General features: G+C 38.3%; 4 protein-coding genes across 4 annotated transcripts in view; 2 read left to right on the top strand and 2 right to left on the bottom strand.

Annotated features, from left to right (window-relative positions):
• Positions 1-6,313, bottom strand: part of hnf4a (hepatocyte nuclear factor 4, alpha) — a 70,277-nt gene extending 63,964 nt beyond the window's left edge. The window contains exon 1 of the mRNA XM_038306616.1: positions 6,161-6,313. Within this exon, the coding sequence (XP_038162544.1) occupies positions 6,161-6,209 (49 nt within the window). The 5' untranslated portion in view covers positions 6,210-6,313. The remainder of the gene's footprint in view (positions 1-6,160) is intronic.
• Positions 6,314-23,163: 16,850 nt separating this feature from the next.
• On the top strand, positions 23,164-26,650 carry fitm2 (fat storage inducing transmembrane protein 2). Its single transcript, XM_038306621.1, has 2 exons — positions 23,164-23,371; positions 25,086-26,650. The coding sequence occupies exons 1-2, from the start codon at positions 23,199-23,201 to the stop codon at positions 25,672-25,674; spliced, it is 762 nt and encodes a 253-aa protein (XP_038162549.1). The 5' UTR covers positions 23,164-23,198; the 3' UTR covers positions 25,675-26,650.
• Positions 26,651-35,457: 8,807 nt separating this feature from the next.
• On the bottom strand, positions 35,458-63,678 carry gdap1l1 (ganglioside induced differentiation associated protein 1-like 1). The gene is made up of 6 exons (XM_038306611.1): positions 63,265-63,678; positions 47,792-47,984; positions 43,064-43,237; positions 39,556-39,650; positions 36,384-36,498; positions 35,458-36,304 (listed from the first exon to the last, which is right to left on the bottom strand). The coding sequence occupies exons 1-6, from the start codon at positions 63,442-63,444 to the stop codon at positions 35,961-35,963; spliced, it is 1,101 nt and encodes a 366-aa protein (XP_038162539.1). The 5' UTR covers positions 63,445-63,678; the 3' UTR covers positions 35,458-35,960.
• A 2,559-nt stretch (positions 63,679-66,237) lies between these two features.
• On the top strand, positions 66,238-109,468 carry jph2 (junctophilin 2). The gene is made up of 6 exons (XM_038306610.1): positions 66,238-66,942; positions 79,459-80,272; positions 99,568-99,686; positions 104,253-105,220; positions 106,737-106,837; positions 108,192-109,468. The coding sequence occupies exons 1-5, from the start codon at positions 66,564-66,566 to the stop codon at positions 106,815-106,817; spliced, it is 2,361 nt and encodes a 786-aa protein (XP_038162538.1). The 5' UTR covers positions 66,238-66,563; the 3' UTR covers positions 106,818-106,837; positions 108,192-109,468.
• The last annotated feature ends 25,205 nt before the right edge of the window (positions 109,469-134,673 follow it).

The following is a 134,673-nucleotide window of genomic DNA, read 5'->3' as shown; positions in this document are numbered from 1 at the left end:
TCCATCCAACCATCATCCATCCATCCATCATCCATCCATCCAACCATCATCCATCCATCCATCCATCATCCATCCATCCATCCATCCATCCATCATCCATCCATCCATCCATCATCCATCCATCCATCATCCATCCATCCATCCATCCAAAAGTCATTTACTGCTCAGCTGTTAGACTTTAAGACCTAAACTGTCCATGGAGCAAAGTGAAAGTTTAAAGTCCACAGTCTCTTTAATTCTGAATTTGGTAATCCATCCATTTTCTGTCACGCCTATCCCTGTTGGGGTCATGAGGGGTGCTGATTCCTATCTCCAACTGTCTACGGGCGAGAGGCGGGGTCCACCCTGGACAGGTCACCAGTCCATCACAGGGCAACACAGAAACAACCATTCACACTCACAGTCACACCTAAGGAGAATTTAGAGAATCCAATTAACCTAACAGTCATGTTTTTGGAGTGTGGGAGGAAGCCGGAGTACCTGGAGAGAACCCACACATGCTCAGGGAGAACATGCAAAACTCCTTGCAGAAAGACCCCGGGCCAGAAATCGAAGACAGAACCTTCTTGTTCAAGGGGAACATTACAGCCCTTTTGCAACAATAATGGAACAAAATTCACTCCATATTGCTGTTGATTTTTCTTTGTTGATCTGTTCAAAAAGTTGGCTAAATCTTTCTTATAAGTGAAAAGGGAGCCCAGCAAGAACAGTTTGGAAACCAGGGTTTAATTAAAGCTAATCAGACGATCTATGAAGCGCAGTTTATGGTCTCTGAAACTTTTATTCTCTTTATAAATACAGAAAAAAGCTATTTCTTTGTAGCATTTGGCCTTAGAGTCACATTGGATGTTCTACCCTGTTGCTTTTAGGCCACATAGCTTTATGATTTCAGGTGCTTCTCGTTAAATTAATTCTATATTAGAAATAGAAAACAAATAGAAAACCTTTTTTTTTTCTTAACATATTATGAACCTCAAATGAAAACTGAAATCTTTTTTTTTTCAGTTGCACTGCTTTTTTTTCTGTTTCTTCCTGAAACAGCTATTGTGTAGCAGCTTGTTATATCCAGGGTAGGTCATCATGATCTATTGGAGTTGACTCAAATATTTTTCAAGGGTTGGTTCTGATTCCTTTTCATTTGGTTGGTCAAACATTTTTTTCTTTAGCAAAGTCTTTATTGAACAGGGGTGCTGGTTTGAATGTGCTCCACACAAGCTGAACACTTCAACCCCTCAAATTAATGTGATGTGAACAAAGCCTTTAACGCTTGTGTCAGACTTGTTAAATAAATGGAAATGACTCAGGAAAACAACGACTCACTGCAAGAATTAAACTTTCTTTTTAGCAATTTTACTTGAAGGCTGTTTATTGATTTGGTCTGATGTGAATTGAATAGCTAAACAGCTAAAAAAAAAGGGATTTATATAAACACTGAGAAACCTGAAAAGAGATTTCTTTGACTTTGTGACATTATTTATCTGTTTGTACATTCCTGGTGTCTTGTACATAAAACATGAGTGGCAGGATATAGCCGTCGTAAATTATTGTCCCTTTATTTCAGGTTTGAATGGGCAGACGGACGTCAATCCATTGTGGACGCTTTTTTTTTTTAGTTTCAGTTTTTACGGCACCAGTGGCTCTTTTTTGGACAGAAATCTTTTTAAGATTTATGAACGACAGTGGCGACAGTGGCGTCGGAAGTAGTTTGGCATTGAATCGAAGCGTTGACGGTTCAAGCCCCGACTCCGACTTTCATTGTCGTTGTGTCCTTGGGCAAGACGCTTCACCTGCATTGTCTACTGATGGTGGTCAGAGGGCCCGGTGGCGCCAGAGTACGGCAGCTTCACTTCTATCAGTGAGCCCCAGGGCAGCTGTGGCTACAATGTAGCTTGCCACCATCAGTGTGTGAGTGTGTGCGTGAATGGGGGAATGAATGTGGTGTAAAGCGCCTCCTGACTTGACCAAAGCGCTATAAAGGTACAGGCCATTTAGCATTTACCATTTAAGCAGAGCACAGAGAGAAGAAGGGAAAGCTGCAGATTTAAAGGTGAAAGTCATTTACTCAGATATGCAACATGCACTAAAATATATCTCCAAGTTTACAACAAAGTTTACAAGAAAAAAATATGCTATGTTATATTTAAAATGCAGCATATATATATATATATATATATATATATATATATATTTTTTTTTTTTTTCTGGATGGAATTGAAATTGTACTTCTAGGGATGCATGATAAATACATTTTGGCATTGGAATCGGCTCTTATTAATAATTTTTTTCATGCATTGATGTTTTTGGGCCCTATATTTGTAATGTAAATATCAGTGTGTTGAGATCTTGTGTTCTCAAAACTAGGAACACATTCAATAAATAGATGTTTGAGCTCATTTTTGGAAAAATAGCCTAATGAAAGTGTAGCTGTAGGTCAATGAGCCTCCACCCGAGTGTCCCCACCGACTTTCATCGCAAAGTTACATCCTTGCGGTGACAGTAGCCTGGACACCAGCGGCACGGTAAGGCAGGCGGGTGGAAGCATACCGTCACCACAAGGATGTAACTTTGTGATAGAAGTTGGTGGGTCTAGCTAATATAGTAAAAAGTAGAACACAAGATGATCACATTTGTTTGTTTCAACAGAAATCTTATGTATAACAGCTCATAAAACCTTTAGGGAACAACACAGTGCACCATCGTCTGAATTTACACCAGTTAACCACAGCATAATGCTAATGTTAGCCTTCCTGAGTTCACTCTGTAGGTTCCAGTCCAGTAAAATCTAACCGACCGCATCATCAACCCAGCATGTTTTGCACAGGTGGAAAAACTGGGAACAACACATTAGTGAAAAATAAAATCCAAGATATTATTATATATAAATGTTCATTTTTAATAGGAAATTAATAACATATTTAGACCAATGTGTATCTAGGCATGGGTCCCTTTAACAAAAACACAAACTTTGTTTTTTGTAGTTATTTTCTTGAATTTTGTAGTCCCAATTTGGCTAGCATTATTACCAAGCAGTTATTTAATAACCATCAGAAGGCTAAAGGCTGTCCAGAGTTACTTTCCTACATGTCAGTGTTCCTACCATTGACCCTAGTAGAGATGTAGAACCAGGAGCTCTGATTTGATGTATTCAAATCAGGGGGACATGCCTGTAGCATTGTCCAAAGGACACATCCAGGAGGCATTCATGACAAATTTCAGAGCCACTTGAGCTGTACCTTCTCAATTAGGAGGAGATTGACCGTTGAGCTAAAGGCAGCGTTATAGGGAACCGCCTACGGGTTGGGGCCCTCGGCAGCCATAAAAACGAGCCAAAGGCAGCGTTCTGCGGCACGCATGGCCTCAGCAAACGGTTATATGAACGGTTTGTACTGAAATCTCGATTACAATGTAAATTGTAGTTGACAATAAAGAAACGGATTGATTGATTGATTGAGCCCTGCCATTCCGCAGAAGACGGAATATCTATCTAAGTTCAACCTATATATCTAAGATCCCGTTCTGTTGGTCATGATCCAAATTTTTCAGCATAGTTGATCAGTTTAGAGTCAATCTCTTTCTGCAATGCAACAGACATGCAGCTTATGCATTAAGCAGCGGCTGACACTGACCTCCTCTTTCACCTTAGTCCACAAGATACCAACCATTAACAACCAATACAATAGCAGCCATTCAAAATGGCCCTTCCCAGTCAAAAATAGTGGTGTTCTACTACCAGTATCAGGCAGGGCCCTGATCCAGCACTAAATGGTGGTATCGGTATCTGCCATTACCAACAAATAGGGCACCGATGCCATTTTGAGAGCCAAAAGTTTATTCAACTATTGTCACCCATTCCAGGTAGGCAGAGATGGCAAAAGTACTCACTTTCCATACTTGAGTAAAAGTACAGATACTTGTGTTAAAAAATACTCTGGTAAAAGTGGAAGTACTGATTAAACTTCTTTACTCAAGTAAAAGTAACAAAGTACAGGCTTGTAAATTTACTTAAAGTATAAAAGTAAAAGTAGAAACCACTTTTTTCATGCCGTTGCCTACATTTTAAATGGATGTCTGCCAATAGGACTAGATCTCCGTTGTGTTCATTTTCAATCATCTCGTCGTCCATGCTACTATGCTAACGCCACCGCCACCAAGCTGCAATGATTTGCCGCCAATGAATACCGCCGAATCTGTCGATTCATCTTGTAGTGGTGCGTCAAATGCAACGTAGATTCCTATCCAATTAGATTGAATTTGGTATTGATGACGTGAAAAATAATAACGGTAACTCCATTGAAATGATTCAAAACTAAAGTAACGAGCCAATTTTTTTAAATGTAAGGAGTAGAAGTAAAAAGTCGCCATAAAAATGAGTAGTAAAGTAAAGTAAAATTATCAGAAAAATCTACTTAAGTACAGTAACGAAGTATTTGTACTTCGTTACTTCCCATCTCTGCAGGCAGGCAATAAAAGTTCTACTGGATTCACTTTGTTTTAGTCTGTTTCCTGTTTCATAAAGGTAGGCAGCAGCTTGACAAAACCATGATGGCAATTATTTTACATCCAAGTAGTCTGCAGTTCATCATATACACACACACATCAATTTCAAACAGATGGTATCGGTATTATGTCGGTATCGGCCAATACTGCACAGCCAGGCATTGTGCCGGAGCCAAAAAATGGCATCACTACAAAATACTTCAACTCTTCACTTCAGGCAAGTTCCTAAAATAGAAGCTCTAATTCAAAATGGCCCTTCCCAGTCAAAAGCTAGCCAAATGTCAGCAAAATCCTCTCCAACTTCCAGCCACTGGCCTTCTCCTGGGCATGCCTATTTTTCTACTCTGACTCCATCCTTTAACTGAATTACCGTGTCTGACCAGGAGATGGCGCTTCTCTTTAGATCTTAATGTCCACAAATCATGACAGAAAGAATATTTTAGTACAAAGATTGACGTTTAAAAAAGGAATTGTAGGGGACAAGCAAAAGGCCCATTAAGGAAAATGAAGAAATTTTGAATGGCTACTACTGTTTATCTGCAGAGAGAGGAGCAGGAGGAAAAACGGGACCCAGAGCCTTAGAACATGGTCTAATTTCAGTCGCAGTGAGGCTTATTAAGAAAGTACATCTTTTTTACTTTTTATTGTAATTTGGAAGAGTTTTAAAAGCATGCAGGTTTACGCTTATAACAATTATTGTGGTAAATTTCATGCCACCCATCAGCATCCTCTCAGAATACTAATAAGATCAAAATACATTTGTATTGTTCAGATTTGGAAACCTTAATATATTCTGCAACTCTTACAACTAAGGCATTGAAATGATGACATGATGACCAAAAAGGCTGCAGGTAGATTAAAAAAAACACATATGTAGAGAGTAATAAGAGGACATAAGGGTCCTGATTAACAGGAGGGTTTGTATGTTTCCTGCCTGTCAGCAAATATTTGTAAATGGTCTTTGAGATCCTGGAGACCATAAGGTGGTCCTAATTGGATGTTACTGGAAACTAACTGAAAAAAACCTAAAAGTGGATCAAACAGCTACATCAACTCAGAAATAAATAGTATTTTTGTCCCCCCCTTTATTTTGGCGAAGGTTTTATGAAAATGCGGTGATTTGCATCTCCACATCCCACTACGAAATGCAAATTCCTGAATGAACGACCACAGGTGGACAGCTTATACCATCACTAACTGAAAGCTTGTTTCAGGAGATGAATGATTATTAATTTCCTTTTTTCACCTCACTCTTTCTTCAGTTTTTCATTTTCCCATTTCTCTGATTTTCATTCTTTTAGCCACTTCTTATTATATTAAAATCTTCACCTTCTCAGACCTGATGCACACTTAATGCCTTATCATCTTTGACCATTCGTTACCATCACTCTCTCTCTCTTATTCACTACATTTCTAACGACCTCCAAAGGTCTGACACACCTCCTGGATTACGGCCGTGTGAAAAAGCCAGGCGCATATGGCGGACATATTTACAACATGAACCTACTGTGATCCAGCAGCACTCTGAAGCAAAAACCAAAATGTGCAACAAGAACAACTGAACATTTTTACAAAAGGCGTCACTTTTGCTCCCTTTTTTTTTTTCCTCCCTTTCTTGCCGTCTTCATCAAACAGAGCAGGTAAACAGAAAGTGGGTACTCACCAAATGGAGGTTCCATGCTTGAACTGACTTGAGTGTTTACATTGACCATGTCGTCATTTATTCTCCCCGGAGCGTAAAAACAAAAGACAAATCCAGTTTTGTCCTTCCTAGCTCTGAGATGTGAAATGTGGGAGTTTAGCCCAAACGTGCCGTAGTGTGAGAAGGGTGTTGTTAGTGCAAGGTAAGGCCGGTGTTGCTGCTGTTATCTTATTGATTTTCCTAATCTGGGCAAATGTGGGTGGGGAGGTTAAACAGTAACCAGGCTCATATGGACACCAATCTATATAGCAGCTGTAACTATGGCAACATGATGATAGAAACTCAAATAGAAATTAAGTTATGATGTTCTTTCCAACTCTCTCTCATCCACCAAACAGCTATTTATCCCGATGCATGATAGAAGAAGACACTTTAAACTAAAACAGGAGGGAGAGCAGCGGCGTTGGGAAGGACATGGAGGGCTTGCAGGGGGGGGGGGGGGCAGCCCCCAGACTGAGTTCGCTGATGTTGACTTTGGTTTGAGTGACGGAGAAAAGTCATTTACTGCTCAGCTGTTAGACTTTAAGACCCAAACTGTCTGTGGAGCAAAGTGAAAGTTTAAAGTCCACAGTCTCAGACCAAATCAACGGCGTTTGGTTCTCACAGCAGGTTGATGACTTGATGCTAAGCTAAAAAAAAGAGGCTACAACCAGCTACAGATGTTAGCGTTTTATTTTATGGAGTCCTTTAATTCTGAATTTGGTAATACATCCATCCATTTATTCATTTCAGTGTATTCTCATTATGAGTTCGTATGAAATCGTACGAAAAGTTATGAACCGTAATTTTGTACGTTTTAGACGTTTTTTTCGTCTTATTTCGTCGTATTTTTACGTCTTACCTCGAGACAAGATATCCTTGCGCATGCGCATCTTACGCACCATTCAATAACATACAATTAACCCTAACCCTAACCCTAAGATACAAATCATCAAGAAACATAGTTAGAGACATGAAGAAGTAATTATTGCTCTGTTTTTCCCAGTTTTACGTCCGTCCGCGGATCTGCTTTTTTCCTCTGTCTGCCTGCGCACTGATCTGTTTTTTCGAGGAAAAACGTCCAAAACGTACGAAATACTGTGCATAACTTTTCGTATGATTTCATAAGAACTGATAATGAGAATATGTTGTTCATTTTCCTCCACACTTTATCCCTGCTGGGGTCATGAGGGGTGCTGGTGACAAACAGGACAAACAACCATTCACGCACACACTCACACCTAATGAGAATTTAGAGAAGGCAATGAACCTAACAGTCATGAGTACCCGGAGAGAACCCATGCATGCTCAGGGAGAACATACAAACTCATGCAGAAAGACCCTGGGCAGGAAATCGAACCCAGAACTCTCTTGCTGCAAGGCAGCAGTTCTACCCACTGCGACACTGAGCAGCTCAAGTTTGGAAATACAGTGTGGCAAAAAAATTATCAATCTGAAGGCAGGATATTTTTAAGTTTTTTTTTTGTAAATTATGGTGAAATTGAGCATTTGCTCAATTAAAAAGTGCAGTTCAATACGACAGGATTACCTGCGTTGGTCAAGCATTTAAGGTAAGTCTTCCCCAGGTTTGCTCACACTGTTTCTGGTATTTTGGCCCATTCCTCCATCAGATCGCCTGTCGAGCAGCGATGTTTGGGGCTGTTGCTGGTCAACACCAACTTCCAACTCCCTCCTCTGTTTTTCTATGGCTGGGCCACATCCGAACCTTGAAATGTTTATTTTCGGAGCCACTACTTCAATTCTATTCAGTTTATTTCTATAGCTCCTCAAGCAGAACCAGGCTCAGTGTGAGCGGCCATCTGCTGAGGCCCACTGGGGTTCAAGGAGACAGAAGCAGACATAGAAAAAGAAGCATAGATACAAAAGGCAACTTTAAAAGGCGGCCCTGTCCAGGAAACAAATAATGTTTTTTGTAAATTATGGTGTAAATGCAAGTTTGCTCAATAACAAAAGAACAGTTCCATACATTAGCATAACCGGCGTTGGCGATGGCAGAGGTCAAGCATTTAAGGTAAGTCTTCACCAGGTTTGCTCACACTGTTTCTGGTATTTTGGCCCATTCCTCTATTAGATCTCCTCTAGAGCAGCAATATTTGGGGCTGTTGCTGGGCAACAAAAACTTTGAACTCCCTCATCTGATTTTCTATGGCGAGGCCACATCAGAACCTTGAAATGCCACTCCTTCGTTGGCTGAGCGGTGTGTTTGGGATCATGGTCCTGCTAGAAGACCCAACCATGTTCCATCTTCAATGGTCTCACTGATTGAAGGACGTTTTGGCTTAAAATATCACCCTGTTCACTCTTCCCTTGATAATGATGTTTCCACCCCCATTCTTCACAAAAGCTGCACGGCAAAAAAATATATATCTAGATAAGTCTTTTTTTTTCTTAAAATAACTGTATTTGTTCTTGAATTGAGGAGGTAAAAGAGCCATTTTGCCAATGGAACAAGACAATTTACACTTAAAATAAGAAAACACAATCGCATTGTCTTATTTCAAGTGCATATTATCTAATTATCTTATTTTAAAAGTAAAACTCCTCATTCCATTGGCAAACTATCTCCTTTACCTACTCAAATTAAGGGTGAAAACACTTAGTTTAAGGTATTTTTTACTTATTTTTAGATCGTTTTTGCAGTGTGTGGACCTGGCGGAGCAGGAAAAAGCAGAGTTTGTATAAATGTAGGTCAGAGTGGCCTAGTTAAAGTATCCATCTAAAAATCTGCCGCAAAACATTAAAGTTAAGGTTCAGATAAAGGAAACCCAAATTTCTGTTGATTTACTGACTATATATATGAATTATTTATCATCTCACATAAAGTCCCAGTGAACTGCAATGAGGTCTGTGGTTGGAAAGTGGCAGAAATCGGGTGTAAACACATTGGCAGGGTGCTCTGCTTCTCAGATACTTCCTGTTTTGTGTTCACACACTGCGAGCGTAACTAATTCTTTCTGCTTTCGGACCATAAAATCTGCATTAGTGTCTCGGTTTATGGTAGGAGAGAGTCTACGATGAGTAAAACGCCAGACGTAATGAGGTGAAATACAGGCCAGAAAATTTCCTGCTGCAGCATTTAAACAAACACGAGTTGCCAAGAACAAACGAGCTGTCTGGATGCTGAGTATCGTTGGCGATTTACGACTGAATTAATGCTCAGTCAGAGAGGAATGAGTTATATTTTTTTATCGTGGGAGTTAGTCACACAATGAAACAAAAACATTACACCTGTCAGACTAACAGTATAATCAGTAACTCATCTCAGATTATAGTGGGTGCTGCACTTTCAGGTTTCTCACATCGATAACCTACTGTGGCAACAGTGATTTATTCCAGTTGATCAATGAGAACCAATCACTTTTTGATTAAAACTCTCATTATCCATTTGATTTAAATCACAAACTTTGAGTAAAACATTAATCAGTTCATACTTTCTCCTCATACTATCACTATGGTAACTGTCTTAGCTTGTTATGCTAACGTTCACACTGCAAAAAATGGAAATCTAAATAAGTAATTTTTGCTCAAATTAAGTGCATTTTTTCTTCAATTGAGGAGGCAAGTGAGACACTTTGCCAATGGAACAAGACAGTTTACATTTAAAAAAAGAAAAAAACAATTGCTTTGTCTTATTTCATGTGTATATTATCTAATCTTATTTTAGGAGTAGAAATACTCATTCCATTGGCAAATCATCTTATTTACCTGCTCAAATTAAGGGTAAATACACTTAATTTATTTACATTTACATTTTTTACTTATTTCTAGATGTGTTTTGCAGTGCAGGTATGATGTCAGTCACGCCCGTCGACAGGAGGGGACAACCGGGCCAGGGTAGAGGGGCCCGAATCAGCCCCCTACATCTTTTGTCACAAAGATTATTTTATAAAGAAGTTTGCAAAGAAACTGCAGCTTTATTCTTAAGTTTCATAAAATCTTTTCCTATTATTACTTTCTTTTGATTACACTGGAAAAAATCTAAATCTAGATAAGTCATTATTTCTTAAAATAAGTGCATTTTTTCTTGAATTGAGGAGGAAAAAGACACATCTTGCCAATGGAACAAGACAATTTACATTTAAAATAAGAAAACACAATCGCATTGTCTTATCTCAAGTGCATTTTATCTAAATATCTTATTTTAAGAGTAAAATCATTCATTCCATTGGCAAACTATCTCATTTACCTACTCAAATTAAGGGTAAATGCAGGTAATTTGAGATATTTTGACTAATTTCTAGATCGTTTTTCCAGTGTGTGCACTGCAATATTGGGAAGTACCCCCACCTGTCATTCCTTCTAACTGCACTGCAAAAACCATCTAAATTAAGTAAAATTTCTTAAACCAAGTGTATTTACTTTATTTGAGCAGGTAAATCAGACAGTTTGCCAATGGAAAGAGTATTTTTACACTTAAAATAAGTTACTTGGATAACATACACCTGAAATAAGACAATGCAATTGATTTTTCTTATTTCAAATGTAAATTGTCTTGTTCCATTGGCAAAGTGTCTCATTTATCCCCTCAATTCAGGTTAAAATGCAGTTATTTTAAGAAAAAATGACTTATTTAGATTTACATTTTTTTGCAGTGTGGTCATGCCGCGGATGCAGTTTCTCTGAAGTTGGTCAAGCTGCTAAACTTCAGAGTTTACCTGTGCTGCAGGTGAAGAAAGGACACAAAACACACACTGGAAAAACGACCTAGAAATCACTAAAAAGTTCTTAAATTAAGTGTATTTACCCTTAATTTGAGTACGTAAATGAGATCATTTGCCAATGGAATGAGTATTTTTAGTCTTAAAATAGGATATTTAGATAAAAGGCACTTGAAATAAGAATGCAATTGTGTTTTCTTATTTTAAATGTACATTGTCTTGTTCCATTGGCAAAGTGTTTCAATACCTCCTCAATTCAAGAAAAAATGCACTTATTGCAAGAAAAATGACTTACGGTATGTAGATTTCAATTTTTTGCAGTGTACGTCCTAAACTCCTTAAGAAAGATTTTGACCAGAACATTCTGTGGTCCAATTTAAACATGTCAAACAAGTAGAAATCTATAAATGGGATCAAATGAACTGGAGCTGGTATGGAAAGCCAAATGTGCCGCATACTTCAGAAAATAAAACCTAGAAAGATATCTATTTGTAAATCTAAACATTTAAATATTATCTGAGATGCTTGCATTAAAGAAATATATACATTTTTTTAACCTTAATAAACAAATATTCTTTATTTATTTCATTAACTATTAAAATATGTTTCTCTTGTTTTCAGAAAAGCTTATTTTTAATTGAAGAACTCATTTAAAGATTTATCAATCAAGATTGTATTTTTATTTTATTAATTCATTATATATATACATATATATATATATATATATATATATATATATATATATATATATATATATATATATATATATATATTATATATATATATATATATATATATATATTACATACAAATATACATATAAATACATAAAAATATATATCATTATTTCAGTCTATATTGATACATAAATATATAGAAATTATTAATCTTTAAATACATTTGTTTTTACTTATATTGGACATTTGATCATTTAGCTGTGTATTTTATATTTAATATTTAAATTATTTATTGAATAAATTTAACAATTCTGTGTATGATGTTGTGCTTTTATTGTAGAGGGAAATAACATGAGTACGGCCCTTAAAAGAAAAATACAAAACTTATACAACGTAATGTTTTTTAGCTCCTTCTCTTAACCACTGATGGCCAATAAATAGACTTGAGCTGCTTTTTGTTATAATTATTTTCACAAAATCAAGTAAGCTTAAGGCCAATAGATGGACAAGCTGTTCCATGTTTGTTTTTAGTCAGAGGTTTTTTATTTCAAGCATTAAAACTATTATAAACTTTTGCAACCTGAAGCGCTCATAAGGCTCACAAAGAGCTGTAGGCAGCACACTGAGAAAAGTCCTGCAGCAGCTGGTGGGATTCTCACACAAACATCTGATGGACATTAAAGGTCAGAACAGCTAAAGCTGCAACTGGCACTCTGAAACAAAAATCATTAAAAAGCATAAATAAAAGCCCATAGCAGAAATTATACATTTTATTATTGTGTTTATTCTTTTTCTCTGCACACTAAAAGGTTTTAGCACACCTCACACAAGTTCACCTCATATATAAAACACTGACAGCACCAACATCCTCCTATTAGGTCTCTGCAAGGAAAAACTGTTTACTATTCTACGTTTGGAGCTCTGAATTTTAATGTTTAGATCATTCTAGTTGGTCAGCACTTTAGTCTGCTGTTTTTTTAAATGCTTTATAAATAAAAATGGTTTAGCGGATGATTAATCTTAATTTACTGAAAGCACACAGATCCTTTGCATTTCTTAGGGAAGGAGAAATGTTGCCTTTCACTGCTATTTAAAGGGTCTAGTCGACTTTCACCCAAATATTATGATACCTCTAAAATTAAAAGATTCATCAAACTTATGTTTTAACCTCTAAGGTTTAAAGGTCACAAAATACAATATTAAATTATTGCGTTGGAGAACTTAAAGGTCATAGCTACAGCTTTTTCATCAAAAATGATATTTTTTTATTAAATGATGCATCCAAAGACTGTCTAGAATGGTGCAAAATAAAAGCATTAAATTTAATGAAAGAAATGTATACTAATTATTGTTTTATTTTTGATGAGTCCAAAATAAATAAACATTTATTCGGTTATGAGGCCAACGTCAACGCAAAACGATTCTGTACCAACACGAATAGTAAGGTGAGTTAAAGGTATTGTGAAGGATTTTCGCGAATTTTTGAAAAGACAAGCCCTCTCCACTTGCACATGCACAACCCTGTACCCGCTCTCGAAAGGGAACGCCTATTAAACCAGTGTATTCTCATTATCAGTTCGTATGAAATCGTACAAAAAGTTATGCACCGTAATTTCGTACGTTTTAGATGTTTTTTTCGTCTTATTTCGTCGTATTTTTACATCTTGCCTCAAGACAAGATATCCTTGCGCATGCGCATCTTACGCAATTCAATTCAATTCAGTTTATTTATATAGCGCCAAATTCACAACACATGTCATCTCAAGGCACTTTACAGTTCAACCAGATCATACAGTCAAATTGATACAAAGTTTTCTATCTAAGGAAAACCAGTTGATTGCATCGACTCAAATACAATCCCTCACACTAAGCATGCTTGTAGCGACATTGGAGAGGAAAAACTCCCTTTTAACAGGAAGAAACCTCCAGCAGAACCAGGCTCAGTGTGAGCGGCCATCTGCCGAGGCCGACTGGGGTTCAAGGAGACAGAAGCAGACATAGAAAAAGCAGCTGTAAAAGGCGGCCCCGTCCAGGAAACACACAGCCAGGCAGACAAGCTCCAAGGCAGCTCCCATGTCAGAGGATGAAGAGAGCACATCCAGTCAGTCACGGTCAGAGAAACAGGACCACACTGGAAAACAGGCCGATCTCCAACATCTATAAACAAGGGTGTTGATGGCAGCAGCACAGCTGATGTTTCTTTCCAGGATGACGTCACAGCCAAACAGGAACAGACGAGGCAAAGCTACTCTGAGGAAAAGCAGAGAGAGCAGAAGGTTAGAGATTGAACTAACAGATTCTGCAGAATAGGAGAACAGAGAGAGAATGAAGCAGAATGATGAAATGGGGGTCCCTATGTCCTCCAGCAGTCTAAGCCTATAGCAGCATAACTATAGAGATAGCTCAGGATAACCTGAGCCACCCTAACTATAAGCTTTATCAAAAAGGAAAGTTTTAAGCCTAGCCTTAAAAGTAGACAGGCTGTCTGCCTCACGGACTAAAACTGGTAGTTGGTTCCAAAGGAGAGGAGCCTGATAACTAAAAGACCTGCCTCCCATTCTACTTTTAGAAATTCTAGGAACCATTAGTAAACCTGCAGATTGAGAGCGAAGTGCTCTGTTAGGAACATAAGGAACAATCAGATCTCTGATATAAGATGGAGCTTGGCCATTTAAGGCTTTATATGTGAGAAGGAAGATTTTAAATTCTATTCTGGATTTAACAGGAAGCCAATGAAGAGAAGCCAGGATAGGCGAGATATGATCTCTCTTTTTAATTTTCATTAGAACTCTGGCTGCAGCATTCTGGATCAGCTGAAGGCTTTTAACTACAGTTTGTGGACTTCCTGATAGTAAAGAATTACAATAGTCCAGCCTTGAAGTAACAAATGCATGGACTAGTTTCTCAGCATCACCCCTGGACAGGAGATTTCTAATTTTTGCAATGTTCCTCAGATGAAAGAAGGAAATTCTAGAAACCTCTTTGATATGGGATTTAAATGACAGGTCCTGATCAAAAATAACACCAAGATTTTTTACTTTATTATCTGAAATCAGTTTAATCCCATCCAAATGAAGTGACTGGCTAATCAGTTTCTTTTTCAGAGACTCTGGTCCAAAGACTATAACTTCTGTTTTATCTGCATTCAGAAGCAGAAAGTTAAGAGTCATCCAGGTTTTTATGTCTTCAAGACATGCCTGTAATCTATGTAATGGGTTAGCTTCATCTGGATTTATAGCCAGATATAGCTGGGTATCATCAGCATAACAGTGGAAATTAATCCCATGCCGTCTAATAACTCTACCAATTGGGAGCATGTATAAAGTAAAGAGAATTGGTCCTAGCACTGATCCCTGTGGTACTCCACAGGTAACCTTTGAGCGTGTTGAAGATCTATCATTAACATGAACAAACTGAATTCGATCAGATAGATAAGATTTAACCCAGTCTAGTGCTGTTCCTTTAATTCCAACAAAATATTCAAGTCTTTCTAAAAGAATATTATGGTCAACTGTATCAAATGCAGCACTAAGATCCAACAGGACGAGCACAGATACAAGTCCATTATCTGAGGCCATGAGAATATCATTAGTGACTTTCACCAGAGCTGTTTCAGTGCTATGATGAGCTCTAAAGCCAGACTGAAACTCTTCAAAAAGTTCATTATGGTGTAAGTGATCGCAAACTTGTTTGGCAACTACTTTCTCAAGAATTTTGGATAAGAAAGGAAGATTGGATATAGGTCTATAATTGACCAAGTCATCTGGGTCAAGAGATGGTTTCTTAAGCAGAGGTTTAATTACAGCAACCTTAAAAGCTTTAGGTACATATCCCTGTAACAGAGATAGATTAATCACATCTAAAATGGAGGAGGAGATCAAAGGGAATACCTCCTTAAATAACCTGGTTGGAACTGGATCTAACATACAAGTTGAAGGCTTAGATGAAGACAATAATTTTGCTAATTCAGAAAGTTCAACTGGATCAAAGCAGTCTAAACCCGGTTCAGATTCCATGACTACCTCAGGTACAATCGCGGATAGAGGAGTGCTTATGATTTTATTTTTAATAAGATCAATCTTATTTATAAAGAATCCCATAAAATCATTGCTGCTAAGAGCAGGTGGAATGGACGGTTCAACAGAGCTATGGCTATGGGTGAGTTTGGCAACTGTATTAAAAAGAAATCTAGGATTATTCTTATTCTCCTCTATTAATGAGGAGAAGTATGCTGCTCTTGCTTTACAAAGGCTCCTCTTATACAGCAGTAAACCATTTTTCCAGACTAGGAAGGACTCCCGCAGGCCTGTGGAGCGATATTTTCTCTCCAGTTTCCTAGCATTTTGCTTCAAAGTACGCAGCTCTGCATTAAACCAAGGAGCAAGCTTTCTATTTTTAACGGTTTTCATTTTCAAAGGAGCTGCGTTGTCTAAGGCAATAAGCAGAGAACTAGCAACCCCATCAACAAAATCATCAACCTGTGAAGGGGAATAAGCTAAGCTTTTGCACTCTGCAGCACTGCTCAGTGACACAGAGGAGAGAGAAAGTGAAGCAGATTCTTTAAAATTTATAACTGCACTATCTGATAAAGATCTACTAAAATTTAACCTTCTTTTGGGGGAGGAGAACTCTGTTAAAGTAATCCTGAAGGTTATTAGAAAGTGGTCAGAGAGGACAGGGTTGTGAGGAAATACTGTTATTTCTTCACATTCTATGCCGTATGTCAGCACAAGATCCAAAGTATGAAGATGAGAATGCGTGGGACTATTCACATTTTGAACAAAGCCAATAGTGTCTAAGATAGCATTAAAGGCTGCTCTTAAGCTATCGCCTTCAATGTCAGCATGGATGTTAAAATCTCCCACTATGATGACCCTGTCAGTATTTAATACCAAATCAGAAAGGAACTCTGAAAACTCATCTAAAAATTCAGAGTAAGGACCTGGTGGACGATACAAAGTTACAAAAAGAAGAGGTTTTCTTGCCTTGAAATTTGGATCAGGGAAATTAAGGGTTAAATGTTCAAAAGAGTTGTAGGTATTAATTGTTTTGGGAGTAATCAGTAAGTCAGACTGGAAGATTGTTGCTACTCCTCCTCCTCGCCCAGAACTTCTGGGTATGTGAAAATTTAAATAGCTTGAAGGAGTTGCCTCATTTATGCTCACATAATCCTCTTGCTGCAGCCAGGTTTCTGTAAGGCAAAACAAGTCAATGTGATTATCACAAATCAAGTCATTAACTAGTAAACTTTTAGAGGAAAGCGATCTTATGTTAAACAGACCGCATTTAATTGTTTTAACTTTTTCCCCAATTGGAGTTATTTTGATTTTAAGTAGATTATCATGATTTACTCCTTTGGGAATCTTTGCTAATTTATTAGATTTTGGTCGTGGACAAGACACTGTCTGGATGGAGTAAAGAGTGGGTAACAGTAGAGAAGCTGCAGAGATGTGTGTTAAACTACAACTCTGCTTCCATTCAATAACATAGAATTTAACAAACAATTAACTCTAACCCTGACTCTAAGATACAAAACAGCAAGCAACGTAGTTAGAGACATGAAGAAGTAATTATTGCACTGTTTTTCCCAGGTTTACGTCCTTCGCGGATCTGCTTTTTTCGTCTGTCTGGTTGCGCATGCGCACTGATCTGGTTTTTCGAAGAAAAACATCAAAAACGTACGAAATACTGTGCATAACTTTTCGTACGATTTCATACCAACTGATAATGAGAATATGTTGATTAAACACGTGTTTGCACATTTCTCCTCGTGCACACTCTGTTTAAAAGTTGCTGTTCTTATAGCTCATACAAGCTTACTGAGCTTAATTCACAACATCACAACAGCTGGAACTATACAGTAGACTTTATGGCAATCAGTTTACTGACCGTTGGGATAGATGATCACTGCTCTTTGCTCCCCATTGGTCATGTAACTCCTTCTCCATCGCTCGGTGTCTGCGCCATATTTGTTATTAGTCACCACTGTCGGGTAGCGAGAGATTGCTGGTGAAGATTATCAGTCATCCAGGTCATAGTCATTCCAAAAGTTAAAAAACAATCCACTGGAAACATGTTGCTTCTCATCCAGGAAGCTCTTTCAATTCAATTTGTCAGGAATCCAGTTTGTGTGGTTTGTTTTTGTGTTTTTCTCTCCATCCACCACCAGGTGGTGCCCTGTCCTCGTTGGTCCTCCTGCACACCTGAGGCTCGTTGGTTCATCACTGAGGAGTATTTGAGCAGTGGACTGTCACTACCTCGACTCCAGAGTTTTTGCCAGCTTTTGGTGCTCTAGCTAAGCTGAGATTAGCTGAGTCTATCTGAGTTTTGTTTCACTGAATTTAACTTTGTTGTTTTGCCTTTGCCTTTCGACAGGAAGCCTTCCTGCAAACTGGATGTTTGGCCTTCTCCCTCTGGAAGGATTATTTGTGTTCATACTGAGCAGGGGAAAAAGCCCCACATGTCCCGTTAAAATTCCCATGGAAATCCAAGTGGCAGTCCGCTCCATTGCTCATCAGGGTCCAACCCAGACCAACCTGTCCGCCCTCCAATGAGTTCACCCTTCTTTGGATAAACCCACACCAACTGGATTCAAGGAGTCCCACCTTCACTGTTTTCAAGAACAATGAAATTTCCTACAGACCCTGTGAACTAACCTCTGCGAACTTCCCCTCTCACTTCCAGTTCCTGTTCACCCAGTGCTCTGAGTTCCAGAATCCTACTCCTGTAGTTCACCTCATTAAACCTGTTGAACTTTCCCCCTGGTTCTCTGAGTGGTTTTCTGCATGTGGGTAAGATCTCTTAAAAGCATCAAGACAAAAATGTCAGAAATTGAGTTGAGTTTGAGGCTACGATACAGTAGCCTTGTTTTTAATTGGAAAACATGCAAAATGAAACGGATGAAGGGGTCCACCTCTTTGGAATGGGGGTCGTTTGGCTTCTTTGTTAGCCTGCAATGCCCCATACCTGTCTATGTCTCTGAAAGGGGGGTCGTTGAAAGGGAATTGTTGGCCTGGCTTAATAGCTGGGGTCTTCTGTTCCCCTTTAATGGGGTGAGGGATGCTATGATAGCTAGACGGGATCAAGTCAATTGCTGCGTTCTAGGTTTTTGAAAGCTAATATCCGAGTCCACCCCCTCTGTTAAAGCATTAAGTAATGTTAAGAAAGAAAAACCATAGAGAGGGGCATTGCAGACTAACAAAAGCAGCCAAACGACTCCATTCCAAAGGGGCGAACCCCTTCGTCCAATTCAATTAGCATGTTTCTTAAAGGCATAGTTGGACTTCTGTATAGGAGCCTCAAACTCAACATTATTTCTGACATTTGAATTTAAAAAGCTGTATGGATGGAAAGTGAAACTTCTTCAAACTTGGAAGTCCAGTAGATTGTTTTTTAACTTTTTTTAAAACTTTTTTTAATGCCTGAAAGTGCGTATGCACAGAAAGAGATAGCTAACGTGACGAGCATGTTGGACGGCCGTACGTAAACATATTGCCAGAATGATTGACAGTTAGGAGGACCACTTATTGAGATGATCCACCCGGAAATAAAAGATCCTCCTCTATACCTTTAAGGTGATGTCAGATCCTAGTAGCTCCATGATAAAGCTGAGAAATAGCTTCTTCTCAGCATTACATTTCTCATACTCAAGCCAAAAAAAGAACCAAAACTATGGGGGAACACCCCTCAACTTTTCACTTAAGGAGGCAAAGAGGTTTACATGCTGCACGGAGGTTACCTCTTTCCTTCTGAACAGGTTACCCTAAGGTTAGCAACCTTAGAGCTTCAGAGCTGCCATCCTGCCCGTTTTGGATGTGTCCCAGCTCACCTAAATGTAACGACTGAATTACCTCCTCATGCACAGGTTTTTAAAAACCCTGCTAATGAACAAGTCATGTGATTTGGGTATGCTGAAGCAGAGATGTATCTAAAAAGTGCAGGACATTGTCCCTCGAGGACCTGGTATAACAGCACTATCATCAGGCTCATACTGGTTTTATTGTGACATATAGATTAATCATTCATTAATTATTTTATTTCCAGGGTGCATTCATTGAACTTTAATCATGTTCCATCATATGCCCTGATACAAATTTTGAACATTTGAGGCCCCAGGCTTGGTGAACTGAGATTTAGCAAAGGACACACTAAGGGCTGGTTATCCTTCGCATATTTTGGATTTACGCCCAATATTGAAGCGTGGTCTGCGCTATGTTATTCCACATCACAACGCCAGAGGGCCAATCTGGAACTAGCTGTGGGTCTAGATACGGCCGAGGCGGTGAGGAAGTGGAGGCAAAGTTGTGCGACAACGGAGGGACATGAGGGCCAAAAAGAGCGGAGATCCAGGTGGAAAAAGGGTCACAGCGTTCTCGCGCACCTCGCTCTTCTAGCTGGTCCAAAAATATTTACCCAGAATGCAGAGCATATATTATTTTAGGGTTTTTTCCGTATTTTATTGGTTTGTTTACCTTTTAGTCAGTTTTATAGTCTTTGAGTGTTTTCAGATATTTCCTTCTTTATTTATCTGGTGATTATTGCTTTATTATTGCAGAGATTCTCTTAGGTTCTCTCTGGTGTTTTTACTGTATAAACATAATTTCTCCCTCATCCTCCAGTCTTTTCTGTATTGTCTGCTCCTCTGTTCTTCAGCTGTCATTCCTGTTTGTTTTCACTGGATCCTCTGTTTTTTCTCCTGTTTCTATGCACATTTTCTGCTTCTATGTTTTCATGTATTAAATTTTATAAGTTTCTCACCATGCTGCATCCAAGCCTCTGCTTGCATACATTTCCTAATCAACATGCCCTAACATGGTGATCTGAAGTAAAATTATTTTACAATCAATTGAAGATTTATCTGACTGAGTTTAAGGACCAAACAATAGAAAGTAAATGAATTATTACCAAATTATACATATTTACAATGATGTATTTAGTTTGAACATAAATTGTCTTCATAATAATAGGGGTGATTGCATATTATTAAATGCAATAAGGGTAAGTTTAATTCAATTTAAACTGTTGCAGTTGCTTCTTCTTATTACTAATACTAACGTCATAATTATGTTATTGAATTATTAACTTCCATACATCCATTTTCCATCACCCCTATCCCAAGCAGGGTCTCTGGTGCCTATCTCCAGCTGTCTACTGGTAAGAGGCGGGGTCCATCCTGGACAGATCGCCAGTCCATCGCAGGGCAACACAGAGACAAACAACCATCCACACACACTCACACCTAAGGAGAATTTAGAAAAGTTAATTAACCTAAAAGTCATGTTTTTGGGCTGTGGGAGGAAGCCAGGGTACCCAGAGAGAACCCACGCATGCTCAGGGAAGACTCCGGGAGGGGAATCGAACCTGGAACCGTGTTGCTGCAAGGCAGCAGTGCTACCCACTGCTCCATTATTAATTCCTGATACTTTATATTTAATTTTTTGTTTAATTTTAACATTTTAGCTCAAAATTTTCTTTATCAAATCCATGGATAAAAAAAAACAAAAAAACATAAGATTCAAAAAGAAAAATTATTAATTGCTTTTAAAAGTAATTTCTATTGATTACAAGTTTTATTATTACAAGTAATTTCTGTTAAATAGTGATCACTGATTGCGTTACTTTCGCCTTTTGTTTAAAATAATTGTATATTTGCGTTCTTCAGTAAGTAAAATGCAATGAAAGATATACTTAAATTGTTCAACATTCTAACTTTTTTCATTCAGAAATCGAGGTGCGTAAAATTAGATAATGGGGGAAAAGGATAATTAAGTTTTATGTTTATGTTTTCGTTTTTGTTTCAAACAGAAATAGATGAACTACAGCGCCCTCTGGTGGCTCTTCACCTAAAGCAACAGTGTTGAAGAAGACACTTAAAGTCAGTAGTAATGAATTCTAATGAAAAAGGAAGTTAGAGGGTTTTCCTGATTTTCTTAAACTCTGAATAATAATTTTAAAGTAAATTTGAATTCTGTCCTTCAGTAATAATAAGATGGAGTTGGGAAAAGACTTAAAATCAACTTTATTGATCCCTTAGGATTAGTCCTTCAGGGAAATTCCTGCTCCAGTAGCTTATATAGACTAAAAAGAGTTGAAACAAGATGCCATTAAAGATAAAATACAGTATAAAAAAGTGTCCAAGGTACATAAAAGCATAAAAACTATCTGCACAGTAGAGAGCTAAAGGAAGACTAAACAGTAGCTGACTTGGATTATTGCACTTAAACCGCTGAAATGTACTGACCATATAAATAAGTAAAAATTATACAAACTACTATCTTATATAATGTTTTCCCAAATTCCATCTTTTCATGCTTAGCTGGGATCATTTCCCTCCTTCTCTGTAAGTAAAATATAGAGAAAATACCGCAAGAAAACTTTATAAACAAGCATTTTACCTTTTGGCATTTTTTATATACTTCTGGTATTTTATTTATCTGGAATAGCAAATATATCCTTTCTGAAAACAAGTCTAAATGGTTCATAAGGAAAATCTTTCCTTCAGGTCTTCTATTTCACAGAAATGGTGTTTAATAAATGAAAGAGTACAATAATGTATCTGATGCTGTAAGTAAAGAAACCTATTAATTAGAAACAATGTCGTTAATAAAGTGAAGTCCTTATAAAATGTAACTGACACCATCGTCTGTAAAACTTGTTTTTCCAAACTGTAAGAACCAGAAAATTTATCCAGACTCTTTTTTAAAAAGATATTTCTCTTCATCTCTTTTCTGCTAAAGACTTTGTTCCTGATTCACTTTGGAAAAATGTGTGGATATTTAATCAGAAACATTTGTTAAGAGACAAAATAAGAGATTTTGCATCTCTGCTTAGACTTCTGCCTCAGCGACCGCTGAAGCGGTTAAAACGGAAGAAAATGGATGGAAAATTAAAGATTTTTTATTTAAACAGTTGCAAATAATTAATAATTAATACATGAATGAAATGTATCAAACCATTAAACCCAGACTGTAGGTTTAGCAAAGTTCATCAGTCAGTTATGTTGGAGCTGTCATTCCACAAAGACATTTTGTAAGGATTAAAACTACTTTCTAATTTATAATGTTGAGTTTCCATTTGAGGGACACTTTTTATAGTTTGGTATAAATAAGAAAAAAAATACATATGCTACCGCTGGCCCATTTTATTTCTACAAATGTAATATTTCATAATTTTTATATATATTTTTTTATTTTTAAAGAAATGTTATTATATTTTACCAGTTTTTTTTTAATTATCATTTTAATAAAACATATATTTGTGCGGAAGAATATTAGGGCCACTGAAAAAGTAAAACAAATCCAATTCCAATTTTTTTTTTTTATTAAATAATTCTGAGATTAAAGTCAGAATTCTGAGCAAAAAAAAAAAAAAAAAAAAAATCAGAATTCTGAGAAAAAAATCTGATTTTTGAGAAAAAAGTCAGTATTCTGAAAAAATATATAAAAATTCTCTGAATTCTGGCTTTTTTTCGATATTAAACTGAAATAAAATGGAAAAATCAGTTAACTTTTTTTATTTTTTCAGTATTTATTTATTGTAAACCATTTAAACAAAAAAAAAAAAAAAAAAAAAAAGAGAGAAAAAAACAGATTGGTTGAACGCCGATGACGTCAGACCCACTTCCGCCTTTACGCAGTCCGGTCCGGTCAGCGCAGCGGCGTCAACATGGCGGCCATGGATGTCATTGTGGAACAGCTGGTGAAGCTGTGGAGGATACCGGCGGTCAGGTGGTTTTTCCCCGGGTTGTTTCTGATTCTTTCTGTTCTGGGATCAGTTCTCAAAGAGCTGGACTTTGTTCCGGAGTCCTACTTCAGCAGCAGCAGGAACTTCATCAACGTGTAAGTTTGACTCGGCCAAAGTTTTCCTCTGACGTTTCCAACTGGGAGAGAAGACGTTTGATTTTTACTGGGCTTGAAATGATGTGGAAGAAGCGACTCAGACTGAACGCTTAACATCCATTAAAAACCAAAACTCTCTGTTTTGAGTCTCTTGTCGCTTTACTTTTATTATTATATTTTCCTTATATCTCTTTACATGCAGCAGTTTTCCTCATCAGGACCTTAAAGAAGTGATGAACTGCAGTGTTGATAGTTTCCAAGTCTGCTTTATAGAGAAACAGAAACATTTAAACTAAAATAACTAAATGATTGTTCAGACCTTCTAGTAGTGATGGTGAGATGAAGCTTTGAACCCAGGGGCGGATCTAGGATTCTAGGAGATCAGGGGCCCTGAGGGTGAACATGAGTGTAGACTTTCTGCTAAATCCTGTTCTAATGTAAAATATGACAGATTACAGGATTAAATAAATCTCTAGTATACTAAAATTAAGTTACCTGCATGTCTTTAACTGTTTATTCCTCTCTTCATAAACAACCAATCCTGTGATTTTGGTAGCATCTCTTCCTTATGTGCCAGGGGGGGGAAACATCTATTTCAGCTGCCTGAAATAATCCGTTCCCCCTCCATAACATGGGATTAAATAAACATGCCTGGAAATCTTTAACTGTGTTTATTCCTCTCTTCATCGACAACAAACTTTGTGGATTTGGTGACATTTGATCATTATTTGCCAAAGTTATGAGAGGGAAACCAAATATTTTAGCCACCTCATATAATCTGCCCCTTCAAACTTCTGAAATATGAAATTATTCCGTACTGTTCAATAAATGATCAGTGTTTTTAATTCAGAGTAATTTTCATGTGAATGTGCTTTACTGGAGGCATCCATGTTTGTCAAAGAACACTACTGCCACCTACTGGTTAGTGACGTCACGGTGCGGTATCGGCTGTTGATCAAGTCCCAGTGCTGTATCTGGTGTTTGTCACAACGCGCTATTATCCAAGTCATCTTGAAAACATTCTTCTTCCAAATGTTGGCTACATATTACGGGTTTTTTCTCTGGCCAGAATTTCGATGGCAAATCCTTTTATAAAGTGTTTCTAAAATGTTTTTTTGTTGTTTGCATTCATATAAATATGCTGGTGTGATACTATAGTATACATTTGATTGGTTTTTGGTATAATTTTTTGTAGTTTTTAAAAATGGCGTGCCGCGGCAACGGATGGAGAAGGACGACCACACAGACAGCCGGAAAGGCATGCCAAGGACCAATCATAGCTGCTTTTGTCTGCACTTCCGCTTTAGGTTTGCGTGGGTTTGCGGTATTGGTCACAACAGAGACAGATTTGACAGTTGCAGAAGCTATGCATCAGAAGCATAAATTGGCCTTTAGTGCTGAGGGGCCGGTTCGGTTGCTCCGTCCCCCTGCTGGGGCCCGGTCCAGTCTAGTTAGCGGACATGGGCCTCATCTACCCCCCACCAAGAAAATGCAAAATCTCTGAATTGACGTCAACTCGTTGCTTCGTTTGAATTCTCCCGTTTTATGGTGGAATTTTAGGATTTTGATATTTGCAGAGAAAGGAGGTGTTGATGGGGTTTGATCTTCTCTGTACGTCCATTTCACCCACTGAACCGTCGTTATTCATCTCTGACAATGGAAACTGGGTTTTGATTCTATGACGCCTTTAAACTTTCTGGTTTGTGTTCTGCAGATATTTTGTGAAGTTCTCGTGGGGATGGACGCTGCTGCTGCTCACCCCGTTCCTCGTCCTGTGCGGCTACAGCGCCCCGGCTCTTGGTAAAAGGCTGCTGTCTTTGGCCGTGGCCACAGCCGTCTGGTACGTCTGTACGGGGACCTTCTTCTGGATCGAGGACTTCACGGGTTCCTGCTTTGAGAGCAAAGCGTCCGTCCTCGCCTTGAGCGAGTTCGCCTCTAAATCCGCCTGCAGGCGGGCGGGCTTCCACTGGCGGGGCCACGACATCTCAGGACACTCCTTCATCCTGACCTACGCCTCCCTCCTCATCATGGAGGAGACGTCCCCGATGAACCTGAGGACGTCCGCGCTGTCCGAGGCGTCCAAGACGCTCCTCAACCTGCTGTACGTAGCCTTGAACCTGATCGTCCTGACCTGGGTGTGGATGTTCGCCTGCACCTCCGTCTACTTCCACGACCCGAAGGACAAGTTTCTGGGGACCGTATGTGGCCTGATGGGGTGGTACCTGACGTACCGCTTCTGGTACCTGAAACCCTTCTCACCGGGACTCCCCTGGCAGCCTAAAGTACAGAAACAGCATGCCTAAACCCCGCCCCCACTGATGGTTGCTTCACAGCCGTCAACATGTAGAGGATAATTTTTAATCTGGGTCCACCTGGACGTGAAACTTGAAGATGTTTTAGGTTTTTCCATACTTACAGGAAGCAGAGAACCGCTCTGCTGTCCAGAGTGTTTACTGTTAGAGAAAGTCACGATCGGCTACGTAGAAACCAACTCTGGATTATGGATCAGGAGGTTGAACGGATTACAGCTGTAAGGTTAAAGAAAGAGCCTTCAGTTAGTCCGACGTCTGCCTGCGAATTGGAAACGATTTAAACAATGTTTAAAAAAATGAAATTGTGCAAAAAGTAAAAAATCTGATTCCCTACGGGCAAAATTTGGTCTATCAGAAACTGAATTTCATTTGTTAAAACTACATTTTGTTGCTTATTTTCATATCCAGTTCCAAAATTCAGTTTCTTTCTCAGACGACTGAACCTTGAACCGCAGAGAAATCGAACACAGATTCATGGATCTCCATCTAATATCTCAGGATGGAATCAGTCTCATTACTCAGCGGCACCATTAAAAACGTCTCTAAAGCACCCAGATTACGATGTTGCCTCCTGTTTCTGGCTGCAGATGACGAGCCGCTAATATGCTAGCAGTGAATGAATGCTGGGGTTGTATCCATTCTCCTGTTGAAATGTGTTCAATCAGACCTCTGGCCTTAAACCTCACTATGGCAGTAAGTTTAATCTGCATCGAACTTTGGGAAGCGGAGCCTTCCTCTCTAGCGCCTTCTGTTAGCCATGCTAGCTCTGTTCGCTATAGCAGACGTCGTGTGTTTCTGCCTGCGATGCTGCGTTCAAGTCCGCCGTAGAAAATCCACCACTCTTGCTCTCCCTTTCTGTCACAGCGATGCATTCAGGTTCCAAAACATGGTACCGTCAGTTATTGTGACCAGGTGCTACCGATGGAGGTCAGTCGGTACAGAATTCAGCAGATAAACTTAATAGAAAAAACTGGAAATGTTTATGTTTGAAGAAAGAAACTGCTGAATTAGTGATGCGTTTTTCTGTGTTTCCTCCATCGATGTTTGATATGGTGAATGAAACCCACTCAGTTCATGAACGCCTCTCTGCTTCAGATTAAAATTAGTTAAAAATTAATTTACCTTTAATAGAAATTTCAATCCGTGAATCTGTGTTCGATTACTCTGTGGCTTAAGGACCCGGTTGTTTGACAAAAAACTGAATTTTCAAACTGAGTTTGAATATAATAAAGTAGAAAAAAAAAATGACATAAAAAAAAAACATATTTTGAAGTAAATTAAGTCAAAATTGGCCAGAATTAGTTTTTTTATTCTTCAAAGAATACAGATTTAGTCCGGCCAATTAAAAGATAGTTCCTGCGTTTCTAACGTAAAGATTTGTTTCTTTTTTTAAGTGTTTTCACACTACAGTCTGTTTGCCCTAAAATGCTTCATCCAGTTTATTATCCGAGGTAATAAACTCGGGATTGTTTACGGCTCCAGATGTTTTGCAGATGTTCACCGACGCTGAAAGCTATAAACAGACGCTAACTAGGGTGTTACGTACTTCTTCCTATAAGTAGGAATTAATTTAGTTGCTTTTCAGTAAATGAAATGAATAATTTATTATAGGTGCTAAAAAGAACATATTTTGCCAACATGATGCCCAACAATGTATTTCTTTAAAATCATATTTATTTTAACTAAACTTGTAAGTTTGCGGGTGACATGGACCATGTCTGTTTTATACGGAGCCCCTAAAGGGGCATGGAGGGAAAAAATAAACTTTTGCGGGATCTCGCAAAAAATTTTACTATTGCGAGATCTCGCAAAACTATTGCGAGATCTCACAAAAAATTAAGTTTTGCGAGATCCTGCAAAAGTATTGCAGGATCTCGCAAAAGTATTGCAGGATCACGCAAACGTATTGCGAGATCTCACAAAAAAATTTACTTTTGAGAGATCCTGCAATACTTTTGCGGGATCTCGCAAAACTATTGTAGGATCTTGCAAAAGTATTGCGATACCCTGCAATACATTTGCAGGATCTCGCAAAAGTATTGCAGGATCTCGCAAAAGTATTGTGAGACCTCGCAAAAAAGTTAACTTTTGCGAGATCTCGCAAAAAAAGTTAACTTTTGCGAGATCTCGCAAAAAAAATTAACTTTTCAAAGATCCCGCAATACTTTTGCGAGATCTCGCAAAAGTATTGCAGGATCTTGCAAAAGTATTGCGAGATCCTGCAATGTCCCTTTAGGGGCTCCGTAGTTTTATGCTGCCTCTTGAATTCCTAACCATGAAAATAACGGACTCAGATCAATGGTCATGATTTTAGCTCTTTGTCTAGATTTAAAATATTACAAATAAATCAGTCGAATTAGTTTGTTTGTTTTAAATAAAACCTTAGATGCTATAAAAGTTAAAATGTTTAACTTTGAGTTCATTTCGCCTCAAACAGACTGGATGCAGGAATGAAAACATTTCTATCCATGTGCCACATATTTCATCATGCCTAATATGTTTGTATTTTATATATCTACATTTATATATCTGGATGATTAGCTTGAGTTATTTTCAGGATTTCCAAATGTTTGGAAATTAGTGGAATAGTTTTTGTTTTGTTTGTGTATAAAAGATGCCGTTATCAGCTGCTTTATGATGTGTTTGAATAGAAGTTTAAGGAGTTTCACAGATATTTAGTTTCAGAGGGAGTTGAGCCTTTGCTCCAAAAGTTGTAAGGTAATTGTTTACTGATTGTTGGGTGACTTCTATTAAAAAAATTCATACATAAGAAAAAAAATAACGGCGTGGTAAGAAAGCTGTCAACAAAAATGAACATGTAGGTGTCTGAATTTATCGTAAATCCATAAATGTGAAGGAATTGAAGAGGCTATGGAGTGAATTTTATTCCATTATTGTTGAAAGCAAAGAACATGTAGGGTAAATGGAAGTTTAAAAGAATAAAAAAGGCATTCAGAAACAAAAATTTGAAAATGTTTATGATTATTTTATTTTAAAGTTATCTTCTTTAGATTCAGTTTTAAAAATTGTATCCTTTTTTAAATCACCTTCCCTTCACTTTAAGCCCAACACCAATGATGTTGCTAACATCCAGCAGACCAATAGAAATTCATCTTTGCTCCTCACTCGAGGAAAGCCCCGCCCCCACAAATGAAGAGTGTGATCTGGAAAATGCAATTTGAAAAAAATAAAATTAGTAAAACTTGATCTGAAAAATAGAAGTTTTAAGAAAAAAAAGTGATATAAAATTTGTAAAAAAATAATAATTGAGAAATAAATTTTCAAAAATAGCAAATTGGTTAAAATTGCAAAATTTGAAGAAATAAAATACAGACTGTGTTCTATGCTTGCAACAAAAATGGAGTCATGTTCCCTCCTAACAAATTTAGAAGTTATGAATAGAAGATATAAAGTTGCAACAAACTTAAAAGAACAAAACTACAACCGGATGATGGTTTTCCACTCCTAACCAGTTGGTGGCGGTAATGAACCTGAAGCCGCCGGTAAAAGAGAAGACGGGAGACGAATGCAGAACTACTGCCGGGATGTTAAAATCTGCTGAAATGTTTTCACTGCAGGTTCAGTTTAACAAACTATCCATGGTTGTTTTTTTCTATTATAGGTGGATAATGAAGAACTTTCAGGTGCATTACTGCCCCCATGTGGTCTGGAGTATTAACAGCTTCATCAGGACTCTAGATGGCAACTCATGATTCTTACTATTTGCAAAGTTGAATCCAATCCAAATTAGTTTCTTTAATATAAAACATCTGTTGTTAGATGTATGTTAGAGATAACACGGAAAAAATACACATCTTTAATTGCTTTAGTGACTTAAAGAAAATTCAGACACATTTCCGTACATTTTTATTGACAGTTATCTTACCATTTAGAACGGGAACACATTTTATTAATTTTATTAAGCGTGTAATTTAGTAACTGTAGTTTGCAGGTGGAAATGTGTTGATTTGTGTGTTGGGTGAAGAAAATAAAAACTATTTGCTTTGATTCCATTTTCCATTGTTTATTCATCATTGATGGCAACTGAAAAAATTAAGGCTTATGAACAAACATCAGAAAAAGCACCATAAATGCATAATAACACATAGAAATATATAAAAAATAAATAAAAGAGTGAAAATGAAGATCCGGACCAGCAGGAGCCATAACTGCAAATAAGAACCAGTGGAAGAGTGAGGTGTGCTTGCAATGATCGGCTGGTTATGACTTGTCTTCATCTTCAGCATCATCTTCCATTTTTTTAGTCCATAAATAATCAGAGCTTTAAAAATGACAAACTTCAGCAGGCAGGTTGGATCAGTTCAACTTAAAAAAGCTCTTTTTCCAAGTCCTTCTTCATGCTGTTTAGGTAACAATTTAAAGACATTCCAGTTTGCCTAAAACACTCTGAATGACCACGACCTGAATAAATATGGATTCACACCTTGGGAGAACCTAAACGGTCTGTCCATCGCTTACAGTGACAGGAAACATAAAACTAAAAATACACAGTTTGAGCGAAAAGCCGGGAGAGTCTGGAGAGTTAGAACAACAAAAATATGCAAAAGTTTTAAACAAAAATAACGAGTTAAAACAGTCCCCACACAATTAATCCAAATAGAAATGAGCCTCAGCTCCGTCTCTTATCGCCTTACGACTTCTGTATGGAGTGAATTTTGTTCCATTATTGTTGCAAGCAAAAAGCAGGTTTTGTAAATGGAATAAAAAAAATGCAATCTGCAAATTAAACTTTAAAATACACCTTATTCAAAAGAAGTTTTTGAGAGTAACAACTGTTTTCTCAGATTATATATATATATATATATATATATATATATATATATATATATATATATATATATATATATATATATATATATAAAATTTTATTTTGGTAATTGTTTTTAAAGATTTTGTATTACATTTGTTTTCTAATTTTTTCAGATTGAGCTTTACAAATTGCATTATTTTTACAAACTGCGTTTTACAGATCACATATCTGTAAAATGCAACTACATCTAAAAAATTGTAAACATAATTTATTCCAAAAAAAAAAAAAAAAAGATTCTGAAAACCTTTCTGTATGATGAAGAATTTTTTTTAAATGTACTTTTTGGATTCTATTTTTTCCCCCCACATTTTCTTTAACAAAACTAGTTCTTTACAACAATAATGGTACAAATGTCTCTCCATACATCAGGGTATTGCCATAGAAAGACTAATCCAGACCATGTGAAAAACAAAACAGTGTCTGGTTCTACTTGTAGTTTTTCTGTTTTAAAAATTTCAAAAATAAAATAACCAGCTTTTATTTCTGTTTCTAAAACCTAAACGCAAGAATTAAATACTGAAATTATTTTATATTTGACACATTTTCATTAAAGAATCCAAATAAGGAACAAAACATTCAGTTGTCCTTGTAATTTATAGCGATTTATAGTTCTAGAAATTATTTAGCACAACCAGCAATCTGTAGTTGGTGCGCAGATGTTTTCAGTATTAAAATTAAGCTCATCTTTAATTTTACCATTAAAGTAAGAAAAAGGCAGCCTTTTTTATTTTCTGAATTTCTGTTCTCTGATTAAATAACCAAAAATTTAAATTTAATTTCACACAGAAATCGATTTTAAAACAAAAATCAAACAAAAAACAAAATAAGCAGCAGTTTATTCCTTTTTCTCATTTCGTTTTAAAGCCAAACTCCAAAGAAGGAACCATGAAACTAAACCCGCTGTTCTGTCAGACCAGCATACATACACTGCAAAAACAATCTAGAAATAAGTAGAAATTGGTGTATTTACCCTTAATTTGAGTAGGTAAATAAGATGATCTGCCAATGGAATTAGTATTTTTACTCTTAAATAAGATAATTAGATAACATGCACTTGAAATAAGACAATGCAATTGTTTTTTTCTTATTTTAAATGTAAACTGTCTTGTTTAATTGGCAAAGTGTCTCACTTACCTCCTAAATTCAAGAACAAATGCACTTATTTAAAGAAAAATTTACTTATCTAGATTTTTTTTCCAGTGTAAAGTAAATACGCAAGCGCAAGATTTTAGATTTGTGTTTATTCATTTAGTTTTGTACTAAAGATAGAATTTAAACTACCTAGAAAAAATAAATAAATAATAACAATTTAAGGACAGATCGCGAATCTACGGAAGAGGATTAGGGCCACTGGAAAAAAAAAAAAGTTAACTGATTTTTTTTATTTTATTTCAGTATAGTATGGGAAAAAAGTCAGAATTCTGACTTTAATGTCAGAAATCCGACTTTTTTCTCAGAATTCTGACTTTTTTCTCAATTCGGACTTTTTTCTCAGAATTCTGACTTTAATCTCAGAATTCTGACTTTGATCTCAGAATTCTGACTTTGATCTCACAATTCTGACTTTGATCTCACAATTCTGACTTTTTTTCTCAGAATTCTGACTTTTTTTATTGTCAGAATTCAGTCAGAATTCTGAGAAAAAAGTCAGAATTCTGAGATTAAAGTCAGAATTCTGAGATTAAAGTCAGAATTCTGAGAAAAAAGTCAGAATTCTGAGAAAAAAGTCAGAATTCTGACTTTTTTCCCATGTTAAACTGAAATAACATTTAAAAATCACTTTACTTTTTTTTTTTTTTTTCAGTGGCCCTAATCCTCTTCCGTACGAATCGCCTCAAAAAAACACCAAAAAGTAAGTAATTAAACTGTTTTTTCGTACAAAACTAAAGGGATAACCGGGTATTGACTAATGGTATGCTGGTCTGACAGAGGCTGAAGGAGTTGGTGCCAAACAGCAGCTGCACACTGATCACTGCAGGCGCTTCAAATGTTACAGTTAGCTAGTTCTACCTCCGTCCTCCTAACCGAGCCAATCCCATAACGCTCACACAGCAAACAGACCCCATGCAATAAAACAAACTAATCCTAATTCAACACTTTGTGCCACAGATGCAGAACGTATCGTTTAAATAAGCTCAGCTAAGTGTAACGTTTAAAACACCCAAAGTTTGTGTGTTGGTGCACCTTAAACCAACTGAACGACGTCTTAGTGGTCTTAAGTGATTTAACATTAGAACAAAATCATCACATTTTAGCAGAAAATCACATTTCTGTGGGTTAGAGGAGAGTAAAGCTGTTCTCAGTAGAAAGATGTGGGATAAAGCCTGAAAACAGGCTTAGAAACCAGAGAAAGTGTTTGACTGCAGGAAATAATGTGAGCTGATTAAACAAGTTTGATTAATGAGGAGATGAAGTTTAACAGTTTGCAGTTTTCACACAGTGGTTGCACTTATAAATAGCAGAAAACATGACTCAGCTGGAAAAAAAACCAAAAAAACAGGAGAACATTCACTTCCCCCAACATCCACCCAGGGATTTAACACGCCTATTTTATACAACCGTATAAAATATTCATTTTTAACAGTTTTTTATCTTTTTAATATTTTATTTTATATCAATAGCAGATATTCTGTTTGCGCTTCAGCATAAACAGCTAATTTTCTCTGTCGATAGCCGACAAAGAAACATCTTTAGAGCTGCTTTTGATTTCATAGGTAACTAATAAATCGTTTAATTGGGAGGAAATGTCAACCATGCCCATCCTGGTTTATCTTTATACGAGGCTATAATCTTTATTCGACTTCGTAATCGTGACTCCGTTAACAGCAAATCATTTAGATAAAGCTTTTAATCTGCTTGACCTTTGGTCTTTTTAATGGAGAGATTTTTTTTTACACTGGAAAAAAAATCAAAATCTAGACAAGTCATTTTTTTCTTAAAATAAGTGCAATTGTTCTTGGATTAAGGAGGTAAAAGAGACATTTTGCCAATGGAACAAGACAATCTACACTTAAAATAAGAAAAGACAATTGCATTGTCTTATTTCAAGTGCATGTTATCTAATTATCTTATTTTTAGAGTAAAAATAATCATTCCATTGGCAAAATATCTAATTTACCTACTCAAAATAAGGGTAAATGCACTTATTTTAAGGAAATTTTACTTATTTCTAGATTGTTTTTCCAGTGTACATTATTGTTGCAAACAGAAAAATAATTGCAAATAGAAACAAGAAAAAATGGTTTTAAAAAATAAAAAAAACGTCTTTGTCAAAACAACGGTTTTAAGAACAACTTTGCTGTTTTTGCAGATCTTTTTTTTCTTTCATTTTTAAAACTTCAATTAAAAAAATTTCTTTACAGATTTTATATCTTCTAATCCCATGTTTCAAATTTCCATTTTCGGATCGCTTTCTTTTCTTTTATTGCGTTTTACAGATCAAAGTCTTTGCTTTCCTCTGGGGCGACGAGCGAGGAAGCATTTCTATTAGTCTGAACGATAAGAACGATATTTGTAAAACTCAATCAGAGAAATTGAAAAAATAAAGTAATAAAAATAGTTTTAATTAGAAAAAAATTATAAGAAAACAGCAAAGTTACTATGAAGTCCTGGTTTGGTAATCAGTTTTTAAAATTCCTGGATTGAGTGTTTTTTTTTTTATTTTAGTTAAATTTTCTCAAATTTTGTTCGTTCATTTATTTATTTTTTATTGTTCCTAAATTGAGTTTTTGAATTGCAATCTTTTCAAATTCGGTTTTAAAAATCCCATTTTCTTCACTCAAGCCCAATACGAACTATTTATAGAATACATAATATATGTGAATATTTTGGTTTTTTTTAAACTGTCGCTTCTAGAAGATTTGTCTGTTTTTTTTTTTTAAGATTGGCTCCAAATTGTAGCATTGGTAGCGCCCGAAAAACACAGAATTAAATCAGTTGATTTGACCACTACCAACACTGAAAAACAAAAAGTAACATCTCTATAGCTCATTATCACACTACAGCCTGAACCAGAACTTTATTTATGACAGTTTAGAAAGTTTTAATTGAGAGTTTAATTCATTTCTGTAGGTTTTTTTTAAGCCTCGGTCCTTTCCCCAGTCTTCATGCTAAGCTAACGGTAACCGCTGTGGTGTGAGTCACTACAGTTATAAATAAATAAGTTTTACTGTTTTTTGTTTTGTTTTTTTATCCTTAAAGAGGAGTAATGTTTCTTTTTTGTTGTCCTCACAGTACAGAACCGCTTATTTTCTGTTATTTATACGGCTGAACATCTTTACTACTGATAGGATGTTAAATTAGCCTGCTACGCTAAGACCGTTAACCGTTCTATGCTAGGATAAAAACACCTAATCTGATCCGTTCTCTGAGCTCATTTGGTCTCACACGGCTTAACCGTGTTAATTGGTGATACATTTAAAAGGAGTCAGAGCGATGTTTAATGCTTTTTTTTAAACATTGCTGCAAATGCAGCACAATTAGCCAGATAAATGTCATCTTTTCCTCTATTAGCGGTATTAATGCTAGCTACTGAACTCCTACGTTTGTCCTTTTGTACCTTGTTTTTAAAAATCACTCTCTTGCAAACAACTTTAATAGAACAAAGTCCTTCCTGGACGTAATGTATGGCAGTTTGTGGCTCTTTTCAGAGCATATTCCTCACATTTATACGAAGTGATTTTATCAGTAATGCTACTTTCAGACCACAAAGAAAGCAGCAGGAGGAAGCTGTTGAAGAGCTCCGCTTTAGAAGTAATAAACTGTTTCAGAGGAGTGATCATAGCGCTCTGCATCAGCAGCACTGTGTCTGACTCCCTGCCAGCTCCCAGATCAGCTTCTCTGATTGGTTGATGTGTTGAGCAGCAAAAGCTAAATTTTTCCAACTCCAGCAGCTGCTGCTTTTGCAGCGCATCAGTTGCTCAGAAGCTTATGAGCTGCTGCTGCTCAAAACGTACTGAATGACCTTTTCCTGCACCTTGATGTGCGTCAGCCATTGATTTTGCCTGTAAACCAGATGCTTCTGCAGCCTCTGCAGCGTGCGGTCTGAACGTAGCATTAGAGCCTCTGTGGGATGGAGGAGTGATTTTATCGGATGTCATGGTGACATGCGAAGGCTGATTACGCCCAATGTTTGGTCTGGGTTTCTGTTTTAATGTGAAAATGATCAATCTAAAAAACAACACATAAAGCAGAATAAATAAAAACATGAGGTCTTGCATGCGAAAAAGCAGCAAGATTCAGAAAAAAAAAACAGGAACAAAGGCCTTGATAATGTGCTGTCAGTCAGTTCATACTATGGAATGTTTTCATACTTCTTTGTGTATCTAGGTATTTAATAGTGTTCTCTATATAGATTCATTATATTTTCCTGCAGTCATAAAACGTTACAGAAAAGTTGAAGCATCACACAAATACACAGACATTTAACACAACAACAGGGCATTCACTACATATATTTCTTTTTTAAAAACCAGTAGGCAAAGTAGCCCATCCCTCCCAATGAGCCCATGAGAAACGAAGCCCCGAAGAAAGATGGCGGCTTCTTTTTTACCATTCGGAAGGCGTTGGGTAGGACTGCTGACAGGAGAGTCGTGTGGATGTCGCCCAAGACCTTTCGAAAAGCGTAGCGTTTTTGCACGCGCACGAAGAAGGACTGCAGGTTGGGCCGGCTGCCGTCCTCCCAGTATTTCCTAGAAAGTCCCAAGAACTTGAGCCTGTGCAACAAGGCTCCAAGGCAGATATCAGCTAGTGTAAATTCAGGTCCACAAAGCCACAGCTCGCACTTTTGACCTGTGAGTCAAAACGAGTCAGAATGACATCAAGAGAACAGTTTCTATTTGTTTTTTTTAGATAAAACTTGAAAACATACCTTGATACTCTAGTTTTCTTTTCTCAAGCTCCGCCTCCACCTGGTCCAGAACCATGGCTAGCTCCCCCAGGATCTTCTTCAAGTAGTTCACATTATCATGGTCTAAGATTTTTGCCTGAAAACAGAAGCTTGTTTGTGAGTCTTGGAAATTGCCCATCTGGGAGCTGTTCACAGATTTAGGAAATTTGGGGCCCTAAGCAAAGACAGGCAAAGACTACACATAAAACAGACCCATTATACAGATAGAGAATTTTTTATAGAAAAGACATACAATATTTGTTCTAAGTTTTGTCCATCTCTTGTTGCTGTTTTCCTCTCTATGTTTTGTAGGGGTGTAAATAACACCCATCATGGCGATTCGATTCAGTATAAATTTCCTGACCAAACGATTTGATTATTTTTAGGGATGCATGATATTGGGATTTTGGCCGATATCCGATATGCCGATATTTTAAAACTCATGTAGCCGATAACCGATATCGATACCGATGTTAAAGCTGGACAAAAATAAGTAGTCATTGAAAATAGCAGTTTTGTTATCCATTTCTGACACTTTGAAAAATAATATACTCAAATATATTTTCATATGCTGATATCAAATAGATTTTTAAAAACGCGGTATTGATCTATTTTACTTTCAAAATCCCGTGAAATTTCATCGTTCTGTTACAAACTCTCGTGATATTTTGCAAATTCTTGTGAGATTTTGTTAGTAAAATAGATCGATACCGCGTCAATATATCAACATATAAAAATATGGCAACATTTCGTGAATTTTCGGGGGATTTCGTAGCATAACGATGACATATAGCAATATTTCATTAGTAAAAGAGATTAATATGGTGTTTTTAAATGGCAATATATCAGCATATGAAGATATTGGGATATTTTAATGTATCAATATTTTTTCCCTCGTCTTTAGAAGTTTTTAAGTCTGTAATAAAGAAGTTTTTGAGGAAGAAGAAGAAGTAGTATTTTTTGTTTTTGTTTAGACTTTTAGAAACTCAGAAGCTGATCAAATATCGGGTTAAATATCGGTGGGGTGGCCGATGTCCGATATTCAATTTTAAGGCCGATACCGATAGGGGGCCCATTATATCCTGCATCCCTAATTATTTTCTATACTTAAGAAAACACCATAATACAATTTGATTCGATTAACTTTTTTACAGGCTAGAAAATGTTTCAAATTTGAAATAAATCAATGAAAGCTGTAATATCGTTATGCATTTTATTTGAGAAACAGCAAATAACAAAAGTAGCAAACTTGTACTCCACCTAGGCCTATGAAAACCTCATTCACTGAAAAAATAATAATGCGATTGTGTGTTATAGATTCTGAAAGGCCTTGCATCAAAAAATACTGCAATGAGTGCATAAATGCAGATTAAGTAACAAAAATAGGCTTATACTACATTCACTATAGAATAACAATACTCCACAAAATCAGTGCATTGAGTGCATAAGTGCACTAGTAGACTAAGTAACAAAAATAAAACCCCAAATACTTCCACATAAATGACTTGAACCTGTAAGGGGTGTGTGGGTCATCTTCTTTTTCCTCCACCATGTCTATCTTAGCTAATATTTATGTGAGAGTGTGTGTGCAAGCGGAAAGAGGGTAGTGGCTAAAGGAAGCGAGGTAGGAGGGAAAAATAAGTTTAGCGCCACCGCAGCACGGGAGTCAGAATTACCTCCAGGAGCAAATGGATAAAAATATACCGGAGGAAAAAAAAAAATAATTGATTCTCTTGCGGACGTTTCGATGCATCGATACAAAACGATTATAAATTCATCCCTATTTTGTACTCAGCTGACTTTTCATGCTGTCTCTAAAGGAATGAAAGATTTTTTCCAAGCACTAAGCTCACTTAGCTGATTGCTCCTTCCTGTGTTTCCAAAAAGGCCAAAGTAAATAACCCAGTCCTTCACTGCAAAAACGATCTAGAGATAAGTTAAAATTTCTTAAATTACGTGTATTTATCCTTACTTTGAGTTCGTAAATGAGATAGTTTGCCAATGGAACAAGTATTTTTGCTCTTAAAATGAGAAAATTGGATAATAAGCACTTGAAATAAGCCAATGCAATTCTTATTTTAAGTGTAAATTGTCTTGTTCCGTTGGCAAAATGTCTATCTTACCTAAATAAGAACAAACTCACTTATTTTGAGAAAAAAATACTCATCTAGATTTCAGTTTTTCCAGTGTTCTTTTCACTGTAGACAAGCCATGATCTGCTTATCTGTTCTCCATTTTTCATTTGGATGAAATAATAGCTGCATGAATCATGACAGCAGACAAGATAGAGGAGAGCAGGAGGCGGGGTTACCAATCTACTCGCTCCACCCCTTTTCCACCGCGCAGCTGCTCTAGCTTCAGAACTGAAGCGTTTTTGCTGCTTCTGCTGTGTGCGTTCTGAACGTAGCATTATACATTGGCGTTCACAGATTCATGAACAGTTCAAGCTGGATTAGGTTAATGAGTTGATAATGAGCTTCATGGTACCACTGATCCTAACCGCCATTGTTGTGGACTAGCTGAACTGGATAGACTGGAAGTAACCCAGCTGCGTTGAGTTTGCTTGGTGGTGCAGGCCTCTAGCCTCGTGAGACCATCCTGATCTCGCGAGCTTTCAAGGTTTCACTCGCAAATCAGTCTGGAGACTCTCCGTTAAAGAAAATTTGGAGCCGTTCACCAAACGAACGTCCAATCAGCATTGGCTTTGAGGCGGGTTGAGGTGTGACGCAACGAGAAGCGCCACAGTTCAGTCTAAAGAACATGGCGGCTTCAGCCGATGAAACTAGCCTTAGCGTGGCTATCGAGCAAGTTTTATCGGAATTACAGAGTATTTCTTCACTGAAAGAAGAGCAAAACACTGCTCTGGAGGCTTTTCTCAGAGGAAAAGATGTTTTTGCTCTTCTCCCGACTGGTTTCGGCAAGAGTTTGATCTATCAATTGGCTCCTCTTCGTCGTCGCTCTGTTAGTACGTCATATGCTTCGTTGATCTGATTGGTTTATTTGGCCCGTCTATCACCAACATAGGCCAATCAGCTAACCAGTATTTTCGCCCCTTCCCAAAATTACTTCAACGGAAGGTTTCCAGATGGATATGCGGAGCAAATCCATCTGGTGGAGTCAGGTTAGCAGGCCTCTGGTTGGAACATAAACTCACCATTAGCTTTTTCTGCTTGGACAGGTAGGGTTCTGTCAGCTGAGGTTCTTCGTGGTCCAGCTTCATGAGCTCGGTCGCTGCATTAGCCAAGTGTCCTGAAGTTACAAACATACACACACATCATGTGTTTGGCATTACATCCCTGAACACAACAGAGAAATAAATCAACATGTTAATAGTTATCAGTGGAGCTTTTTTTATATTTATAACTGTTGAAATATTTGGTTAATTAATAATAAAAATACTGTGATATTCTAAATAAAAGTTGTTAATGTTTTTCGGTTCCAGTTTAAAATCCTGGTGCTGATCTTCAGAGCCTTCCCCAGTCAGGCTCCCTCCTACATTAGGGAATTGTTGTGTCCTTATACCCCCTCTGGGAGGCTGAGGTCTCAGACCAGAACCTGCTCATGGTCCCTCGAACTCGTTAGAGGATCTGGGGAGATTGCTCCTTTCAGGTGGTGGCGCCGGCGCTCTGGAACAATCTTCTGCTTTCTTTGTGCAATATTATATTCTTGTCTTTTTATGTTTTTCCTGTTTATGCTCTAAAAACATTCTAAATGACTTTGTTTCGAGTAAATTCTGGACGCTACCCACTCAGGACACTTGGAATACATTGGACGAGCAGTATGGAGGAATATTGACACGTTTTTTGTGGACTTTTATGGACCTTTCTGCCTCGGGCACCATAGACCTCCATTATTTGAATGTCAGCAGACAGCAAGAAGCCTCCCAGATCTCCAGATGCATTTGAGATATCAAAAAAGTACTCCAGAGTGTTGCTCAGCATGGGGGTGAGTAGAAAATGAAGGCTAATCATGTTTTGGGTGTACTATTCCTTTAAGGAGTTTAGCCGGGCGCAGCTCTGTTCCACCCTTACCCTGAAATCCCACATCCTCCGTCACCGCCCCACTCCGTTACAGACTGCCTGTGCAAAGCAGAGCCTACAGCCTTTGCTGTTCCTCCCGTCCTCCAGCTTGAGTAGAGCATTAATTTAATATGATGTATTAAAAACATCCCCATCAGCATCCAGCCTCCCTGGGCTGCTCAGTAGCCATCTTTGCTGCCTTGCAGCAAGAAAGTTCAGGATTCCTGGCCTAGGGTCTTTCTGCATGGAGTTTGCGTGTCCTCCCTGTGCTTGTGTGTGTTCTCTCCTGGTACTCTAGCTTCCTCCCACAGTCCAAAAACATTAGTGTTAGGTTAATTGGCTTCTCTAAATTCTTAGATGTGTTTGAATGGTTGTTGGTCTCTGTGTTGCCCTGCAATGGACTGGCGACCTCTCCACGGTGGACCCGCCTCTCACCCGGAGACTGCGGGAGATAGGCACCAGCACCCCTCGCCACCCCAGAAGGGATAAGCGTGATGGAAAATGGATGGATGGATATACAAAAACAGAAATGTTAATAGAATAGACATCCATTATCTGTTCTAGGTTGTGTCTCTCTCTTCTTGTCCCTTTTCTTCTTGTTTTCCTCTCTATGTTTTGTACTCAGCTGACTTTTCATGCTGTCTCTAAAGGAATGAAAGATTTTTTCCAAGCACTAAGCTCACTTAGCTGATTGCTCCTTCCTGTGTTTCCAAAAAGGCCAAAGTAAATAACCCAGTCCTTCTTTTCACTGTAGACAAGCCATGATCTGCTTATCTGTTCTCCATTTTTCATTTGGATGAAATAATAGCTGCATGAATCATGACAGCAGACAAGATAGAGGAGAGCAGGAGGCGGGGTTACCAATCTACTTGTGTTTTAGGCTATGTTCACACTGCAGGCCTTGATGCTCAATTTCGATTTTTTTTTGGTGAAATTCATTTTTTTTGCGTTGCCGTTCACATTTCAAAATATATGCGACTTGTATGTGATCTTCTGTGTGAACTGCAGTCATAGAACGCAAGTGTCTCGCATGCCCAGTAGAGGACGCAATGACGAAATTTACGGGAGTAAACGTCGATGGTAGTGGCGGCGGGCATCAAGCGATCTTTTTCAACCATAAAAACTGAATCTTTTTAATATGGTTAAACATAAATGCTGCTCTCCGCATCATCGTCCGCCATGGTTGTTGCTATTCTTGTCGCTTCTGCGTAGCAAGAAGCAGAATAGTGATCTTTGTCGGGTATTAATGACGTTCAGGTCGGATGGATGCGACCTGGCTGTTCAGACACAGCTTCATTTGAAAAGATCAGATTCGTATCGGATTCAATTCAATTCAGTTTATTTCCATAGCGCCAAATTCACAACACATGTCATCTCAAGGCACTTTACAGTTCAACCAGATCATCCAGTCAGATTGATACAAAGTTTTCTATCTAAAGAAAACCAGTTGATTGCATCGACTCATTGACTCTTCAGCAATCCCTCACACTAAGCATGCTTGTAGCGACAGTGGAGAGGAAAAACTCCCTTTGAACAGGAAGAAACCTCCAGCAGAACCAGGCTCAGTGTGAGCGGCTATCTGCTGAGGCCCACTGGGGTTCAAGGAGAAAGAAGCAGACATAGAAAAAGAAGCATAGATACAAGAGGCAACTGTCAACCAACTCCACAGGCGGCCCCATCCAGGAAACACACAGCCAGGCAGATGAGCTCCGAGCCAGCTCCCATGCCAGAGGACGAAGAGAGCGCATCCAGCCAGTCACGGTCAGAGAAACAGGACTACACTGGAAAACAGGCCAAGCTCCAACATCTAGAAACAAAGGTGTTGATGGAAGCAGCACAGCTGATGTTTCTTTCCAGGATGGAGTCACAGCCAAACAGGAACAGACGAGGCAAAGCTACTCTGATTCAGGACCACATAGCCAAGTGGCCTGGATCGGATTGGAAAAAATCGGATCTGTGTTGTTCAGACAGCCATAAAAAGATCAGTTCCAGGTCGCATATGGGCCAAAAAATCGGATTTGGTCACTTCTGGCTGCAAACATTGCATGTTTCCAAGCAATACAAGGCCTTGTCCATATAAGACTCAAACTCACTGCGGATCCAGACATTTGAATTGAGAAAGCTTCCTGCAGAGGTGGAGAAACGTCTTCAAATCTTGAAAACCAAGTCCAGTGGATATTTTTTGAATTTTTTACGGAAAGTATCCTCTGATGTTGTCACCAAAGTCTCCAGTAGGAGAAAAAAAGCTTCTAGATTTGGCGCTAGGAGCTTTTTTTGAAATAAAAGTGCAAGAGGGGTCTAAAAAGTTGCTAAAGCGACAAAAGACTCTGAATCTCCCCTTGTTTTTTTGTCCCCCATAAACTTTGGTATCTATTAATAATCTGCTTGAGCTTTTAGCAGATATTTAGAGAAGGGATCCTGTAGCTAAGCTTTTTAATGGCTCTTTGTTTTTGTGTATATTAATACATCTGATCACTTGATCTCCAGATGTTTTTATAGAACCCATCAGAACATTTTATCTTCCCCACCAAGAAAACACATTAACAGCAATGCTCTGAAGAATCTGCAAACCAGACCATCTCCTTTTCTACTGTGAGAAGAATTCGAGATGTCTGTGCATGCGCTGTGCAGGGCGTCACTTACTACGTATTTCTGCGGTGGCGTACTTTGGGATCATAGAGTCGGTGGTGAGCTCTGGATGGAGGATGCAGCCATGCGTGTAGGCATCCATGGGCAGGCCATCAAGGAGCTGGCGGTACTGCTGCACGCGCTCGTAGGGAGGCGAGTCTGGATCAGGAATCAGCTGAGCAACTGTCTCTGAAGGAAAGAAACACAAACAGGACAGGAAGGTAAAATTTCAGAGGAACGATGAATCCAAAAAAACAGACAGTAAAAAGCACGGCTGCACTCTGGAGGTCAGGATGAGTTTCTGAACGTCTCAGAGCAGCTGACATTTCTCAGAAAAAACTCCCAAAATGTCTCAGCTGGACAGCATGCTAACCAGTAAACGGATGACTTCAGCTATGCTCAGAGACAAAGATTGACATTTGGACAGGGAAGACGAATCCAATGCCTTCTAAGTATCAGGTTAATCTGTGATTCTTCACAGAAAACCTTCAATCTGCTGCAAAACGTTCAATATAAATAAGTTCCTTCCTATAAATTCATTTACCTACAGCTAAAATCCTCATCTTCATGCATCAGTTTAACCTTCTGGAGTTTTTCTATTGTTGGTCTTCAATTTATTACCAGATTCAATATGATGAAATAATCCTGTTTTTTTTCTTTTCTGTCTGGGAAACGTTCAAGTTTTTTTTAAAATCTAATAATCAGATTGTTTTGGTGACATTGGAGGAAAGAGGCTGCAGTGACTTCATCCTGGACCTCCAGGTAGCCTTGAAGTGTCGTCCTTTATCCTCCAGCTCGTCAGAATATGTGATCCCATCTCTGCTGCAGGACTCAGAAAACGCATCAGCAGGAAGGTTTTAATGCAACATTGTCTGTAGGGTCAGTCAGTTTTGTTCCTATTGATGCTAAATTAGTGGTTGTGTTTACATTTAATACAGTTAAAATTATTCCTCCCCAACAGATCAATAATTTAAATGTTCCTTTAACTTTAGCATCATTTCTCCTCTGGTAGGAAGTAATATTAATGTTGCAACTCTGTCAGATCTGTGGACAGAGCTGAAAATTAGGGTGATGGCAGGGAGGCCTTTTGTATGGGGTAAGAGAATCGTCAATAAAAATGTATAAGTAGGTGTTTGAGTTTGTAAATGCAGATCAATAACCATGACTAGATTAGAGATTTGAATTGTTTTTGCCTTACTTTCCGCTCAGACATGTGAGAATACAAGTTAAGAAGAGACGCATCCATGTTTGAAAGTTACCACTATGTAAAACTATGAGTATGAATCACACATTTACGCTCGCTCTTAACCAATAGAATGTTGTTGCTGACGCCCAGCAGACCAATAGAAATGCTTCTTTGCTCTTCACTTCAGGGAAAAGTCCCGCCCCCAGAAGGGAAGATGATATGATCTGGAAAATGCAGCTTGGAAAAAAAAAAGTGCAGTTGGTAAAACTCAATCTGGAAAAGAGAAATTCGAAAACAAAAAAATATCGAATATGAAACCTTTAAGGAGAATAATGAATTCTGAAATTATAAATCTAATAAAATATTATATATCCGTCCATCCATTCATCCATTTTCCGTCATGCTTATACCAAGCGGGGTCATGAGGGGTGCCAATCTCCAGCTGTCTACGTGAGAGAGGCGGGGTCCACCCTGGACAGGTGGCCAGTCCATCACAGACAACACTGAGACAAACAGGACAAACAACCATTCACACAGCCGGAGTACCCGGAGAGAACCCACGCATGCACAGGGAGAACATGCAAACTCCATCCAGGAAGACCCGAGCTGGGAATCAAACCTGGAACCTTCTTGCTGCAAGGTAGCCGGGCTACCCACTGCTACACTGTGCAGTCCATAAAATCTTAATCTTAATCTATTATGAAATTCTGAGAATACAGCAAAGTTTTTAAAACCTTTTTCTGACTCAAACATTTTTCAAAGTTTCTATCTAGATTGTTTTGTTTTTTTTATTTCCATAAAAAAACAACAATAACAGAAGAAAATTTGCTCCATAAACAATGAGCCTGTACCTTGTGAGCATACAGGTGCTGGTCATAAAATTAGAATATCATGAAAAAGTAGATTGATTTCAGTAATTCCATTTAAAAAGTGAAACTTGTATATTATATTCATACATTACATACAAACTCATATATTTCAGATGTTTATTTTGTTTAATTTTGATGATTACAAATGACAACAAATGAAAATCTCAAATTCATCATATCAGAAAATTAGAATATTGTGAAAAGGTTCAAAATTGATGGCCCCTGGTGCCACACTCTAATCAGCTAATTAACTCAAACCACCTGCAAAAGCCTTTAAATGGTCTTTCAGTCTAGTTCTATAGGCTACACAATCATGGGGAAGACTGCTGACTTGACAGTTGTCCAAAAGACGACCATCGACACCTTGCACAAGGAGGGCAAGACACAAAAGGACATCGCTAAAGAGGCTGGCTGTTCACAGAGTTCAGTGTCCAAGCACATTAATAGAGAGGCGAAGGGAAGGAAAAGATGTGGTCGAAAAAAGTGTACAAGCAAGAGAGATAACCGCACCCTGGAGAGGATTGTGAAACAAAACCCCTTCAAAAATGTGGGGGAGATTCACAAAGAGTGGACTGCAGCTGGAGTGAGTGCTTCAAGAACCACCACACACAGACGTATGAAAGACATGGGTTTCTGCTGTCGCATTCCTTGTGTCAAGCCACTCTTGAACCACAGACAGCGTCAGAAGCGTCTTGCCTGGGCTAAAGAGAAACAGGACTGGACTGCTGGTGAGTGGTCCAAAGTCATGTTCTCTGATGAAAGTAAATTTTGCATTTCCTTTGGAAATCAAGGTCCCAGAGTCTGGAGGAAAAGAAGAGAGGCACTTCATCCACGTTGCTTGAAGTCCAGTGTAAAGTTTCCACAGTCAGTGATGGTTTGGGGTGCCATGTCATCTGCTGGTGTTGGTCCATTGTGTTTTCTGAGGTCCAGGGTCAACGCAGCCACATACCAGGAAGTTTTAGAGCACTTCATGCTTCCTGCAGCTGACCAACTTTTTGGAGATGCAGATTTCATTTTCCAACAGGACTTGGCACCTGCACACAGTGCCAAAGCTACCAGTACCTGGTTGAAGGACCATGGTATCCCTGTTCTTAATTGGCCAGCAAACTCTCCTGACCTTAACCCCATAGAAAATCTATGGGGTATTGTGAAGAAGAAGATGCAATACACCAGACCCAACAATTCAGAAGAGCTAAAAGCCACTATTAGAGCAACCTGGGCTATCATAACACCTGAGCAGTGCCACAGACTGATCGACTCCATGCCACGCCGCATTGCTGCAGTAATACAGGCCAAAGGAGGCCCAACTAAATACTGAGTGCTGTACATGCTCATACTTTTCATGTTCATACTTTTCAGTTGGCCAACATTTCTATAAATCCTTTGTTTTTATTGGTCTTCAGTAATATTCTAATTTTCTGATATGATGAATTTGAGATTTTCATTTGTTGTCATTTGTAATCATCAAAATTAAACAAAATAAACATCTGAAATATATGAGTTTGTATGTAATGTATGAATATAATATACAAGTTTCACTTTTTAAATGGAATTACTGAAATCAATCTACTTTTTCATGATATTCTAATTTTATGACCAGCACCTGTATAAGCGACACCAAGTAGCTTCTTTATTTGAGCTCCAACCTTTAAAGTCGTAGGGAAGCGGCTGTTCCAATCGTGGTGCCCGACTTTACACGAGTAAATAAAGTGAATGTGAGAGGTTGATTATCAAGGGGGCAGGATTGTTGTGGCGGAAGGTTCGCAAGCAGTTTGGTTGTGGCCGGTTTGTTGGAAGCATCTTGCTAACCAGTTAGCAACTTAGTGCTAGCAGGTTCCCAATGGGAAATTCCATTAGGACCAAGTAGCACTAAATTGGTGACTTAGAAACGACGCTGTCAAGGAACGCTATGGACAGCGGAAACATGCAAGAGGAGGAGAGTTTAGTGTCGGAGGTCGTGGATGAGTCTCCTCCGTCATCCATTTTTTATTTAGAGGAGGAAAGCGGGGACGAAGATGTTGTGGAAGAGGACGCCAGGGCGGCAGAAGCTTGGTTTGGTGTAGAAGGCTTCCAGCCGTACATGTTTGAGCCCTTGCCTCGCAACGCTGCCAGTTCTGTTAGCTCTACGCCTGCCGAAGACACAGATGTCCATCCCCGTGAACACTGGGACGCAACTCAATGGGAAAGGAAAGGATTCTGATTTCAACTGTTGCGTATATTAGCTGTGACACATGAATCAAGATGCTATGACCGGAAACATTTGATTGACAGATGACCGTTGATATATGATTGGCCGAATTTAGGTGTTCAGGCTGACGTAGAACTAACTGACCTGCAGAAGAAACAAAAAACAAAAAAAACTTAAGACAGGATTTCTTTTTTTTTTATATAGAAATTTTCTAAATTTTGGGGCCGTATAGTCTGATAGAAAGTAAATTTATATACATGTTTAAGCCAGAATGATTTGAAATTCAAATTTGATTTCCCTTCAACTTTGAAGAGTTTGCTTGTGTTAAAAAACGTCAGAAGAAGTGGACGTTTTTAGCCCAGGTGATTTCTAGTTACTGCTGAATTAAATGAAAAGATGTAATCAACACTTAGAATTTAAAACATGCTGCACTGAGTGATTAATGGGAGGTGAAACATCTGAAGCAGAGCTGAATCTACCGGAGCCACTGACAGCCTTACCGCCTGCAAAGTTTTTCTCCATGTAGTCTATGATCTGGTTGTAGTCACTGATGATGGTGTCTCCGTGGAGGAAGACGGGGACCTCCTCTCCCAGGTTCAGTCTCATGAACCACGGCTCCTTGTGCTCCTGCAGCGGCAAACTCACATCCCTCTCATCACACACCAGCCCCTTCTCATGGATCACTAGACGTACCTGCAGAGACACAGATGTACCGAGGTGAAAACTACCAGGATGTCCAATTAATTCAATCAAGGGGTAGAAAAACGACGACAAATGATTTAAGCTCAAGCACTAAAACCAACAAACCATTAGTCCGTGAGGCAGACACCCTGTCTACTTTTAAGGCTAGGCTTAAAACTTTCCTTTTTGATAAAGCTTCTAGTTAGAGTGGCTCAGGTTACCCTGAGCTATCTCTATAGTTCTGCTGCTATAGGCTTAGACTGCTGGAGGACATAGGGACCCCTTTTTCACCATTCTGCTTCATTCTATCTCTATTCTCCCAATCTGCAGAATCTGTTAGTTCAATCTCTAACGTTCTGCTCTCTCTGCTTTTTCTCATAGTAGCTTCATCTGGTCTGTTCCTGTTTGGCTGTGACTCCATCCTGGAGAGAAATATCAGCTGTGCTGCTGCCATCAACACCTTTGTTTCTAGATGTTGGAGCTTGGCCTGTTTTCCAGTGTAGTCCTGTTTCTCTGACTGTGACTAACTGGATGTGCTCTCTTCATCCTCTGACATGGGAGCTGGCTCGGAGCTCGTCTGCCTGGCTGTGTGTTTCCTGGACGGGGCCGCCTGTGGAGCTGGTTGACAGTTGCCTTTTGTATCTATGCTTCTTTTTCTATGTCTGCTTCTGTCTCCTTGAACCCCAGTGGGCCTCAGCAGATGGCCGCTCACACTGAGCCTGGTTCTGCTGGAGGTTTCTTCCTGTTCAAAGGGAGTTTTTCCTCTCCACTGTCGCTGCAAGCATGCTTAGTGTGAGGGATTGCTGAAGAGTCAATGAGTCGATGCAATCAGCTGGTTTTCCTTAGATAGAAAACTTGGAATCAATCTGACTGGATGATCTGGTGAACTGGAAAGTGTCTTTAGATGACGTGTCTTGAATTGGTGCTATAGAAATAAACTGAATAGAATATCTTGGGATGTCTAATGCCAAAGCAACAGACAGCGGTCGCATCTTTACTGAGCCACATTTCAGGAACTGTCACAGAAAAGACACGAAACCATGGAGTCAAGTTTGTTCCATTATTGTTGCAAGCAAAAAACAAGTTTTGTTTATTGAAAAAATAATCCAACCAGACATGCAAATGAAAAAAAGTTTTAGGAGATTTCGTTAATTCGAATTTGATCTTATCTTCTCTCTGTGATTTATAAACCACACAATTTCAAAAAAATTTAACTCATAAAGCTCAATCTGAAAAAAATATTTTTTAACACAAATGAAAATATGAAATCTGAACAAATATTAAAAAAAAAAAAAATTTCAGGGAAAAAGAAAATAGAATGGAATAGAAAATCCCTTTTTTTGTCCCACAATGGGGAAATTCTGGTGTTTACAGCAGCAAAACAATTATAGAAAAATGGTCACACAAATAAGGACCTTAGAAAAATGTATAAGAATAACATAACAGTGAAGAATTAAAAGATAAAAGATAAAATACTGTACTGTAATGTGTTTTAATTATATAAAACTGCACCTGGAGAATAAATAACCAATATCAGCTATGGACATTTTTACAGTAATGTCAATATCAAAGATGTGCAAAATGAAACACTGTTTTATGAAAATGTGAAAAAACAAAATATGTGAAAACAACAAAGTTACTCTCAATCTTTTTTTGAATAAAATTTCATTTCTAGATTGCATTTTTTAAATATTTTTATATAAAAACATGTCATTTGCTTGCAACAGTAATAGAAAGATGAAAAAACTGATCAGCTGAGGAAACCGGAGGATCATGAAGATGCAGAAACTCAGAGAGATGAAGAGATTTAATAATAAATCAAATAACGTTGAAATAACTCATAAACCGTACAGGAGGCCAATGGAGGGAGGCGGAAACAGGAATAATGTGCTTAATGGTGTGAATGCCAAATAAAAGACCTGCTGCAGCATTTTGCACTCTCTGGAGAGGAGCAATAAGAGCCACTTAAAGTTTTCCAGCTGACTAACAATAAAAGTTTGGATTGCTGTCTGAATTTTTTTTTTTTTTGCCTTACTGACTAAAGGTCAACTGATCTGATGTGGGTGTCACATTTTAGATCTGCATCCACTCTAACACCGAAGTGATGGTATATGAAGACTGAATTAAATTCAAACACCGTGCTGCCTGATAAGGGAAAAAGAAGGCCGCCTAAAAAGGAGCCCTGAAGCACCCCAAGGGAACAGATGATGATGTAATCCCTAGTGCTACGTTCACACCACAAGCAGCAGGAGCAGCAAAAACGCGTGTCCTGCTTCATTCTTGATGCTTGTACCAGTTTAGTTCTGACGCGCAGCTTTAGCATCTTTGCTGCTCTAGCTGCGTGGTGGAAAAGTGGACCTGATGCATGTTGGGCGGAGCTACTCTATCCTTTCTTTGCCTGGAACAATGGCAGCTATATTAGCTGTGATCAGCGGGTAAAAAGTAGTTTGAATCTATGTTGAAGTGAGAAAGTCCTCCTGAAAACTTGGTCTGTGCAGCCAGTTCATCAAGATTACCATCCTCCCTTCAAATATTATTTCTCTGTCAGAGCCGCTAAGACCCCCGTACACCGGTGGTGCGCTGTCACTGGGAATCCCGCTCAACAGCAGCCTCTGGCCCAGTCACCTTTTCGCGGTTTTCCGCTAACGTTTGCGGTGGCTGGAAAGCATTTTTTACATATGTAATCCAAACTGCAGACACCAGAATAATAAAATCGAACATATTGTTCCGGCAGGTTTCTACATTTTAAGTTAATTTTGGCGTTAATAAACTGTTTCAGAGGAGTGATCATAGCGCTCTGCATCAGCAGCGCTGTGTCTGACTCCCTGCCAGCTCCCAGATCAGCTTCTCTGATTGGTTAATTAGGCTCGTCGAGCAGCAAGAGTTTGAATTTTCCAACTCCAGCCTCTTTTGCAGCGCGTCAGATTCTCAGAAGCTCATGACGTGCTGCTCATAATTCGCTGCAGGACCTTCTGCTGCGCCTCGATGCGCATCGACCATTGACTTTGCACGTAAACCTGCTGCTTCTGCTGCCTCTGCTGCTTTAGATGTGAACGTAGCAAAAGCAAACGAGGAGGGTTAAACCAAATAGAACTCAACTCAAAAATGCATTTTGCCCCATATATATTTGTCTTGAAATGCTCTTAACTTCCATGCCTTTTGCACCATGCTGATCTCCCGCACTGTTTACAATTGATCACTGCTGCACTTTATGGAATGGAAATGTTCATTTCACTGCTAAGTTGCTTCTCATTCACGGTCTTAAAGTTGTAAAGAATGAAATATGTTTTTGTATACAAAATGACAATAAAAGTTGTCTAAGTCTAAACACCACAGTAAACCTTTGTGGTCTAAAAGTCCAAAAGAACAAGAAAAATATTATTAAAGGTACACTATGCAACCGGTGTTGATTTTTTCAGCGAGGCTCCCCCCAGAGGGCGAAAGTAAAAGTGCACTGTTGTAAATATGCTCAGCTGTTCTCCTGGTTTCTCCGTCAAGCCAGGCGCGGTTGTTTTGAGCTTAGCAGACAGGCGAACGCAACGAATCACCACGTCTACTGCGGTAAGTGACTATTTTGTTCCAATTTTCGAGTTTGAAAATTTTGCATGTTTTCACACATTATTTGTTATGCATGTGTCTAAATAACAAAGATTGTAGTTAGCCAAGTTGGAGTTTCCCATACATTTATCCGACTGTCGGATGACATGGGCTTTCTCTGTTTTCTCGCTGGTTCCGCCATGATAACAGCACAAATATCGCCACTGCGCTAGCAACGAGCATGCCTTTCACTGGGGGCGTGTAGCAGTTCTCGCCGTAAAGCAAGACCAACTCTCGCGATGCACGAGACTTCTGAGCCTGTGGGTGCGGGCCGAGGGCTCCTGCAATTGCAAGTGCGGTATTTCCCTTACAGACCACCAGGGCGGCCGAGAAAACCTTTGTTCGACCTGAAATTACTCATTTAATCATCCTAAACTTTATGGAACACATTAATTAACTGAAAAATGTTGCATAGTATGCCTTTAAAGACCTTTAAAAGAGACGATGTCTTACACTGTAAAAACAATCTAGAAATAAGTAAATATATCTTAAATTAACTTTATTTAACCTTAATTTCAGCAGGTAAATAAGAGGATTTGCAAATGGAATTAAATTTTTTTCACTCTTAAAATAAGTTAATTAGATAAAATACACTTGAAATAAGACAATACTCATTTCAAGAAAAAAACATCCACCTTTTCAGAAAAAAATACATATTAAGAATAACATTTTTGCAGTGAGGGAATATGCTTGCTTTATATGACAAACTGTTCATTTCAACATTTCCAGGGGATGAGATGGGAGAAAAACTCCAGTGTAGCTGTAGAATATCACTATTTTCATTATTAAGTCATACCTAAAAATCATATCTATCCCTCACCCATCAAATAAGTGATGTTGTTTGCAAACAAAATAATTTAAAAAATCTCTAAGAGAGGCGCCTTTTACACTGCAAAAACAATCTAGAAATAAGCAAAAATTTCTTACAATAAGTCTATTTCCTGTTACATTGAGTAGGTAAATAAGATGATCTGCTAATAGAGTTAATATGTTTAGTCTTAGATATAATGCACTTGAAATAAAACAATGCAATTTTCTTATTTTAAATCTAAATTGTCTTGTTCCATTTGCAAAGTGTCTCACTTACCTCCCTAATTCAAGAAAAAGCGCGCTTATTTTAAGAAAAAAAGGACTTATTTAGATTTCAACTTTTTGCAGTGTAACTGGAGGGCTGTCAGGATGAACTGCTGAGGCGTCCCTAGAAACAACACAGTCATTGTTGCAAAAGGAGTTTGTTATGCAATGTTAGCTTATTCACTCCCTTCTAAAGATGCCAACATGTTGAGATGCTTGGAAAGCAAAATCTGATCTCTGGCTCAGTGCTGATCAGCGAGAGTTTGCTCTGTCTGTCTCCTATGAAAGGATTAAATGTGTAGGAGGCAGCTTAATAGAAACAGATGGAAGAAAACGGTTCTTGTGGTTTTTGACACAACTAAAGGGAGAAAAACTCTGATGATCAAATATGAGGTAAACACCTGTGAAAGTAAAGCGATGTGATGGTAAGACTTGGCAGAATCTTGCAGACTAAAAATACACCTAAGCTCAATTCATCGAAGTAGAAAATGAATATTTTCGCCCGTCCGTTATTTGACATTGAAAAAATACTTTGTATTTAATTTCAACTTCAACAAAAAAAACTTTATATATATATATATATATATATATATATATATATATATTTATACACAAAAGAAACAACTGCCAAAGATACTCTGACGTTAAAGAACCAACATCTGTCCCACAGTAGTTTACAAGTCAACTCACCTCAATGCAGGTTTGCTCAGACCCACCTGCTTCCTCCTTTACCGAGCGAACCTTCTTTACTGAATAAAAACACTTTCCTTAAGGTTCTTGATTATCTAAAAGTTTTCTTTTAGCTTAGTTTGATGCATTAGAGGCTATTTGGGTCGCAACATCCGGTGGCTGCAAAGATGTTTAACATATATTATAAATATCGACAAAAATCTGCTTTTATTCCAACACAGGAATGTCATTTAGATTGATAAAACTATTTAAGCTCAACTCTTAATGCTTAATGGTGCTGAAATCAGGCAAAAAATTAGGGGTGTAAATCACATCCATCATGGCGATTCGAATCAGTATCGATTTCCTGACCCAATGATTCGATTATTTTCGATACTCAAGAATACATCACGATACGATTCAATAAATTGGTACATTTTTTAATTTTTTTTTTACACCTTACAGGCTAGACAATGTTTCAAATTTGAAATAAATCAATGAAAGCTGTAATATCATTATGCTTTTTTTTTTTTTTTTGAGAAACTACAGAAAATAACAGAAGTAGAAAAGTTGCACTCCACCTATTCCTAGGAAAACCTGATTCACTGAAAAATAATAATCCCCCTGCGTTACAGATTCTGAAAGGCCTTGCATCAAAAAATACTGCACATAATCAGTGCAATGAGTGCAATGCAGTACCTCGGCTCCAGACGTCCCGCCCCCCTCCACAGGCGCTCCGCTGCTGCCGCAGACAGGAGGCCGGCTTATTTTGTTTTTATGACCGAAATTGCGGAAAAAAACTGGTGAAGTTTCACCATCTAGAAGAGCGAGGTGCACGAGAACGCTGGGACCATTTCTCCACCTGGATCTCCGCTCTTTTTGGCCCTCATGTCCCTCCGTCGTCGGACTAAACTCGCCCCACTTCCTGGCCGCCTCGGCCGTATCTAGACCCACAGCGTGTAGCTCAGACCACGCTTCAATACTGAGCATAATTTTAAAATGTCTGTGTCAAGCTCACTGCAACACACTGCTGTAAGAGTATAACCAGGAAGCGAGGTAGGAGGGCAAAATAGATTTAGCGCCACCGCAGCACGGGAGGAGAATTACGCTCAGGAGCAAATGGATAAAAATAGACCAGAGGGAAAAAAAACATGAATTAAATCTCTTGCGGACGTATCGATGCATCGGATCGTCGGCTGTTGGATCGATGCATCGATACAAAACGATTATTATTTACACCCCTACAAAAATAAGTTACAATAAATGCTTTAAAGCAAAGTTTTTTATTCAAGAACAATTCTCTATAGTTAAATAAATCTGCATCATGCTGAGTCGCACCATCGTATAAAAACAATGAGAACCTGGATCTCCACTCTCTTTGGCCCTCATGTCCTTCCGTTGTCGCACCAATTTGCCCCCACTTCCTCAACCGCCTCGGCCGTATCTAGACCCACAGCTAGTTCCTGACTGTCCGTCTGGCATTGTGGCGTGGAAAAACATAGCGCAGACCATGCATCAATATTGGGCATAAATCAAAAATATCTGCGACAAATTCACTGCGACACACTGCTGCAGGAGAATAACCGGACCTTTAGAGTACATCTTTGTTACGTTTATGTCTATTTTTTTAACTTGCTGTAAAAACCATGTATTTATACAGTGGCTGTTTCTCAATATGTGTACCTGTGTGTTCTCATGTGCTTTTGAAACTTCATCAGCCTCAACAATGTTCCACACAAGCCTGAGAACAGAAAAGGTCCCTGGATGTTGTTCTGGCCCCTCCCTATTTACCCAGCATGCATCACAGCAGACCTGTCCGTTCTCCAGACTGACGGCTGTCCCAGCATGCACTGCGGCAGCAGCAGCTTCCAGGTTAGCGCTCACAGAGCTCAGAGTATTAAGTTAAAGGTTCTCTTTTCTGTTGCCGTTCTTCTATAAAAGTACGTTTTAAGATCATTTGAGGCGAGAACGTTATACTTTGAGCTCCACTATATGGAACATTTATTGGTTTAGGGTGTAAATTTTAGAATAAGTTCCGATGTTGAGAGGACCACGGCAATCAGCAGAGCTCTGAGGGTAACGGCAACCAGAGCTAACGTTAGCCCGCCTGAAACACTTGCTCATCTATTCTGGAACTGTCCACTTATCCAGTCCTTCTGGTACGACGTTTATTATTTAATTAGGAGAAAAATAGACAAAGATTTTCTTTTATTTAGGAAGATTATACTATTCAGCATTAAGGGAAATTGCAAGGTTCAAACAAAGAGATTAGATAAGGTATATATAATTGACTTTATTATTATTATGGCCAAGTTCTTTATACATAAATGTAAATATAGAGGCTCCAACTGCTTTTAAGCACGAACTTAAACAACATATCGACACCATACAATTATCAGAAAATAAGAAAGCAATCAAAACCGGAGAAGCCTTTGTCCTTTTTAATATTATTTAGAGCGCCGTTTCCCCCTAGCGTTAACTTTTGTTTATTTTTATTTTTTCTTGTTTTTCTTCCTTATTGTTTCTTGTTTTGCACAAAACGAGGTCATTTACTGGTCATTTACTTTACGTGACTGGTAAAAATGTGAATTTACACTTGTTGAAAATGTCTGTAAATAATGGTTGTTGTGAATTCCTATAGTGCAACATGGTTGCTCTGTATTGTTCTTTGAAAAAAAAAAAAATAAAGTTGTATAAAAAAAAAAAAATAAAATGAAAAAAGCTCTCTCTCTCTGTATAGCCATGTTTGATGTACCGCTGGCTCTGGTGGCCATTGTTTTTTGGCAAAATGTTCATTAGATTCTGTGTTCTTGTCATAAAAATACATGGCGAAAACACAAGTCTGTACTCGCTTTTCTTTGAATATAGAAACAGCCAGTATTAGCGCCTCCTCGGCCTGGACAGTTCGTAGCAATTTGGCCTTGCAGCCATAAGGTTCTGGGTTCCAACCTGTTCTCTTTCTGTGTGTTCTCCCTGTGTATGCATGAGTTCTCTCTGGGTACCCTTATTTCCTCCCCATGTTTAAACAGATTGCAGCAGACAGGCTCCTGCCCCCACTGACCCTGACAGACAGGCAGCTAAATAAACAGAGGCATCTTTCTGTCTGCAATAAACTTTTAACCTGCAGCTGTATTCCTCCCTCTTTTATATCACGACACAAAAAAATGAATCAAACTCTTACAAGATGGGCGCTGGCATAACGACACACTGGCGTCTCCACGCTGAGTCTCACCGTCTCGCTGCTGAAGATGTAAATCTCCGACCTGGAGGCCTTGACGTTACCTGGGCGCCATTGATCTGTGCGGCTGCATATCAACATGCTGCTACTTCTGGGTATTGAGCCGCATCCGACTCCGTCGTTATCAGATCTGTTGCATTAACAATACGATCAGAATATGACAGGCAGCGCGTCGGATGAAGGAGAAGAGGAGGGTGTTCAGCAGCTCAATGAGGCAACACGTCAAACACATGGTGAAGACGGTGCCTCAGAAAACGGCTCTGTTGTCAAAGTATCGAAAAGAAAAGGAGGATTTTTATCCTTTAAATTAAGAACAAATTCATCAGGCTGACTTCACGATTCTACATAAGATCGATCTAAGAGAGCTGGGATAGAGGCTCATCTCAGCACCGTTTAGTAATGATGACAGAACCACTCCAGCACCATGATTGAGATGATAATCATGACGGAGAGTCGTGTGTTTATCCTCCGCTGAGTGACGATTGGTTCGATCAGCAGCTCAGACCGGAGCCAACAACCCGGCCTGAGAACCGACCCGCAGATCCGAGACTCCCAATCACCTCGGAAATATAAAAGCACCGTAAATTAAACATTCCTCAAGCTGTTTGATTATAAATCTTAGGTGAAAACACAAATGAAGCAAAATATATGAAATATCAACTGATTAAGCTAATTGACCAAAATCTTCAGGCACTTATGTTCCCATTTGGACGTAATTTGTTCCAGATGAAGATCAGTGATTGGATTTTATCAACATGTCTTCTCTGCAAAAGGACTTCTGCATTTTGGTGTAACCTGAAATGAATTAAACTATCTTTAATCCTACACAGATTAACAATTAGATATTTTTTTTATTATTATTATTATTGGTAAATTTGAATTCCCTATTTTACTTTATGGCCAAATACTGAAGATATCTGGATCTGATTACAAATCAAAGTCCTTCTTGCTTCCAGAAACTTCATCGCAATGATTTAGGTTTATCTGGAGCTGACGTCCAATATGTACCGTAGCACGGAAGCAAAAAAGTTTATTTAAAAACATTAAGTTTTATAGACAGTGTTATTCAAATGTTTGAAGAAAAAAAAAGCGAATATCTAGTGATAAATATAACATAAAAAAAGCTATTTTCTTTCAGCTTTGAGTGTTTAATATCTTGGAGATTTAATGGGAAAGTAAAACTTATCAAAAATTGCCACCCCGTTGTATCAGATACTGAAGAAAAGAGTCTTGAACTTGTCTTGGTCCCCCTAAAGGTCTGGTTATCGTCCAGCAGCAGTGTGTCGCAGATATTTTGGATTTATGCCCAATATTGAAGCGTGGTCTGCGCTATGTTATTCCACGCCACAATGCAGGAGGGACAATCAGGAACTAGCTGTGGGTCTAGATACGGCCGTGGTGGTGAGGAAGTGGACGCAAGTTGGTGCGACAACGGAGGGACGTGAGGGCCAAAAAGAGCGGGGATCCAGGTGGAAAATGGCTCCCAGCGTTCTCGCGCACCTCGCGCTTCTAGCTGCTCCATCGTTTTGCACAATGGAGGTCATACAAATTAGGGATGCACGATATTGGGATTTTGGCCGATATCCGATATGCCGATATTTTAAAACTCATGTAGCCGATAACCGATATCGATACCGATGTTAAAGCTGGACAAAAATAAGTAGTCATTGAAAATAGCAGTTTTGTTATCCATTTCTGACACTTTGAAAAATAATATACTCAAATATATTTTCATATGCTGATATCAAATTGATTTTTAAAAACGCGGTATCGATCTATTTTACTTTCAAAATCTCGTGAAATTTCATCGTTCTGTTACAAACTCTCGTGATATTTTGCAAATTCTTGTGAGATTTTGTTAGTAAAATAGATCGATACCGCGTCAATGTATCAACATATAAAAATATGGCAACATTTCGTGAATTTTCGGGGGATTTCGTAGCATAACGATGACATATAGCAATATTTCATTAGTAAAAGAGATTGATATGGTGTTTTTAAATGGCAATATATCAGCATATGAAGATATTGGGATATTTTAATGTATCAATATTTTTTCCCTCGTCTTTAGAAGTTTTTAAGTCTGTAAAAAAAGAAGTTTTTGAGGAAGAAGAAGAAGTAGTATTTGTTTTTTTTTTTTAGACTTTAGAAACTCAGAAGCTGATCAAATATCGGGTTAAATATCGGTGGGGTGGCCGATGTCCGATATTCAGTTTTAAGGCCGATACCGATAGGGGGCCGATTATATAGTGCATCCCTAATACAAACAAAACAAGCTGGTAAGGAACCAAACAGGAAATACGCATAAAGTAGAGCAGTGGAGAATTGACCAATCAGAGGCCTCCTGTCTGTGGTCACGTACAATTTTGGATAGGTGCAGCAGAGTGTCTGCGGAAGGGGCGGGGCCACATTTGCGTTCACTGAGATACACACGCACACACGACCTGGTTTCTGAGCATAAATCAGCCTTAAGTCTAGGAATCGACTTCTTTGTTTTGATTGTGTTTACAGTAAACACCAACCTCATGTCTTCCACGCTTAAAGTATTGCTCTTCTGACATTTGGATTAACCGGCTTCAGCAGCACTTGCTGGGACACTTAATCCCTGGAATCAAGAGCGGTGAAAACACTCTTTGGCTCTTTGGCTGTGCGACTTGACCAAAGTTGATCAGGAGCCATTGTTAAGAGGTATTGTAGGTGTTGGATTAAGCAGCAACACACACATATAGTTTGGATTTTGTTTGCATTTTTTACACAAACATTAAAGTCCAGTTTTCTAAAAGGAGTCCCCCAAGGTACAATCTTCTAATCCACTTTTATTAACTATATTAGAATAAAGAATATGTCTATATCTAAAGTTCCCTGTATGCAGATGATAAGCCTACTTTTTTGAGCGGGTAATTAAAAGTGCATTAAAGTCTTTTTTGCTAGAAATTGCTTCCATATATGAGTTATTGTTGATACTTCTGAACAGGAAAGAAACCCGTCACGATCTGTTGAGTGGGAGTTTTAGTTCTGTTCAAGTTTTAAGGTAAACTTTGATTCATGTCAACTTCATTTTTTCATGTAGTGTCATTAAAGTTGTCTTCTAGTTATATCTAAGCACTGTCCTTTTCCATAGTGCCCTTCTAGATACTTCTGTCCACACCGGCTCCCAATTAGTTGATCACTCCGTTCATTGTTTTGTTTGGCATATATGTCTCATTTCCACTAGCCCTCTGAAACCGATCCGTGCGGCGTTGGGACAGAGCTTGGATCAGTCCTGAGCTTGGTTCTTACGACCATTTACAGATCACGCTAGCACGGTTCCTCGTCTCCTATCGGCGGTCCACGGTACTACACCTTTCAAGGCGGGAATTATGGAAACAAAAATGCCGGCTCCTATAACATTCAGGAACTTATTGCGAGGACAGATTCCTCTGCCCAAATTTCAAAGAGAGCCTTGGTCTCGACATCATCCCAGGTTGCACCACGCTCTTTTGATGCCATTTATTGTTAATAGGTCAAGAAGAAGTTTGTGTTGTAAACAGCTGAAGAGATCTGTGAATTGCAAAACCGGACTCGCTGGAAAACCAGAAAAATTAGTCAGCTAACTGTAAATAGACGACACGGTCTGCCCATGCTCTTTTTGTTATCAGAGAACTGAGCCACAGATGAAGACCGAGACCTGCTGTGAAACTACCGGGTAATACTAGATTTATCGCGGATTAGTTGTCTGGCAAGGTCCAGTTCAGTTGCGTTCCATTTATACCCAACAGTTATCTCGGTTACCGTCCTCGGACCGATCTTAGTACGGTTTCAAAAGAGTAATCTAAATGGGGCTGTATGTGGGGGCGATGGCCTAGTGGTTAGGCCACAGGGCTCAGAATCCTGACATTGTGAGTTTGAATCCCACTCCCACAGACTGCCACTCTGGGTCTTTGAGCAAGACCCTTAACCCCCGATTGCACCCCACAATGGCAGCCCACAGCTCCCCAAGAGGATGGGTTAAATGCAGAGGTAAAATTCCCCAATGTGAGATCAATAAAGTTCAATAATTTATTATTATTATATATATAAACACCTCCCCTGCAGTTGCTCTATGCTGGCTTAACTTCATTCCCTCCTGAAGCTCTCTGTTCCCCTTTGTTCTGGTTCCAGTGCCCCCAGGTTGGTTGTTTCTGGATTTATGCTTCTGTTGCTGCCACTCTAATGATTAAATCTGCAAGAAACAACCTCTGCCTCAGTCTCTGCATCTGGGTCCTTTACAAACGTCTCCCTCTCTGACAAAGCCTCATTGGGAAAGCTGAGCTTCTACTATAGTCATAAAGATTAATGAATTCATCAGTCAAATAAAAAACTTGATCAGGCGACATTTTAAATGCTGGACTATCTATTTACATCCTAATTTTCCACACTTCACTGGTAGATGCACCTCTTAACTTTTCAAAGCAAATGTATTATATCTCTGTACGTCATCATTTATTTTTTCTCAGCTTTGACTTATGTGATTCTGTATTTGACTTCTTGTTTGTATTATTAACATTATTTCCTTTAAAGTCTCTCTGTAAGAGTTCGAAGCTTTTTTAAAGCATTTGCAACCATAAAATATAAAGCTGGGATTCTTCAACTGGACCTTGTTCCTGTAATAACAAAGTCAAAAATGAATCTGTCTTGTTTTATTTTTTGTATGCATTTGATGATGATAGTGACCCGTTCTCCTCGAAAACACGGGTGGTGTCTCTGGGACGTTCAAGTGAAATTAATATGAACCCCACTCGGCCTCAGCAGATGGCTGCTCACACTGAGCCTGGCAGAGTTCTTCCTGTTAAAAGGGAGTTTTTCCTCTCCACTGTCGCTACAAGCATGCTTAGTCCGCAACTCGTCTGCTACCTAGTGAGCAGGCACCATCTGACTTCCTTCAGATGACCCCGTTTCAACCCACCTCCAGCCCCTCCACCACCATTGTAGCTAAAACTTCATCAGTTTCATTCCTCCTGGACTCTTACTGCATTCCGCATCTCATTTCATTATAATGAGGTACAATCTCATTATTTTGAGTTTCTATCTAAAAAAAATTATATATTGTCTCAAAATAACGAGAAAGTATATCAAAATAACGAGGTACTTTCTCATGAGATACTATCTCAAAATAATGGGATAGTATCTCATTATAATGAGATAGTATCTCAAAATAATGAGATACTATCTCGTTATTATGAGTTTCTAACAAGAACAATTTTAGATATTATCTCAAAATAACGAGATAGTAAATCAAAATAACGAGATACTTTCTCATGAGATACTATCCCAAAATAATTGGGTTAGTATCTCATTATAATGAGATAGTATCTCAAAATAATGAGATACTATCTCGTTATTATGAGTTTCTAACATTAACAATTTTAGACATTATCTCAAAATAACGAGATAGTAAATCAAAATAACGAGATACTTTCTCATGAGATACTATCTCAAAATAACGGGATAGTATCTCATTATAATGACATAGTATCTCAAAATAATGAGATACTATCTCAAAATAATGAGATACTATCTCATTATTATGAGTTTCTAACAAGAACAATTTTAGACATTATCTCAAAATAACGAGATAGTAAATCAAAATAACGAGATACTTTCTCATGAGATACTATCTCAAAATAACGGGATAGTATCTCATTATAATGACATAGTATCTCAAAATAATGAGATACTATCTCAAAATAATGAGATACTATCTCATTATTATGAGTTTCTAACAAGAACAATTTTAGATATTATCTCAAAATAACGAGATAGTAAATCAAAATAACGAGATACTTTCTCATGAGATACTATCTCAAAATAATGGGATAGTATCTCATTATAATGACATAGTATCTCAAAATAATGAGATACTATCTCATTATGAGGTAGTATCTCATAGAGCGATCTTATAATGAGATAGTATTCCATTATTTTGACATACAATCTCATGAGATTCTATCTCATTTTTTTGAGATACTATCTCACTATAATGAGATACCAAACCATTATTTTGAGATAGTATGTCATAAGATAGTATCTCATTATAATGAGACAAACTGGTTTGAGTATGGTATGGTATATGGTATAGTATCTCATTATAATGAGATACTATCCCATTATTTTGAGATACTATCTCATCATAATTAGATAATTTATTTATTTTTGAGTTGGGGGAAATGGGCTTCCATACTCAAACCAGTTCAGTTTGTACAACCCTGAGAAGATTGCAGCGGAGGTCCTATGGTCTCAGGTTTACCTCCCCTGACAGTAATGCGGGGGTATTTACACAGTGCAGGTTGGGGGGGATAAATGCTTTATGTGTCAGTTTGGTGAAGAGTAAGCGCAGTAGCTTCAAGGCTATTTTTCCTGATGACACTGGTTCATTCAAGGAAGTTCACAAATAATTTATTATCAATGGTGATGAAAGGTGGGCTGGAATAAAAACAGCCCCATATGGTGTGTTTCAGAGGGAGAAACGGGCCTGCAGCTCTGTGCATCAAATAGAAACAGAGAAACCTCCTCTGCTGTTATTATGCATGGCAGACACACACACACGCTGGAGATGAAGTGTCCTGCTGCAGCTTCATTGTCATTCTCTCACACAGAGGAGGTAAACAAGCCCAGATGCAAACGTGCCTTTGGTCGGTGAGAGCAAACAGACCCTGGAACAGCATGCACTCTCTCCATTTTCTGCTCCTGCCTTACCTTCTGTGAGGCGAAGGACTGCGTCCAGTGATACAGAACCAGCCTGTCTTTGTTAAAGGGTTTGGACTCCGCCGTGGGCTCCTCGCACTCCTCACCGTCCGCCACTTTGCCGTCCTCCTCCATGGCTGAGATGGGCCACCAGCTACAGTTGGTGGGGGTAACATGGTTGGAAGACGCCATGACAGAGCGTTTAGTGCGTGTGGATGAGAGGAGAGAGGCGAGGAGGGGAAGGATGCAGGGAGAGGGAGGACAGAGAGACGGAGAGAGAGAGGGGCGGGTGGAAGGGCGGGGGGAGGAGGGGGGGTGTCAGCAGCTCGCGCGCAGCATCACCTCTGTGGCGCGCGGCGGCAGCATCAGTCAGCGTTGGACAGCTCCGGTGCTGAAATCGGCCAAACCTCCCGCTAACAAACCGAACCCAAAGGCTGTAATGTTACCATAGCATGCTGCTGCTGCTGCTGCACGCGGATAAATCAGAGGCTACGTCACGAGACCAGGCATGCGCAATGGAGACCCGCGAGAAGAGCAGTTAGGCTAGTGGAAGGTCAAGCGGCTCCTGTAAGGACATAAAGAAAACAACAAAAATATATATATATTTATCTGACCATATTTAAAGTCGTACGGAAATCATATTTAAATATCAAATAATTCTGCTTAGTCATATAGATGTAATCTTTATCGGACAATAATTGTTCCAAAAGTTAATTCTGTCTTAAAATCTGTGTTGCTTTTTTCGTTATCCTGAACACCTAAATTCGTCCAATCATATATCAACGGTCATCTGACAACCAAATTTTTTCGGTCATAGCATCTTGATTCATTTGTCGCAGCTAATATACGCAACGGTTGAAATAAGAATATTTTCCTTTACTATTGAGTTCCGTCCCAGTGTTCACGGGGATGGACGTCTCTGTCCTTGATAATCGCCCGATAATATTCACTTTATCCACTCGTGTAAAGTCGGGCATCACTTGAGAGAGTTTGGAATTGCAACGGTTGGAACAGGCGCTTCCCTACAACTTTCAACAACCAGGATAAATCACTATAATAAAAAACTTTACTTTTTGATAAAGCTTCTAGTTAGAGTGGCTCAGGTTATCCTGAGCTATCTCTATAGTTCTGCTGCTATAGGCTTAGACTGCTGGAGGACATAGGGACCCCTTTTTCATCATTCTGCTTCATTCTATCTCTATTCTCCCACTCTGCAGAATCTGTTAGTTCAATCTCTAACGTTCTGCTCTCTCTGCTTTTTCTCATAGTAGCTTCATCTGGTCTGTTCCTGTTTGGCTGTGACTCCATCCTGGAGAGAAATATCAGCTGTGCTGCTGCCATCAACACCTTTGTTTATAGATGCTGGAGCTTGGCCTGTTTTCCAGTGTAGTCCTGTTTCTCTGACTGTGACTAACTGGATGTGCTCTCTTCATCCTCTGACATGGGAGCTGGCTCGGAGCTCGTCTGCCTGCAGCAGATGGCCGCTCACACTGAGCCTGGTTCTGCTGGAGGTTTCTTCCTGTTCAAAGGGAGTTCTTCCACTCCACTGTCGCTACAAGCATGCTTAGTGTGAGGGATTGCCTTTGAGTCAATGAGTCGATGAAATCAACTGGTTTTCTTTAGATAAAAACTTTGAATCAATCTGACTGGATGATCTGGTGAACTGGAAAGTGACCTGAGATGACATGATGTGAATTGGTGCTATAGAAATAAACTGAATTGAAATTGAATTAATAATAGTACTGTTTTGTGCAATAAATCAGACATGGAACAATCAAAATATTATCATAGATTTTTATTTTGTGAATATTTACTTTATAGAACACAGAAAATAATGCAATTCATAAAACTGTGTGTGAAAACGAAAAAATTGAGAAAGAAAATGTTAAAAATTTAAAATCTGTAAAAAAAAACTCTTGAAAAAAATAACTTCATCATTAAATTAGATGTTGGAAAAAAGTAAGTAAACAACAAAGATACTGTTAAAACCTTTTTTGAATTATAACATTTATAGACGTTTTATTTCTGGTTAAATTTCCACTTACAAAACTTGCTGTTTGTTTGCAAAATAATGGAACACAATTTACCCCATAGTATGCACCAGAGAGCAATACAGTTAATTTAAAGTGTATTGGTTTAATACCACCAATTTATATACATAAAACATGCTGCAACAATGGATTTAGGACGTTTTCTAACTCCAAATGTGTCTCTTAATTAGTTTTTTCCCACCTAAAATCCTTATTGTGTAATAACTGCATGTTATATTTATTTTCTATCTCATTGTATAATAAAACTAGAATTTACGTGTTGTTTACATCATGTGTTAAATATTAAATCGGTTAGAAAGTAGATCAGTTACTCGGTAATAGAGGAGAATTTCTATCAAACACATTTTTAGTTTCATTTGAGTAAAAATATTATTAAACTCTTCTACTCTGGTACAAGTTTTGGAATGAATGAATTAATAAAATCAGAGTATGTATTGGTATTTTATTGTATTTTTTAAAGTGTCCAGCAGGGGGCGAAATTAATACTTCCTTTTTCACTTTTGCAGGTTTCATATTATATTTTATGTTTTTGTCATACTAAAGTAATTGCATCGCAATTTAAAGATCAAAATCTATTCAATGCATTTTAAATCCTCTATAATATTTACTTTAAAGGAGAATAAACCAAACTTCTAAGATTATTTTCATAAATCTTTTATCTAAAATGATTTTAAGAGGATTAAGGAATGCGTGGTTTGATTTGCGCACCTTTTCCAGCTGAAAAGAGGATCTTTGCGCGCATCTTTTTTATTTATGTATCTATTTTAGCCGCGTGTCCAGGGATAAAATGTGTGCAGTTGGACAGCAGGGAGCAGGAAGGCATGCAGCTACTTCAGACTCTGGCAGGACTCCTTCCCAGCAGCGAAGTCAAGGATTGGGTTGTATTTTTGGAAGGCGGTGTGTGTTTGTGGATTGGTCGCCTTGTTAGGTTTGCTGAAGTGCAGCGGCTGTCAGGAGGTAGCTGGGTGGCAGGGACAGGGGGGAAGCCACCTGAGAAAGCCATGTAAGATCTCTGGCTAATCCAGACACAAAAATCCTAATTCCTCCATAAATCCCAACAAAGAATGAGCTTCATGGATGATCCATCCCTGGATTAAACAGACAGCTCATCAGCTCCATGGAGATCACCACAGAACAAACCCTCTGAAGTTCATCTCACACCTGAATGTCAGGTGAAAGTGACGTCATTATCTCCGGACAGGTAAAAGGAAACTTTAGAAACCTCCCTTCCTTAGTTTTTGGGATTTGTGCGTCTTCGGAATGAGCGGTGGTCGCTTCGAGTTTGACGACGGTGGGGCTTACTGTGGGGGCTGGGAGGGGGGCAAAGCCCACGGCCACGGAATCTGCACCGGACCCAAGGGCCAGGGGGAGTATTCGGGCTCCTGGAACTACGGCTTCGAGGTGGTCGGGGTCTACACCTGGCCCAGCGGGAACACCTATGAGGGCTACTGGTCACAGGGCAAGCGCCACGGGCTAGGGGTGGAAACCAAAGGACACTGGATCTACAGAGGAGAATGGACCCATGGCTTCAAAGGGAGGTACGGGGTCCGGGTCAGCGTGGGCAGCGGCGCGAGGTACGAAGGAACCTGGAATAACGGACTACAGGATGGATACGGGACGGAAACCTACGCAGATGGAGGTTAGTGGCTTTAAACTGGCCCTGAAAGTCAGCGTCTGTCCTGCTGGGTATGGAGGGCCAGGGGTGACACATTTATATCACCTAAAAATAATAATAGATACGTGTTTATAAATAAAACACTTTGAAATGAAATGGAAATATGTCTATGGAAGAGGATAAGAACCACCGGGAAAAAAGTTAACTGATTTTCAAATTATAATATAATTATAACAATATAACAATAATTATAATTAATTATAACAATATTTCAGTTTAAAATGTGAAAAAAGATCAGGATTATGACCATTTTCCTCACAATTCTGACTTTAATATCACAATTCTGACTTTTTCTCACAATCCGAACATTTTTCTTAGAATTCTGACTTTTTTCTCATAATTCTGACTTTTTTCTTAGAATTCTGAATTAATTCTCAGAAGTGTAGATCTTAATGTAGATGGGTACCATAAAGGTAGAGATGTGGAGCGCTCAGCTTCACTGACAAAGATGTGAGTTGTTTGGGAGGAACAGGAACACATTGGTGGAAAAGGATGGAATTAGGCAATTTTTCCTGTCCCTGAGGGGTCCCTGGTGATGCTGTTTCATTAATGGAAGAGCAGAAGGTGATTAAACAAGAGAGCTAGTTTAGTCTCTAAAACAGACATGGCTACGGCTTTTGTGACTTTTTCTCATATTATGCTGAAATAAAATTTAAAAGTCAGTTAAGCTTTTCTTTTTCTTCAGTGGCCCTAATCCTCTGCCGTATATGTTAGGGATAGATGGAGATAACTTTATTCCATTATTGTTGCAACAAATTTTTGTAAATGGAAATTGAAAAAGTTTTAAGAAAATTGCATTGGTGAATTGGAAAAAAGAGTCAACATTTTTTTTAAATGTAAAATCTCAAAATAAAATGTGAAAAAGATAACATTTAACAAATTTAAAAAGGGTAAAAAAAATAATATTTTTTTTTTACAAAACATGTTCTTTGCCTGCAACTAAATTTGAATGATCTTCACCCCATAGAGACCTCTTTGAATAGAAGCTTTTAGAAGTTATTATGAGGTTGAAATAAATGATACATCATATAAGTCGGTAGATATCTGTGGCGTTAAACGTGGCTACAGACCCAGGACTCCTTGCAGGACTTTAGCCAATCTCTTCTGCTCTGTGATCTCCTGGCTAATGAGCCGGAGTGTTGCTGGGGAGAGTCTGAATATCCTACTGGATTATAAGTATATGGATGATATAAGTAATAAAATAAGTATTATTCATATCCATTTTCTGCAAAATGTCATGTTAACCTTTTAATGCCTCTTTGCATTTTCAAATAATCCTAAATATCAGAATAATTGTCTATTTTAACTGCAGACCATCGACTTTCTCTCAGGACTCACATAAAGTACTGACTCACAATGTGGAGTAGTACGACATAAATACTTTTATAAAGGGTATTTTCATTTAAGTTATCAACTTATCGTTTTTATTTATGGATTTCTTTTATAATTCATTAACTATGACACATTAATAACTATGAAATGATCTATTATTTAAAAAACATAATTACTGTTATTTTGGCACTTGACTGGCATCATAATGAATATATAAATAATGTTCAATCTTTTCATGGAAAAGTGTTGCTCTAATGGTTTTGATTCATATGTAGTCTGAATTGCAACATGTTGCCTAACTAAGAAAGACCTGCTGGACCTCAGACTGTTGAGAAAAATGTCTTTATGAAGCAAACAAGATTGAGACTCTTAGAAACATATCGAGAAGAGGCATTGGATTGCTCTATATGGAAACACTTTTTAACGTAGAGATCGACTGATTCAGATTTTTAAGGCAGATACCGATTATTTTGACATCAGTCTAACTCAGTGGTCACCAACCTTTTTAAGGCTGAGGGCCACTTCAAGGGTACTGAGTCATAAGAAGGGCTACCAACACTGACCCATGCACAGCAAGGGTGTTCACCTAAACTTCATTATACATTATAAACATTTTTATTGTTTCCTTTAAGTTCTAATTGTATTTTAGACATTGTCATTTTTAAAGGTCTATAAATTATAAAAAATGGAGAGAAACAAAATAGAAGAAAATTTCAAACTTGTGAATTTCATCGAAGTCTGAGGTCACCCCATGTGGTCCATGAGGGGCCCCTTGGTGCCCGCGGGCACCAAGTTGGTGACTACTGGTCTAACTGATCTGATATGTGCCTCTGTTCTGTCAAACCAGCATAGTCAATACCTGTTTATCCCTTACTTCATCCCTTTATTTTTGTATGAAAAATACGCTTTAAGCTACCTCAACGGCCGTGTATCCCTTTAATCATGTACAAAAATTTAATACTTACATTTTGGTGTTTTTTTTAATTGTATGGCGATCTGAACTTAAATTGTTTTTTGTAAATGACTAAAGGGATACAAGCCCATCGAGGGAGTTTAAAGTCTATTTTTTGTACAAAAATAAAGGGATGAGGCTAGCATATGGGTATGCAAATGTGACTTCTTGTGCATGCGTATTGACTGTAGGTATACAGGTCTGACGGGGTATGCTGATCTGACAGAATACCGCCAATTCTGTTTTTCTTTAAGCCAAAAGTTTTTTTTTCTCCATTTAGACGATAAAAATAGCACAATGGAAACAACTGATGACACTAAAACAAACATTTTATTAACAAAACATTAAGAATGAATAGCAAATGGAGAGGTTTCAGCATGGCTGTGCTAATAAATCAGCTACGCAGGAAATAAACGATAAAATCCCCACTAATATCGGCCCAGAATATCGGTTCATCTCTAGTTTTAATGTGGAACAGTTTCAGTTTCCTTATAGTTCCTGTCATTTAAAGCAGAAGCCAGAGTTTTCCCAGGCTGACGGTAAACAGAGCTGCACTATAATGCTGCTCTCCCATGTTGCTGCACACTGTCGGTCAGCTTGCTGATTTGAAGGTTCCTATTTTTGCTTATATTAGATGATCTGGGTGGAAATATTTCAGAAAAAAAACACAAGTGAACATAAAACCTTAAAGGTGATTTTATTCACGCAGAGCAAAATAACCAGAGCATTTACAGGGAAAAATGACATTTTATAAGATTAAAGTCTGAGCTCTGTGAGCAGATAGCTCAGCTAATTAGCAGCTTCTTCTAATGATAAAAGCAGAAACTGCGCGCAATACAAACTGAAAAATAGCCACTTTTTACTTTTTATTTCTTCACACATCTATCAAATAAACAATAAATTAACAGGATAAATAAGATTATTAGGGGTGCACTGTGATTTTTCTTAATTTTGGGAGATACACAGATGTGTGACGAGTCTTACCTAATTCTGCAATAGACTTATTTAAGTTACTTGACAAGTTTTAATTTTTTCACTGATGCATATTTGCAGATAAAACTAACTTATTAAAGGTGTTTTGTGAGCTTATAGCAACAGACTGTGTCAGTAATGTTAAAAAAATCAGTATCTGTAAAAATAAAATCAGCATGTTAGGCATTTTAAAAGGTCAGTAATCGGTGATAATCCAGAAACTTACAATCAGTGCAGCCATTAACATGATTATTGTCGTAGTAAACAGTTTCATCCGGACTATGGAAGCCATAGCAGCTGTGTCCCTCATTATCTCAAAATAACAAAGCCGGGTTTTCGTGATAACGAGATGATAATTTTCTCATTAGAAAACCGTATTCTCATCATAACGAGTTGATTGGTGTGTGTTAAAACTGATTATATCCTTCAATACCGCAACAGCGGGAAAGGATTTATAAGTCTTGGCAGCCTATGTCTAATTCTGTATATAATCCCATGTTTAACTTTTAGGAAAGAGACGACGTTGTTGGTTTGATGTTTAGCTTCCAATCTGATTCATAAGCAATTAGACCTATGCCTCTGGTGCCTTAGCGTCGGATGTTTTCTGAACAGCCCCTGTTTTTTGCTGTAAGAGGTATAAGATTTTTTTACTGTATTCCATGCAATCCCATCATCCACCATAACCTGCCAATGAGTGAAAAGAAAAAGGAAACTAAAAACTGATTATTTGCGCACATGCGGTACCGCGACTGCAGCACTACAGACCCACAGGCATGGATGGACTGGGAATCCAGGGTTATTTCCAGCCTCATTCATTACTCATACAGGTTAATCATCTCATTATCTCAAGAAATGAATAACTGTTTTCTTGTGATAGCGAGATAATTATGTTGTTATCTCAAGAAAACAATTAATGATTTAACCATGATAACGAGATAGTTATTTCATTATCTCGAGAAGGCAAAGGGGGGAAAAAAAAAGTTAAGTACGACCGCTCCGTACCGGACTAACTGTTGCTCATCATTTAAAATAAAGTCGTTAAATAATATGTGTTTGCTTTGCAGTGTTTTTACTCTTTGTTAGAGAAATAGGTAAAGATATTCTTAACTAAATTACTGTTAATTTAAGTTCTTAAAGTTTCATTGTTGAATCACTGTGATAAAACATTTTTAAATAGTAAATGGATTGAACCTATAAAGGCCTTTAAACCTGAGCTCCAATAACTCTTAAATCACACAAATATGCATGCACCTGCAGATCGTTAGACATATTTTTTTAGCCTGATGCTGGAACCACACTGCAAACATCTTATAATTCGGTCTACTGTATTTCTGTTGAAGAAATTTTGTATTTTAACTTGATCAAAGCAGGTAAATAAGACAATTTCCCAATAAAAGAAGATCATTTACATCTCCAATAAGAAAAAAATTATTTTATCTCATTTCAGGACTACCCTTTTTAAAAATACTCCGTGCATCATCAGATCATCTTAATTACCTACTCAGATAATGGGCAAATACACTTATTTTATCATTTTTATCTTTTTTTAGATCTGTTTTTGCTGTGTTAAGCCATAATTGCCTATTTGTAAGAAAACTACTCGAGCCCTCCCCCCGAACCCCTTGACAGGGGAACAGACCTCACTTATTCAGCCAGACCAACAATTCCCTTTAACGACTGACCTTTCAGACACATAGACAGGTATGGGGCATTGCAGGCTAACAAAAGGAAACCAAATGAACCCCATTCCAAAGGGGTGGAGCCCTTCTTCTGTTTCAATTTGAATGTTTTCTAAAGAAAAACGTCTTTAAACTTGGAAACAAAGCCCAGTGGATTGTTTTTAATTTTCTTTTTTTGGAATGACTATGACCTGGATGACTGAGAATCTTATCCAGTGTATTGAATACTTAACCTTAGGGGTGTGGGAAAAAATGGGTTTGGCAATATATTGGGATTTTTGGTGCGTGATATAATATCAATCTTTTAGTTCCTAGTATCGATTTTTTTAAAGCAAAATATTTTTACCTAAAAGTGGGGGAAAATGGGCTACCTTTGTAACGCCACTATGGCAGATAGTGCTGTGGAGCTCCGTTATCTGTAGTTGATGTAGTCACCGTGGAAGACGTGGACTGACTCAAACCCCAAGCAATATACATCCCAAAATAACTGAACGATCAATATCATCTGATAAACATATACAGAGGTTGCTTTTTATCTATACATTCAATTTTGATAGCAGGAAAATATTGCAATTTATGGTGATATTGCAATATAGTGACGATATCGTATCGTGCCCCAAGTATTTTGACACGTATCGTATCGCAGCACCAACGCCAATACTCACCCCTACTTAAACTGTTGCTGTTGATCCATTCTTTTACATCTAAAAGCTACATGTTCCTATATGCAATTAAATTAAATCAATTTAATCATACAATTCATTTAAATCCACAATTTTCTCGTAGTTCCAGGTTGCAGCTTTTGACCTCTGACCAACAAAATTAGATAAAAACACATTTACTGTATATTACTTACATGATGACAGCATTCCACCTGACTCATCAGGTTTCTAGTCTGAAAGCTGTGATGGGGGATGTGATGATATCAGACCTCCACATTTATTAATAGCCCACAAGCTCAGTGGCCTTTTGGCCTTACAGGCTGAAGCCATTCTGCCTCTGGGATCCACAATCCCCAGTAATCGCTGGAGAAGAATCTGGTTGCTGACTAGTCAGTCGGTTTTATCAATGGTTTTGTTTTTGTTTGTTTTTTAGAAATATTCATTCTTGCTTTGATGACCTCAACATTTAGCAATTCTATCAATCTCAAAGCAACGCTGTGTGGCTTGTTACCCAAATATTAGCTTAATCTGAGATCAATTGAATGATGTTTCTGGTCAGTATTCAGCTCTAATATTGATGCTTCACTCTGACTGCCTTTCTAAAAAAAAAACTCACCTATATAACTGGAGAGGCTCAGATTCATCTTTATGTGATCCAGAGCGCCGCTTTACTGCAGTCTGAGCTCCCCTCAAACACCAGAGCTTAGTAGACTAAAACACGAGAGCAATTTGTGCAAAACAGTTCAAAATAAAAAACAAAAAAGGCATATATAAGAACATAGGAACATAAAAAATAAGGGGGATAACAGATCTGACTAGAGCACACGTCTAATAAGAAAACATGCCTCTATTAATTAACATTTATAAATGTTACTATGTCAGTTTTCTCTTAATTTCAATGTGTTTAATTTAACTTTGTGTTCTAAGTTGCCGTAAGGGAAAAAAAAGTAGCTGGAAATTCATAGCAAGAATAAATATATATATATATATATATATATATATATATATATATATATATATATATATATATATATATATATATATATATATATATATATATACATATATATACATACATATACTCATATAATCATAAGTTTGAATTTATGAGCTATCACTCAATTGTATGTTTTAATATATGTAATGAATAAATAAAAAAAAAAAATAAAAAAAAAAAATAATAATAATTTAACTTTAATTTAAAAAAGACCTTTTAAAATAATAATTCAAAAAACAAAATAAACCTCGGCTTGCTTCCATTTGCAACAGCAGATATGATATTTACTCATTAATAATAATATATTACCTAAAACTATTATTTTTTTATGTAGAGAGTTGATTTACAGCAGTATATTTTGTTATTCCAATTATGGAATTTTATCAGTTTCATAAATCAAACCAGAAGTTATTGGAAAATCGAGACAATAATTATAAGTGACCTCAGCTTTCACGTGATTAACCTGTAATTTAAGCCTGTTACTTTAAATATCAGCAACAGGATTATTTAGATACGATATTTAATTTAAATTAAGCATCTTGACCTTAATAGTCCATTTAATAAATATGAAAATGGAAGTATTGAAGATAACTGTTCTTAAATTATGAAGTGAGACAATCGATCCCTGTTTATAATCATTCATTTATTGTCTAGAAATGGGACAAATGGGCCCAGTATTCAAGGTGAGACAGCCAGTAGGAAAGTTCAAAACGTTTATTAACACAAAAAGACACAGACAGAACCGCAGCGCGGGGCGCAACCCATCACTGATTCTGGTTTAACAGTTCAGTCCATTCTCTGCGTGATGTAGGCAGGTTCCATACGATCGAGTGCCGAACGGGATCCGTCCAGGGTGTCCCCAATCAGAGCAGCAACCACTGAGAGTGGACAGGAGACTGATCCTGGTCAGAACCGGACAGTTCTGAGATCCCGGAGTCCTCAGCTCGATCAAGGGTTCAGATCCACACAGGAACAGAACAGAGAAGAGGATCCAGGAATCCAAAGAGCTTTTAGGCAGGTTCAGAGTCCAGAATCAGACACGCACAGAAGCAGACAGGCAGGCTCGCTGGTTGAGGGAACATAGACGAGACGTTGTTCCAGGATTTATGCAGGACTTTAAACGGGTCTCCTAGGAGCCAGGCTTAGAGAAATAAAACCGACCCTCCTCGCGTTCCGAGCTAAAACCTTGAGGGCTCAGCAGAGAGGAATCAGAACAGGATCAGAAGACGAGACAAACATGAAACCTCTCAAACCACTGGCCGTCAGGAACCAGGACATGAATCAGAGAATAAATCAAAATTACCAAACAGACAAACGGAAAACAAATAATGATTCAGCCCCGATCGCTCAGGCTGAACCGATAATAAAGGACCCAAAGCAGGTGGATGAGATGAGTGATAATTAGAAAACCGGGAACAGTTGGGCAGGTGAGGGAAATGAACAATTAAGCTGAGCCATCAGGGCCGATCATGACATTTATAATAGTTGAAAATGTGATGATTTTTAATATAAAATTTTGTTCTTAGTTAAGTAAATTAAAAGTAGAGGTACTGGGTTGCCGTGCATGTTCAAGAATGTTAAATGTTCTCAAAAAAAGTCATTAAAGTCGGACAGATCTTTTAATGAAAATGATTCCTCTATCATACCAGCATTGCTTGAACAATGACTCTTTGTCACACAGGATTACCGTGTTGTTCCATAAAACAGAGTCACGTGGAGAAAAGTTAAGCATAAATAATTAGAAATTTTATGGATATCAAACTCACATGACAGCAGATATGGAATTACATCTATTGCTTCAAGTAGAGATCGAGGTAAAAGTTGTTGTTTGGCCATGATCTGACCCTTAACAGATCAGAAATTTTTCTGGTTCTCTGAGCCGCTACTGATGTTATCATCCCTTCCTTTGGCACATTCTTCTTCTCTGACTATTTGAGCTGATGTAACGCCTAAATTTCACCACTGTGAGATCAATAAAGTCAATCAATCAATCAATCATTAAATGGCCGTTACTAGCTGTTATCAGTCCCATAGATTGGCTTCAGATTGTGCCTCCTGCCCACCAGTAGGCTCAGTAGGTTGTTATCACTGAATGAAGTTCATTTCTTTTTTGCCCACTGAATTAATTAATATATTTATGTATAATATGAACATAATTTTAGTAGCTAGTTCTTCATCTATTATTAAAAAGAAAAGTATCGGCATGTCGCTCATATCAAACAACCCCTTCCAAAAAAATCTCATATCCTTTTAAGTTGTTTTTGAACATCGCATTAAAACCGTGTGACTGAAATAAGTGGATCTCATAGCTTTAAAATGCTTTTTTTTTTAAAGAAGGTAGGGTGTTAATAAAGTAAACAAAAAGTATATAGTAGGTAAATAGTCAGTGTAATTAAAGGTTTTAGAGGTGTCCAAAACTGCTTTTATCGACAGTACGCTGCATATTCAATGAGTCAATGCAATCAGCTGGTTTTCCTTAGATAGAAAACTTTGAATCAATCTGATTGGATGATCTGGTGAACTGTAAAGTGCCTTGAGATGACATGTGTTGTGAATTAGCCCTATAGAAATAAACTGAATTGAATACTATCAGCCATAAGAGAGCCACTAGAAGACAGAGGAGGTGCATTCTAATGGGTGGGTCTAGGTGGGTGAATGTGGCCTGGTATTTCCCAGCAACTCCATGAGTTTTCAATCTGCTGGTCAAAGTGGTCAGCTAACAGACAGTGACGTGTCCCCAGTTGCTTTCAGGGGCTTTAAACCTGGAAGTCTTAAACTCAACTTTATTTTTTATCCCTTGGGATTACTCCTTCAGGGAAATTCTGGTTCCAGTAGCTTATATAGAGTACAAATGGTTAAAGCAAGATGCCATTTAAGATAAAAATACAACAGACTGTCAAGGTAGGGGGGAGGTTTTTGAGGACCCAAATGCAGAGATCAAGAGGCGAATCTTGTAGATAGAAAATACAAAAATACAATGAAACAAATGACCAGAAGCAAACAACAACAAGGAACCAGCACTGAGTGACTGCAGTGGTGGTGTATATAAGGGGAACAGAACAAAGGATAGACTAATGAGCTGAATATGGAGCAGGTGTGAGTGGAACCAACTAGAAGGAAGCCAAGGGGAAAGGAAACGAGCACAAAGGGACGACAGAGAGTAACTAAAGACTGATTGAATATAATGGAAACCTAAACCCAACTGAAGCTGTAATAAATCACGCCCATTGAGAGCTAAACATTCAAGGCACGAGTAGAACGGTTTTCTTTTGAAAAAGGAAGCTACTGTTGAGTTTCACAGTACATGTTTGACTGATATGAATGTCTTTATGTCCCCTGTGCCTAAATGACAAACTAATATTTATTAAGATAACAATTGAATACAATTCATAGAACTTTCCTTCCGTCACTTTACAAAGTTCTACAGGAACCAACTAATGGGACATTCAGTTAAACAAGGTGTTTTTGGTAGAGAAAGACCTTTTATTTGCCATTGTTGAGTTTGCTATAGCCATGGCAGCCTGATGTTGTTTATATTTAATGGTTTGCTATAATACTGTTCTGTTGTTTTTATCCATCTGCCAGATATGTGCCATCACTGTGGAGTGTTTATCTGCAGTATATTCACTGCCGGCTTGAAAAAGATTCACCATTCACAGATAATAAAGATTATCTGACTATTGAGTCTTGGGTTCTCTTGCCTCAGGGCATCTTTGCTTTGCAAGAGTAAACAGATAAGATACGTTTAAGTCTAAAACTCTGCACACCCTAGATATGCTGGTGAAGATTCTCAGTCATCCAGGATAGTTATAAAAAAAAAAGTTTGAAAACAATCCACTGGACTTGTTTCCAAGTTTGAAGACGTTTCTCTTCCCATCCAGGAAGCTTTTTCAATTCAAAATGTCAGAAATAGCAGTAAGTTCGAGCCTCTTATACAGTAGAAGACATGCAAATTGAAATAGACGAACAGGTCCGCCCCTTTGGAATGAGGGTCGTTTGGTTTTACTTGTTAGCCTGCAAGGCACCATACCTGTCTATGGCTACGTTCACACAGCAGCCTGAAGTGACTCAAATCCAATTTTTTTCCCCATATGCGACCTATATCTAATCTTTTTAAGGCAGTCTGAAAAAAACAAGATCCGATTTTTTCCAATGCAACCCAGGCCACTTGGGTATGCGGTCCTGAATCCGATACGTATCTGATCTTTTCAAATGCGACCTGTGTCTGAATGGCCAGGTCGCATTCATCTGACCTGAACGTCATTAATACCTGACATAGGTCACTATTCTGGGTCTTGCTAAACAGAAGTGGCAAGAAAAACAACAACCATGATGGAGAGCAGTATTTATGTCTAACCATCTTGAAAACAGATCGCGAGATGTGCTCCAGCACAACCATCCATGTTTACTTCAGTAAACACAGAGCGCGCTTGCTTATGACGTCATTGCGTCTCTCTACTGCACATGCAGGACACTTGCGTTGTATGAATGCAGTTCACACAAGAGATCACATGCAAGTTTGGCAATGTGAACGACAACGCAAAAAAATTTGATAAAAAAAATTGAATTGAGCATCAAGGCCTGCAGTGTGAGCACAGCCTATGTCTCTGAAAGGGGTCGTTAGAGGGAATTGTTGGCCTGGCTGAAAAGGCGAGGTCTTCTGTTTCCCTGTAAAGGGGTTAGGGTTGGCGTTGCAATGATATCGGGATGGGATTAACTCAATTGTTGCATAGTACTAGGGATGGAACAGTTTATGAAAACCGTCCGAACCGTTCGGTTCGACTATCTCGGTTCGGCTCACGTGTGTTCCGTTCGGTTCATGCGCTGCTCCGTTTTCTTATAGGTGAAGCGTGTACACTCCAGAGCAAAAGGTGGCGGTACTGCGACCAAAGCCGACCACCAGTAGTAAACAAGAAGAAGAAGCGAAGCAACGTAGCCGGGTGTAGCAGAAAAAAATCAGTTGTTGTGGAGAATTGTGTGGGTATGGCGAGTGGGAAAGAACAGGAGTTGGAAGACGCGCCAGCAGCACTTTATAGGTCTGCTGTATGGGACCACTTTGCATTTAGAGTGACCTACGATGACGGCGGAAAGAAAGTTGTGGATAAATGTACAACAGTGTGCAAGTATTGTGCAACATGTTTTGTGTATGCTAACAGCAACATGACCAACATGTCATGCTAACCCCGAAATCCCACATACTCCGTCAGCACTCCGCCCCGCTGCGCTCCAGACCGCCTGCACAAAGCAAAGCCTACAGCCTCAGCTGTGGGTCCTGTCTGCTCCACGTGGAGTTCCTTGGAGATCGTAGAGGGCATGCGCCAGATGATTAAATTCAAAGCAGCAAAACATGCGGAAATGATCAAGGGTTTCCGCGGATCATTAAAAATAATTACAAATTATTAATTTTTTGGGATTTTTTTTCCATTAATTTCATTAATTTTTATGGGATTTCGGGGTAACAATCAACATATACCGAACCGAACCGAAAACCGTGACCACGAAACCGTGAACCGAACCGAGGATATGATGAACCGTTCCACCCCTACATAGTACGTCTTCAAACTTGGAAAAAAAGTCGAGTGGATTGTTTTTTTTTTACTTTTTTGGATGCACACCCTAGATATTTTTTATTACATTTTAAGGGCAATTTTTAACTAATATCCAGCAGGAAATCTGTTTTTACTAATTCTGTTTTGCAACCACATTCACAGGCGACTAGAGTCTAAATACTGTTTTTTAGGGAGAGTATTTTAAAGCTGGTCTTTACCAGCATTCCTTTGTTGATTCCTTGTTGTTCATTTTTTTACAGTAGTCAAGATGAGTTCACTAAAGACATACAGGTTGCTCCTACCAGTAGGGTTAACTTATTGTTTTTTACATCCTCAGGTACTTACCAGGGTCAGTTCACTGGTGGAATGCGCCATGGCTACGGTGTACGGCAAAGCGTTCCCTACGGCATGGCAGCAGTTGTTCGTTCCCCTCTCCGTACGTCTTTAACTTCACTTCGCAGCGAGCACAGCAATGGTGCCGTTCTACAGCAAGATGTTCCAGCTATAACCACCACCAATGCCTCAGGGGAAGAAACGCCAGTCTCCACCCCTTCCCAGCTGGGACCATCCCGCGGAGGCTTTGCTCTCACTCTCCAGGTGGATCCTGAGGCAGTGAAGCCCAAGAAGAAGGGTCTGTTCAGAAGGGGCTCCCTGCTGGGTAAGCTGAAGAAGTCTGAATCAAGCACATCGCTTTCCAGCCAGAAGAGCAAGATCAGCTTCTTGAGGACGGAGTCGGCCCTGAGTTCCAACATCAGTGATACCAACTCCACCATCAGCGGAGACGAGAGCCTGGCCGGAGCGGAGGATTTCCCCCCCGTGGAGGCTGACATTGACGCCACCACCACCGAGGTCTACATGGGCGAGTGGAAGAACGACAAACGCTCGGGATATGGAATAAGCGAACGATCCAGCGGCCTGAAGTATGAGGGCGAGTGGCTCAACAACCAGAGACACGGCTATGGCTGCACCACATTTGCTGAGGGAGGGAAGGAGGAAGGCAAGTACATTAACAACATGTTGGTGAAGGCCATGAAGAAGAGGGTGATCCAGCTGAAAGGAACCAAGATCAAGCAGAAAGTGGAGCGGGCAGTCGAGGGAGCACAGAGGGCAGCGGCCATTGCCAAACAGAAGGCAGAGATTGCTGCCTCCAGGTAAGAGGAGATGAACATTTGGTCCTCATTTTTTGTAGAAATACCTTTATACTACGGCTGGGCAACCAATTAAATTCACATTATCATGGTAGCTTAACTATTTTTTAATTGCAGAGGCACACAGTTTTGGTCGCATTTAACAAGAGTAACACATTGACTTTCTCCCTCCAGCCCTGTAGGTGGCGGTATGTTTAAAAAAGCTTTATTGCCACACAGAAAGAATGGTCGTTTCTCAATCTGTGTACTTGTGCGTTCCCATATGCCCCGGAAACGTCATCAGCCTCAGCCCTAGCACTGTTCCAATTCACAAGAACAAGCAGACCGAGAATGGACAAAGCCCCCGGATGTTGTTCTCGCCCCTCCCTATTTACCCAGCATGCATCAGAGCAGACTTGTCTGTTCCTGAGACTGACAGCTGTCCCAGCATGCACTGCGACAGCGGCAGCTTCCAGGTTAGCGCTCACAGAGCTCAGAGTAGTTAAAAGTTCTCTTTTCTGTTGCCGTTGTTCACGATCAGGAATCGTAAGGTCGGGAGAAAATCAAACATGTTTGAAATTCAGTCGGCCGTTGTAAGGTGGGCAAATCGCTCAGTGGGCAGGCACAGAAAAGGATTCTTCTTCTTCTTCCTCTCAGAGGAAAACACAGAAGCACCGGGGTGTACGAGTAAAATGGAGTTCTTTCTATCAAATTGACAAACCGTAGTAGCCACGTTTGCTCAGACATGTCTTTGTCCAAATATGTCGTTTTTTCTTTTTTTTTTTCTTTTTAGGGCTTTCAGCACAAAATTGCGCAAATTGCCAAGGCAGCGCATTTCACTCTGGGGAGCTTCAGATTCCTCTTTTACTCGTTTGGCTTCCGGATAGACAAGTCCAAGTAGCGCCAACTCGCACGTGGTTTTTAGACGTACAGTGTGAGCTGAGCTGTGTCTGCAATGGTTGAAAAATCTTACAGTGTATGCCGGCTTTAATTAACAATGTTATAGTGAGTCTGAATAAAAACACATCGCTGAGAATCTGCCACCGTACGCTGACCAGGTTTACCAAACGGACAAACTGTAACGCCTTGCTCACACTGACTCCGGTGCGGTTACCGAGCCGACGGAGACTGCAACTCCCGCACACCCCCTCTCACACCTCCCTTTTGACTATGGTGCGGTGCGGCTCTGCGGCTCCGGCAACAGGTCCGGAGATTTAACTCGCGAGAACAGAAGTTCACTTGAGTTCACGTAACTTCACGCGATAACACGGCCCAAATAAGGATATTTGCGAGAGCTTTTTGCAGAGGGCTCCGGCACGCCGCAAGGATAGCTTTCTTGCGGAATTTTCTGCAGCGCCGGAGTGTCTCGGTAACCGCAGCCGGACAGCTCAGCAGCCGGTGAGAGAGGTTTACGTCTTTTTAATGACTTGGAATCACTGCGGCGCCGCACCCACCGCACCGCAACGGTAAGACCGGAGTCGGTGTGAGCCTGGGGTGAGTCTGGGTAACCCCGCAGCGCTGCCATCGGCCTCTTTGCTTTCTCTCATTAATTCATGTCCTGGTAGGTTTGCTGATGTTAAACAGCTCCGTGGGATATTCAAAGCTTGGGATACTTAGGGTGACCAGACATCCGCTTTTTCCCGGACGTGTCCTACTTTTCATACCTAAAAAAAATGTCCGGGGGGATTTTCGAAATTGTCGGGGATTTTGGTCGACTACAGTGCAGCAGAACCGAGCCATCAGATTGGGGGCTGGTCCGGGAACCCCGGCAGGTGGGGGGAAGCAAACCTTCACCGAGTTGGGTTTGGTCGCTCCGTCCCCAGCTGGCTCCAGAAACCGCGGACCAGCCCCAGAGCTGATGGCTCGGTTCGAATGCCTAGAAATTACATTTAATTAAAAACACTTATCATTTATTGAACAGTATGTAATAATTTCATATTTAAAGTACTTTCACAAGTTTGAATTCTGAATATGAACGAAACTTTTCCTTTAACTGACCTGGACCTTATGATCTAAAGAAGCAATTCTCTGAAGAAAGTTGTTTGCATTGGATTTTACCAATTGGCCAAACAGTTAACCCTGTAATGCCAAATGTATCGTATTTGATACATACGGTTTCTGAAATGTTTTGCGTCTGACACCTTTTGCATAATTTAATGGTAAAAACTTTGCTCAAAATCCTATTGTACACAATCAGATATACCTGATAACAGAGGGCAGAGGACTACACAAAAAATAATCTTGACTTATCGCATAGTAATAAATTATTAATATCAAAAATGTATTTCTGTTTTTTCTTTTTACATATTTTGTTAAAAGGCCAAATAAGGACTTCAAACAAAAAAAAGTAATTTTCAGTTTTGTTTTATTCTTGGATCGGGCTTTAAAGGGTTAAGGGAGTGAAATGCTAATCCAGATGGTCTGTTTTTTATCCTTTTCTCTCAACTTCAGATTTATTTATTTTTTTTGCCTTTGATTCCATAAAATTCTGATAAATTATTTGCTATTTCTATGGTGACCTTACAAAAGTTGGAAAGCTTTGAGAAATATGAGCTCTTGAAGAAATAAAATATATTTTTGAGTGAATTAGACAAAACCAGCAAGTTACATTAAAGTCAGGGGGCGGTTTGTTTGGGCATATTTCTGAATATAAATTCATGGATTTTCAGTGATTGATTTGAGGGGAAACCTTGTATTGAAATTCCTTTTCCATGAAATACAGAAGATAATGTTTCTATAAAACAACTTATTACAGTTGTTTTTGTTAAATAAGGTTAAGGTTTTCCCATTGATTCACTGTGGAGCTCTCAAACAGCCCTGCTTACAGCTGCTTTTTTAAATTTATGTTTAAGCGTATCTTTCAGGGTTTTTTCTATTTTTTCCCCCATGTTGTTTAAAGTAGTAAGAAGTAAAAACAAAAATACTTGGAAAATCCTCTGGGGCACTTGTTATATTTAGTTACACCTCCTCCAAAATTAAAGTAACTCTCAGATCACAAAGCGAGGTAATGTTTGTTCAAGCATCTACATGCAGTTTGTCTTTGACCGTAGAAGGTGCTGGTATTTCTGTCCGCTGTCATCCTTAGAACCCCAAGTAAACTCAGTGTTTACAGCAGGGAGACACTTCGCTGATGCTCTGCAGACTTCTGCAGACACATATCTAAATATTGCACTGCACAAATAAAAACTATGCATGAGCCATTCTTTTAGTTGGTACATCATCATGTGCACCTATATGGAGGACCAACTCTGCCAAACAAAATGCTAACAAACCAATGGGCAGAAGTTGACCCTCTAAGACACCCCCCCTCCTCATTTGCATAATGAGGCAGAAATGCAGACAGAAATGTAAATATGACAGGCAGAAATAAATAGCGTAGATACAAATACAATAAAATACAAAGGAATAATAAAACAGACAAAAATATTATATCATGCACATAAATAAATAAGTAATAAATAAATAAAGTTGAAGATTATAACAGACAATAAATAAATGAGGTAATTATTACAAAGGCAAATAAGTAAAGAAGCTAATTAAAAGAGATATTTACATTTATGTCTCACTGTATAATTTAATTTCTACTTAAATTTATTTGTTTATTGTATTTTGCGGGGCAATTATTTGTCTGCTTATTTATTAATTGAGCATTTATTTGTTTCTGTATTTATTTTTCAATATGGCAGAGTTGGTCCTCCATACTACAGCATTGAACATAATGATGTATGCAGGCGCATTCATTAAATGTCAATGGAATATAAATATGGAATATAAATGGAATTTAAACATGTTAAATTGGAAGTTAAACCTGTTGTTTCTCTGATGAGTGTTTAAAATAACTTGTTAAGTTATTGTGTTCCAGCTAAACACAATAAAACCTGTTACAGTTTTTACAGCTGCTGGAGGGTCCGAGATGTTGGACTTAAGGTTAAAGGTTAAGAGGAATCTCCCTTCTCCAGATGCTTGTTCACGATTTCATTTTACACACATGGGGCTGCAACTAACGATTATTTAGCTAATTGATTGATCTGTCGTTTATTTTTCCTCATTAATAGATTATTAATCAATTGAAGGGTTCCTTAAAAAGATTTAGACCAGATGAAACCAAAGAATTTCCACTTGTGTGGTTCTGGATGGAGCAAAATGACAGATGAAAACTTTTTTTCTGATCTTAAAAGCAGAATATTTATATATTTTTTTACAATCTTGGTATAATTCCTGCTCTAAGTGTGTCGCTCTGTCAGCTAAAGGCGTGTTTTAGAGTCTATAATCCATTTAACGATTAATCGATAAATTGGTTGAATATTATTTAAATAATTGATTAATCATTATTAATCCAATTAATTGTTTCAGACTTATAAAAACATTTGCCAATGCAAAGATTAAAGCTTTTTTTTCTTCGGATGTAGAATTATTAACAATATTTATTCTTATGGTCAGTAATGACTGTCTACTACTAGAAATGCAACTTAATAAGAATGTATTTTTCTGTATTTGTAAAGATCAAATTTAAAGGAACTTTTGCAGAAATCTGTAAAAGACTTCATTTGACAAAAATCTTATCTTATTTATAAGGCAGCCATGTTAGATTATAAAGCCCAAGTTAGTAAGAAGCATTCGCTCATTCACATTCATTTTTTTTAATTACACATTAAATCAGTAAATGCACCATATAGTGACGCTTAAAAGTATAATGTTCTTGCCGCAAATGATCTTAAATTGTACTTTTATTGAACAACAGAAACAGAAAAGAGAACTTCATACTCTGAGCTCTGTGAACGCTCCATTGGAAGCTGCTGCTGCCGCAGTGCATGCTGGGACACAACATCCGGAGACTTTATCCGTTCTCGGTCTGCTGTTCTTGTGAGTTGGAACAGTGCTAGGGCTGAGGCTGATGACGTTTCACGAGAACGCACAAGAACACATAGTGAGAAACGGGCTGTTATTTACAGTTTTTCTCTTTCAAATCAATGTTCTATGCAGCATCTAGTCTGAAAAAATTCACCTAGACAACAATAATATTGCACTGCAAAAAAATGAAATCTAAATAAGTCATTTCTTCTTAAAATAAGGGCATTTTTTCTTGAATTAAGGATTTAAGTGAGACACTTTGCCAATAGAACAAGACAATTTACACTTAAAATAAGAAAAAACAATTGCATTGTCTTATTTCAAGTGCATTTTATCTAGATACCTTATTTTAAGAGTAAAAATACTAATTCCATTGGCAAATCATCTTATTTACCTGCTCAAATTAAGGGTAAATACCCTTAATTTAAGACATTTTTACTCATTTTGAGATCATTTTTGCAGTGTGTTTTGTGTTGTATTATTTTTATAATTCCAGCTTTTGTTGATCTCTGCACTGGAAAAAAATCGAAATCTAGATAAGTAATTTTTTCTTTAAATAAGTGCACTTGTTCTTGGATTGAGCAGGTAAAAGAGACATTTTGCCAATGGAACAAGACAATTTAGATTTAAAATAAGAAAACACAATTGCATTGTCTTATTTCAAGTGCATATTATCTAACTGTCTTATTTTAAGAGTAAAAATACTCATTCCATTGGCAAACTATCTAATTTACCTACTTAAAGTAAGGATAAATGCACTTAATTTAAGAAATTCTTACTTATTTATAGAGCGTTTTTGCAGTGTGTTTTATTTAGTTTTCAACTTGAAACTGTGAAAATATTAAAAAGTTAGTAAATATTTAAGTGACAGAACCAAATGATGAGACAAGTTTATTTTTTCTTCCTCTTTTTTACCTTCATAACTACAAACCAGACTTCGGATGTCTGTCTGTGTGCCTGGAAATCGTACTATGTATCCACCGCGCTGGCACTTGTTATAAACATTTTTGAGAAGCGCTTTTAAATCAGAATACTTGTTGCTAAGTGCTGGGCAGCGCTGAGAGTTAAGCTGCGTCATATAAGCAGTGGAGAGATGACACATCTGTTCCTGGCAGAGGGTTTCTCATGCTATGATCCCAGGAGTTGAGGGTTTAAAAATACGAGTCCGACCAGCAGCACAGACCTGGACTCTTCACATGCAGTTGGTTATTCAGACACATCTTTGGACATTGTTCTCTTTTTGTGTGGAGCAGGCAGCTGGGCGTCTATGGGGGTGGGGTCTGTGTGGCAGGACGGGGTGTAAATGACGCACACCGAGGTGGAACGGTCACAGACGGGGCCCTGACTAAATATGGACAGGCACACTCCTGCTGTATCACAATCACAAGGGAATGCAACAGCTGATTGTCCCCCCACCTCCCCCCTCACTATCAGACCCCATCCTCCCTACTTGCAGGCACACAGACTCTTGTTTCTTTTTTTTTTGTGTCTGTGTCACTTCTTGTTTTTTTGTTTTTTTTCTTTGCACTTGCCTAAAGTTGCTGCTGTTGATTCGGACCTGTTGTCGACAGTCTAATCCACGGCAGCGGCTACAGAGCCAGCTCTCCTTGCGTCAGCAGCGGTGTCAAATGGTTCTGTGGATAAAAATATGGCACAGCTCATAAGCGAGGGCCCAGTGGCGTGTACCGCGCCTCACTTTAGTTGTTGGGCTTGGATTACTTCCTGTTCTGCCGATACAAGCTGTTTGTGCAGGCGTCATTTGTTAACGTTTCTCCTCATTTAAACAGAAGTGAGTCCTGCTTTCAGTAAAACTCTGGGTCTGTTTCACACACAGTAGCTCCGCCACTGAACAGGAGCCACTCTGGAAAAATCTAACGACACATGCCAGAATGAGAACATATCTGTCCCCGGCAGCAGGGTCCAGGACAGGGAGACTGCTGCTGGATTACCGGAGAGAAAGAAAAAAAAAGGAAAATAGAAGGAGCAAAGAGTTCACAGGAGATCTTTTGCCACATGTCATTGTGTCCATGGTCAGGACGCTGCAAATATAAATCACTGCTGGATGTACGGGGCCAAGGGACGTACATGCAACGGATTTCACAGCAAATTAAAAAGGTTATGCAAACTCAAAAACAAAAATTTCTGACAAAACATACGAAAAGTTAAAGTTGCACTGCAATTCTTTCATAAAATAAGTGCATTTGTTCTTAAATTGAGGAGTTGAGTGAGACACTTTGACAATGGAACAGATAATTTACATTTAAAATAAGAAAAAACTATTGCATTGTCTCATTTCAAGTGCATATTATCTAATTATCTTATTTTGAGAGTAAAAAAACTCATTCCACTGGCAGATCATGTTATTTACCTGCTCAAAATGAGGGTAAATACACTTAATTTAAGATATTTTTTACTTATTTCCAGATTGTTTTTGCAGTTTGCAAACCAGCACTAAATAATGGGAAAGTTCCAGACCACTAGGGGGAGACGTTCTTCAACATATATGAGACCAAATCATAGAAAATACTACAAATAAACATCTATGAATCACAGACCATTAACTAAATCATAAATTGAATGCCTTCCAGAAGAGATCTGAGGGGAGGAGAGGCTTCATTGAGGCTCTGCAAAGGCTTGATTATTTTTTTGTTAAGAAAAAGTCTGATCATGTTCAACACTGCCTAAAACGCAGAGAACATTGGCAAAAAAAAGTTTGTCTGTGACATTAGATCTATCTAACTATGAATAAATGATGATCTACATATTTACAGATCGAGTTGGTTTCTGATTAGAAAAAATCTCCAGTTCAAGTTAAATGCTGTGCATTTAATTTAGGTTTTTTGATGGGTTTTTGTGAGTTTTGGTTGAATCAATTCCTCCTAAAGGAAACAGCTTAAAGGGAAAAGTCGCTCATAATCAGAATTAAAACTTCTGAAAATTCTTTAAATATGAAATTATTTCACACTGCTCAATAAATGATCAGTGTTTTTAATTCAGAGTCATTTTCATGTGAATGTGCTTTACTGGAGGCATCCATGTTTGTCAAAGAACACTACTGCCACCTACTGGTTAGTGACGTCACGGCGCGGTATCGGCTGTTGATCAAGTCCCAGTGCTGTATCTGGTGTTTGTCACAACGCGCTATTATCCAAGTCATCTTGAAAACATTCTTCTTCCATATGTTGGCTACATATTACGGGTTTTTTCTCTGGCCAGAAGTTCGATGGCAAATCCTCCCTCTTCAAGTTGGCGATCCAACGACCAACCCGTCCGTGGAGGATCAGGAATCAGAAAGGTGGAATAAATTATAATTTTTTCACTTTTACCCGATGTATTCCAGCATCCAGCTGCCATGCACGTGGGCATTGTCAGTTTCACTATAGCTCTGGTGAATTTCAATGGTGAAGTCCTCTGGAAATCTTCAATAATTGTTGTTGATTGCAGATGTGTCTAGTAGTTCCCATTGATTTAGCTTGTAAAGCGGGGAGAATGGCGCTAGGCTTACCGCACCGTGACGTCACTGCTGGAAGATGGCAGGAGTGAGTTTGTTGCTATATTTGGGCAAAAATGGACGCTCCCAGACGCAGTGGTCGCGCCCCAAAGTATTGTTTACTTTTTTTTCCTGATTAATGCTAACTTCATTAAATCATCGCAAACATATTAGTTTTATGTATAAAGCTCAGTACAAAGACACGTTTCATGATGTTTCCTCCAAAAGGTACGAAGCAAAGATGGTTGTCATTGATAAAGATTTATTTTTGTTTTTTTGTTTTTCATGGAAGTGACAAATGCTTTTTAATATCAGTATTTTATCCAAGACTACAATTATAATCTCTAAATGAAAGGAATGTATATTTAAAATGATGTGAAATTTTAGAGGACTGTAGCAGAAAAGCAGGAATTTAGACGGTTTAACCAGTCTGGAGCGAATATTTTTAAAGCTACATCTGGAAATGTCCTTCCTGCTTATTAGTTGATCAGAGCAAATGTGCTGCTCTCCTGCTGGCTGACCATCCCTCTGTAACCTGATTGGACTGTTCCCTTCCTGCTCCACCAATCAGAGGAGTCGCCTCTATTCAAACCCGGTGTTCTGTCAGATGAGCATACCCACAGTCAATATCTGTTTATCTCTTTAGTTTATCCCTTCAGTTTTGTATAAAAAATATACTCTAAACCACCTCATTGGGCGTGTATCACTTTAGTCATTTAAAAAAAAATGAATTAATTACTTTTTGGTGTTTTTTGAAGCGTATGGCGATCACCTTATATGGTTTCTTTACACGCCTGTTGAGGTAGTTTAAAGTCTATTTTTCATACAAAACTAAAGGAATAAACGCAAATCTAACGTCTTGCGTATTGACTATGAGTATGCTGGTGTGATGGGTATGCTGGTCTGACTGGGTATGCTGGTCTGACAGAACAGCGCCTCATGTCATTGAGGATGGCTGTGATTTATTCTGATCAGTTTTCTCTTAGTTTTGTTGTTTAAATGTTTGTTAGTTTAAACTGGTTTCCTTCCAGGTTTAGTTTGTAACTCAGTGTTTGCTTTTGTCTTTTTCTTCGAAAGTCTTACCTTTTAAACTGGATACTGAATGAAAGCCTTTTTAATTCACCAATTTGGTTCCTTTGAGCTTTTAATTTGCTGCATAATTTTTGTTTAATCCTTCATTAGATAGAAATAAAGTTAATAAACTGTAACCAATGGCTGTTTTACGGAAGAGGATTAGGGCTACTGAAAAAAAAAAAAAAGTTAACTGATTTTTAAATTTTATTTCAGTTTAACATGGGAAAAAAGTCAGAATTCTGACTGAATTCTGACAATAAAAAAAAGTCAAAAGTCTGAGATTAAAGTCAGAATTCTGAGAAAAAAGTCAGAATTCTGACTTTCTAAGATTAAAGTCAGACTTTTTTCCCATACTAAACTGAAATAAAATCAGTTACCTTTTTTTTTTCCACTGGCCCCAATCCTCTTCCGTACTATTTACTATTTCTAACACCTTTCTTTTTCAAAAAGCTTTAGCGAATTTCTCAATAATTCACTTTTACTGCTAAAAACCATCAACATCTGGTTTAATGTCACTTTCTCTTTTCCCTATTTCCTATTATTGAGCTCAGTCATACATTTTTGTATAAACGCCATGCAATGAATTTACAATCTGATCTATTTTAATCGTCTGTCACAATGTTTAAAGCAATATTTTTTTTTACAATCTCCAAATTGGATTAAAAACATAAACATCAGTTATTCCTGTAGAAACAACATCCTAATAAAATTGGAAGATACGTAGCGATCGTTGTGCTCACCTGCTGGACTTGAGGAGGATTCTTTTGCCTCCATGTTTGTTTTTTGTTGCCGTTTTTGTAGTGAAGGCAGAAATTAACAAGATGTGCCTGAAAACCACACGTAGAAAAGATGCTTTTGCTTTATAGAAAGATCCTCTCTGACAACTGTCGTCCGAAATATTTGTTTCTCTTATTTCATATATTGATTTATCCTATTTGCTCACTATAAAAGTTTTCACTCAATCTGTTTCACCTGCAAGGAAACACAATTCCCCCTCGTGAGGGCGTTTGTAGACCAGACATACTTTCTTTCCATAACAAATCAGATTCTTTCTCAGGTTCATTCATAAAATGTTACTGTTTAACCAAAGTGTTTGTAATTTGTTTTGACTCTGACTACTTTCCAATATTGTAAGTAAGGAGGAACGGATGCTGCCCAGATCAGAACAGGGCTGATTACCAAGCAATAAGTACCGTATGATAAACTGTTCTCTCTTTGCAAAGATAAAATAAAGTGCCGACTGAGTGAAATCCATCAATCTCTGTTTATGTAACTGGAGCAAATAGTTGAATACTTTTTTCCCACTACACCATATAAGGAACTTCTAAATATAATGTAATCGTTTATGGCATCTACTTAATCATATTTTGTTACTTTAAAACAATAGTTTTATATCTTACCATGCTAACAAGAAAAACATTATTTTGAAGTAATTTAATATTATCAGGTAAATGCCAAAAATTATTATTATTGCATACTTTTTTTCAGTGAAATATTTCTATCCCTTCCATTTTTTTAAAAAGATCTGTGATGTTTTCTAAATTAAATTGTTTATGTTTCAGGATGATTAAAAGAGTCAATAACTCTAACTGGGATTTTAACCACAGATTGAATTAATAAATTTTAAAAGCCATTTTTTTAAGGTTAATAGAAGTTTCTTGTTTTGTTTGAGGTCTGCAGATTGATTTGTAAGATTTAAAGCACATGTCGCCTCCTGCTGTTTTCTTTTCTTTGTATTGGACCCAAAAATATGTGTTAGTTTCTGATTGGAAATCATTTCTCAGCCTTTAAGCTGCTGATCACTAGTTGGTTGAGTGAGGGGAGACTGAATGATTGTAGGAGATTGAAAGACAAGAGGAACCAAAACTATTGGTGGTATCGGTATCCTATTTTTTTTATAATTGTTTCTTTTACATGAAAAATATTTTCTGCTTTTTTAATACGTTTTTAACTCACAGCTCCTCAACTTCCTGCAACCTTCTAGGAATATTCACCTATGAAGGAGATCTCATGTTCTGTAACCCCAGATTAACTCTTGGATTTGGATTTTATCACTTTAAAGAATTTTATCACTTTCTTTTTTTTACTGCGGGCGGCAGACCTTGCTCCATCATTGCTTCAAGCCAACGATCGTTTTGTAAATGCAAATTTGACAAAAATGAAATTTTGAAAAACATTTGAACCAAAAAAAAGGTTTGTAGACTTGCTGAGATGCTGAGACTTTATTCACAGCTTTTATTTAAATTTTTGTCAAATCATTTTTTTGGATTTTTTTTAATTTAACATATTTTTTATTCACTGTGTTTAACTTGTGTTTCCCCGATCACATTCGCTTCACTTTAAGCATAACACAAATGTTGCTGCTTATGTCCAGCAGACCAATACTGATCTGTAAAAAGCATTTTGATTAGAATAAAATTTGTTAAAACTCTGTCTGAAAAAAGAAAAAAAGTTGAGAAAATAATATATATGTAAAAAATAAGATAAAATGAAATAAAAAATATTTAGAAAAATAAAATAAAATTTGAAATAAAAACATGTAAAACCTCAAAACTGTTTTTTGGATTTAAATGTTTTTCAAAGAAGTGATTTTCATTTGAAACTCCTTTTTTTGCTAAATTTTTTTTGCGCATGCCTTCATCAATATGCAGATCGTATCCAAATAGCAAACCTATCAAATTTACATATAAATATCTACCATGTGGAAAGCAATTTTCTAAATCTGAGACTCAACTGCAGCAGCACTTTTGCATCTTTTTCAGTTATTACTGCAAAAAAGAGGCGTGAAAAGTAAAACCTGGAGATCCTTTGCACATGTATATAAATAAAAAAAATTTAACCGATTTTTAAATATTTCAGTTTAATATGGAAAAAAAGTCAGAATTCTGATTTTTTTCTCAGAATTCTGAATTTAATGTCAGAATTCTGACTTAAATTTTCCAAAATAATTAATTTTTTTCAAGATGATGCAAAGTTAAATGTGACACTGTCACCATTAGTTATAAAACTAAGAAAATAAAGTCTAAGGAGGTTATCATCCAGATTTGTAAAAAAAAATGTTCCTTTAATAGGGTAGAGCAGTAAAGCTTCTGTCCTTAACATTTTTTCCTCCATTACTTTTACTTTTATACTTTAAGTAGTTTTAAAAATGTTACTTTTTCACTTTTACTTGAGAAAAAGCTTAAGTTAATACTCTAACTTCTACAAAAGTATTTTTAAACAGTAGGATTTATACTTCTACTGGAGTGATAAATATTAATACTTTGACACCTCTGACTATTACAGCTATGATAAAAAGAAGCTTTCTGTTATTTTTCAATCTGCATTCCTCGTCGGTATCAGGTTCTAATGAGAGCTTGTTGCCTTAGCAACGCATATTGGCAGGTACACGCTTTTCTGCATAACACCAGTGTTATGTTGCTGCATGTTCCCTCTTTGTGTTTTAATCATTTCTAAGACAGAAACGCCATATTTATACGGGTGTGTAGATGATGATTGATCTGCAAAGCTTCTTTTTTTTTAAATGGACCAACTCTGTCTCCACAGAGACAACGTAGCTACATTAGCCATGTGCTAAATTACTTCTTACATTTTATTTTCTTCCTCACCTCATGCCCCATTCTCTAAAAAAGCCCTAATCTATACTAATTAATGTGGATCTGAGTGACAATGTTTGTAAAGATGATCCAGAATCAGTGCAGGACACATCAGCAGGGCGGACAATCCAGTCATACCAAACATCGGACGTCTGAACTTAGCGTAGTCTCCATAACCACTGGAATACAGTACGCAGCGCTGAATTGAATCAACTGGACTCCATGGAGGTGGTTAAACCATGACAGACGATTGCAGTGACAGACGTGGATGACAGGAACATCAAGAAGACGAAAGACGAGAAGCTTGAGAAATACCAGGAGTTGAAATTGAAAGCAGAGAAGCTGTGAAAGGTTTTAACTTCAAGTAGGAATCCGACACCGGTGAGAGCTCCAGAGCTCCCTAAACGCTTCCTCAAGCCTTTATCTTACTGATATGAAGAGAGAGTTAAAAATAAAGTAGTTTCTTTGTTTTTATTAATCTTGATGTTCGGTGGGTCTAACATTAGAAGCACTGAGTCTTGTTGGTTGGAGTGTTTGAGATGTGATCCAGTGTCTGATGCATGAAGAAACCATCTGTCAGCATCTTGTTCTTCCACCCATCAACTGTCATTTAAGCCAGCAGAGCAGCGCCATCATGCTTTGGATCTCTCCATCGTGTTTGAAGGCAGCCGTGAACCAATCAAATGATGACTTTTGATCCTGAAGAGTAAAGCAGCTCTGGACTCGTAGTTTGGTGCCAGCTAATTGAGTTCCACTGGGATATTCACATTCAATAGTCCTCAGCGTGTCTTATTATTTACATTTTGGGCTTTGAATGGTTTATTTAAAGGAAAAGTCCAGACAGCAAAGAATAATCAATGCATCATTATTTATACATAAAACTAATAAGTTTGCTGTGATTTAATGAATTCAGAATTAAAAAGTAATAGAATTAAAATTATTTTCGTAGCAGTCACTGAGGCTGGGAGCAGCCATTTTTGCCCAAATGTAGTAACCCCTCCCTCCTGCCATCTTCCAGCAGTGACGTCACGGTGCGGTAAGCCTAGCGCCATTCTCCCGCTTTACAAGCTAAATCAATGGGAACTACTAGACACATCTGCAATCAACAACAATTATTGAAGATTTCCAGAGGACTTCACCATTGAAATTCACCAGAGCTATAGTGAAACTGACAATGCCCACGTGCATGGCAGCTGGATGCTGGAATACATCGGGTAAAAGTGGAAAAAAAGAGTTATTCCACCTTTCTGATTCCTGATCCTCCACGGACGGGTTGGTCGTTGGATCGCCAACTTGAAGAGGGAGGATTTGCCATCGAACTTCTGGCCAGAGAAAAAACCCGTAATATGTAGCCAACATTTGGAAGAAGAATGTTTTCAAGATGATTTGGATAATAGCGTGTTGTGACAAACACCAGATACAGCACTGGGACTTGATCAACAGCCGATACCGCACCGTGACGTCACTAACCAGTAGGTGGCAGGAGTGTTCTTTGACAAACATGGATGCCTCCAGTAAAGCACATTCAAAACACTTACGATTTATTGAACAGTATGTAATATTTTTATATTTAAAGTACTTTCAGAAGTTTGAATTCTGAATATGAGGACCTTTCCCTTTAAGCTGCTTCCTTTAGGAGGATCGATTCAACCAAAGCGGATAAAAAACATTTAAAAACATAAATTAAGTGCACAGCATTAAACTTGAACTGTAGATTATTTTCTAAACACAAACCAACTCGATGTGGTAATATGTAGATCATCATTTATTCATAGTTAGATAGATCTAATGTCACAGAGAAACACATTTTTTCCCATATCTGCCAATGTTCTTGGCGTTTTAGGCCGTGTTCATTCCCATTCATTTGCATCCCAGCCTGAGGTCTTACTTTTTGAAGTTTGCCTGGTTCCTCGTTGATAAATTAATTGTCTCCTGGTACTCTGACCTTCCTCCAATACATGCCTGTTAATTGGCCTTGCTAAATCGCTTTAAGGAGTGAGCCATTGGTATTACTCCTGTATGTCTGATGAACTGTCCAGTGTTTAACATGGACTTGCCAGGAGTGGTCGTGTCCCTCCAATACTTTTCCAAGGTGGTTTTCTCGAGAAAATTACTGAATTTTCTCATTATCTGAAGATAACGAAAGCAGATTTCTTGAGATGACTGATGTGTGTTAAAAATGATTACATTCTTCAATACTACAACAGCGGGAGAGGATTTATAAGTATAAGTCATGGCAGCCATTGTGTAATTCTCTAGATAATCCTGTGTTTAACTTTTAGGTAAGGACACGACGTTGATGTTTTGATGATTTGCTTCCACTTTTGATTCATAAGAAATTAGACCTATGCCTCGGGCGGCTTAGCACGAGTGTTTTCTGAACAGCCCCATTGTTAAACCTGTAACAGCTATAAGATGCATTAACCCCCAAAATGAGTCCAGATTAAAAATTTTCATGAAAAAACAGATTAGTTTCTACTTTTTCCATGCAATCCAATCATCCACCATGACCTGACAATGACTGAAAAAAACGGAAACTATAAATACTGATTATTTGCGCACATGTGGTACTGCGACTGCACAACTACAGGCATGGATGGTATGGGAATCCAGGGCTGTTGGCCAGCCTCATTGATTACCCATAAAGGTTAATCATCTCGTTATCTCAAGAAATCAATAACTGTTTTCTCTATTACTACCCTATTATGTCGTAAACTCGAGAAGGCAAAGTATGACAGCTCTTGGCTTCCGTACTTACTCCTAAAAGTAGATTGTGACATCACACCCAAGAGCATAATGGGATTTATTTAAAGGCAAACAATTGTTTTTACTCGACAGTGAGGTGACCGACTAATGGTGAGCTCACACCGAAACACTAAACCAACAAAACAATCGCCACTTTTTAACGCTATAGCATGACGTTTCACTAGCAATTAGCCTGGTGAGCAAGAACAAAGGCTCCACTCCTTCATTAATCTGCTGGTTGTTGGATTCCTCATAATATGGCGGACCTGGATTTCACATAGCGGGTCGATGTGCTTTATTTATTTTGGAAAGTCCAGCCAAGCCAAGCATTGATGTCTGTGCGTTCACCAGATATTGCAGTGATGAACAAGTGTGGACAGTACCACTACCTCTTCAAGAAGCTCTTTGCTCAGGGAGCCAGAGTGTCGGTCTGTCGGAGTGGGGCTTCAACTCAGAACCTCTGTATTCCAAGCTCTATGCTCTAACCACTAGGCCACCACTGCCCTTTTTTGTTTGTTTCTTTAAATAAATTTTCTCCATATTCTTTCCTTCTAAAAATAAATAAACCATTTGTGTATTTTGTTCATATGTATTAACTAGCTTTAAATAGATGCTAAATATAAGAACTTGTGAGACAGACACCCTGTCTACTTTTAAGGCTAGGCTTAAAACTTTCCTTTTTGATAAAGCTTCTAGTTAGAGTGGCTCAGGTTATCCTGAGCTATCTCTATAGTTCTGCTGCTATAGGCTTAGACTGCTGGAGGACATAGGGACCCCTTTTTCATCATTCTGCTTCATTCTATCTCTATTCTCCCACTCTGCAGAATCTGTTAGTTCAATCTCTAACTTAATGCTTTCTCTGATTTTTCTCATAGTAGCTTCATCTGGTCTGTTCTATGGAAGACCAACTCTGCCATATCTAAAACTAAATACAGAAACAAATAAATGCTCGATAATAATTTCTACCTACATTTATTTGTCTATTTTATTTTGTGGGGCTATTAATTGTATGCTTATTTATTTATTGGGTATTTATTTATTTCAGTATTTATTTTTCAATATGGCAGAGTTGGTCCTCCGTATATTCCTGTTTGGCCTGGAGAGAAATATCAGCTGTGCTGCTCCCATCAACACCTTTGTTTCTAGATGTTGGAGCTTGGCCTGTTTTCCAGTGTAGTCCTGTTTCTCTGACTGTGACTAACTGGATGTGCTCTCTTCATCCTCTGATGAAGCTGGCTCGGAGCTCGTCTGCCTGGCTGTGTGTTTCCTGGACGGGGGGGGGGGGGGGGGGCGCCTGTGGAGCTGGTTGACAGTTGCCTTTTGTATCTATGCTTCTTTTTCTATCTCTGCTTCTGTCTCCTTGAACCCCAGTGGGCCTCAGCAGATGGCCGCTCACACTGAGCCTGGTTCTGCTGGAGGTTTCTTCCTGTTCAAAGGGAGTTTTTCCTCTCCACTGTCGCTACAAGCATGCTTAGTGTGAGGGATTGCTGAAGAGTCAATGAGTCGATGCAATCAGCTGGTTTTCCTTAGATAGAAAACTTTGAATCAATCTGACTGGATGATCTCGTGAACTGGAAAGTGACCTGAGATGACATGATGTGAATTGGAGCTATAGAAATAAACTGAATTGAATTGAATTGAAGAGTTTTTGGAAAACATAGTGGTTAACAATAATCAAAACCTCAAATGATCTTGAATTATGTAAGTATTTTTCAGTGTGAATGTGTTCAAACAATGAGTTTTCAGACAGGTGGAGATCACCTACAGTCTTTCTAATTATTCCAGGGGGAAGCACCTTCTGGGTCTAAGACTGGACCATGGAGCTATATCCAGATCAGTATTCAGTTACAATATGCCAAGTGTCTACAGACTAATCGCATTCAGTAATACTCCCAGCTACTATGAATCCAACAGCAGCAACAGTGACTGTCTAAAGTCGGCTGGTAAAGACAGAAACATTTCAGCAGTTTTTTGAAATATTACCCAAACTGCTGCTTTCAAACAATTTTATTTATGATTTCCGGGATATAGTCTCTGAGGGTAAAGGTAAATGTTATGCCACCCAGCGGTACCTTCTTCCTTAGCTCAGGAGGTTATATCTATTCTAATGCCAGCTGTCACTACCTGGAGTTCTGTCAGACCAGCATACCCCACCGGACGCAGCAGGAGCAGCAAAATCGCGTCTGCTGCTTCATTTTTGCTGCTTGAACAAGTTAGTTCTGACGCGCGGCTGAAGCAGCTTTGCTGCTCTGGCTGCGCGGTGCAAAAGTGTGTCTGACGCGCGTTGGGCGGAGCTTCACTATCCTTTCTCTGCCTTGCAGCTATATTTGCTGTGATCAGTGGGAATAAAGTAGTTTTAATATGTTTTAAAGTGAGAAAATACACCTGAAAACTTAATCATTGCAGTCAGTTCATCCAGATTACCATCCTGCCTTCCAATGTTATTTCTGTCGGAGCCGCTCAGACTCCCACATACCAGCGGTGCACTGTCAGTAGGAATCCCATTCAACAGCAGCCTCTGGCTGGGTCGCCTCCTCGCGGTTCACCGCGGCGGCTGGTAGGTGTTTTTTATCAAAATAATCTAAACTGCAGGCAGCAGGATAATAAAAGCCAACATATTCTGTCGGCAGATTTCTGCATTTTAAGTTAATTTATGCGTCAATAAACTGTTTCAGAGGAGCGATCACAGCGCTCTGTGTCATCAGCAATGTGTCCGTCTCCCTGCCAGCTCCCAGATCAGCTTCTCTGATTGGTTGACACGGCGCGTCGAGCAGCAAAAGTTAAATTTTTCCATCTCGAGCAGCAGCGCGTTTGTGGTGCGTTGCGCTGCTTCAGCTGCTCAGACGCGCTGCGGGACCTTTTTCTGCGCCTTGACGCGCGTCAACCATTGACTTTGCATATAAACTAGCTGCTCCTGCTGCGTACGGTGTGAACGTAGCATTAGTCGGATTTGCGTTTATCCCTTTAGTTTTGTACAAACAAATACATTTTAAACTACCTCAATGGGCGTGTATCCCTCTAGTCATGTACAAAAAAACTATTTATGGTCAGATTGCAATACGCTTTGAAAAAAAAAATTTATATATATATATATATATATATATATATATATATATATATATACATATATATATATACATATATATATATATACTTTGAGGAAGTTGACCTCAAAGAAAGAGGTGTTTGAGGTCTTCCAAAAATAAAAGCCAAAACATTGTGAAACAAAGTCCTAAGCCTTTGTGAGGGAAATTCTTTTCAGAAACCTGAAAAATCCTATCTGAGCCACACCAGTAAATTCTAGAAATCTAATAAAACCGTCTGGTTATTTCTTGCAGTGCTGATTTTTACCTCAGACTGAGTTGATAAATCTTGGTTACTCTGGCCAGGAAGGTTCTCATATGTGAATATTCCCAGATCTGTGCTTCAGTGCAATTTATAGCATAATGTTACACATTAGTTTACCAACAATAAATTATGTTGAAGCTATCGAAAATATTAATGCGTGATAAAAATAATTTTCTGCCACTGATTCCCATTTGTGTCTTATCTCTTGTCTGCAGAACTGCCCATGCAAAGGGCAAGTCGGACGGCGCTGAACAGGCTGCCCAGGCCTCCAACAGCGAGTCCAGTATTGCCAGACTGGTTGCCAAAGAGCTGTCGCCTTCTTTCTATCAGCCAGGTCAGTAGATACCATCTCTTATCTACTCACTAACTATTTTTCAAGTCATAATTAGCTGCATTAGCCGAGTTTAGCACACTTGACATGTCAGTTACTTTCAGTTCCACTTTGTCGTCACTGGACGGAATTTTTACAAATAAAGGTATGTATAACTGTGAAGTATAGAAAAAAAAAATCATGTTTTGTTTTTCTTCGTCTGAAATGAACATAAAAAGGTTTGTGTTCAGGTTTGTATTTAGTACTGATGTTCAACTTAATGCTGCATCCATCTAATCAGAAACACACATTATGTGGTTCAAACTGTCTGGGTAATTATTTTAGTGCAACAGCTTCACAGGGAAAAAAAAGACACTTGATTAAAAACTATATTTACTTCATATTTATATCCTGCTTTGTAATCCAGGGCAGAGAATTTAGCAGCTTTGCTCATGGGTTATTTGTTAGCTGTGGGAAAGCGGAGTGGGTATCCTCTCTGCCCTTTTTGCTCTAACTTCATGCGGGGCTTTTGGGACAAGGCAGCTGCCTGTGAGACGCGCTGAGGGAAGCAGTGAGACAGCAACTGTAGTATGATTGCTTTATTAAATGCCTCAGGTAACATTGTGCTTTGGAGTGCGGAGCGATTTTTCAGTTGCTATTGCTTCAGTTACTCGATATTGGAGCTGATATCTAAAGTGGGTATCCAATCGCAGCATCTCTAACTCTGACTGTCCTTTAGGCTCAAACCTAACGAACATGTATGGTGGTTAAGATTCTAAAGTTAACCGGGAGTTTTTTTAAACCAAAAGAGATGAGGTATTGCTAATCTATTAAGAACGTGCATACCTCCTTGACACTCTATTCTGTTGTCAAGGTATATACTTGGTCTCTGCTAAGGTCTCACCAACAGATAGTAGAACCTAAGGTCTAAAAACAGGAACATCCTATCCAGTCCATGGAATTGGATCAGTTTCAGTACAGCCGTGTACCCCCCCACACACCATCCCACACAAACACACAGCCATTCTCATTCTGCTATATGTAGTGAGGACCATGTGATGAATTAACCTGACTCCGCCAGATGGATTTGCTCCGCCTATCCATCTGGAAACCTTCCGTTGAAGTAATTTTGGGAAGGGGCGAAAATACTGGTTAGCTGATTGGCCTATGTTGGTGATATACGGGCCAAATAAACCAATCAGATCAACGAAGCATATGACGTACTAACAGAGCTACGACGAAAACACAACCACAAGCCAGGCTACTCTTGCCGAAACCAGTCGGGAGAAGAGCAAAAACATCTTTTCCTCTGAGAAAAGCCTCCAGAGCAGTGTTTTGCTCTTCTTTCAGTGAAGAAATACTCTGTAATTCCGATAAAACTTGCTCGATAGCCACGCTAACGCTAGTTTCATCGGCTGAAGCCGCCATGTTCTTTAGACTGAACTGTCGTGCTTCTCGTTGCGTCACACCTCAACCCGCCTCAAAGCCAACGCTGATTGGACGTTCGTTTGGTGAACGGCTCCAAATTTTCTTTAACGGAGAGTCTCCAGACTGATCTGCGAGTGAAATCTTGAAAGCTCGCGAGATCAGGATGGTCTCACGAGGCTAGTGATGAACCCCTTTGACTTCCATTGATTTTCAGGCATTTTAAACCCTTTCTATAACCCTAACCCTATAACTAAACCTAATCATTACCCAGGCATACTTCACCCTAACCTTAACCCACTTCACACCTTAGCAATAAACCTAACCATTAGCAAAATAGCTTGTAAGGGCTAACAAAATGTCCTCACTTTGCAACAACTGGTCATCAATCTAATGGTGAAATTAAAAAAATTGTCCTCTATAGACAGGCTAGACAGGTACACACACACACACACTGATACAACAGTAAAGGAGCAACCCAGGAGGCCCCAGCTTTTCCCTCTCAGCAGGAAGCTTAATAAGACGCAAATAGACAGTCAAAGACAGAAACTGCCAGCCAGCCTTCTGATGTTACTGACAAGGTCTGCAAATAGAAGGATGAATGTTTTAATGCATTCAATCTACTACAAAGGTCAGAGGGAACCTTTGGACCGGTTTCTCTCGTTGATACTGGGCTCAAAGATGCAATAAAAACCAGGGCCGGGTATCGATTTATATTTCAAGAATTGATTTATTCCGATTTTCAAGATCAAGTTCTTCTTCTCAATCCAGTTGAATCGCTGCATGGATTGATGGTTTTAAATACATTTTATTAGCCTGTAACTGAATAACATGGCTGTGCAGTTATGCAACATATTCATAGTAGTGTTATATTGACATTTAAAAGCAAATTAATAAAGTAATCATGGATAATGTGAGGAAAATGGTAAACGTATTTTTTAAACTGATCTTCATTTAAATGAGTGGATCTTTAGGAATGAATGAGAATTAATTTAGACTGGGAAGAACTTTTTTTTTTTTAAGAACCCTCATTAAAATTGGGATTAAAATCTTTCACAAAAAAAAAGCTATAGCTTAATAAAAAATACCATCTACTTTTAACAGTTTTAAACAGTAGCAAACAGAATTATTCAGTTTCCCAAACATTTGGAACAAATGTTTGGGAAACACTAATAAAACATATTTATTAGTGCTGTCAGTTAAATGCTTTATTAACGGCGTTAACGTAAACCCATTTTAACAGCGTAAATTTTTGTATCGTGTGATTAACGTTCTTTTTGGCCTAGCACACTTTGTAGTTTTTTCACATGCTGTTGCAACAACCAGTAACGTTAGAAAAACTCCAACACCACTCCGGATCTAGTTAGACCGAAAACAAAACATCAGGCACGCTGCAACCACACTTGGGCCATTAAAAGAGTTGACGTTACATTTTGAGTGGATGGCTAGCGTGAGACGCCGAAATGGATGCCGATAGTATTCTGAATGGAAAGTTTTCTTTTAAAAAGTTGCCAAATGGTTCCATTGACAAGACCAAAGTGATCTGTGTGTTTTGTCATTGTGATCTGAGCTATCATCGCAGCGCGACCAGTCTGAAATACCACTTAATGGCCGAGTACTCAGCTGATTCCGATTCTCCGCTCCCTCATCAAAGCCAGGTAACAATGGATGAGTTCAGACAGAAGCGCATGGATACTTTAACTAAGAATAAACTTACTGCAGCTATAGCTATTAAATATTAAGCCATGGTTTAACTGCACTATAGGCTGAGTCCTAGTTTACATTACATGTGCACTTTGTAATTTAATTTTGTATCGCCCTGTTTTGATCCCTTAAAAAGGGCTGTTGAAGGGGCTGTTTCTGTTTCTATTTTTTTCACCCTTTTACTAATGGACATTGTATTACATTGTGAGAGAGATTACTGCTCCAAGTGAAAATGTTAGAGTTAAATTGAACACTACAGTATGCCAATGTTGTTTTCAATAAAAAACATTTGCATAAAGCAACCCAATCTACTTTTTCATATTCATAAGAGCATTAAAATGAGAAAAAATAATGTGACACAGAAATCAAGGGACTTTTAGAATAGATAAAAATGTGCGATTAATTGCAAGTTAACTATGACATTAATGTGATTAATCGTGATTAAATATTTTATCGTCTGACAGCACTAATATTTATATTTTATGTTTGATGAGTCGTCATTAATGTTATAATGCACAATAATGTGGAACTCAGACCTAACTAAAACCAAACATTAGAGGTCATCAGGGTGAACTCAGCACTGAGCAAACCAGCCACTGATGGGTTCCAGGTGTGTCTAATGCCGCTGCTGAGTGGTTTCAGGTTAACATCAAATCAGAGTCAAATCTAATGTCATTCATTGCCATTATACAGTACAATCCAGTACGTACACCTAGATTAGAGAGCTTCTCTTATTTCAGCGCAAAATGTATCGCTAAAAAACGAAAAAGGACATAGATGTAAAAAAGGTAATAATAGATTCAAAAAGTCGGGCTTCGTTCCTATGTAATTCAATATGACTTCCACACCGTATCCATCTGGAAAGCCACCTGTAGAAAGTGTTTGCAAAAGGGAGGGGCATGTAGTACGAGGCACAAATCTTGTTATTTTGCTAATTTTTTCGCAAAGAAATAGAGGTGGTTCGAGCTAAAACGTGCCTCTTGTTGACGCAATGACATCATACATGTCACTGCATTTCATTGCCCGAGACATTCCCTCATCTATGATCGTAAATGGCCCGTACTTAAACCCTTCATTCAGTCATGCACTCATAGGTGGTTGTTTGAGAACCAGATTAAGAGCTTCCAAAGTCCCTCTTTGTATTTTTTACTAATTTTTCCTTGAAATCAGTCTGACCCCAATAATGTCATTAGTTAAATTGACGATGTTTTGCTGCTGAACACATGGAAAACTTGTAGAGCACATGCCTCTGTTATGCGGCCTCGTCTTCTGTATGTTTATAAAGACTGGTGTAACAACGGGAGCTCATCTGGAAGCTGTTGTTACCTCAGGAGGATTAGGCCATAATGATAAATGTTGAATGTTTTAGACTAAATTTGGTCCCCATCCCACTTTAGATTAAGTTGTTTATCTATTAAGGAATTGGCCTTATTTTGCTTTTTTATATTTCTCAATCTCTAGGCCCTGAGTACCTGAAGAAGAGGGCTTTGCTGGAGGCGGTGGAAGACGGTGAGAACCCAGACACTGAAATACACGAGCCCCTGCTAGCAGAAGAGGAACCTCTGCTTGCAGATGAAGAGCCCCCGCCAACACCACCTGAGAGTCCAATACTAAATGAACTGGCTGGTCTCATGCCTGGCTCGTCTCCAGCCCGAACCCCCTCCCCGAGCCCCGCCATAATCAGCAAGGAGGACCCCAAACTCCTTGGTCCAAGAGCCTGGAATGAAGACAAATCCATTAAAAGTACCAGCAGTAAGGGTAGCGTCAAACCTGGCAGTGTGCCTAGCAGTAGGTCCATCACTCCTTCGGTTTCAACTGCTGCACATAGCCTGGCTGCAGCTGAGGCTAAAGCAACCTCTGGTAGTCGTCAACCGTCACGCTCCCCGAGTCGTCTGAGTAACAAGATCGAGCAGGGCTCAGACTTGGAGATCAAACCACTTCAGAAATTTGACTCTGAGGCAATGTCTCCAGATGTCACTCCAGCTGTTCCAGAAATGAATAGCTTAAGTTCACCTGATGAAGAAGAAACGGCTCCCCCTCGTGATACCAACATACCCCCCAAAGCTGTGACCCCTGAGCCCAAAGCCCCCGAGGCAAAAACCGAAAGATCTCTGCCGGTCCCTGAGCGACCACCATCCACCTCTGAGAGGAAAAGGCCATCCAGGGAGGGGAGCCGGCCAGGCAGCAAAGCAGAGACAAGACCAATACCAAAGCGGCAACCGAGTCCAGCTCCACCTTCCAAACGACAACCGAGTCCAGCGCCGCCTCAAAAACGACATTCAAGTCCTCCTCCACCTCCAAAAGCCATTGCTAATCATGAACCTAATGCCGTTCCAAAGGCAGTGGAAAACAAAGCGGCATTTGCAAAACCAGCAGCTAGGTTCCTGGTGTCGAGTAAACAGGGAACGGCAGAGTCTTCAGACCTGGAGGTGAGAGGGTGAAAGTTGTTTATTTTAAACGATGCAGCAAGAGCATGGCTAAGTTAGAAGAGGGTAAATGACTGCACTTTGTTACACCCAGAAACACAATTAGACAAAAGCAAGACAATTCAGTGCTGCACAAAACAGAAAAACATGCATTGCTAGAAAATAAAAAAGAATAATAAAATGAATTATAGAAAATTTTAAAAAGTTGGACTACAAACTTTAAAGTCGTAGAGAAGCGGCCGTTCCAACGGTTGCATTTCCGAATTCTCCCGAGTGGTGCCCGACTTTACACGGGTGAATAAAGTGAATGTGATTGGTCGTTTATCAAGGGGGCGGGACTGTTGTGGCGGAAGGCTTGCAAGCAGGTTCGGTTGTGGCCGCTTTGTCAGAAGCATCTTGCTAACCAGTTAGCATCTTAGTGCTAGTAGGTTCCCAATGGGAAATTCCATTGGGACCAAGTAGCACTAAATTGGTGACTTAGCAACGACGCTGTCAAGGAACGCTATGGACAGAGGAAACATGCAAGAGGAGGAGAGTTTAGTGTCGGAGGTCGTGGATGAGTCTCCTCTGTCATCCATTTTTTATTTAGAGGAGGAAAACAGAGACGAAGATGTTCTAGTGAGGACGCTGGCAGTAGCGTTCTGGATCAGCTGCAGCTCTAATCTACTTTCTAGACAGATCTGAGAAAATACCGCTGCAGTGATTAGTTCTATTAAAGATTAGCGAAACAGGAATTAGTTTATCAAGGTCCTGGTGAGACATTAGGTCTTTAGGGGATATAAATGAAGTGAATTTTGTTACCTTTTTGTTGCAAGCAAAGAAACCCTTTTTTGAATGGAAAGAAAACATGGTAGATAAATCATTATTTCAAAAATATGCAACCCAAAAAACTTTGAATAACTTCTTTTATTAAAAAAGGGCTTCCGAATAACTTTGTTGTCTCAGATTTTTTCATATTTTGTTTAAATATATTTTTCATATTTTGTTTTTTTACATTTTATTGAAGCAGATGGTATGTAATGTCGCCTGCTGAGATGCTAATGTTTAGCTGTGTGTCGTCTGCATGGATGTAACTTTAGCTGTTTATTAAGATCATAGGTAGGGTGAGCGTGTAGATAAGTGAATAGGAAGTGCCCTAAGATGCACCCTTGGGGAATGCCACTTGTGATTATAAATATATTTGATTTATAAAGTTTGTAATAACAATCAAATATGAATTGTCTAGGTGGTCTTGCTATATAGAAGAGGAATTATTTTGAGGAGGTTTCATATTTGCTCTAAAATCTAAACATCTATAAATTGCCTCCTGTCTAAAATAATCCCAACTAATTGGGAATATTTAGCTTAGCATTATCCCCAAATGAATGTGCTTTGGTTCAACGCTTGATAAAAACCTGCTGGTCATTTCAGTAATAAGACACATAACACAGAGTTAACCCAGGAAACTAAATCTAAAGTTATTTTTCAGTTTAAATGATTGCAGCAGCAGCAAACTACTGTTCTTCTCCTTCCTCTCCAGGGCCCAAACACCATCATGGTGTGTATGGTGATCCTGCTCAACATCGGCCTGGCTATTCTCTTCGTCCACATTTTGTCCTGAGCTGTTTTTCACCACATCAGGTAAAAATAACCATCTGGTTTCCATGGAAATGTTTGGTTTAAAAAGAAGCTTGTGGCAACGACTGGATGGACATAACATTAGCCAATGAGATGTTAGATTTAACTGTTTTCTGTTTGTTTTTTAATGGAAGGTGGCTTAAAATCCTGATTCCAGAATTTCCCCATTATGGGACAATAAAGGAATTTTCTATTCTGTTAAAAAGGCAAATGTTCAAAATGATTATGCAAGTTTGAAACCTGCAGGAGAATGTTAATATTTAACATTTTTCCATATTTGGGTTTGTTTTTTTCTGCTACACGGTCCATAGTTGTTGAGCAAAACCAGGATCTTTCATGGTAACCAACCCATGAAACATTTTTCTTCTGGTGGAGCAAAACAAAAGTGCTCAGAGTCTCAGACGCTCAAAAGAATAAGCTTATTTTTACAACATCTATTATTGCAGATTTGTTTTCAGATTAATATTTATTCTGTTAATATTTATTTATATTTAAAGCAAATCTGCGTAACTTTTGACTTAACTATTAACCTAGAGATATATTCAGGGAGGGATTTTGGTGCGTATCTTTGCGCCAACGGGCTGCTTATTAAAAACTCACCTATTTAATCTCAGAGGGTCGGCTCCATCACAGATTGGGTCATGTGACCCAGAGCGCTGCTTTCCAGCAGTTTGATTTCTCCTTTATACGTTAGAGTTAACTAAGCTAACAGTTGTTGTTAGCCAACAAATTAGATTGTTACTACCCGATCCGTCCTGGAAGCACGATCCGTCCTGCTCATGCACGAACAGAATAATAAGATCCGGATCACTGAAAAACTACGTAATAACGGTACTGAAAATACTTATTCATATACTTAAAACATTAAAGGATGCTACACTACATCGTATAGAAAATATTTAAGACTTTTCTCGAAGAACTGGATACGTTTCACATTCTCTCCATCGTATTGCGTGACGTCATCATCGGACATGCTCAGAGCAGTCACAGTAATATTCGAACCGCTATTTAAGTGTTTTGCTTTTGTTTGTATTTAGAATACGCAATATTTACGCAAATACAAAAATATTCAAAAGGAAGCAGATATGCAGCTCCAATAAAACACTGTAATTTTTGACCCAACTGTTAGCTTCTCTTGAGATAAATTTAAGATTTACTGCCCGGCGGGCAAATGCAATGAAATTTGTACTCTCCCAACAATAAAAACGACTTGCCCCGGGCGATCGGGCGATGGTTAACATCGAGCCCTGCTGGGGGTAAGCAGCTGCCTTCTGTAACTCTAAGCAACTTCTCTGACAGCATTGATACCTGCATTGGACATTTCTTTCTGGATGTGAACTCATTTTTTCTGCTGCAGGTCACAGGTGGCGTTGGACCCTGATGGCGTCGCTCCTCCACCTCATGGACCAGAGATCAGACACACCACTGACGGCTGGCGGGAGCCTCCTGCTGTGGGTTTGGGTTGGTGTAACTGTGAGAGGTTCTGTGAAGCTCTTGTTTTTAGCAAAGCGTTTTTGGGGGGAGATTGAAGGACAGTGGCGAGCTGACGTGTGACTGTTGCTTTAAAGTTGCTGGTTTAGATGGTAGAGCAAGTCTTGGAGCTGGGTTGGCCTCCAGAATTCAACTTTGTCACAGCGTGTCACCAGGGTGCTGTCGTTTTTGCAGTATGGGTTGTCCTACTTTTAATACACAGAGTGATCCTCACCACCGTGAATCAGATCAGCACACGCCGCCTCGACGTGCATGCTTTTATTTTGGTCACTTCAGACGAAGGATGCCAAAATCTCCAACTGACCGAACGTTGACTCTGGTTCGCCTCCACTCTGCCCTCATAGAGCTTCCTGTGGCGGAAAACTTCTTCTGTTTTTGACGATTTTGTGTCAAACATCTAAAAAGGTTCTCCTCATGCAGAAACCACACTTTTATCATGGATAACATTACCGACGTCCGACAGAAAGGCCACAGGGATTTACTGTATGTGTGAGTTTTTAATTCTGCTGCTTTTGTTGTTTGTTTAAGGAGGAAATAAAAGGTAAAGAAAGAGAAAAGGGAGTAATGATGATGTTTGAGTGTCCCTGCTGATGCTTTTGTCCTGCTTGTCCTTGTGGAGTCGCTCTGTTTTCAAACAAGCTTCCAGGTTATGGTGATGTCTGCAGAATCATCTAAAAGCAATCACTGTATGTTTTTACTAAGGGTGCTGAAACTGTGCATTGGTATTCCTGCAGCAGGTTCAGAATGATCAATATGTCTGCATTGTGTTTAGCTTTTACAGCCAAATATTTGTATGCAGGGGGTCATTTTCTGTACTTTTTTATTTTTCTGGTTGTGCATCTGTTCATCTTTGAAACAATTCTGCTGTTTTGCTTTTTCTCTTTTAAGCTAAAAGATTTACGCCACCCTAAATATTAAATTTATTTACCTCACAATAGTTAGTTTGAGAAAAAAAACACAGAAAGATTCTTAACTCCATGTCTTACAGTGAAAAGACTTTTTTTTTCTTAGTTTAGGAGGTCGAGAAGAAGTACTTACCTGAAGCTGATCTGCCTTTGAGTTTGATGGTGTTGTTGTTGATGAAGGAAAAAACGGCTAAAAGTATTTGCATTGAAATAAAGATCCCATCAAAACATGAATGTTGATGATTCTTCCGTTGTTTTCTTTATTTTTTTGTGTGTGTGTGTGATTTTTTTTGTTGTGATCAGGAAATCAAACTCTAAACTTGAAGAATTTTGTTAAATTTGTCACCTAAACGTATGTGTTTTTAACATTAGGATCTGTTGTGCTCTGGTAAACAAAGAAGTTCTGTTTATACTGTGTTACTCATACATGTTGAATCCAGTCTGCTAAAAGCACTTCAAAGTATTTTTAAACAGCAACTGTCTGCCAGCATGCATCACCCTCTGTTCACCCCTGAGACCATGATGAATATCGCTTTATTTTAGGCTGTAGGTCTCCTCTATGGAAGACCCTTTCTGACAAAAATATCCAGTTTCACTGCATTTTAAACTTGGAATTATGATTTTTTTTTTTTTTTTTTTTACAGATTTTTACAACTCTGAAACTCTTGCTGTTTTAAGTTTCAGTTGTAAAGCTCCTAGCACCGAGATGTTACTTTTTAATTACATAATCTTAACTTTAAAATGATGATGGATGGCAAATATAAAAAAAAAACATTCATCTCAGATCTATGCATGGAATGTAGTTATTTGTTCACAGCTATGCATGGAGGTATGTGCAACAGACTGGTGATCTGTCCAGGAGGGTGGACCCCATCTTTCGCCCACAGACAGCCGGAAATCAGGGTTCCCGCGGGTCCTTAAAAAGTTTTAAAAGGCATTGAATTCCTCAAAATAAAACTAAGGCCTTAAAGGAATAGTACACCCAAAACATGATTAGCCTTCATTTTCTACTCACCCCCATGCTGAACAACACTCTGCAGTACTTTTTTGATATCTCAAATGCATCTGGAGATCTGGGAGGCTTCTTGCTGTCTGCTGACATTCAAATAATGGAGGTCTATGGTGACCGAGACAGAAAGGTCCATAAAAGTCCACAAAAAACGTGTCAATATTCCTCCATACTGCTCGTCCAATGTATTCCAAGTGTCCTGAGTGGGTAGCGTCCATCATTTACTCGAAACGAAGTCATTTAGAATGTTTTTAGAGCATAAACAGTAGTGTATAGGATTTCCTAAAAGCGCGTTCACGAGTCTACGGAAACCGCGGCAGACCAAACCAGATGAAAGTGCGCATTCAGCTCGGCAAAGAACTCATGCTCTTCCTCAACACTGAAGTCCTCAGACATTTTTCTTTCGTTGTTTCTTTCTTTGCACAGGTAAACAGCACATTTCTTCTTCTACGCTTGCATTATTGGCAGAGCAGACGCTGAATGCGCACTTTCATCTGGTTTGGTCTGCCGCAGTTTCCGTAGACTCGTGAACTCGCAGGCGCGCGCCTTTAGGAAATCCTATACACTACTGTTTATGCTCTAAAAACATTCTAAATGACTTCGTTTAAAGTAAATTATGGACGCTACCCACTCAGGACACTTGGAATACATTGGACGAGCAGTATGGAGGAATATTGACACGTTTTTTGTGGACTTTTATGGACCTTTCTGCCTCGGGCGCCATAGACCTCCATTATTTGAATGTCAGCAGACAGCAAGAAGCCTCCCAGATCTCCAGATGCATTTGAGATATCAAAAAAGTACTCCAGAGTGTTGTTCAGCATGGGGGTGAGTAGAAAATGAAGGCTAATCATGTTTTGGGTGTACTATTCCTTTAATTGGTATTAAAATGTCTTAAATCAGTCTTTCGTAGGTCTTAATTTTTAAAACATAAATAGGATTATTTTTACTATGATTTATTTTTGTAATCTAAATAAAACATTAAAATTTACCTTTTTTTTATTTAAAAAAATAACGGTTCGCCATTATTGGTTCCGTCCCGATAGCGGAACCAATAAAGCGTTGTTGCGGCCGGGACATTTGGGAGATGCTCCATTAACTTTTTGTCTGGAAAATATGAGCAAGTGTAAATGTAACCAAAATAGTCTCCAGCTAAGAGTTTCCTCCATGGCTAAAACCAGGGAACATACATGAGGCTCAGTGGATTTGATGCAAGAAGTCATTCAAGCTCAGAACGATGGGAATTAAGGCAGTGGAGTCGCACATGCGAAGCACGAAACACAAAGCGTCAAAATGGAGTTACAGAGAAACAGCCGGTATTTCTCAGTTTAGTTCCACCCTTGTCTCTGCAACGCCTCCACTTATCACCAAATCAAACATACTAAGAAAACCATACAAAGAAAAATAGCTGCAAAAAAGACTTAGCACTGCTTATGTTGGGGCTTTAAAACTGATTTGTTTTGTTCCCTGCTAAAAAAAAGTTTGTGAATTCAGTTAAATAATTGTTCAAATATATCTGTCATTGGTGTGTGTTTAGCTTTCTTCCTGTATGGGAAGCTTTTCAAAATTTGAAACATTAGTGCAGTGGTTTATGTTAAAATAAACCTTTGGGTTACGTTGTCGCAAGCAGGTTTTTCTTGTGTTTCTTGTGAATTTTGTCTGAAATTTTTATTTCAAGTGGCATTAAAAAGTCTTGAATTTAACTTGCCTTATGCTGTAGGAACCCTGGGAAATAGGCACTGACCGCACTACAACCCTGACGGAATAAAGGTGAGAAAATGGATTAATGATGGATGGACTTTAGGTATTGTTAAAGAAAAATGATTATTTTTAGTCTTTAATACAGTTAATCTTATGGCATGTGTAAAAGGTATGTTGTATACTCTCCTTGTGAACATATTTCTTATTTTGAACAAGTTTGTGAAGATAACCTTTCCTTGAACCAGATTACTAAATTTAAGTTTGTTCCTGAGAATTTATGGTGAGGCCCCCCGCATTCCACAAGCTGTCTGTGAAAGCTTATCTTGTGTTTTATGACCCTAAGAATTCTAGATGCCAGGACAAGCTTTCCGCTTTTTCTTGTTAAAACAAAGAAGCAAATGACCCCAGATGTTTGCAGTAAATTAGGTAATGCTCTAGGCAGTGTCAGAGATGGCTTCTGGTTGGAGGACCAAGGGCCAGCCTTATTTGAATAAATTAAATACAAGAGGATAAAACTTTATACATAGAAGTTACAGATCAGATTTGCCCTTGCAACTCTCCAAAGATGTCTTTGTACGTCTTTGCTTTATTTTCTTCTCTCCATTCATGTCAGGTAACTGAATGTATGTCTCTGTTGTTCTGCAGTTTCGGGTGTAGGTTTGTGCATTGTCTTATTTCTAAGTGTATGCATTGTCTTATATTGGATTAAACTCTGTAATTCTGTGATGTCAACACGCCTTGCCGATTTTCATAGTGACCACACGCAGCTCGCCGAGTGGACCTGGGAAGGGAAGAATGAAAAGCCAACCTTTTTCCAAAGTTAACTATTTTAGAATATTTTCTTCCTTTACAATTGGGGGCTCGTGCCGGTTCTGGAATCTCGGCGGGCGGCTGTTTGGTCCTGATTGATCCGTTTCGGCCCGACTTCGGTGTGGTAAGACAGTATTTGATTATTTTTTATTTTTCAGTTGTCTAAAGCGCCGTGTGGTCGGACCGGGGCTGATTTGCTGTGTGCGGCCTCACAGAATTCAGAAGCTGCAGAGGTAGATAGAATCCCTCCTAAAAGAGTCGGTTGTTTAAGGATTTGAATAATACACATTACAGGGAACTGTGGCTAGTTCAAACAGAGCCTTTACGTTAACTCTGACTTAAGCTGGGTTTTTTAAAAGAAGGTTTTATTAATTGATTAATTAATTAATTGATTAATTAATAAAAATTTATTTATTCTTTAACCCTGAGGAACAATGCCTGTGCCTCTAAAAAGAATTTCGGGTGTCTGTGTATTAATTAGCAGGGGCTTGTATCAGCCGGAGATTTCGACTCATCTCCAGTGGACTTATGATTATTTGGGTTAATTGGATCGAGTTGTATCACTCATGGAATAAGGCCTAATAGCAGGTTAATTGGACCGAGTTGTATCACTCGTTGAAAGAAAAGGGCTGAGAGTCGCCGTAAGTAGAAGTCTGTTACAGGATGTATCGCCTTCTCTGGGACTCTGAAGCGAGTTGCTAAAGAGCATAAAGGACTGAGAATACTAAATTTAGCAGGTTGAATCACCTTAAAGGACTGAGAAGTTGAAATGAGAATAAAAGGGATTTGTAAAAGTGAAATTGGAAAATTAAAAGATGCGTCATACATTCTTTTAGCCGGCACCTGACATTTTCTTTTCTTTTCTGTCTTTTCTTGACTGAACTACAACGTTGTCTGTGTTTCTGTGTTTTGTACGCTTCTTTGTGTTTGTGTGCGTGCTTGGCTGCGGGTTGATCTATGGCTGTGTGTCTGTCTTCCCCCGTTATACTGTATGTTCCACCACGCGCTGCTGTCTATTCGTCTGTCTGTGTCTGAATTGTGCTGAGATTGTGCGGAAGTGATTTGTGTTTCAAGATTGTCTTATGAAATATTGTCAAATGTTTTTGCTGGATGTTGTAATTTTCTGTTAAAATGTGCTTCTGTGGGACAGAGGTGTCTCCGTTTTGGATGCAAGTTTTGTTTCACAGCAGGGGGATTGGTTGACCCCCACCATTTGCATTTTGGGAGTGCTTCAGTTCTGTGCTATTTCCAGCTCACGCTTTCAGGATTCTTGGATTTTGATGTGAATTACTCTTAGCACTGTGTTTTCTGTTGAAATGAAAAGTACAAAATAACAGATTTACATGTTTTTACTTTCTCAGCGGGAGAAATGTGTTGCATCAGTTCCAGGCTGGAGCACTGGAATGATCCAATTGTTTTTTATAATATTGTAACATTGACAATCACTTCAATTTCTAGGTTTCCTGACACAGGAGGGAATACCCTCACTGATTGGAACAAGAGAACAAAAATGAGAACATATGGATCTTTTTTTGCTTGACAGTGTTTTATACACTGTTAATGTAGGACATGTTGAAACACTAATGAATGATTTTGTTTCTTGTAGGACGATCTTCGTGTGCAGCCCATTTTGCATTTTACATGACCACATGAGCGGTTTTTGGGTTTTCCTACAGGGGGTCTAGGTAGCCATTTAATAACAGTGGGCTATCATGAAATACGGTTGTGTGAATAGTATGGAGTTTTTTAAAAAAAAAGGTTCACTCAAAACTGAACAATATTGGAACTATTGGATGATTTTTTTTTCAACCATGTTGTTATAATAATTGTGTTTAAGACTTTCACACGACGAATTTTGGTTTGAACTCTGGGGTAACATCCTGCATCTTTCTTACAATGGGGTGTTGATGAGTCTGCTTGAGTGTGAATGAGAGTGAATGTGTAGGCAGATGGCCTTTGATGGGTTTTAGGATGCTCTATGTAAATATGACCTCAGATTAGTGTGTAGCTGTGTGATATTTTTCTTATTTTAACCTATTTAGGGACAGTAAAGGTTTTGTTTCATAAATATGTTTTTATTGCTGCTTTACGGACGATTTTAAGGTAATGACGATTTCATATTTTGGTGTCACAATCTGGTTGAAGCTGAATCATCTGCTTGTGCAGTGAAAATATGAAATGAGAATTCAGCCTTGGCTTAAAGCAGATAGATGTAGTTATTAGGAAACTGTGTTATCCACTTTGACTAACAACACTAACAGACTAACCTAAATTCTAACCACATAAACTTGGTTTATATTTCTTATGGGTAACTGATTGGACATGTTGAAATTTTAGCATAATGGGGGTAAGTTCTTCCATTTTTGTTTTTCCACCTCTAAATTGTTTTTCTTTTGGAAATAAGAAAACACAGGGGGATGTTATAAAGATAAGATATTACGGATGGAACTTTGAAATTTACATCATCTCAGTCTAGTTTGAATACTAGATGGAAGATTTGGAGAAATGGTGGAACATCTTATGATATTTTGGTTTTTCAGCTAATTATTATATAACAGTGACATAGATTCCAAATTGTTTTCAAAATGATAATTTTATTATATCAACAGGGGGAGAAGCAGAAGTAGACTCTAATTCCTGGTAAATTTTTGGATATGGTTAATGGTAAATTAGTTAATAAATAATTTTGATTTTTTCATTCAACAATAGTGAATTATGGATTTCTTTAATGTAGAGTCATATGGCCTTCCTGCTTTACTACAATATGGTGTATGTGATATAAAAGCTTCTACTAAATTAGATTTGATCATCTAAAATTGAACGGTTTCAAATAACATCTATGCCATGTTTATTTACATTTAAAATTGTTGATAGATTTCTGCATCACTGCTGACTTTGATTATATACAGTTGGGTGTAAATTCTTTGTTGAGGAAAATTTTGGTTAAAACTGCTATGAAATTTAAATAAAATGTAAAGGATTTCTGAAATTTTAAAATAGGACTTTGTCTTGAAGCGTGGGACAATGATAAGGATGTTTGGTATTTAGTAGAACAATATGCAATTTATAATTATTTGACAAAGTGCAATTCCATCACAACTTTTATAAGTATCAGTACTTGGACATTCTAGAGTTTGTTCTAATTCTTTAATGAGTTTGTGAGGTTGTGATTTTAAAATTTGTGTTGATATTTGGCACAAGCAGAGTGAATGTCATCGAGGTATTGACGTTTATTGATTTTGAACAGTAAGTGTCATCATTTTCTTAATTCTGGCACATCTGATCGTGGACTATTTTAACACATTTCTATGTTTATTCTTTTTGCAGTTCAGGATTTGGGGCAGTTGGCCGTTTGTGCTATAACAACAACAAATCTAGCGCCACACGGGAGGATGCATCACAAGATAAATTTTATTTATAATAGTGAAAGTAACAAAATGTGGCAAATATAAGTTTTGCTTTTTAATTACTTTGTATTATTTTTTCTCTGGCAGTTCTCCTTCCTTCTGACTTGGTGGCAATCTTGGGGGAAGGGTCTTTTAAGCTCAGAGATCATGGGAAGATGTATTTGAAGGGATCTTCTTGATTACCGCATCAGGCCGCTGTTGTTGCTGAACAAAGACATGATGATGCTGAACTGTGCCCATCTTCTGCTGGACTGCTGTATGAAAGCCAAACGCTGTTGAGCGATTACGAAGGTCAGTGAAGGCGAACTGTTCTCCTGCTGTCACGTGAGGGCAAAGTGCTGCTCACAGGACCTGGCAACAGATGTCTCTTTTGAGTGTTGCTTTTCATGCCTGGCTGAAAACAAAAGGGACTCAGGCGTTATCTGTGGGAGTCTTCTATGGCTGGGAATCAGCAGTGAGTCGGGACCACAAAGACAAACCCGGACGGGGGTTTCAGTAGATGACTGGTCTGCTGGTTTCTATGTCCTGCTCTGTCGACCACGAAAGGCTGACCAAAGTTCATCAAAGCGGGACTGTATCCAGATGTTTCTGCACTGCAGGAATGACTGCTACTCTGGACACCTTCTGATTCAGCAGATAAAGAATTGGGGCATGCCAAGTCGCTCAGCGGTGGTCCTGTTGTGTGTTCTCATGTTTGATCCTGGATTCTCACCTCTGATCATGTGACCTGGGCGCCAAAGCCCACTCCTGGGGTTCCCTTCAGTCTGCAGGTTGGAGACGAAATGGGTGGCAACAACACTTGGTAGTGGTGAATAAGTTTTTTTTAATTTTTGTAGTGTGTGATGCCATTCTTCTCTTCTTATTTTAGTTATAGCACTGATGCGCTCTGTTGTCTTCACATCCTGAAGCCCTGCAGTGTAATTCTAAGGGTTGAGGACACCCCATCTCCTGGGGTCAGAGGTTTTACAATGCAGTTTGAGGGACACTGCATTCCTCATTAACTCTCCATGATTGACTCTGTTTGTCTCACAAAATGCTAGTGTGTTTTTTTTCCCTTCCTGCCTCAAAGAATGGGTAGGGACTAACTATTGCAATTACATTTTTTTTAACTATAGCTGAATTGCATTGTGTGTTACGCTTCATCTACTAAGGAAGATGATCTAAATTTTATTTACATAGTACAGAGGCTACCATTCAGTAAAACTAAATTTAAATGGAATTTAAAATTAAGGTGTTAAAGTGGATTGATGGGTGTCTATAGAGCTTACTGAGCGAGTGACACCAAGTTCTGTGTTGATTTCATAAATTTAATCAAACATTAGAATTCTTTGATTGAGGTGTGCAGATTCTAACAGCATCTGGGACACCATGTTTGAATTGCATCCAACTGTGTTACATGAGGCTAAGGTTAGTGGTGATAGCGGATTTCATCTCAATGAGTTGTATAGGATTTTTATTGTATTCTATGACAGAACATTTGTTCTGTTATAGAAACAGGGGGACATGAATGGAATTGATCTGATAAGCAAAATTTTTAGTTTGGATCTCTCTTTACTTTTCGGAAAAAGAGGTTATTGAAGTTAAATCAAAATACATTAAATATTTTACGGTGTATTAGCAGCATTAAAGATGAGCTAACTATTTGGATATGAAATAAGTAAAATTTATAAATTGAATATACTATTGACTATCAAATAATTTACATAAAATAGTGTTCTTAAACTAAGGAAGGTGATCATTGGATTGTTGCATCTCTATTCATATGTTTTAAAATAAGTTGTTTAACTAAGACATCCAGGAAGGTCTAAACTAAAGATTTACATCATTTAATAAATTTAGCTGTATTGAATCTCTCTCCAAAACTGAAAAGGCATTGATAATTGATAAACAATATAAAAAGGGTAATACATTATTCAATTAAATATTTTATAAATAGGTTTTCAAATGAATAAATGGATCAAAGGTAAAAATGGTTGAAAGTTTTGGGATTTAAAACTATGATTGGAATAAAGTAGGTCATTTTTTATATTTAGTGACAAGGTTAACTATACTCATGTAAAAAGTCTGATCATTCTTTAAGGTTTTAAAAAATAGAAAATATGATTGAAATTAAATTGGTCTAAATTGGAGATTTACAAATTAACAATTATGGAACTGCTTCTAAAATACAGTTAAGTTTTGGGTTTAACATGATAGGAAACATTTATTTCTCATCTAGGCCTTATATAAAAAGAGGGTCAAAGGATTGATAAAATACAGCTCCAAAGTAGCAGATTTATAATACAAAAGGAAGACAGCAAAGCTGTCATGAAGTGTCGGATCAATCATTAACCAATCAACAGGGTTCTCCCCATATGAGCTCCAGACAAGACGGATGTTTCCAGGACCTGCTACCCGCATTCCAGGATGGAAAGGTAAGCTTGCACATTTATCTCATAAAGATTTCTTCAATGAGTTACAGGTCCTGGCAGCGGAATTTACAAAATACGGGATCAGTTTCGGGAATCGACTGGGTGCGCCTGAAGGTCTTCAAAAGAAAATGGTCTGAACCTCGCTTCACCAGACCATACCGAGTCGTGGAGAGTACATCTCATGCTGTCCGTCTACAAGGGAAAAGGAGACACGTGGTTCCATTGGAGTCAGTGCACAGCAGCTGAGGAGCCACAACGCACGCTACAAGGCATACAGGAGAATCTGCAGTCTCAACCTGCGGTCGAGGAGTGTCTGCAGGCACATCCCAACGCGGAGGAGGATCTGCAGTACCAGGCAGAAGTGTAGCAGGGATTCCTGCTAAGATTACTTCATTTTCCTGAATCACAAGGCTTAAAAGGCCCGGACAGGCACAATAATCCTGTTCCGGTGTCCTTCCATTGAGAAAAGGAGATCGCACCCTCTCCTTAAACTCACTGTTAAATTGGCATAATACTCCAATTTTCAGTGAGCAACGGACACTCAGGTGGAAAACCTGAGGTTTACAACCGAGGAGGAACACGTGAAGGATCAGGCTACAAGATCATCATTAACTTATCTTCTTTTTATTGCGTGTTTTCGTTTTTTTTGCGAACTCTTCAAGAACATTCGTTTCTTTTTGCGCGTATTTTTGGATCGTTTCCTGACGAAGAATTCATATTCATTTTTGGAGGACTATTGAAGGAGCATAGAGACGAACTCTGAGCTCTTATTGAATTGTGAAAAAAAAGAAAAAAAAGGATATTTTGTAATTTTTATGTGTTTATGATTTATTTTCTTTTTTTGATGTTGTTATTGTTTTGTATTGACAAATTGTAAGTTTTGTAGCGAGTATTGTCTTTTAAGTCTGCTGAGCATTTTTTAGTAATTTCGAGATATCTTACTCTGGTTTTCTAATTTTATACTTGGGCTGGTATTTCTATTGTGTGTTTTCTTCTATTGACAAAACTGAGTTTTATGATTTTTCATGTTTGATAAGTGAAATGTATTTTTAGTTTAGTTTTTACTGGTTAAAAGTTTGTGGTTCATCGGGTGAGTATTAAATTGTTGGATAGTGCAGGATACATTTGATAAGTTCAGATAATGGAGTTCAGCTTCAGACACATGACCTGGCAGTGGAGCTAGGAGGGTATGTTTAAAAAGGGGACTGTTATAAAATTGGGCTAATGTTTTAGTTTTTTAGTATACTAAATAGTTTTTTGGTTCCTCTATTAGAAGGCTTAATCAATTTATTTGTGAGGTCTGTGTGTCTCAGACCTCAAAACGGGGACTGTTAAAGAAAAATGATTATTTTTAGTCTTTAATACAGTTAATCTTATGGCATGTGTAAAAGGTATATTGTATACTCTCCTTGTGAACATATTTCTTATTTTGAACAAGTTTGTGAAGATAACATTTCCTTGAACCAGATTACTAAATTTAAGTTTGTTCCTGAGAATTTATGGTGAGGCCCCCCGCATTCCACAAGCTGTCTGTGAAAGCTTATCTTGTGTTTTATGACCCTAAGAATTCTAGATGCCAGGACAAGCTTTCCGCTTTTTCTTGTTAAAACAAAGAAGCAAATGACCCCAGATGTTTGCAGTAAATTAGGTAATGCTCTAGGCAGTGTCAGAGATGGCTTCTGGTTGGAGGACCAAGGGCCAGCCTTATTTGAATAAATTAAATACAAGAGGATAAAACTTTATACATAGAAGTTACAGATCAGATTTGCCCTTGCAACTCTCCAAAGATGTCTTTGTACGTCTTTGCTTTATTTTCTTCTCTCCATTCATGTCAGGTAACTGAATGTATGTCTCTGTTGTTCTGCAGTTTCGGGTGTAGGTTTGTGCATTGTCTTATTTCTAAGTGTATGCATTGTCTTATATTGGATTAAACTCTGTAATTCTGTGATGTCAACACGCCTTGCCGATTTTCATAGTGACCACACGCAGCTCGCCGAGTGGACCTGGGAAGGGAAGAATGAAAAGCCAACCTTTTTCCAAAGTTAACTATTTTAGAATATTTTCTTCCTTAACAGTATCCTGAGGTATAACTATACTTATGCTGCTATAGGTTTAGAATGCTGGAGGACATGGAGGACACTATTTTCTCTCTTCTACATTCTACTTATATTCTGCCACATATTTTAGTTCAGCCTCTAACTTTATGCTCTTCTTTTTCCTATCCTAATAGCTTAATCTGGTCTGGTTTTGTTTAGCTGTGACTCCATCCTAGAGGGAAATATCAGCTGGCCTGCCTGCATCAATACCTTAGTTTATAGATAGTTGCTCAGCTTTTACTGTAACTGGATGTTCTCTCTTTAATCCCTCTGATAGGAAAACTGGCTCAGAGTTTGTCTGATTAACTACTTTCCCAGACAGAGCCATCGGTGGAGCTAGTCTACTGTCACATTTTCTAACATAGCAAATATTTATAGGTCAGTGCTTCTATATTGCTCTTATATGTCTCTTTCTTTCTCATTGAACCCCACTGCCTCAGCAGATGGCTGCTCACACTGAGCCTGGTTCTGGTTCTCCTATAGGGTTCTTCCTGTTAAAAGAGAGTTTTCCTCTCCAGTGCAGCTCAATGCATTGTTATGAGGAATTGCTGTAGAGCCAATGACACAGTGCAAGCGAATATCTACTGTTGTCACGTGCTCATCCAGCGAGAGAGCATCCTGTAAAATTAATGACTAGATGTAATCAGCTGCTGTTCCTTAGATAGAAAACACAGAACCAAGCTTGCTGGATGATCACGTTGAATAGTCTCTGTAAAGTGCCTTGAGATTACACGTTATGAATTTATGCTGTATAAATAAATGGAATTGAATTAATTTGAATTGAAGTTAATCGAATCCAGTAGTTATAACATGCCTGTGGAAATACCCATTCATCCAATTCATGCAACCACAAAGTGTCCTGACTGAGAACAGAAGGACTCAGTATTCAGGCAAGACAGACAGTGGGATTACTCAAAGGTTACGTTCACACTGCAGCCTGAAGTGACCCAAATCCGATTTTTTTTGCCCATATGCGACCTGAAACGGATCTTTTCATGGCTGTCTGAACAACACAGATCCGATTTTTTCCAATCCGACCCAGGCCACTTGGCTCTGTGGTCCTGAATTCGATACAAATCTGATCTTTTCAAATGCGACCTGTGTGTGAACGGCCAGGTCGCATTCATCCGACCTGAACGTCAATAATACCCGACAAAGGTCACTATTCTGCGTCTTGCTACGCAGAAGCAGCAAGAAAAACAACAACCATGTCAGATGATGATGCAGAGAGCAGCATTTATGTTTAACCATATTGAAAAGGTTGTGTTTTTATGGTTGGAAAAGATCGCTAGATGGCTGGCCATCAATGTTTACTTATCTGAAAAAAAGAGCACGCTGGCCTGTGACATCATCACGTCCTGTACTGCGCATGCAGGATACTTGCGTTGTATGATTGCAGTTCATACAGGAGATCACATACAAGTCGCATATATTTGGAAATATGAACGGCAACGTAAAAAAATCGGATTTTGTAAAAAAATCGGAATTGAGCATCAAGGCGTGCGGTGTGAACGTAGCCAAAAGGTGTTTATCAAAAACAGATCTGTTGTAGCAGCGGCCAGGGCGTCTGAGGCAGGGACCTCTGGAGAGAGGAAAATTCAGCTTAGTGACCAAGTAAATCAAACGGAGGAACATTCTGAACGTTAGTCACTAACCTGCTTTAAAAGTTCAGTCCGTGCCCAGAGAACAAGGTAGGATCCAGCCAGTGGCTGCTAACAAGATGCAGCGCTGCCCAGAGTGTCCCACATGCTGCAGCCACAGAGACCATGCAGGAGTCTAAAGTCAGGTCAGGTAAACAGATCTGAACAGGAACAGGCAGGCTCAGTGGTTGAGAGGCAGAACAGGTCAGGATCAGGTAATCAGAAACACCAAGGAACTCTAAAAATACTCTCACCACTGGCTAGAAAGAACAAGATAACTGGGCTTGCTGATTGGATGCAAGCACCATAAATAGAGGCAGGAGCAGGTGGTTCAGATGAGCATTAATTAGAAACCAGGCAGAGTTAGACAGGTGAATAGGGTTAGTAATTAAGTTGTTCAATTCTAAAGTTTGGCTTTTTTAAGTCAAAGACTACCAGGAAGAACAACACTGCATCAAACACAGAGGAGAAAACAACAAACTTGTCTCAGGACAGGAGAGCCAGCAGCTGTGGTCAAGATTCATCTGAAGAACAGAGGACACACCCTTTGATGACCAAAATGTTCATGTTTTGGACAGAGAAAACAGATGCTTTGAAAGAGGAGTGAAGGAAGCCATCTTTGTTAAAAGGGAAAAGCCATTGTTGAACAGAGGGAAAGAGTTGAAATACTCGTTCTAATCTACATCCACCTGCGACACAGCCATCAGTTTTGAAGCACACCTCCACGAAAGCCAATCGGCATCGAAGTTTATCTTAAAAGGCCCTGTTCTTTACTTCTGTTCATGCATACCTATCAAAATTAAGCGCTATGTTTCCTGCTGAGGTCTGAGCGCCAAAGACAAAGTAATTGTATCAATAAATTTCTCCTAATTGTCTTTTCTCTTCGTGTGAGTTTTACAGATTGAAATGATACACCATAGAGGACTCCAGTTACCCTGGAGAACAGGTGGGTCAATTATCTGCATCTGACTTTTCATGATGGACCTGCAGGTCCTTAAAAACATCAGTGCTCCAGCTACAGATTGCTCTGGTGCGACCCGGCAGAACTGAGAAGGACTCCTGGATGGTGATCAAAGGTTTTCAGAACTGAGTGATGGAAAAAAGAAGCAGATTTTTAATTGGTTAACCCTGTTTTAGATACTAAAAATCAGATTGAAAGTTACTTTGACTAGTTTCTAGTTACTTTGATTGAGTAGTAGCTGAGTTACTAATTCAGTTCCCTACGCTGTCTTCATTATTAGGCTGAAAGTTACTGACAAATTCAAAGTATTCCTTTGATCATGAGGTTAAACGGTTGGAAAAATGACTGAAACTTTTTCCTAGAAAAAGGCAGCAAACTAAAAGGCCTTTTGACGGGTTGTTGATTTAAACATCTACTCGACAACACTCCCCCCTAGTGGTCTGAATGAGTAACTCATCAGCTAACAGGTTTATTCCACTGATCTCCTTTTATTCACTGGATTGCTGATTGCCAGAAAACAGTGAAGCCACCAGCCGCCATATTGGTACTCCCCACCTTCACAGAGATGCGACATAAAAATGCCTACATGTGCAGCATTTGGCTGCAAAAACAAAAAGTTTTGCCGACTGTGGGAAAATGTTTTTAAGGTAATATTTCAGTCAGTGGATGAACTAACCAATCCTATAGTATCCTATAGTATAGTATGTAGACTAACATTAGACTGGCTATCTTAGACTGACTGGAGGACATTGACTGAGTTAGCCAATGACATCGTGTCTAATGTCAGAATAAATAATTCACTCTGAAATGTTAATGTAGTAATTCTTTATTAGGGGATGATGCTGTAGTTTTTTCTAGTGTTTGTTATATTTCTCATGTGTTGAAATATATTTCATGTTATATTGAGGGAAAAAAATCATCTCAAACATTTTCAAAGGCTCCCTTAGCAAAAAGTAATATAGTTGAAGTAAATTCTTAAGTATAAGAATACTTAAGTATAAGTTTCGAAAGTATACCGATCATTGTACTTTTAGTTTACTTGAAGTATTACTGTGACACTTTGATGTATGCAGACGACACAGCTATCTTGGCTTATGGAAAATCCACAGAGGAAGTTGCCGCAAAACTAACTGAGGCCATGTCACTGATTTCAACCTGGCTTGAGCAATCCTGTCTGCAACTGAACATATCTAAAAGAGTTACCATGTTTTTTTTTTTTCAAAAAACAACCTCATAAATATAGAACCGGAAATTTTAATATCTGGAGAATGATTACAGGTCGTCACTGAATATAAATATTTAGGTTTACATATAGATATGCATCTCAATTTCAAAACTCATATCCAAAAAGTTTGTAATAGGATTAAGTTTAGTTTAATAAACTTCAGATTCATTAGAGATTTTCTTTCAACTGAAGCTGCTAAATCATATTTTTTCCCCATGATTTTATCCCATATAACAAATTGTCTTATAAGTTGGTCCAGTACTCACTCTACTACAATGAAACCATTAGAAACATTATATAAACAAGCATTAAAAATACTGGATAAAAAAACCATACCACTACCATCACTGTAGTATTCTAAGGAAATATCAGTTACTCACCTGGAACAATCTTATCAAGTTCAAAAACATCTGTTTAATTTATAAAATCCGACATGGTTTAGCACCACCTCCACTATGTGACTTTGTACAGTTCAGATCCAGTGAGGTCAGGGTAACCAGAGGAGCAGTGAGGGAAGACGGCATCATCCCCCGGAGAAAACAGCCTTTGGTCAGGCTGTTTTCTCCGTAAGAGCATCTCAGCAATGGAACACAGTGCCAGAAACCATCAGAGACTCTTTGTCATTCTCTTCATTCAAAAAGAATGCAAAAAAATGGCTTGTAGAGAGCCAAATTTGTGGGCACTAAGATTTTCTGTAAATAATTTTACAATTAATTTTTAATTATTTTACATGAATTGTATTTCTTAACCATAGTGTTTTTTATGTAATTGGTATTGTAATTTTATCTTGTGATTTTATACTTGTGTTTATTTTTAAGGTTGCCTTTTTTATACCTGGCTGGGGGACTACCGATGAAAATTAGCACTCCTTAGCTAACTCGAGTATATTTACATTGTTTTAATGTTGATTAATGTACACTGTCCCCTTTCAAATAAACAATAAATGAAATGAAATGAAATTACTAAAGTAATACTTCTTCGAACTAAATTGGGACATTTTTAAGTTTACTAACAATAAATTAAACAATAGTATAGTCAAGTACACTAGACTATACTATTAAGTGTATGAAATATAGTTTAGAATAAGTAAACTCCAAGTGCACTGCCTGATTTTAAGTATGAAATTAGTGCACTTTTAGTTTACTTCAATAAATTACTTTTTGCTAAGGGATGCACAGACACAGCATAAAAGCATGACATCATGCATACATCATTTGCAAATAGGAAAATATTACATCATTAACAGACATGTACTTGTATATCAGTCTTGATGTAAAATCTTGAAATTATCTGTAATGTGTAATTACCATAACAATGTCATCAATACATGTATTATTAAATGTGCATCATTAATTTAGCACTTTTGGAACATCTGTATTATTATGTTCTATTAACACATTAATTTTATTGTATTGGATTTATATAACATGTTATATTACATGATTTATAGACTTAATTTACTCCATATTGATCATGCAATGTGATGGGCCTATTTTTTATAAGTTCCAGTAATGTACTTATTCTATGAAACAGCCAGTCTGTGTCAAAGTGATGAATTTATATTTATTTTAAAAGGTTTAAATCCCCCTAAAAATGAGAACATCATCGTTGTTCGATGCTTTAGCGCACAGATTGTGTACGCTGCGACCGGTCTAACTAAGGAGTACCAATATGGTGGCCGGTGGCTTCCCTTCAACCCTATACTACCGTACTATTAATCAGCAATCCAGGGAATAAATAGAGATCAGTGGTGCAAAAAACTTGGCAAGATTATAAGTGAGATTATTCATTTTTAAAGTGACTAAAAACAATTTATTTTACCAGCCAATGATTCAAGCTTTAATAAATGCTGGAAATCTAGTTTTAATGCAGCTTCAATTATGATTTTTTTATATATAAATGTCAGTAAATTAGCAAAATGTTCAACAGCAGAACGCCTTTTTCTGTTGCTACAAAAACACCAGAAATTTTACGTCCAACTGGATCGAGACCGAAATGTTTTTATTTTCTTAGTTTTGGTTTGTATCATTTTGCTATAGAAGTTATTTTAATGTACGTAAATTAGGGGAAAAGTCTGAATCTGGATCATTACACTGGAAAAAAATCGAAATCTAGATAAGTAATTCTTTCTTAAAATAAGTGCATTTGTTCTTGGATTAAGGAGGTAAAAGAGACATTTTGCCAATGAAACAAAACAATTTACACTTAAAATAAGAAAACACAATTGATTTGTCTTATTTCAAGTGCATATTATCTAATTATCTTATTTTAAGAGTAAAAATACTCATTCCATTGGCAGATCATGTGATTTACATACTCAAATTAAGGGTAAATACACTTAATTTAAGAAATATTGACCTATTTCTAGATTGTTTTTGTAGTGTAGTTTCTGTCAGAATGAGATAAGAGACAAATCAGAAATATCTTAACTATTTCTTAGCTTAAGCTGCTGCCTGAACAGAAACACTTAACCTCCTATTAATAATAGTAATTATTCTTATTTTTATCATTTCCTTTCACAGTTCTCCCCTGGGAATTTTATTGCTGTTCACCATAAAACTTAACACAAATCTCTGAAAGATTAACAAAACTTTCAAACAATAAGCCTGGCTGAACTCTCTTTATACTAATCTACCAGTTCTCTGCTCTGATTTTTAACTTAAGAACAACAAAACTGTGCCCCATTTCGCAGCTTTACAGTATAAAGGCTGAAAACTAAAGCACAATATCACAACTTAAGAACAACAACAACAAAACTAACTTCTGATGCACTGCAAAAATTATCTGAAATTAAGTAAAAATGTCTTAAAATAGGTGTATTTACCCTTACAGTAATTTGAGCAGCTAAATAAGATAGTTTCCCAATGGATAAAGTATTTTTACACTTAACATAAGTCAATGAGATAATATGCACTTGAAAAAAGACAATGCAAATGATTTTTCTTATTTCAAATGTTAATTATCTTGTTCTATTGGCAAAGTGTCTCATTTACCTCCTCAATTCAGGATCAAAGGCACTTATTTTAAGAAAAAAATGAGTTATTTAGATTTACATTTTTTGCAGTGTACAAACTATTTATTTATTTACCATTTTTGTGTTGTGATCATATTATCTCTAACATTTATTTATTGATCAGCAAATATATTAAATAAACACCTGCCATGTTTACTAGTAGTTTGATTTCTTATTGAGCTAAAAACTTTTTTGTTTACAGGAGTAACAACAGTAACAAGCTGTGAATAGATGAGTATTTAACACCAGTCTGTAGTTTTCTTACCTTACATTAGTGATTTTAGTTTCCACACCATGATTGTCTGCTTTTTTGTGCCTGGAAATATTTCCAAACAGCCCATTCTCTCATAATAAAAGTGTTTTTATTCATTTTTCATACTTAAACAGCAGAGATCCCATTGAAAACATAGAGAAAAAGCCCATTCTCTCATTAGACATGTAGTGAGAGCAGAACCAGAGCTAAAACTCTTCACAAAGCTTCTGCATCACATTGAGGAGAATTTAAAATTTCTGACCGATCTCAGCGAAGATCTTTACATTTTTAAAACAGTAACTCGTTCAGACTTGGATAAACCCTGAAAACCACAGGATGTTTAGCTCAATGTTTTAGCAACGGGACTGTGCAGAGTAAAAAAAAAAAACTCCAATTTATGTCACAGACTCTGCATCACCCTGATAAAACTAAACCAAAAATAATGCATAATTGCACCATATATATTTAATGCTCTGAACTTCCATATCAAAGCGTTTTTTTGCAACATGTTTTTTTCTCCCACACTGTTTACATTTGATCACTGCTGCAATTTAAGGAATGGAAATGTTAATTTAAGGCAGAAAAGCTGTGCTAAACAAAACTTTTATTATAACTTTTATTATAAAAGTTGTTTAAGTCTAAAAGCAGGACATAAAAACAACAAAAAAAACAGATTTTTAGATGTTTATATAAAGCACAAATGTTTTCAAATTTTTTTTCTAAATACTAAATAGACACCAGCACCCCTAGCAACCCCATCAGAGATAAAACCGTGACGGAAAATGGATGGATGGATGCAAAACCTGTGAGGGACGTCCTTAAAGCGTGTCATGCTTATGCCTAACTTATGGCAACTGAGGTGGACTAAGGATGATGGGAAATCCTTCTATTCTGAAATCCAAGATCCAAGACACTGCAGAGTTAATTAAAAACCTTTTTACACCTTTGAAGTTTTTTAAAGAATAAAATATCTTGTTTTTTTTCTTCTCAACAGTAGTGGTAATAAAATCCTCTGAACCAGCTGGGGAAATAGATTTAAAGTCCTGCTTCGGCCTAGTTAAAGTCTCTGATGGAGGCGCTGGGATGGGACCTTGAGGGAGCTGAAGCGGTGCTGGATGTGACTGATTGAAGAGGTGAGAGTTGTCTGCTGACGGAGGCTCTACAGGCCGAACGTAAACCGGTTTATTCAGGAACTCCTTCCTGCAGGTTTCTGAAGCCTGGCTCCTCTGAGCTGCAGGAAGGAGCTGCTGTCACCTGATGGCCGGAAAGCTTCCGGGGTCTCATTCAGAGACGCTCTGATCTGATCTGTCCCTCTGGTTCCACCTTCCTCCTTTTATTTATTTAAAAAGATTTTTAACAGTGTCCCGTCTGGCAATGTGGCAACAATAATAATAATTTTGATGCCAAAAAGAGCCTAACAAATTTTGCTTTCACAAGTGGAGCAGTACGGCTATCGCCATAGTGTTCCGCTTGAGTTATGCATATAAAAAGCTTTATTATAATTCATGCAGGGAGTATTGCATATTTTATGGACACTGCGATGTAAGTAGAACAGGAAAAAAGGAGAAAAGATGAAAGAAAGAGGAGATAAAAGGGAGAGAACAATAAAACGTCTTCAGTGGTCCCCCCTTCCTCCAACACGCTGCCTGAAACACCGCCGCTACTGGTTTGGACGTGTCCATTCAAATGAAAATTACTCTTAATTATAAACACCTATCATTTATTGAACAGTAGGTAATAATTTTATATTTAAAGTACTTTCAGAAGTCTGAATTTTACATACTCCTCCTTTAAATCAGTAGGATTCATACTTCTACTTGACTAATATACGTTAATACTTTTGACCTCTGACCCTGTATCAAACGCATTTCAGTGATGTATTTCTGGCCTGATTGGGGTGTAATTTATGTTGAACACCACTAGGTGGCAGTGGAAGACTGCTTTGAATTCCACTTGTTAGAAACATGCTGTAAATAAACAGCAGAGATTGATTTTAATAGGTGAATAAAGGATGACTTCACAGATACATTTCAGTCCCACCGCTGCATTGACCCATATCTGCATCAGGACCTACCCATAATGCACTGCTTCTCCTCTCTCCCATCGGCTTTACTCTGTGCCAACATCACTGAACATCACAGCAGGGACCAGAACACCCATGGGCTTCACCCGAGCTGCTCCGTTCCCGCTCGGTGGGGTTATGTAACAGAAGCAATGCTGAGTTCTTCATTTGTTTTAAAATGTTTGATTCCTTTTGACCATCAGAGACACAGCAGCGCAAAGCATGACCACTGCAACAATGTCAGCTTTTTATGGAATGGCTGTTTATCCATGGAGGAAATGATCAAGGATGTTAAAATTTATCTCATGTTAGTTTATTTAATCATAACGAGTAAGGATTTAAACTCAGATGAAATGAAACTTTTTCACAGTCTAGCTGAGATTAAAAGGTGATGTTGGTTTGGAGATGGATTAAAAATCTTAAAACTACGAATTATTTTTTCCCTCCAAACTAGTACTGAGATTTAAATTTATTTTTTTCCCTTCATGAACAATAACAATAATAATTATAATACATTTAATTTCAAAGGTGCCTTTCTGGACACCGTCATCGTACAAAGGATAAAAAGACAATAGCAGAAACAAAGTCATGTTGGGGTTTTACTGTTTTCATGACTGCTAAAGCTTGCCTTTCCAGAATCCATCGTTGTAGGACGATTATGCTGCTGTTGTGGTGAAAATAGAGACAATTGATCCAGATTTTCTCACTTCAATTCAATTTAGTTTATTTCTATAGCTCCAATTCACATCATGTCACCTCAGGTCACTTTCCAGTTCACCAGATCATCCAGTCAGATTGATTCAAAGTTTTCTATCTAAGGAAAACCAGCTGATTGCATCGACTGAAAGGCAATCCCTCACACTAAGCATGCTTGTAGCGACAGTGGAGAGGAAAAACTCCCTTTGAACAGGAAGAAACCTCCAGCAGAACCAGACTCAGTGTGAGCGGCCATCTGCTGAGGCCCACTGGGGTTCAAGGAGACAGAAGCAGACATAGAAAAAGAAGCATAGATACAAAACGCAACTGTCAACCAGCTCCACAGGGGGCCCCGTCCAGGAAACACACAGCCAGGCAGACGAGCTCCGAGCCAGCTCCCATGTCAGAGGATGAAGAGAGCACATCCAGTTAGTCACAGTCAGAGAAACAGGACTACACTGGAAAACAGGCCAAGCTCCAACATCTAGAAACAAAGGTGTTGATGGCAGCAGCACAGCTGATATTTCTCTCCAGGATGGAGTCACAGCCAAACAGGAACAGACCAGATGAAGCTACTATGAGAAAAAGCAGAGAGAGCAGAACGTTAGAGATTGAACTAACAGATTCTGCAGAGTGGGAGAATAGAGATAGAATGAAGCAGAATGATTAAAAGGGGTCCCTATGTCCTCCAGCAGTCTAAGCCTATAGCAGCAGAACTATAGAGATAGCTCAGGATAACCTGAGCCACTCTAACTAGAAGCTTTATCAAAAAGGAAAGTTTTAAGCCTAGCCTTAAAAGTAGACAGGGTGTCTGCCTCACGGACTAAAACTGGTAGTTGGCTCCACAGGAGAGGAGCCTGATAACTAAAAGATCTGCCTCCCATTCTACTTTTAGAAATTCTAGGAACCACTAGTAAACCTGCAGATTGAGAGCGAAGTGCTCTGTTAGGAACATAAGGAACAATCAGATCTCTGATATCAGATGGAGCTTGGCCATTTAAGGCTTTATATGTGAGAAGGAGGATTTTAAATTCTGTTCTGGATTTAACAGGAAGCCAATGAAGAGAAGCCAGGATAGGAGAGATATGATCTCAAGTTATCCTGAGCTATCTCTATAGTTATGCTGCTATAGGCTTAGACTGCTGGAGGACATAGGGACCCCTTTTTCCTCTCTCTGCCACATTCTACTTCTATTCTCCCATTCTGCAGTATTTGGTGGTTAAACCCATAACTTTATACGCTCTCTGCTCTGAAGCTTCATCTGTCTCCTGTGTGGCTGTGACTCCATCCTGGAGAGAAATAGGATTGATGAAAGATGATTTCCTCTCCACTGTCTCTGCATGCATGCTCAGTGTGAGGGATTGCTGCAGAACCAACAACAAAATGCAAGCTAGTATCAGGTGTCGCCCACATGCTCATCCAGGAGGAGAGAATCCTGCAAAGTCAGTCACTGGATGCAATCAGCTGCTTTTCTTTAGGTAGAAACTTTGTGCCAGTCTGACTGGATCATATAATTGAATTGTTTCTGTAAAGTGCCCAGAAATTATATGTTGTGAAGTGATCCTATAGAAATGAACTGAATTGAATTTCTGGATAAAGTCCATCAGGACACACCGTCTCAGGTTAGACGGATAGCTTTTCTCCCTTAGTAAATACTATAATATGAAAACAACACTGTCTGCCCTCAGCCTGCCATGTCAGCATTTCAACTGTTTATGTGCTTAAAAAAAAGATTAACAGATAAAGTTTGGACGATAACAGCTTTTGTTGCTGACATTATTTTTTAATGTTTCCGTTTTATTCAATAATATGAGTGGAATTGCCTCTGCGATCTAAAGCAGTGAGATAAATAATCATTTTATCCTCTAAACTTTTGTACATTTGCTCCCTTTTACAGAACTTAAAGGTATCGTGGGAATTTCAGCTTAGAGAAGAGAAACAATATTTGGTAAAAGCAATAGTTTATCAACCAACAAAACATTACCCAGAACATGGAGATTGATTTCCGCTCTGAGGAGCATTAGGATATTTTCTGTTTTATCTTAATCAAAAGGCAACAAAAACTGTAAATGTGTGTAAACAATTTAATATCTTTTTATAAATTTGTACTTTCCCTGGCAAAATGTGATGATGTACATTTACATTTTTGTTTTATGTTAAAACACCAGCAATGTTGGATACTGCACAGTGTATTATTCTCACAATGGAGACGAATGTTCATGTATTCATGTAAACTGTGCAATTATTGCATAAAAAAAAAAAAAAGGATATTTTCTGATGGTCAGGAGGTTTGAGGGATTTATTTTTCTTCTCTTCATAAATCTATAGGAATCCATACGTTTTTTGGCTTCTGCTGCTTGGAAACTTAAGCTTTAAATCTTCCACAGACTTTCTGTAGGAATGAGGTCTGAAGATTAGCTACTCCATGACCTTCATGTGATTGTTCTTTAACCAGTCTTTTTTTTTTTCAACCTTGATCGAGTGTTTTCGTTATTTTAATGCTGGAACAAATTCTCCTAAAACTCCTGTTTGACCTTGGACCGTAAACAATACTTCTCCCGCCTCTGTGCCTCCCTCAGAGGATGGTGGTCTCCAGGTCGAAATTAACGTTTCTTCTCCTGGAAGCAGAATCCTCAAGTTGATTTAAAGGAAAAGTCCGGTTATATTCAGAATTCAAACTTCTGAAAGTTCTTTAAATCTAAAATGATTCCATCCTGTTCAATAAATGATCAGTGTTTTTAATTCAAAGTAATTTTCATGTGAATGTGCTTTACTGGAGGCATCCATGTTTGTCAAAGAACACTACTGCCACCTACTGGTTTGTGACGTCACGGTGCGGTATCGGCTGTTGATCAAGTCCCAGTGCTGTATCTGGTGTTTGTCACAATTCTTCCAAATGTGGCGCTAGGCTTACCGCACCGTGACATCACTGCCGGAAGATGGCAGGAGGGAGGTGTTGCTATATTTGAACAAAAATGGCTGCTCCTAGACTCATGATGAAAATTATTATTTTTATTTTTTACTGATTATTGCTAAATTCATTAAATCACCACAACCGTATTAGTTTTAGGTATAAATAATGATCCATTGATTATTCCTTGCTGACCAAACTTTTCCTTTAATATATTTTTTTGCTCTAAGGGGGTCACTCTGTCAGCTAAAGGCATATTTTACAGTTTTTACACTCCATTTATCGATTAATCGATTACTAATTTGGACAATTATTTCAATAATCAATCAATTGTGATTAATCTGATTAATTTTTTTTGCCTTAATAATGATACGTTCACACTGAACGCAAATTTCACAGCTGGAATCAAGGATTCACGATCGGCAAAGCTAGTGACCTTAAGGAGGAGAATGGCATGATCCTCTCCTCTCCTCTCCTCTCCTCTCCTCTCCTCTCCTCTCCTCTCCTCTCCTCTCCTCTCCTCTCCTCTCCTCTCCTCTCCTCTCCTCTCCTCTCCTCTCCTCTCCTCTCCTCTCCTCTCCATAAGATTCCTTGCTGACCAGACTTTTCCTTTAATTCCAAAAATTCAGACTTCCCTCATTGCCCATATTCCATAAAATGTTGAATGGAGGTCTAACCCAGATCTGATTAGTGGACATTTCAGACTTTTATAATTTTTTTAAATAAACTAACATCTCATGCAGATCTGCAGTGTTGCCTCAGGCTCCTTTGAAGGTCCTGTGGTCTCACTAATGGTGGAGTAGGGGCTGAAATTGAATAAAACATCATGAAATCCCTGCATGGAAATTATTCTATCACAGACGGTTGAGTTATTCTTTCATTATGTAGCTAACTTAGTATTTATTTATTCATTTTTACTACATGGGACAGAACCAGTCAGTGGGAGATAGAGTTTAGGCTCATTGAACACAGGAAGGAATGTTTATTTTACAAATCACTTTACATGGTTTAACCAATGCGTTTATGAATATTTTATCCTGTCTATACATATTAAAAAGAAACCACCATAAAAATATGATATTCATTACTTTGCTAGCAAATAAAAACAAAAAAACTGCCACATAAACAATGATTTTCATCTCCTTATGTAAATAATAGATTAAACAGATTACCATTACAAGCTACTGTATATTTATAGAGGCATTGCCAGCTTATATGACTTTTAAATTTCACATGCTAGTAGCTCAG

This window comes from Cyprinodon tularosa, unplaced genomic scaffold (genome assembly GCF_016077235.1).
Source record: "Cyprinodon tularosa strain WSP-4 unplaced genomic scaffold, ASM1607723v1 ctg587, whole genome shotgun sequence".
NCBI lineage: Eukaryota > Metazoa > Chordata > Actinopteri > Cyprinodontiformes > Cyprinodontidae > Cyprinodon > Cyprinodon tularosa.
The sequence above is the reverse complement of the archived record's forward strand: the minus strand, read 5'-3'. Positions and strand labels throughout refer to the sequence as shown.

Bases quoted from the DNA above. Each gene is read 5' to 3' on its own strand.
- jph2 (XM_038306610.1), top strand. From the start codon at position 66,564: ATGAGCGGTGGTCGCTTCGAGTTTGACGACGGTGGGGCTTACTGTGGG. The intron at 80,273-99,567 runs GTAAGAGGAGAT...TCTTGTCTGCAG, and splicing joins GCAGAGATTGCTGCCTCCAG to AACTGCCCATGCAAAGGGCA. The intron at 99,687-104,252 runs GTCAGTAGATAC...CTCAATCTCTAG, and splicing joins GCCTTCTTTCTATCAGCCAG to GCCCTGAGTACCTGAAGAAG.
- fitm2 (XM_038306621.1), top strand. From the start codon at position 23,199: ATGGCGGCCATGGATGTCATTGTGGAACAGCTGGTGAAGCTGTGGAGG. The intron at 23,372-25,085 runs GTAAGTTTGACT...TGTGTTCTGCAG, and splicing joins AGCAGGAACTTCATCAACGT to ATATTTTGTGAAGTTCTCGT.
- gdap1l1 (XM_038306611.1), bottom strand. From the start codon at position 63,444: ATGGCGTCTTCCAACCATGTTACCCCCACCAACTGTAGCTGGTGGCCC. The intron at 47,985-63,264 runs GTAAGGCAGGAG...GTGTCTCTGCAG, and splicing joins AGTCCTTCGCCTCACAGAAG to GTACGTCTAGTGATCCATGA. The intron at 36,499-39,555 runs GTGAGTTTATGT...TTCTGTTTTCAG, and splicing joins CCAAGCAGAAAAAGCTAATG to GCAAAAATCTTAGACCATGA.